This window comes from Mchenga conophoros, linkage group LG5 (assembly GCF_057382185.1).
Source record: "Mchenga conophoros isolate Kocher_MC1m ecotype Shallow Benthic linkage group LG5, M_conophoros_male_GT1.1, whole genome shotgun sequence".
NCBI lineage: Eukaryota > Metazoa > Chordata > Actinopteri > Cichliformes > Cichlidae > Mchenga > Mchenga conophoros.
In genome coordinates this window covers 21,582,748-21,710,665 of record NC_140530.1, presented here as the reverse complement: position 1 = coordinate 21,710,665, position 127,918 = coordinate 21,582,748, and the positions used below count along the sequence as shown (strand labels likewise).

The window sequence follows — 127,918 nt, the reverse complement described above, 5'->3', positions numbered from 1 at the left end:
AAGCACATTGTGGGCTGTCCACAGAAAACTTTTTAGGGTCTCCAAAGGATAAAACTGCTGCTATCCCTGCGTGAACACACCCAACTGGGCCCACATGCAATGAGGGGTGGGTTTGCCCTGTCCACACAGCCCCACGCCTACCCACTGTGGGCCCACATGAGTGTGTTTGTTGTGTAGACGCCTAATCTCAGCCACATTCAAAAGACTTTGTCAAAAGCCCTTCTAGAAGAATCAAGGCTGACATATCAGCATATTAATACCTACATTTGAATGAGATGTTCTACAATCACATATGAGTGTAATATTCATGTGGAAACTACTGTGGTCCCCCACAATGGGCCTTCTAGTCGGGCACGCTGTTAGAAATAATCAAAAGTTTCATATTAAACAGCCATTTTTCACATTTTATTAGATCATCTGAACATCCACACATTTCAGCTTACCCAACTCATTTTCAGAGGCTGATTAAAGTGCCACAATTTTAAAAAACATCGTCGCAACATGAATAAAACTGAGTATAAGATGATAAACCAGATAAACTAAGATATGTCACTTTAAATAATCTAATCAAGCAGCATGATGTTTAAAGAAAGAAGTGTGATCAATTAGTCCACAACAATTTCATATGTTTTGAGTCAGTCCAGTTCATAGCTGTACTAGATCAAAATCACCCTGAACTGAACCTTTAAGTAATTCACATTAAATATTACAGCAAACTCCCTGCTTTATTACCAATCTCTAATCCATACAACATCATCACCTGAGCTATTTCATTCCCCTTTACCATGACATAAAATTTCTTATCGACACTTTTCATGAAAGAATGTCTTCTAATTATTCCAGTGTGAAGCTGAGTGTCTCGGTGTCAACCCGGTGTAGTCATCGGGGCCATGGCTTGCTTCATCATGTCTCTAGCAAGAGCGTAGCGCTTCACGATCTCTCTTACGTGTGCTTCTTCCTCCCGCTGAAGGATTCGCAGGAAGTTGCACAATTCAGGAAAGCTAAATGCATGCCACTGTGAAAGAGAGCAATTCACCATCTAAGCCCCATATATTGACAAGTTTATCTTTCTCAGAACAAAATGGAAACTTACATTTACATCCCCTGTCTCGTTCTCTTTCAGAACCAAGCTTAAGACTGTTTCACTGGGGCCAGCGCACAAGCGCAGGTATAGGGGACGCTCATCATCAGACAGTTTACGCATGTACACTAGAGGAAAGAGAAGCAGAATTTCACGATTCAACAATTGGTTCTATTTTAGTTTGTAAGAACAACGCAATATTAGGAATCCTACCTTGACCTTGTCTCTCTGTGCGTTCAAACAAGGCAAACTTTGCCGGGTTGTCCACAACGGTGAACTTATTGAGCAGTGCTTCGATGACTTCTCGTACCCGTGTTTCAGAGCTTATATGTAGGTGCTTTGCAGCATCTTTGGGGAGGTAGAATGATGTCCGCCGCTTCATCCGTCTTCCCTGATAATCATCTTCCTGCATCAAGCTCAAACTCTGACGGGGAGGAGGGAGGGAAATGGGACGAACTAACTGAAAGTGGACCTTGATGAAACCAGTGTAGGACCCATCTTTATTCTGAAGGGTGGACAGATTTATAGCATATAAATGGGAATTAAAAGGTTTAATACATTATCAACAAATATTATGAATAGAAATATGTTCACACATCTACATAACTATGCTGAGATGTGGTTGTAGTCAGACATTTATGACTAAAAAAACAAGAATTGTGTGCACAAGTTTAAATTTAATTTGGTTTTTCTTTAACCCACACAGGGTCACATATATACATACATACACCCCACAAATATTTGGTTAAATATCCCTTTGCATGTTGTGAAGGTTCTGACATAACTCTAGCTGGGTATTCGACTGCTCTTCTTGGCAGAACTGGTAGAGTTCATTTAAATTGATTAGTTTCCTGGCATGGTGCTTTTAATGGTAGATCACAAATTCTTAGTATGGTTGAGGTTGAGGCTTTGGGAAGGCCATTCCAGAAGCTTAATGTTAGCCTGCTTTTTCTTTGCTCCATTCCAAAACCAGTTTTGATGTTTGTTTGGGATCATTTTCCTGTTGAACTATCTGGTTGTATCCTAGCTGTTGATTTAGGGCGAAGTTGAAGAATTTGGAGATAGTGCTGCTTATTCATCATTTCATCCACTTTGTGCAATGTACCAGTACCACTGACAGCAAAACAGCCCAAGAGCACGATGCTACCACCACCATGCTTGACAGCTGGAATGGTGTTCTTAGGTTTGAAAGCCTCAGCTTTACTCCTCCAAACATACCTCTTGTCATTGTGGCTAAATAGCTCAATCTTTTCTTGGCTGACGATCAAACTTGTCCACGTGAGCAGTTGCAAATTTTAGTTGAGCTTGAAGGTGTTGATTTTGGAACAGGGGCCTCTTTCATGGTTTGAACCCCTTCAAAAGTGGTGACACATCTGAACAAGTTGTCCATTTGTACATCTGTTTAAACCTATGATCTTGGAAGCGCCAGTTGTTTGGAAATGGCTCTAATGACGCCAACTTGTGTAACTCTAGGATTGTCCTTCTTGGATCTTCACTGAGTTCCTTGGACTTTTCCATTGTTCTGATTATTGGTCAATCCAATGAGTGCTTTTAAAACAAATTATTTTTATGCGTTTTGCTTTTTATACCCATTGTAGTCAATCATGATTACTAATGAGAAGTTTTTAGTTGTCGGTGTTTCTATATATTATAGTTTGTATGTATACTTTTAACCCTGTGTGGATCAGAGAAAATCTAAGGAGCTTGGAAAGAAAGCGACTGGCAACAAAGCAAGTCCAGACACTTTTCTTTCCAAGCTCCTTAGACAACGACGACCTGGATGACTGAGAACCTTCACAGACATATAGCAACAAAGTGGTTTCTGTTTACATACAATCATAATGATTGTATGCAAACCTCTGACCACAACTCTATGTATTTATATGAAAATGCACATTTTTTGCTTAACTGAATCTCAATGAAACTGTTTTTTTCAGTTCCTCACATCCACCATGTAGAGATTGTTGCTGATCTGAGCATTGTATTCCTTCACCTTCTGTTGAATCTCACTAACACTTAACTCCTGTTTACCCAACTCGATCTGTTCATCCTGAAAAGAAAATGGAAAGAACAACAAATAAGCCACGATACAGTGAGCAGAAAGCTTGCCTTCACAACTAGGCTTTAAAAAGGGAAGGTGAAATAAAACAAATGCATGAAAAAAAAGTCAGCTCAATACAAGCTCTTTTTATGTAGCCAGAAAAAAACAATAAAGAAATATTTACTTAAAACAGTTGACCAAAAAAAAAATAGCCTGATAAACTATGCCACAGCCTCACCAGTACATTACTGTGAAAGAAAGATGAACACACAGTGAAATGCAGGTTCATCTCCCAGCTGCTGGCTTCCTGAGTAAAGGATGAGTCGCTCTTCTAGCATCACCATTACCATTTGCTCCTCACTGACAGTAAAAACGCAATAATGACATCTGGAGGGGGAAACCTACTCCCAGTGGGATCTGCTTAAATTATCTTAAGTGACAATTTTCCCCTCATGTTATTGCTCATCTATACTTCAGAGGATTTTAGTGGAGAAAAATCTAAACCTCGGCATTATTTTAATGTTTTCTATGTTTATGTTTCTATATTTGTAAATGCACTTATAACAACCACACCAATGGCTTTATTTTTGTTGAATTCAATACTTTGCTGCAGCTTTCCCGGGAGCCTAACACATCCAAACATGTAGGCATTAGAACTTCCAAAGCCTTGTAAATGCACTTTCATCCTTCTACAACAAGGCCCCTAAATTGTTCTGATTGTTTTCCCAGTAAAAGGTGTACTGAAAAAAGGATATTATTATCAGTTATAAAGTTACTATTTACAAAATATAATAAAGGATCTGACTGTGTCTGGTTGGTGCACAATCATAAATGAGACCAGGCAGCCAAAAGAAGTGAACTGAGAAGAAAAATTCCAAAATAATCTAAAATCTATACTCCCAAGTATTCCTGTGGGGAACCAGAGACGAGAGTAGTGGGCAGCTTCCCTCCATTTGACCTACCCACCTACTCCATATGAATGTAGGAAGAGTTAAGTGCACTTTATTTTTGTGCAAAAATAAAAAAAATCCTAGTTGTACAAATAAATAACAAGCAACTGAAATTTTTCTGTAGCTACGAAAATAGAAAAAATACAAATGAAAACTGCTGTCTACACAAATACACTGCTATTATAGTGTTCTTGTTTTCCTTACCACATTTGTGTCTGTCTCGATGCAGTCATCAGATAAAGCTGCAGGCTCTGCTAACAAACTTCCATGTGTCATGCAGTCCAGCTGGATGGACGGTCGGCACCGGTAGTGACAAGTGTAGCTGCAGTCTATGAGAGTGAGACGAAAAGAGAGCGATAAATCACTAAAGGTGATATATGTCAAGACTTGCGGTGTAGCTTCTTCTCATGTTGTTTCTAGTCGTAATTGTTTTCCCTTCCTAAAAACCTGGCTGTGTCGAATTGCTTCATAGCGCGCTGCTGCATGCAGCAGGAAGGCAAAAAAAAAAAAAAAAGACGCTCCCTGGCTCTACATGTAGCACACAGGAAGTCAAAATGTGATGCTTTCCAGAGCTTCCTTCAGATTAGGAAAAAATGTGTGATAAAATTCCTAATGAATGGAAAAACTAACATATGAATCCTACATACTATAAATCATGTGATGCAGAAAGTGAAGAATACATCACATGTCCTCAGTTTGAACCTCATGAATGGCTGGAGGCTTCCTGTGTAGCCATTTTCTCCCTGTGCCTGCATGAGTTTCCTCCTTGTGCTTTGGCTTCCTCCCACAGTCCAAAAACATGGATGATAAGGCCACTGATGATTCCAAATTGGCCATATGTGTGGATATGGGTTGTCTGTTTCTTGTGTTTGCCCTCTGATGTTCTCGCTTTAGTTTCACAATATTTTTAGTTATTTATTTAAAATTTGCTTTATCTCAATTTCAGCACCTTCTTCAAAGGGCAATGATTAAATATTTCCACTAGTTAATGTAATAACCCTAAACTACTCACTGGATGTGGTAGAGCTGGTAGTGTAGCCACTACCAGCTCCACCACCATCATCAAGTTTGCTGACGACACCGTCGTGGTGGGCCTGATCTCTGATAACAACGAGACGGCCTACCTGAAGGAGATTAGGAATCTGGAGAACTGGTGCCAGAGGAACAACCTCCTTCTAAACGTCAGTAAGACAAAGGAGCTGATAGTGGACTTCAGCACTAAGCAGGAGAGGAACTACCAGACCCCTGTCATCAACGAGTGCCCAGTGGAGAGAGTGGACAGCTTCAAATACCTCAGAGTTCACATCACGCAGGACCTGTCATGGTCCTGTCACATCAACACCGTGGTGAAAAAGGCCCGTCAGCGTCTCTACCACCTCAGACGCTTGAGAGACTTCCAACTGCCCTCCAAGGTGCTCAGGAACTTTTACTCCTGCACCATAGAGAGCATCCTGACGGGAAACATCTTAACCTGGTTTGGGAACAGCACCATGCAGGACAGACAAGCTCTACAGAGGGTTGTGCGGTCAGCTGAGCGCACCATCCGCTCCGAGCTCTCTCAATCACACCACCACACAGTACTGACCCACACATATAGTTCTTACACACACACTGGACATTCTGGACATTGTTTTCACTTCATCACTTAAATCACTTTAAGCATATTTGCACTGCACAAGACATAATGTGGATTGCACAACACTGGACATTATATTCTTCATTTCCAGTTAATACTTGTACAGCTGCTGTTATTGTGTGTATATTTATTTATATTTATTAATTTATATTTCTTCATACATTCTTATATAGTTCTATATTGTGTATTTTGTTGTACAGTTATTTTATTTTCAACTTTAATTTATATATTTTATCTTATTCTTTCCCAGTTAAATTTACCCTTCATTCTAATTTGTGTTGTATAGTTATTTCATTTTTAACCTTAATTTATATTTTATTCCTTCCTAGTTAAATTTACCCTTTTTAATTTTTCATATTTATTTCCTTTCTTATTCATAGCCTTTCCTTTTTTGTTTTCTTTAGGTCACGAGCAGTTGTCCAAGCATTTCACTACATATCGTACTGTGTATGACTGTGTACGTGACAAATAAAATTTGAATTTGAATTTGGATACTACATAATTAATCAAAGAATAACGCTGTTTCTATTTCCAATGTTCAAATACTTTCACAAAAGAACAAAGTGAATTTGTGATTCTGTTGCTCGACTCTCTACTTCTAATCTCCCCGGCAGATGGGGCGATGGGAAGTTTACTTGTTCATTAGGAAGATTTGAATCTTTAAAAACAAATATCTAATATATAACTTTTATATACAGTGACTGGCCAGTTTATTATATAAAATTATCAACCACTCGTTCACAAAAATATCTAATCAGCCAATCACGAGAAAGGTGATTTAAGTGACCTTGAAGGTGTGGTTGTGGGTGCCAGATGGGCTGGTTTGAATCTTTCAGGCATCGCTGATCTACTGGGATTTTCAGAATTAGATTTTTTTCTTTTGAGTCAGTGGAGGACAGGAGGTCACTGAACAAACTGCTCTCCATCATGGACAGAACATCTCACCTGCTCCACTCCACACCTCAGAGGCAGCAGAGGCACTTCTACCTCAGACTAAATCAACTCTGATGGCATGAAGAAGGCATCAGGAGACCATTCCCAATGTTCTCTATAAAGGTGTATTATAACTCTTCATTCTGCAGTTGTTTTTCTTTTTCTTAGATTCATAGTGTAAATATTATTTATTAATTGCAATTTGCACTATACTCTCACACAATGTCATTTAAAACACAGTCAAAGTAAGAATAACTTCATTTTTTACTTTTCTTTGTTTTGTTTTGTTTTTATCAGTGCTGTATAAATACATCTCATAGTATAAACCCTTTACTAGACACCTGTGGTGGGTTTTTTTTTACTTTAATTTTGTTGTTTATTTGTGTTTTATTGTAGACTTGATTATTTTTATTCTTTTTCCTACTGCTGTAACACAACAGTTTCCCCTGTGGGATCAATAAAATATCTATCTATCTATCTATCTATCTATCTATCTATCTATCTATCTATCTATCTATCTATCTATCTATCTATCTATCTATCTATCTATCTATCTATCTATCTATCTATCTATCTATCTCAACCTAACCTTTGCACTTTTGGAAAGTGGAGCAATAGAAGCTTTGGATCATGGACAAATCTGCAGCAACTGTGTGATGTTTTCATCTGAGTGTATAGCAAGAAACTTCAAAAGACTACAGTTTTCAGCAAACTTTACTCTACTAGGAATCAGCAGTGCATTTGTCGGAAAATGTTTTGTGCTTTGGATGTGGACGCTTGGAGGGACTGACTGATTTTATAGTCAGGCTGTCAGCTAGAGTTGTGTTTAGGGGATGATGGAGGTCTGTGATGTGAAAGAAGAAGATCTGCATTATCAGGATTTACTTGTTTGTTTTGTTTGTTTCATGGGAACTGTTGACGGTGAGAGAAATAGAGATTATAACCAGGATTATCCTGTAAACAAATCTTTTGTGGAAGTACTTACTGGTGCAGCGTAAACTCTGCTTATAAAGCCCCCAGATGAATTCACCACACAGGTCACACCAGGTGAGATGTGCATGACTGTATGGCTGGAAATCATGACCCACACCAGTCTCTCCTGTGTGATGACCAGAGGCCTCAATGCTGACGTTATCTCCAACCAGACGGACGACACAGTAGTGGCTGGGATGACCCAGGTTTGCAGTCGACGGGGCTACGTGGACAGCTGGAGCGGCCAGCTCGATGGGATCATTTACACTGAGATCCTGCAGCTCTATCAGCTCACATTTAGACATCCTGACCTCGATGCAGAGACGCAGATGCCAATATGTCAGCCAAGCACTTGCTGTCCATGAGCTATTGTGGGTGCATGTTGCCTTTCAAGATGAAAATAGATGCACCTTTGCATGCTTTGCAAATTTATAGCGTGTGAGGCAAAAAAAAAGGCACTGGGTCAAGATTTGATTGAGTCCACTGTGATAATGGCCTCTAAGTCCCCAGGAGCTGCAAGACAGGTAAAACAAAAATGTTAATGGATACGTTTAACATAAACATGCGTTCAGCATGTGCACTGTATGGGTTTTACGAATAAAAAAAATAAACCAAAAGATTAGTCTTTGTTATCTGATGCCAGGATAAGATTATATTAAAATGTGGGACAAGACGACAAGTATGATCCTGTACAATCCTGGGACAACTCGTGTTGTTTGACAGTAGGACTGTGAGGCCAAACTGCATATTTAAGACAAAACATTGACACTAAAAGTGGAAAAATAGCAATTGTTGCATGCAGAAAGCACAGAGCTATGTCAGAAACAACTGGCAACTTCAGTAACAACCACATGGCTCATACTTTTTGTTGATAATTGTCAGTTTACTTTGAAGAACCTGAATACATCATTCAGCTGAGACAGACAGCATGTGCACACTGCTTGCCAGTGTTGATCTCTGAGCTGCAGAAACTGATAATAATAATAATAATGATGATAATAAAGTCAAATACCACTAGGAAGAATAAGTGTACATGCTCACAGGTTCATCTGGATCTCTTTAAATTAGTGTCCTTGTGGAGCTGCTTTGTGCCGTGAATATGAATACCCGGGAGTCTGTCTGCCAAGTGGGTCACCACACGGTGCAATTATTCACACAGGGCAACAAGAGCCCATTGTAACCGTCCATAAGTATCCATGCAATTTATTTATTATGGGGGGTCTTATCGGTTTGTTTACCAGTCGAACTCATGTATGCTTAAGTCTTCACGACATCTTATTGTTTCATTGGTCATCTGATTTGCTTAATGCAGCTCTGCGTGTAACGGAGTTAATCTCGCAGTCTGAGACGGGACGACAAACTCAAGTTGACAGTCACACCCGAGCAAAAATCCGTATTTTTTGAAAGACAAAGTGTTGAAGATGACCTTACCTCGCTTACTTTATCACCCACACTCATTCTACAGGGAATCTGAAGAGCGTTCGCAGCTTCTCGTTGAATTAACAGCGACCCGTCCCTCGTCCGACGCACGCACTTCTGTTTGCGCATGCACATTGTGGGTGTGGGATTACCGTATAATCCCATATGAGTATTAAGCTACACTAAGAGGAATCCCCTCTGTTCTCATCAGACACTCGACTGTTAGATGGAGTTGTAAGTGGGAGCTGTTCTTGATGATACTGATGATAGCTTTGGCAGGATGTTAAAACAAATTAAAAAAAGATCGTAAATTAAATATAAACGGTTACTAAATAAATTTATTATTATTTTTTCATCTCTGTGTTGTTGCTGAATGACGCATTTCATTTGGGAAATTCCTTTGACAACAAAGCCCAGTATTTAATAAACGTTGCTGTATCAGAAAGAGTAGCGATCATTTAAAAAAATAATAATAATTTAACTGTTTAATTCCGAATAACAAAATTAATTCTTAATGATAATCTTTTAGTCCATAATAAAACAGTAGATATGCTTAAACGGATACTTGTTTGAAATGAACAGAATGATTCATTTTTGATTTGGGGACACTTGAACTGGCAAATCAGTCAGAGAGAAAAAAAAAACCTTCCAGGCTCCAATATGGCAGATTCTCCCAGGCCAGAAATGCATGTTAGAATACCATAACATGATTTATTCATGTCCCACACGCTCACTCTCTGTTTCTCACAAGTGGGAGTAAGGCACATCTGAAGCTACAAGAGGGCATGAGATAATTTCTCTACAGTTAGTAACGACTAAAAACCAGCCAAACAGAAAACAGCGTTTTCACAGTTAAAGGTCCACAGCTCTGGAACATCAGAACAGATAAAAAAGGAAGGGAATGTATGGCTTAATGAAGAAATAGAATAGAAGAATAGAATAGCCCTTTATTGTTATTGTACATGTACAACGTAGTCATGGAAATCTGTCACTAGAATGGGTCTTTTGGGCTCTGCAAAAAAAGAGCCACGTCGCTGCAACCCCCTCTGGCCTCGGCTCCGTGGCTGCTGGGTGACCCCTCATCTGGGGCTCTCCTCAGCTCTTCCCAGGAGGGTGGCACGGTTGCCCCTTTAGTGGTCCTCCTTGGGTCTTCGTACTCTGGGCCCTCTGGATGTCTGGGGCCTGGATCTCCTCCATACCTGCTTCATGCCCTGGGGGACGAGGCTATGGCCCCCCACACTCCCTAGCAGATCGTTACATGGAGAAACCTTTTGAATACAAGCGTGCTGATCCACACAGGTATGCACACAGGTACACACACGGGTGTTCACAGACACAAACTACACCTTTCTTGGCTGCTACCTCAAAGCACATTGTGCGCTGTTGATCTTGCGTGCTGCACAATAACATTTAATATTTAGTATCTACTGTTAGCTAGTTTATTGTGATAGTGTTATATTTATTATGTTGGTCTTTTTTGTTTGTTTGTTTTTTTGTTTTTTTCTTCTCTCAACAGGTGATCCAGGTGTTTTTCTTTCTTTCTTTCTTCCCTCCTTTCTCACTATCTATTCTTCCCAGTTTGTCTTTCTCTCCCTCTCTTTCATTCTTTCTTTCTCCCTGTCCTATCCCCCAGTCATCTCTGTCCCGTCTGTAACAACTGAAAATAAAATAAAACAAATATATAATTATAATAAAGGTCAATCAAATGGACTGATGTGGCAAGGCCATGATGATGCACTTGGTAAAGTAAATTCGCTAGGCATCTTTTTTGGCCTTCAGACAACAATTCTATTGGCTAAAGATCCAAACGGGACAGGCAAAAAAAAAAAAAAAGAAGAAAAAGAATGGGTCTTTTGCTTTTTTCCAGTCTCTTTCATTTACTTTTCTCTTCAGTTAACTGAAAACATGCTCTATTGAACTAAGGTCAGGTGACTGACTTGACCATTGAAGAATATTTAATTTCTTTGCACCCAGAAACGTTTGGGTTGCTTTTTCAGTATGCTTTGAGCTATTATCCATTTGTACTGTGAAGTATAGTCTGATCAGTTTTGCAGCATTTGGTTGAATTTGGGCAGAGAGTATAGCCCTGTGAACTTCAAAGTTCATCCTACTAGTTCTATAAGTAGTCGTATCTTCAAGAAACACTGCTGACCTGGGTCCACTGGCAGCCGTACATGCTCATGTCATAATATTGTCTCCATGTCTGATAGATGACGTAGTATGAGCCGTTTCTCTCATCCTCCACACTTTTCTCTTCCCATCAATCCGACACAAGTTAATCTTGGTTTCATCTGTCCAAAGATTTATTTCCAAAACTGTGCAGCCTCTTTTCGATGTTCTCCAACACAGTATAATCTAAACTTCCTGCTTCTGAGTGTAACCATTGTTTTTTGTTGTAAGCCTTGTGTATTTCCATTCATGAAAGTGTGTCTTGATTATAGACTTTGACAATGACATGTCTACAGTGTTCTTGACTTGATTTGATGTTGTGAATTGTCTTTCTTAACCATGGAAATAATTCTGTTATCATACCCTTTAAATTCCTGCCAGGTCTACTTGCTCCTTTAAAGAACCAACAACGTGAGTATCTAAAAGCAAAAGCAACTTTACTGCTCATGCTTACCTTTTAAGAAGCTTCATTTTTAAAGCCTGCAACAGTGAAGACATGCAGTACCCTGTGTGGTGTGCATTGTATAGGACGGAGAGAGGAGACAGATACTCTGACTGACAATGTTGTTGTTTTCTGTGCTCTTTGTGACTCTGCAAGTGTGGAAGCCATGCAGAGTCACAAGCTTATTAGAGCGTAACTGAAGAACAACAACTAATAGGCAGCTGACCAGTAAGTGCTGGGTGTGGAACTGGTGCCATTAGTCTGACATATAACATAAACTGAGGAAATGCTTTAGGTACTTTAGATGACACTTCTTATCCACTGTGCAATAAATAGCATGAGGGATGCATCTAATGGCACCGAAATTTATTTTGCAGAATTTTCTCAATAACCGACAACTACAAAACCACTTTGTTAGAGATAAATACACCTTTTCAAGGACCTTGACCACGTGTTAAAGGGCCTGACAGCAATCGCGTGCAAGTATTCAAGCACTTTTGAGGAGAGGTTGTACTACAATGCTCTGTCCACGTCAGCTAGCAACTGAAGCCGGCGGTTAAGCTGGTCAGAATAAAATGAAAGGAATTGTGGGAATTTCGGTTTCAGAATAAAAGCTTTACCATGTAACAAGATTGCCGTTTTATTTGGATTTGAGTTATTTCTGAGTCTTTGCACAGACTACTACAGGTTAATCAGACAAAGCTCAGATCTTGGGCTGGTGGACTAAAAATATTATGTCTGTATTTTTCAGATCAGACAAGCCAAGGAAACGATTGTTATGAAAACTCTTGTGGAGATGCTCCTATATCAATAGATCATTTACAGAACCCAAGGTTAATGCTCCATCTGGTATGTTATAACCTTATTTACTTACATGATTTAATTCAGGATAAGGATAAATGTGTTTATGTGCAGGACTGTGTAACATACATGTTTGAGAGGCTAATTCAGTCAATATTTAGGGGGAATGCGCTGCGTGTGAATTTTGAGACAGAATGCATGTGTGTGACAGAGAGGGAAGCAGGTGTAACATCTGCAAAGAGCAGAGGCAGTGAAAGTGGATGAGTGTGAATACCTGGGGTCAACCCTCTAAAACAATAATGCATAAGAGAGATAATGAAGTTGAGTATCAGGGATGATCTGTGACAGATGGACAGGCAGCAAGAATGAAAGGGGACCCTTACAAAATGGGTGAGACCAGCTCAGGTTGAGTTAGTGAAGCAAGGCTGCGCTGGTTTGGGCATGTGCTTGATGTGAAGCTGCGAGAAGGAAAAGTCAACAACAGTGGATCATCATCATGTGGAAACACTATAAATGCATCCTCAGGCACACGACCAGGATGCAAAAGAGCTATTTTCCGACTGTTGTCAGGTTGCTGAATAAATTACGACCTGTTAATTTACTTTTATTTTTATTGCTATTTTGATGTCAGACATATGCACTTTTACTAATGCATTTGAGCATATATAAAATGTGGTGTCTCACTGTGTTTCTGCTGATCTGTTCTGAAACAAAAAGTTTTTCACCCACTTTTTACTTTTGCTAATCTCTGATGTGACAATAAATCTGACTCTGACCCATAAAGGGAGCAGCTAAAATAAAAGAAAAAGAAGAAGCAGAAGAAGAAATAATAGTAGTAGAAGAACCGTGTCAAATTTGACACAATCGGACCAGATGTTAATAAGGAAAATCTTTATTGTATTATTTGACAATGTGGGGATTTCAGATTCAGGTAAATCAGCTGACATGTTACAGAGTCTCCGGATGAACGTTTGTGTGGAAGTGCTCCAACGTACTTTGTTTTGAAAACCCTAGCCGGAAGTCTTATCGTCGCCGGCGGAAAACACCAACGCTTGACGTGTGTTGACGTCACGACAAGGGACATGTTAATAAATTACTAATGTAGGCTTTTGTTTGTGCCGGGTTGTTAAATAAAACAGTGGAGCAGCAAAAGAAGACAACGCAAGGACTTTTGGCCCATCGTCACTTCCGCTTCTCATTGATTCAACTAACGGCGAGTTCACGTCGGTCACATTGTGGCGATTGAGTGAATTTTAAAGACATGGTTCACAAGAAAGAGCCTGAATCAGAGCCTCGGCTTTATGGCTTTACCAGAACAGCGTCTGTTGTGTTGACCCACCTCATCTGCTTTGGCTTCGCTGTCTTCATCTCAGTTCTCTCTCGACCCGGTACAAGTGAGTGCCTTAAGTAATCACACATTTCTACAGCAGTGCCCGTCATTGCATCGCATTTAATTTGATTTCCTGTTTTGTTTTAGGTTGGTTTTCTTGGCATCCTTTCTTGATGACCCTAGCTGTAAGTTTAAACAGTTAAAATGTTCTTAGATTCTTTAATTGATCAAATTTGCCAACGACTCAGGTAATGTCCTTTCCCTCCAGTTTTCCTTCTTCATGACAGAAGCTATACTCCTCTTCTCACCTGAGGGCTCTCCTATCAAAAGTTTTTCACACAAAACCAAAGGTGGTGTTCACCGGCTCCTGCAGGGCCTCTGTGCTTCTTGTGCAGTCCTGGGCTTTGCTGCCATCTTTTATAACAAACACCTGAGTGGTAAACCCCACTTCACCTCGTGGCACGGTCTGTTGGGCCTGCTGACAGTGTGTGTGGTCATTGCGCAGTCCTTGGCAGCGATGCCTCTCAGTTATCCTTCTCTAGCCAAAGGCTGGTCCCTCGCCAAACTCAAGCGCTACCACGCGGCGTCTGGACTCATCACCTACCTGCTTGGCAGTGCCAGCATGCTCCTGGGCCTCTGCTCTGTGTGGTTCGCTGGAGCTGTCAGAGAATACATCTGGTACCTGTCAGCACTCTGCCTGGTGCTCAGTGCCTTGGTCATAATGAACCAAGTCTCCAGATCTTACATGGCTAAAAAACTGTTCCAGTCCTGATGAGGATGTAAAAGAACTTAAGATGAGCTAGCCTCACAGATTAAACTTATTTGAGTTGGATGTTTGTTTGTTTTTAAACTGATTTACATGGAGGGCAAAAGGTGCTGGTTTTTGCTGCCATGAGCCTCCCTGATGTTTTGTTTGTTTGTTTGTTTTTGAAGAAGAAAAGGCACTATGTGTGATTTATGAAATCCTTTTTCAATACGCATGGAACAAGAGCTGCAATTGTAGACACTGAGGTCATGTCTTATGTAGTCTTTGTTGGATTTTGGGTTATCAACAAATATCAGCTATTTGCTGATCTTAATGCTATCATCATTTGTAATAGCCAGTAAATGAGAATTAAAGATGAGACAGAGGAAGCAGCCTTTATATTTTGAGTGTCGAGAAGAGTGCAAGCGAGTAAATAAATAACTACACATCAACGTTAAATGTTGAAAGAAAATGAAATATTGGCACATTTATTGGAAATTAGATTTTTATATCAACTATCAGCATTTGTATTGTTCTTTAAAAAAACCTGACACCAGTTGGCCTCTAATTTTGGGGTAGATGCTACCAAAGCTGCTGTCTGGCTTGTTTGTTTAGTTTCTGCTGCTTCATGTTAGCTTTAACTTAACGATCAAAGTTTTTGTGTTAAGTAGAAAATGTTGCAGTTTTAAACCAACAAACATAGATCTCAAGCTTGCAAAGGGTGGAATGTTGGAGCTAGTACTTATTCAATAAGGGATTTTAAAGAATGATATGTGTGTATATACATGTATGAATATATACACACACCATTTATTTACTTGTTTATGCTCTCTTTGGATCAACTGGTGTTTGTGGTGTTCCAAACATGGAAGGTGCAGGGTGCCCTCTGCAAAATCCGCACTCTCAATATAGTTGAAGGGTGTTTCCCCGTCTTTTAAAATTTTAAAGTTTTCATTCATTTATAGATAAGCAAATACCTAATATTTTAATATTATTAAAAGCCCATAATATACTGTATATTGACCTGACATAATGTTGACCTCTTCTCAGGTTACTGATGATCCTGTCATTTGATTGTTTGTACTGTCACATTTGGATACATCATGGCTTTTAAAATAAATGTATTTGTGTATGATTGACACTGCGATAGAAGAGTGTTTTATTGTTAAAATAACATTGATAACACAGTCATATTTTGCTTCGGTTTAGGCTGCATGTATGAAAATCTGACTGGATCAGCCATTAATGGGACAAATCGAGAAAAAAAAAAAGAGGTAAAAAATGTAATTACAAAAACAACATTTTCCATCATAAATAAATACATTTCCGATATTTAGAGTGTAATGAGGGACACGACTGCCAGGTGAACACCAAAGATTTTTTTTTTTTGCAAATGAATGAAATATTCCAAAGAACAAAAGATGTAAAGCATTTCCAACTGATTGAGAAGACGTAACAAAGACACGGGGTCGTTATTTTGTACCTTGTACAGCTCACAAGCGGATATGGTCCTTTTACAAAGTGCTAGCTTTACCTTCAAATTGGAAACAAACCAAATCACAAGTTCCCAAGATGTGTTCAAGAAAAACTGGAGGGGGAGGAAAAAAAAGTATCCAAGCTGACAGAGGAAGCCTGCAGCAAATAAAGAACACTCAACAGGGGGGAGAGAAGATCCCCAGAAAAAAAACGCATACGAATAACGTAACTCAACTGTTGTCTCAGGTTATCCAGTGTCTCTAAAGGCTAATAAGCACTGCATCTAGCCTAGTTTACCAACATAGGAAAGCGACTTTCCTAAAACTAATTAGCTCAAGGTGACATGATAACACAGACACACAAGGCTACGGAGAACAGTGAAGACCCAAACTCCCTAAAGCACTGCATATCTACACTGACTGACACTACTGACAGAAGCTACTTACACTGCACTGCACTGAGGTGAAAAGCTACCACATTATGGCACTGTCAGTTTTGTAAGGCCACCATATCACCTGACCCGGTTCTGCCACAGTCACAGGCGGTTGTACCAAAAGGGTAGTTACATCTAGTTTGATGGTTGGTGGCTACGTTAGCGACATTTTGATGCTCTCAGGCTGCATGAATGCAATGGTTTCTATAGCTCAGGTAACGTTTGTTCTCAGAAAGAAAAACCCTAATACAGTTACTGCAGCTGAGATTACATGTTGTGTAAGCTCACTGAGTAGTCGTGAATTAAATGGTGGGGACACTTCAGTAAGAACTGCAATGGAGGAGAAATGACAGGCTTCTGCGAATAAGCTAGCAACATTAAACCTTGGTTTGAGCTCCTTTTGGCTTCCAGTCAAAATCTACCTTAAATTTGTATTTTGAGTTTTGCGCCGAGGGTCTAAATGTCAGTAGGACGGATTTGTAAAAAATAAGATAAATGCTAAGACTGAAGACCCCTTTGTGTCTATTTAAGGCTAAAAATGAAAGAACACAGTCCAAATCCATGTCCCTGCCCCTGTGTTATCAAAGGCTAGCATGATAGTACATTCACTTTAATTTTAAGGGAAAAAAAAATACAAAGTTAAACAGAAATTTGCTTCCCCAGCATCCTCAGGGTGGGTTTATCATGATGACTGTCACCGTATTAATAAACCATTTCCTTACGACCAAAATCTACACACCGCACAGTATTGACTTCCAATATAAACAATGATAATGACTGTTTATTTACAAAGTATCAACATGTTCAATTATAGTATCACACATATCCTTTAACAGGGGAGCTACAATGTCTATCAAACTGCTAAAGACTAAAATATGCTTGAAAGCCTAAAATTCCTGTTGTTAAAGGTGAGCCTTGAAGAATCATCTCTCAATATATTGGGGATTTTCACAATCCCCTCCACCCATTAGCTACTGTGTGTTACTCATTATTGTGGCATGTAGCGTTCCAGTTTTGTTACACTTTTTAATAAGAAACTGGCCATGAAAAAAAAAAGTTTCAAATCACTTTCATTTGAAGTCAGAGGAAAGAAAACTGCAGGCATAGCCTTGCTTTAAAACGTAGCACAAAGAGGCTGTTTTGCCTCCCTGAAAGATTCGGCTGGTCCCTGTATGACAAAGGTCTGTTCCCACTGCTCTGCTGCTCCAGCTCAACAACTTGGGACAGTCAGCATGAGGATTTTGTAACTCTTGACTCTGGAAAGTCAATAAGGTATGAGCTGTTTGTGTGCGTCCTGATGTGTGACATTTAATGACATCATTAGAAATGGGAATTCAGTTCCACTGTTTGCTCGGTCATAAGTGAAACACTGCCAAATAAAGTCAAAGCAGGTAACTTCGTTCTATTTAAGAGGTTCAGGATTAACATAAATCCTTCCTGAGACGTTTTATTATTTATGCATTTCAATCGAATCAAGTTGCACTTTTTTCTCTTCATTTGCATTCTGAGAGCAAATTCAGAAAATAGCACGCAACTTTGGGGGGTACAACAGAATTTCGTTGATTTAGTTGCATAAAAGATTTAAATATTCCCATTCCTAATGCACTTTAGGTTAAACAGGTGTGTATGTGTGTAACTGCCTTGCCAGCACTTTCTGAGACTCCTGACTTACTGTCCTGTCACCTCAATAACATCATCATCTGAACTGTCACCGCCGTTCTCTGTACTTTGATGTCTGTCTGGTTGGGTCAGAGCTGCCCCCAACAGGCTGGAAGTGGGATTGTTGAAGTGGGACAGGAAGCTGGATGTAGCCGAGCTGGAGTTGGGTGCAGAAAACCCCCCTGACCCTGAGAGAAGAGGCGTGGAGAACAACCTCGGCTCAGAGAGCAATGGCTGACTGAAGGTGAGGGGGAACCTTGGTGAAAGCAGGCCAGCCATGTTGGGGTTCATCAAGTACCGAGGCAGAGAACCAGATGGTAGGGAGGAAGAAGTTGTTGCTGAGGATGTAGATGACATAGGAATGGTCGTAGAGGCAGAGGAGAAAATAGTGGACAGAGAGGAAGAGGAGGGGGTGGGAAGGTGCCCGTTCCCTGTGGCAGGTTGTCTCAGTAGGTCTGTGCCTGCAGAGGGAAATATGGTCTGTAGGTCAGCCAGTGTTTGTCCTGGTGTTTGTAGGAATGATGATCCACCACTACCAGCCATTAGAAGTGGGTGACTCATGTGACCAAGGTTCCCAAGTAGGGATGAGTTCAGACCCACTGGAGGAAAACTGAGCCCACCTGAAAGCGCAGGGAAATGAGCTGCAGCAGAAGTACATTTGTCTCCCATTTGTGCGTTTCCCTGACTTTCAGTACTCTTGCGTTTGGTGCCTCGCATCTCTAAAGATGAACTCAGAAGGTCGTCACCGAGCCTACTGAGATCGCGGGCCTGAAAGTTTTGTGAAGCATTTCCATCTCCCGACGGCACAGATGACATGTCTGACGGCGACGCCAAATCGTTCCCTGCTCCAGCAGCAGCAGCAGCGTCGCCTGTGGATGAGGTGTAATGGCTGAGCTCTCTGAGGATCTCCGTGCCTAAGGGAGAAGAGGGTCGCTGCTCGTCGTTGGGGGAACGTTGGTTTTGATCCACAGGGGAAGAACAGCCATTACTGACTGGTCGGATCCCCGAACCCTGGGTGTCTGTAGAGAAGACAGAAATGCAGACATGTCAGGGGTCTTATACAGGGTTCCCGTCTTTGGGGAATTTAATTTTGAAAGGTCAATCCTGAAAAGAAAATGACAAAGTTATAAGTTGAAAATCTTGTTAAAAAACTTAATGTAGTGCATTGCACAAATGTGATCACTGATTAATGGGACAGTTCACCCTCAAATCAAATTCACCTTTTTTTCTACAGTTCCCCAGTTTGTCCAACTTCTCTTAAATATAATGGAACAAGATGAAATGTGGTCCTCAAAGAATCAAAGACATACATCCAAAAAGAAAGTAGGTCCTACATACTCTCCGTCTTACCTAAATGACTTGGATCAGGGATGTCAAACTTGTTTTACATCGAGGGCCACATACAACCCACTTTGATATTAAGTCGGCAAGACCAAAGAAACTCCCTTTTCCATCAGACTAAGGAAGTTTAACTGCACATTAACTACACTTTGTAAAAAAACAAAAAAAACTAAGCAAAACAAAACTACATTTTCTATTGTAGATAGAAAAGTTCCAGTTTTTCACTGTCATCTAAAATTATTTATTTATTTATTATTCAATTACTTTGGTGTACTATCCTTCTGAGAACCAGCCAACTGAAAGTTAGTCGTTTCCTCGGTTCTCAGGAGGCCATGAATAGCCATGTGGGAGGTCTTTATCCATAGGAAATGCTATATAACAATACTGTTAAAAGTCCAATATTTATGCCCTCCTTTAGATGCTCCAATCACATCAGGTGGGCCAGACTGGAGTCCCTGCCAGGTCAATTCTGGCCTTGTTCCCTGGGCCTTGTGTCTGATGTACCCAACTTGGATGGATAAACAGCATTACAGACCGGAAGAGAAATATCTAAATTTGATTAAGTGTAAGACTGCAGCTATCGATTATTTTAGAAATCAAGTGTTCTACTGATTATTCCACTGATTAATCAGATAAGAAATACTTGTCTTATGAATGAGACAAAACATCTGAATGAAGAGGAAAACCCCTACCTCTTGAAGCAGCAGAACCCCCGGCTACAGGTCGACTGATCTTTCCAGATCGAATGGCAAATATTCGTCCATCGTTTGTTCTGATGTAGGTACCTGCTTTGCAGAAAAGAGTAAGTGAAGAGAGACGTTTAAATGAGTGTTTGTATGCACAGAGTTCTTAACACAGCACTGAACCAACCTTTAGATCCTCTGATAACATGGATGCTCTCTCCTGCGCTGATTCGAGCTTGAACATCTGTTGAGCTGTTGGCTCCTGGGATCACTATATCTGTGAATCCAGACAAATGGCGGATGTAATATCTGATCATTTATTTATTTATTGTGATTTAAACATTAAAAACATCATAATAACCTGTTGTGGTGACAATCCTCTGCACGTAAACACCGGCTTTCTGGAGAAAGTTGACAGGGAGACTGCCGGAAGAGCCAACCATGCCCATGCCGACCTGGCGAGGCATCATGGGTATTGGTGTTGACTGAATTGGCCTGACACTTGCCACGGGCTTGTCATCTGGCCGTGTCATGGGACGCCTGCAAATATGAAGGCTGAACTTATTAGATGAACATGAACACACACACACACACACACACACACACACACACACACACACACACACACACACACACACTCTCTCTCTCTGGTTGTAGTTTGGAAATTCATTAGAAAGAGATGAGAAACGCAGGTAGAATAAAAAAAAAAAAGAGGCAATCAAAGCTACCATTTTTTTCAGACTTTGCCGAACCTGGAGTGATTTTTTAAATTATATTATGCAAGATACTTAGTGTAGTAATGACTTCAAAAGAAAATCAAAAACTAACATTCAATGAATGCAAAACAAAACACTATAGACTTGCACTCACCATCCACGCTGGGTAAATGCTGGTATGTTTGTGAGCGGATAATCACTGGTTGGGTAATAGGGGGCATATGATGGACGGGAATAAGGTACAGAGGCTCGTTTCTCATCCTCGTAGCTCTTCTTAGCAGCTCTCTTCTCTGCTTTGGTCAATTTCGACTCTTTCCGGTCCACCAGCAGAGACTCGTGGTGGAAAGGTAGCTGTTGAAATTAATTGAAACTGAATCAAATATCAGCGATGCCGCATTTCATGAAGAGGCAGCTCTCTCACATGCCACACACGCTCGGCAGTCAATCAGGACTCTCTGAGTACCATGTTTTTTTAAAAATGGCCTCCTTACACAGTATCAGGAGTTATTAGGTCAACTAGTGATCTAAATTGGCCATAAGTGTGAATGTGATCATGAATGGTTGTCTATCCCAACTTGTATTTGCCCAGCGATAAACTGGGTGTACCTTGTCTCTCGTCCTATGACAGCTGGGATAGGGTTTCAGACCCCATATGACACTGAGCTGGTAAAGAAGTTAAGAAAATGAATGGATGGATGGATTTTTCTTTTGCTTACTCATTCACCGCACAGTTAAGACTTTGCTCTTCAGTGGTTCAGCTGTAACTCAGCAGGAGAGCTGGCTGGCAACTAATTCTTGTTGGGAGCTTTTATTGGACTTACAGTCAGCTTATAAGAAAAAGAACCACTGCTTTTACCCCCCCTTTTCTTTTTCTTTTTTTTTTTAATATTCTTACTTAAGCAATAGCAAAATCTGAAAATTTGACAGTTTTCTTTTAATATATCATAGCACAACATTCCACTAACTACACCTCCTACCGTACTTTGAAATAGGAGGTGCTTTCCCCCCCCCCCCCTTTTCTTTTTTTTTTAATATTCTTACTTAACTCATTCACTGCCATTGACGTCTATAGACGTCAATTACGTTTTTCAATGGGAGGGGCCAGAATACAACCTCGGGCAGCTTGTCAGTGAATTTTATTTTTTCATATATTTGTAAATAAATTGTTTTGATACAACATAAACTTTCTCAGTGTTATTTCTGTTTTATAGAAGTGAAAAACTATTTTATATGTTAGAGGTGTCACAAAGCAAGAAATATTAGTGTCAAAGGCACTTTTCTGCTTGAAATGTATTTTTCACAAAAAGCTCGTTTTCTCCCTTTTTTTGGTCAAAACAGGCATTTTTGGTGGAACCCACCTCTCTTCTACAGCTGATTACTAAAGAATGGAAAATGGTAGAAACAAGCTTTTTTTTTGGATGTAAGAAGAGAGTCTGTTCTTCATTTTGGTAGGTTCAGCGTTTATATGATCATAACACACAGTTTTCTGTGGCTCTTCAAAAATGAGTAAAAATGCTCAAAAACCCTGGCAGTGGGGAGTTACCTGATTTGAAAATGGCTGGCAGTGAATGAGTTAAGCAATAGCAAAATCTGAAAATTTGACAGTTTTCTTTTAATATATCATAGCACAACATTCCACTAACTACACCTCCTACTGTACTTTGAAATAGGAGGTGCTTTTGAGTCTGTGGAATATAAGTAACAACTTTATTGCAACAGTACCTTGGAGATGAGACGTGGATAAAGCTGACAAGCTTGAGATATCACTGGCTCATATACTGCCAGGGATTCTAGAAGGATTTTCTCAGCTTCAGGCTCCTCCTCAACGAAGTGCAGCAGCGACTCCACCTCCTTACGAGTAAAGTTAAGCACTGGGTTCAGGTCATCAACCACACGGTCTTTAAAGGCACAGAAACAAAGTTTCAGCATTTGAGAAATACCAGTCGATGTTAGTAACAAAGCAACAAAGCAAAGCAATGGCAAGAAAATTTTTGGTGCAGCACCATACACCTTGTTGCAACCAGTGCCTTGGTAGCAACTGCCAGTAACCCGTTGCTATCACTAGATCACTGCTCAGTCTCTAGGCCTGTGTAACTCTGGCTTTGGGGATCAATTTCACACCAAGTACCAACAAGCACACTCCAACCAGTCAGGGAACACACATTTCAGTATATGGTTGCTACTTGGTCTCTAGGTCTGTGTAACTGGGGCAAGACCAGAGCTTTTATAAGGGCTCAAGTGAAGTACCTGTCCACTGTAACGATTAACAGCTCTTGTTCAGATTAAGAAATCCCTTACCCGACATGCCCTGTTTGGAGACTTGTCTGTCGTAGATCTTTTTCTCCAAGGTAAAGTCACAGACGAGGCGGTAAATGTGGCAGGGCTTTCTCTGACCATATCGGTAAACCCTACACACAGCCTGGGCATCGTGACAGGGGTTCCACGATGCATCAAACACGACGACGCGATTTGCGCCAATCAAATTTACCCCCAAACAGCCCGCTCTGAAATACACAAAAAAAGAATAACAAATAAATGTTAAATAAATAATTAATGAGAAAAGGTGAGAGAGAAAAAAATGAAGCGAATGCAGAGATTTATACCTGGTAGAAAGCAGGAAGACCCGTGTTGAGCTGTTTTCTGGATCATTAAACTGATTAATAAGCCGCTCCCTTTCTGAGGCAGATGTACTTCCATCCAGTCCTGCAGACACACAAAGCAGGGGTATAGCATCTCTTTACAGTGAAACACCTGAACACACTTTAACTTGTGAAGTGAAGAAGAGATACTGAGTTTAGGAACATTTTCATCAAATTCCTATAGAATACATTGTCTTCTCCACAAAAGAATATAATGAGTGGAGGAATCCAATACTATAGAAACTGCAGCCAGGGACACCAAATCAATAAAGGCAATCACAACTTTGAGGTTTCAGTGTTGAAGAGCGCATTTTCTGCAGAGGGCACAGATTGGATGACTCACTGTAGTAATTGAGGTTGCGAACCCAGTTCTGGCTCTGGCCATCAGTGGAGGCAATGCCCTGCGGCATGGGTCTCTTTGATAAGAAGTCTTCAATGACCGTCAAGGTGGACAAGCTTTGGCTAATGGAAATACAGCAAAAACAGATTGTAAGGGCTAAGCAAAGTAAGTGTGCTTACTTTTATGGCTATGACCAGTAATTGGTTTGTTTTCAAGAAAGTTCAGAATGTGGGGTAATTGTTAAAGTAACCTGAAAAGACGCAGAAAACCTAGAAAAATGAGGTTAATTAGGCAAACTGCAGTCAGTGTCTTCTATAAGCTTCTTATTGGTGGATTTGTCTTTAATGCCCTGTGCATAGGGCAGAGGACTTACCTAAAGACCAAAATCTTGTCTCTTCTCCTCACACTCTCATCAATCAAATGGAAGAGCAGAACCATCTTGGCAGAGTTCTCCAGAACTCCTGTCTGATAGTTGGACATTATGTCCTTTGCCTAAAGTATAGAACAAACCTTTAGGCATGCTGCTGGCATATTTTAAACTGTGTGTTTGTTAAACAGTGACACTAAAAATGTCATGCCAAGCTCTATGTTCGTGACATACCCATTCATATGTGATGACTTGATTGGCTCTGTCCTGAGAGGAATTGAGTGGTGGCAGAGTGCTGTTGACTTTACTGTTGCTTGAGTCTGCTACTTTGGATTTGAGGCCAGCACCGGGTGCAGGGCAGCGAGGGTTGCTAGCTGAAGTGATGTCATCGAGGTCCAGGTCCTGCTCGTTGGCCTGATTCTCTTTCTGCAGGGCTTCATAGAGGACGTCTGGGTGATTCCAGATCTAGATGGAGAAGATGATGATGATGATGACGACGACGACACAGGACTTAGCAACTCAGATAAGATGAAGAAGAAGAAAAAAAAAAAAGCTCCCCAATGTAAACAGGGGTTTTAGTAAAAAATAAAAATAAAATAAAAAATCCATAGTCTTACCTTGCAGCAAACACAGAAAGCTTTGAGTGGATTGAGGCCGAGCCAGCCTGTGTTCCCTGCTTCTCGAAAGCGTTTCATAAACTCTGTATAGAGTGCCCTCTGAATGGGGGAGAGCCGTACCAGGATCACATGCTCGTCCTTCGTGGGAAGCTGGTCTCGCAACACATCGTGACCTCGTCTGCAAACAAAAAAAGCACTCCCGTGAACGTGGTGAGGTAAGCAACTTCCATATTAGTATGCTTCGTTTTCACAATGTTCAATTTCTGAGCCTGACTGAAAGCTTACCGCTGGACAAAGCCCTCCAACAGGCTATGCAACACGTGACTACGGTAGCGCATCAAGCGAACATCTTGAGGAGTGCTGTCCACACACTGACCATTTAGGATTGGACGCTCAAACATGTTGCTGAACTCCTGGCGTGTGCCTAAAAAGTCAGGTCTGACAAAGTCCACCATGCACCAGTATTCGATAAGGTTGTTCTGCAAGGGGTAACCTGTCAGAACTACCCTGCGTCTGGACCGGATGTTCTTTAGGGCTTGGGATGTGCTGGCGTGGTAGTTCTTAATGCGATGGCCCTCATCACAGATCACTACGTCTGGGCCGGGCCGTGCTATGGCCTTCTCAATACCTGAAGAAAAAGGATGAAAATTAAACAGATGAAAGTGTAAACTGCATACAAAAGATGGAAGCATGTCACTGGCTCGTTTAGAAGTCTCGGCTTTAGCTTTATCGCTGCTGCCATAAGTTTTTTCTGAGCTTTAAGTGACTTATTTAGATAAGATGAGGGAGTGCTAAGTTATCAGCTAATGTTAACAAGCATGGGTAGAAAGGCACGTTCACTCACTGTATGGGTGCTGTGCACAGTCACAGATACCTGAGAACTTGTGCTAAGTAACATTAAGTAGTACAATATGACTCCTTGTATAGCCGCGGGTACAATTAACAGATCATGGTCATAAGGTCCAATTCAAGGACTCAAACAGTGTTAGAGTGACAAGGAACATCTACATAGATGTTTGTATAGTTTCCAACGGCTCCTTATACTTGTACTTACTTTTCATGAGCTCTTGCTGTCTGTCTTCTTCATCCAGGTCAATGATGATTGGTCCGGCAGGCTTCTTTGATTTCCTCTTCTTGCCCATCACAAAGCTCTTCTTCATGGACAGCAGCCGGTACATTTCATAACCCATGAGCAACACACCTCCATCTCTAGACCACTCCTCCACAACCTTGGCCCTGGCCAGCGTTGTTCTGCAGGTCACATAGTCAACATGATTAAACAGCTCAAATATTTCACAGTGCACACAAATCACTAAGTTACATACTTGTGCTCATCATTGAGAATGTGAACTTTGAATGTGCGGCCAGTGACGAATGTGGGGTTGGTGTCAGGGGGGAGGGCTTCTTGAGGTGGGAGCCAGAGATTAAACTCTGTTAGCCAGTTCTGAAGTGTGTTCACCTTGTATGAAGGAAACAAAAAATGTGGAATGTTACTTTAATCCTAACATAACTGTTATTTCAGGAAACATTAATGTGCAACTTACATAACTACTTTTTTTTTTTTTTTAAACCCCGTATACACTGATTACTCACAGGGACAATAGCAAGCACAGTGTGGGCCTCAGTGTTCCTCAGCAGGATGTCAATAAAGGAAATGACTTGCAATGTTTTGCCCAGCCCCATGCTGTGAGCAAGGATGCAGCCAAAGCCACTGCTGGTATTATAGCGCTCCAGAGACTCAATGAGGTTATCATAGAGAAACCGGATTCCCCCGATCTTAGAGATGAAGAAAAGAAAAGGTTAAGCAATAAAACAAGCTGGACTATGATTTTTTTTTTTTAATGTTACCAAAGATTTATGTTCTGCAAGCATATGAGCTGTATGAGATGGCAGCTATACCTGATGAGGTTTGACAGCCCTGGCCAGCTGTGGGGCCAGGAAAATGTCTTTCTCCTCTGCAGGGTGATTGATATTAACCAGCACTCGACCTTGAACATCAGGCAGGTTCAGATCATCGTTGATGTGTGCTCCACTGCTCTCCTCTGTCCCATGGGCACCATCAGGATCTTCATCAGCCGACTCACTGCTTATCTGCAGGGCGTCTTCGTCCCCAGAACTGAGCTCAATTACATCTGTGAAGTCATTGGTGAAGTAAACATTGGGTTAGTATCATCGAAATTAACTTGGAAATAAGAAATTACAACTGCACAGAACTATCATCAATCTCACCATCTCTAATGGGAAGTCCGGGCAACGTTGGCTCCGCTTTTTCATCTTCTTCACCACTGCTGTCCAGACAGATCACATCCTGCTTGCTCAGGAGACCAGGGACTAAGTGAGACACTTCTCCTAAAATTGAAGCAGTCTCCACTGCTGGAAAGATGGAAAGGGAATGGGAAACTTAGAAACTGAGTATTATGAAAGCTGCCAAACTGAAATACTGTTTACAATTCAGTCTTAGAAAGTCACCTAGTTGAGAGTCAGGGACAGCTGGAGCTGGTGTAGGAAAGTCCTTCCTCTGCTGCTCCAGACGTTTCCGCCTCTCCATCTCTTCCTGCTGAGCAGCCTTGGTTCCAGCCTCTAGCTGATCCTCTTTCAGCAGCTTTCTATAAGCACAGAGAAAACTTTCTGGTTACACACAAGCAAAGATTTATTAGGAAATATACCTAGAAATCATAGAAACATAATTGTACCTGATATTCTTCCTCATGTGTGCAGGCTTAGATGGCTTTGAAGGTTTGGAGCCTTTCAGAGACTTTGAGGATTTGTTCAGTTTAGAGGCTTTCTGTTTCTTTGTTTTGCTGGAAGGCGGCCCACTCTTGCTCGAGTTCTCTGGGCTTGTTGGAGAACGAGAGGCAGGTCTGGAAGGGGCCCTGGAGGATGGGCGGGATGCAGGCTGAGATGGAGGCTCGGAAGAAGGCTCTCCGGAGGTAGCTGAGGTGGAGTCCCTGTCATCCTGACCCGTTTCTGTCCGGCTCTGGGCACTCGCAGGTCGATCTAACAAGGGAGCAGCCAGTAATGAAGTTGAATACTAGTTAATATTTGCTACAGATCTTTGGCTTAAGAGAACAAAACTGCTGAATTTGATGCCTGAAATGAATCTGAATATTAAGAGGTAAAAGCACAAAGTTAATTTGTCACATACCAACACTGTCGTCTTCATCATCTCCATCATTTTCATCCTCATCTTCCTCCATGTCTTCATTGTCTTCCTCTTCCTCATTTTCTAAATACTCCTCTTCACTGTTAAGGCTGGCCTCCAGGTCACTTTCTGAAATTGCCTCTTCAGACATGGCGTCTTACGGGGCTCTCAAAGTATTACCTGCACACCTTCATCAGGAGCCCTGCAATAATGAGGCACATCCAATCTTTACATTACAACAAAGGTGATAAGTTAGCAAAAAAAGAAAAAAGAAATCCCCTGCATTGTTGGAACCAGAACATGTGGAATGTACAGTGACATGAAAAAGTATTTATCCCCTTCCTGATTTTTGCATACATGTTTCAGATAATCCAAAAAATATATATATTAACCAAAGTAAATTCAAAATGCTTTTATTAAAGAAAGAAAGCTATCCAAACCTACCTGCCCTGTGTGAAAAACTATTTTAAAGCAGACCGATATGCTTTGGTATCACCTTAAACAGGCTGTTTATGATCAAAAACCCTCCACTGTGCTGAATTAAAACAATTCTACAAAGAAGAATGGGGCAAAAAAACAAAATCAGAAAGATGGAAAGTACTTTTTCACAGTGCTGTGCACTTTGAGACATATATTTACAAACCAAGAGCAGCTATGTATTTTACAGAGACCTTTACATGTTTTTACAGTAAATATTGTTAAAACAGTGTAAAAAAACTTATTTGCCATTGAGTTGTGGTTCCTCTTTACTTAACCTGGATTTGTTCCTCTCTCCATCTCATAATCTTGCAATGATAGAGCAATAAACACTATTCAAAGGAGAAATAGGCCATAAAAAGGACACATTCAACTGTTTCAAAATCTAAGACAGAAATCTGAATTCTTTTAAATAATCCTGCAATAAGTTTGCCTCATCCCAAAACTTGTGTCCTTTCATTATGCATTATACTTTTATAAATTTCATTATACTGTGACTGTGTGTGGTTAGCTGCACAGCGGTAGAGAGGAAAGCTTTCCAAAGGGTCTCCCTTCTCTAAAAGAGGTTTATACTTAACATCAACTAAAAAAAAACAAAAACAAAAAAACAAAACCCAGAGCATCACAAAAAAGGCATCCCGTTGTTGACACATTCAGTTTGAACTGCAGCCCAGACGTTTCAGGACATAAAAAACAAAGGTTTGATTTTGTTTTGTGCGTCTTTTATCCAAAAGGCATAACTACATTAAACGTTTTTAAAAGACTCAATCGTACAATGATCGTCAACAATTAGAGGACAGCGCGGTACATGTTCAATGATAATGAAGCTGTTATTAAGTTCTGCAAAAAATAAAAAAAGAAACAAAAAAAACAAAAAACGTGTTCACTAGGTGAAGTCAAGGCTGCAGACCTGATGTCTGATACCGGAGAACTTCACAAGTTTAGCGTTTACAGTCTGTCTGGAGGACAGAAATTAGGTTCAGTTCTTATATACTTCGTTTTCAGCTTTCGTATTTCTTGTTTTATTACCTTCCGGGTCCATAGATGAAATTAATACGAGTATTCATTCACACGGGAGAAAAACCCCGAACCCCCTCCCCCTCTTTCCAAAAGGCTTCTAAGCCCGGGATGGCGACAGCTTGCAGCCACCTCTGTAAGATGTTATGCATTTTTCTTTTAAAAGATTAACATCAAGCACCTGTCGTCAGACGGCTTATTGTTGGGCTGCATTACTGCATCCACAAAAAATGTTACTGTTTGTCGGCTATGTCAGCAGACCAATGTGCTAGCTAATTACACAACAACAAACGCATTTTCAGCCCCCGAGGGTCAGCGGTAACCTCCACGGCCCATGAGCGGCAGAGGTGGGACGGGCTGAGACCCATCTGTGACTTGTGCTGGAAGAGCAGCGGCTTTTTTTGCAAAACCGACTGCTCTGTTCGGGCGAGATAGCGATCTAATACTGTGTAGGTGTAACGTCCCAGCAGCTAATGCTAACTCATCTTAGAGCAAAGCTAACACACTCGGCTAACTAAGACGCGTCATTTAAACGTAAACTTGAGCTTACCTTATATAAGCGGACACTGTGCTGTTTAAGACGCCAGTATGTTAGTGCATATAACTATTACTCAATCAAATAAGCACGGTAATTGTGTAAATGCACTGATAAAACGTTGCTAATTTCCAATTTTTTCCAGTGTGACCATAAATACTGTCCCCGTAGAGACTACTCTAACTTGCGTTCCGACTAACTAGCCGGATTTCCCAGGGGTCGTGGTATCCGTTCTTACTTGCAGTTTTGGGTTAGGATATTACGCATTACAGTAAGCTTATTAATGTAACCATAGTTCTGTTTATTGTACTCACATTAAAGATGCCCCCCCAAATTTTGGTCCTCTACTGCTGCTTTTGGACAAACGTCGCGGTTTTATAGTCGCTACTATTATAATCAGGGACCTGGTTGTTTCCCCGAAGGTTTCATGGTTTAAATCATAGCATCAAACTCGCTGATATTTATACAATTCTATGTGTAGTTTTTATGGGTTATGTTATGTTAGACGTTATCGCCATGCCTGGTTGACCGCTCGTCGTTGCTCTCGCTCAGGAAGTTGCCAGTCGGACTGTTTTTCGCGACGAACCGTCATTTCTTGTTCGCGTATTATGTAGGAGGCTTCTTTCTATTGTGTTTACCTAGGGACTCTACACAGCGGATTTGTTAATGGATACGGCTAAGATTTCCACCCTACGTTCTGACATGGACTGGAGAACCTCTTAGATATTAGTCTGCTGCCCATAGATGCAAATATGAATAAAGGGTGGCTAGAGCTCGAGAGCGATCCGGGTGAGCAATTTCGACGGACCGCGTAGCTAGCTAACGTTAGCTCCCACATGAAGCCAGAGGCACAATTTAGCTTTTCAATGAACTAATACGAGTTTAAAACCTTTGCAAGTAGGATGCCAATAGGCTTTGTGTTGTGCAAGATGGTCATGTCAGTAAAGACGGGCGAAACATTGAATATAAAGAGAGAGGATAGCAGTGAAAGTGGCATGTGTTGTCTGTTTTTATTTTTCGTTATTGAACCTTAAATGCTTTATAATTGCAGGACTGTTCACTCTGCTGGTGGAAGATTTCGGTGAGTAGCTGTGCTGGTTTTCAGTGAATACCAGTAGATCTGTGGAGTCCTCCTAAAACAAATCATGCTATTTCCTTGTGTTTCTATTTCGTAGGTGTCAAGGGGGTACAGGTGGAGGAAATCTATGATCTCCAAAGCAAATGTCAGAGGTCTGTGATTTTGGGGGATCATTCGGGGCAAATCTGGGTTTAGCACTCAAACTGTCTAAATGGATTCATGTATTTTATATTTATATTTTTCAGCCCAGTCTATGGCTTTATCTTCCTCTTCAAGTGGATTGAGGAACGTAGATCCAGGAGGAAAGTTAATACACTGGTGGATGAAACGTCAGTCATTGATGAGGAAATTGTAAATGATATGTTTTTTGCTCATCAGGTGAGTGCTTTTCTCGTAGTAGTATTATGACAACATTTAAAGCTGTTAGGCTTGTTTTAAATTCCGTATGAGGTGTCAAGCTATAAAGTTTGCCCACTCTCTAACTAGACTAGTTCTTTCTCACAGGTGAGCAAAATTAATGTATATTGTGTGTGTGTGTGTGTGTGTGTGTGTGTGTGTGTAACTAAAAATTATTTAATTTTTGTCATTTAATTTTTATTCATTTAAGTTACAAAAACCAGGACAAATAGCATACATTTTCTGTAAACTTGTAAAAATGAACTTTTTTTGTGCAGTTGACTAAAAGAATTATTTTTGTTAATGCTAATTAAAGCTGGATATAACTTAGTGCTCGAACAAAGTTTGGGTCATAAATTGCATTATTTGCATTTTTTATATAATAGATAATATGTAGATGTACACCGATCAGGCATAACATTATGACCACTGAGAGATCATGCGAACAATGATTATTTTTCATTATGGCACCTGTTAGTTTGTGGGATTTATTAGGGAGCAGGTGAACATTTTGTCCCCATTGTTGATTTGTTAGAATCAGGAAAATAGGCAAGCACAAGGATTTGAGTGAGTTTTACAGGAACCAAATTGTGATCGCTAGATGACTGGGTCAGGGCATCTCCAAAACAAAGCCTGCATAGCCGCAGAATAGTCAGGGTAGCCATGCTTACTCTTTCCCATCACTGAAAGTGCCAACAATGGACATAAGAGCATCAGAACTAGACCACAGAGCAATGGATGAAGGGAGCTTTGTCCAACCATGTTTTCTTTTACATAATGTGGATGTCTGGATAGGGAGAAGTCAAGCCAGCAGACGCAGTGTAATGTGTTAAGCAATGTTCTGCTGGGAAACCTTTGGTCCTGCCATTCATGTGGATGTTACGTTGACATGTACCACTAACCTTGGTTTGAGGCCATCTCTGTGCCAGATAGCACAGCACACTTTCAGGGGGTCAGGGAGCCAATGCTATACTAGCCAGAGAGTCATAATGTTAGGCCTGCTCGCTGTGTTTAGTATTTAATTTTAAAAAAGTTAACTAAAATATTTTCTGTATATTTTATATCTTTGTTCTTTTGATCAAATGCTGTTAATCAACTAAAGATTTTATCATTTGTTAAAAAATGTAATTTTGTTAAGTACCCTGTAAATAACATGCTTACAAAACCACAGAACAGAAAAACTGAACTTCAAAACTGGATTCAATCACAAGTGACCCAAAACAAAAGAAGCCCTTTAACACATTTAGATTCCAGCCCTTTAAAATCCACATCTACACTTTCATATGTTACTATAAAGTAAAAAAAGAATAAGGTGGTCTAATTTTACATGTGTGCTTGTTGTCACTTTTATATCTAGCTGATACCGAATTCATGCGCCACCCATGCTTTGCTGAGTGTTCTTCTGAACTGCAGTGGAGTTGAGCTTGGCACCACCCTTAGTCGCATGAAAGCTTTTACAAAAGGCTTTAGTCCAGAAGTAAGTTGTCCCTCTCACTCACTGGCCCTTTCTATTCATTCAAAAAAAAATCATATAAGTAGCTTACTGTGGTTACTGTGGGGGATGTATTAATTAAGGTAACCTAAACATGCTTTTTACGTTTCTGTCAACAGTGAACTGCTTCTTCCGTATCGTCATGTGTAACTCTCAATTATGTATATTTCAGAGCAAAGGTTATGCAATAGGAAATGCCCCAGAGCTTGCTAGAGCACATAACAGCCATGCCAGGTTGGTTTCAGTCAGTGATTCCTTCTCAAATCTTCTGTGATTGGTCTGCCACACTGTGGGAGATGTCAAGCTTTGTGCATTCGTCAGTTTCTCAAGCTTTCTTTCCGTGTTTCTATGGAGACCGGAGCCTAGGCACTTGCCAGAAAAACAGAACGGGATCAGTGCAGTGCGGACCATGGAAGCCTTCCACTTTGTTAGCTATGTGCCCATCAAAGACCGCCTCTTTGAGCTTGATGGGCTCAAGGCTTATCCCATTGACCACGGTGAGACTCGGGAGACTTTTTTTCTTTCATTATTCTATTTTTTATTTATTTATTTTAATCCATTAAAGAGTCTGAATTCCGGGATAACCTCATTGGTTGTTTGAGAGTCTATGCTAAATGCAAACACTGACCGAGAGTTCTTGGCGTCTTAAATAAAGCAGTGCCTTTTCTGAAGTAATCATGCAAACAAAACAAATTGACTCTCCTTTAATTTCTCCGTATGGAAGTTTTTTGTTTTTTTTTTAAACTGAACTGAACCATGCTGTTGTTGAGCACTCACTTTATGGAAATTGCTGTTTAAATGAACTATAACCCACCACAATATTTCAGGACCCTGGGGTGAGGAGGAGGAATGGACTGATAAGGCACGGCGTGTTATTATGGAGAGGATTGGACTGGCCACTGCTGGGTGAGTCCTAAATCAGTTAGCTTCAAGTAGCTGTGCTTTAGCTTTACAGTCACCCTTAAGGCTTCATTATTATGCTGCTGCACTGCTTTTTTTTCAGCGAACCATACCATGATATCCGCTTTAACCTGATGGCAGTGGTGCCTGACCGCAGAATGAAGTACGAGTCCAAGCTGGAAATATTAAAACGAAATCGACAGACTGTGCTGGAGGGTCTACAGAAGGTCAGGAATTGAGTTTGATTGCAGGCCAATTACAATCCCCAAAGTCCAATTAACTGAGAGCATATTAGCCTTCAAGTTTTTTTGGTTTTTTTTTTATTGTCCAAGGGAAAATTTTAAAAGAAATGCATGGGGCTAAAATGTTTAATTTTAATTTTACAGCATCGGTGTACAGTAAACTATAGCTGCCTTATACCGTAAGGTACTGTGCAATACTACAGATTGAGACCCAAAAATCTGGTTACCCTCCCGCTGTAATGGGAGGAAGATCTCCAAAAGAAGAGCCCGCATAAAATAAATGTATGGACTTTTTTTGTTTTTGTTTTTTCTTTTGAGAATGCAATTAAAATATGTTGTCGCACCAATCAGATGATCCGGCTCACCCAGCCCGAGCTTGTCCATGACAAGAAGCAGCAAGGCTCTTCCTCTCCAGATGAAAGCAGCGTCACAGTCAAGAAAGAAGCAGATGCAGACCCAGTTACATCCCAAGGAGGTGAACACGCATCTTCAGGTAAAGCGGTCGGCTCTCTTTCTGCTATTTCATTCTAATTTATTCCTTTAAAATGTGTAGTCGGCTCAAACTTTAAACCGAAGCATAAATATACAACAGACGACTCAGGGGTTCAGTCCAAGGACACCACTAGCTCGTCAGGAAACACTAAGGTCATGGGCAAACCACCAGTCCCCACCGGAGGAGGTTCCCAGCAAGTCACTAGTTCCAATCCCATTGTTCAACGTCTGCCCGCCTTTCTGGACAACCACAACTATGCCAAGTCTCCAATGCAGGTAAGAAGTGGGTCAGAGAAGTGTTTAGCTAATTAGCATTTTCGTTTTTTTTAGCACAGAAAAGAGGAAGACCACAGAGAAGGTTCACGTAGAGACCGAGGATGTGTAGAGGGTTGGTGTGACAGAGGAGGATGCTTTGGATAGGGTGAGATGGAGGCAGATGATCTGCTGGTGGGAAATCTAAAGGGAGCAGCTGAAAGGAGAAGAAGACGGAATGAACAGCCATCATCTATGTGGCCATTTTAGATATTTTTATTGTAATGTATGACTGTTTTGGGTTTTTGTTTTTTGTTTTTTTTGTCCGGCCACTGATTTAAGCCTCAGAGACGTTGAGTTTATTCAAATATGTGACAAAAAACAAGCAAACAATGAGATCACAGTGACACACAGTTTACACACTTTGCCGTTATAAGGTAAAGGGTAACTTGGATTTTTTTTTTTTTTTAATGTTTATTGTCCTTTTCCCTTGAAATGTGAATTATGTAGCAGTTTATGTGGATGCTTATAGAAATGGTTCCAATTTAGCTGTTTCATGCAGTAGAGTCAAGAGTTAGGTGGCGAATATTATGGAAACTATATTATGCCAAATTATGTAAAGCTTTCTCTCTTTTCTTGCTTCTCTGCATCCTGCACTCTCTAAAGTGTCGTGTGTCCGGCACACTGGGCCTTATTTAAAAAGCTGCTGCTATTTAAAAACATGCTAGCTCTGCACTTAAACTTTTAACTCACTTTACAGATTTTATTTTAGGGCCTTTACATTTCCTTTAAAAACATTCTTAGAAAAAGAAAAAAAAAAGGGGGAGCGGGGCTAATTTTGTGGCACTTTATTAAACACTCTGGTTGACAGGAGGAGGAAGATCTTGCGGCTGGTGTCGGACGCTCTCGGATGCCAGGCCCTCCTCAACCCCCTTACTCAGATGATGAAGATGACTATGATGAGGAGGAGGAAGAGATGACTGGCTCTGCAGGGACATCCAGCAGGCAAGTATTGGAGATTTGTTTCTGGCGGATGATTTTGTTTTATTTTTCCTGTTGTGATCCGACCTGAAGCTAAAGCTCTTTTAATCTGTGTTTGTAAATGTCACTCTTTCTTTTTAGGTTTAGGCGGAAGGCAAGCCTACGCTCGAGGACGGGACGGGTTGCGACTGGAATGGAGAGCCAGATTGCCCTCAGTGTTTTGGCTGAGAAACTAAAAAAGGAGGCTCAAAGAAAAGATGCCCTGAATACACCTCTGTCTGTCCGCACTGAGGGTCGCACCGGGGGCATTTGCATCACATCTGCTTCACAACCTTCCCCCACACCCAGCAACGAGAGCACTGATACAGCCTCTGAGATTGGCAGCGCCTTTAACTCCCCCTTGCGCTCTCCGGCTCGCTCCCAGGCTGCCACACGCCCATCCAGTCCGGTCGCTTCCCATCTGTCTCGCGTGCTGTTTGGAGAAGATGAGATGCTGAGGCTCGACTCCAGACATAACCGTGCCGTACGGGAGCTCGGCCCCTCTGTCAGTGTGGCCCTGCTACATCTACAGGAGGATGGAACCATCTATACTCTCCCTCCATCTGGTGAGTAGACAGGGTCATTAATGACTTTACATTAGGTAGTTTAAAAGCCTCTGTTCAGGTAATCCTTTCAGTTCAAGTATGTAAATAATTTTAGACATGGAAGTAAACACATGTGTCACCTGTACAGCAGATTCGGCTGCTGATGGCACAAAGAGGCCCAGCACTCCTGAGAAGTTGAAAGACAAAGAGCAGGCAGACGGAAAGGAAGGCGTGAAAGGAGGAGATGAGGGACCGTCTGCAGAGGTGAAGAAGGAAGAAGGGAGCACAGATAGAGCTGAGGTGAAACCAGGCAAGGAAAGGCTCAACACCGTGGAAACTCCTGCAGACAGCAAGCCTCTTGGGGATAAGTATTCACCCAAAGTAAGTCCATAAAATCACCAGGATTTATTCCACTGTGTACACTGTTACTCATGTTTATCAACCCCCGCAACTTATCTTTATGTCACAGTACTTTTCTTTTTGCTTGTGCTGACAATTAATGAGCCGTTGCCAGTCACGTATGTTAGAACACACAAAGTGTCTTATTTTTCTGTCTTTTGCAGGAGCTGCTTGCACTGCTCAAGTGTGTAGAGGCTGACATTGCCAATTATGAGGTGCATCTAAAGGAAGAGGTGGAAAAGAGGAAGAAATACAAAGTAGGTTTTTGTTTTCAGTTCTGTGACAAGTCTCAGACTGCCCCTTTGTTCATATGTTGCTTCAAATAAGCCAAAAAAAGCTTGTGCTTTTTCTTTTCATTTTTTAAGCCACTTAACACTGACCTATGAATCATTCAAGCATAAAAAGGCATCTAACTCAAAGGATGATCCAGTGTTGTGTGTAAACATAGTAAACAACTTTTCTTTACTAGCAGCCTGTCACAAAAACACATCATTAATTCAAATTTCTTTGGGTGAATCTATGAAAAATGCTAAAGAGGAAGGTTAAACAGTTAGTGTCTGTAGTCATCTGTAGCTAAAAGTAGTGTGTAGCATATCTAAAAGTACCTTTTAGCTTTTCATCCACCATGTATTACCATCTGGAAAGCTTCTAATTGACAAGAGCTTCAGTTTTTTTTTTTTGGTTTTTTTTTTTTAAACATGACATTACAAGAAAACTGCCTAAGAGTTCAGGGCGTGTTGAAAAATTTAAGTGGTCATAGCAAATATTGACTTTCAACAGACTGTTTTTACCGTATATACTGTATTTCCATGCATTCTGCACATGCTTCAGTAAAACACTGCACTGCTTTACCATTTTCTTAGCAAAATCTAATACAAATCAGGGGTGGTTGAAGACTTTTTCACAGAAATTTAACATCATTTATTTGACTCATTTTTAAAAACATACAATTATAATCAAATCTCTCTCTCTTTTTACCTCCATGTGTTCAGATCGATGATCAAAGAAGAACCCACAATTATGATGAATTTATCTGCACCTTTATATCAATGCTGGCCCAAGAAGGTAAAGCTGATCGCCATATTCCATCACAGTTTATCTTGCATTCCTTTTCCCTTCCTGTCTAAACCAGCCTTTAGGAACTCTTGAGATTTCATTTATATTCCATAAATTCTCAGTGGTCACTAGTACTGTGTACAAGTTAAATCCTACCACATTTATGAATGTCTTCATATAAAGTGTCAGTCATTTTTCTGTATTTACTAAGAATAAGAATCTTAGGAATGAGAGAACAAAATGAGAAGCACTCAGTTGTGTGCCCATTCAATCAGAAGTACACATTTTTCTACACAAACAAACAAAACACAAGCGCCGTGTTGGTATTTTTGTAACTTTTGCTGGTATTCCTGTGCAGGCATGTTGGCTAGCCTTGTGGAGCAGAACATATCTGTGCGTCGTCGGCAGGGAGTGAGCATTGGCCGCTTGCACAAACAGAGGAAGCCCGATAGAAGGAAACGTTCCCGACCTTATAAAGCCAAACGCCAGTAAACACGAACAATCATAACTTCTGAGAGCAGCAAGCAATCACCATGGGATTGGGGGCGGGGCTTCACTCCTGAAACATTCTCCTGAAGGCAGGTTATTGCTGCGTTTTTGTTAATTTCTTTTATCATATTTGTACATGCTATTTTAGACTTAATGTAACATTTTCCACCTGTGCCATTGCTATATGCAGCCTCTGGGGAAAAAAAAAAAGGGCATGTCCCAAGTGAAGCTGGATGCTTTTTTTTTTTTTTTAAATTCTCTACAGTTTTGTGTGGTCAGTACAATAAATGGTTTTCTTCTGTATTTCTATAAAATTCTATATATCACTAAACTTTTGTAACAACAAGTCAGCATTTCCTCAGTTGTATCCCTCTTTGACGTTTTCACAGTGCCAATGAAGTATTTAAAGTATTGAATGTTTGGACAATAAAGCCTATGTTTTAGTCATTCTCAGCACTTCAGCATATCCAGTGTAGCAACTTCACTATATAACATAAAAAATAGACTTGTAATCATTGTAATATATATGGACAGTTAAGACCTCAATGGCACAGTCACTCACAGACTGATTCATCACGTTTTTCTCTTCACTGGAATGTCTTTTTCAATCGAAGGTCTCTGGATATATATGTACAGTTTGTCCTGCAAATAATAAAAATTTAAAAAAGGAAATTAAGTTATTGTCATTTTAGCAAAGATTAAAGTGTCTCTTTGGAGGCGTATCTGTTTATTGGCTTGCCTATATACTGAGGTGAGTTCTTTGTGCTCACCAATTCATACTACAATAAAGAAAGGTGTTAAAGTGGTAGTAATTATCAGACAAAGGTAAATGCACTGTAGTGGCAGCCGATGCACACTAGGGAGAGCAATCATTCAGGGATGAGCGGGACCTTGCAGATCTGTCTTTGGACCAGTGGTTCTCAAACCTTTTGTGGTGTGACCCACTTCAAAATCTGACAAATGGCTCAGGTCCCACACATTTTTTTTTTCAAACATAAAAAAATGAATGAAAATAATCCAGGTTGAATTACAGTGAAATAAAGGTCAGCACAATGGCATCATTTTTCATGTGGTCACCCACACCCCACCTGCAGTAGCTATATCCCCACCATTATTCTACACTGTGCTTTAAATACAGCTATTCAGAATAGAACTTTTGATTTACTGCAGTCAGACTATGTTGTGGCACAGTGTCTGAGATGTAAATTTCTATTCATATAAATATTTAATGTCAGCCTTGTTGCATCAGTATTTTGTCTTTGCTCAAACAAGCTCAGTGTTCTTCCACAGTTTTTTGTTGCACTTCAAAGCTACATTTTCTATTTTACCCCATATGAAATGAAATACATTTGTTTTTCATGATCGCAGTCAGTGAGCAGTCTTTGATCTATAAAACATGAGCTACACCCATAAGTAAAACTGTCAGTCTTAACATGACAGGTATTTTATGTTAGTTTGTGTTTCATTTTGTTTTTCAACTGCTGTCTGGCTTTACCTTAGGACATGTTTGAGCCTCTTTGTGATAAACACTGGCTTCATGGCAGAGCAGAGAAGCAAGCACACAGTAACCTATGTGGGAGTGGGTTTTAAAGAAAAAAAAAACACCCCTCGGCCACACATTTTGAGTGCAGCAGATGTTTGAGTTAAGTAAATCCATGCTGCGGTGTGTTATGTCACTGATGATTTGCTACAGAGACATAGACTTAGAACTGCAACCAGCTTCTTCACAGTAAACACAAAACATGATAGACATTATATGAATAGATGTCCTTCTGTTGTCATAGTCATGTTTACCGTTAACAGAAAATTATAAATAACAGACGATTCGTATGGAAGTATGCTTTTTGGGGGTTGGTTTTTATAAAATTACACTCACCTCTACTGGATCTGTAGTAAAACTCTCATTTTTTAAGTGTTATTCATGCATTTTTATATCTTAGATGAAGCACAGTTTTACATTTACTAAAATAAATGTAGGACTTTTCATATTTATTCATGTCACTGGGGACTCCAAAAAGTCCTCAGTGACAACAAACAGAAAGCAGCAAGACAGCAGAAGAGCTTATAAATACATAAGAGTTGTTTGACTGGGCTACATTCTCTAATCTGCCTCTTCCTTCTATGCTCCCTCTTGTCTCTTTTTAAATGCAAGGAGGGCCAGTGGATGGAGATGCACTAACATGCAGGAGTGACTGCAGCACTACCATAGTGCAGAACAGGAAAGCTATGATTGCAGTACACTGTGTGACATCATTCTTTGCTGATGGTGCTATTACCCTATTATCTCTTAACACAGAGATGGAGGTGCACTCTGGCCCTGGTTTTTACTCCTTTAGGTGCAACAATGAATTATTTTAATGATCTTTTCATTTTCCTTTTTGTGTCCAACAAACCACAATCCCAAACATCACAAAAGACCAAGATAACAAACAAGTTCACATGTTATAAGCTCCAGGGAACAGTTGGCCTTTTTGCTTAAATAACTTGAAACATTAGCCCGAAATGCTTGGTGATTAATTGTCTGCTGGATGACAATAATTGCTTTAGCTCTAGAGAAATGTAATTAAATTGCAAGTATAACCAAATCACTTGTGGCCGACTATGGACTTCCTGAAGATCTGTGCAACTATTTTTAGAGGTTTAACTGTGTTTCATTTGATTTCAGGTACAAGTGCTTGATTCCATATCATTTTATTCTTTTTGCTGAATAAAAAAGATGGATTACGTTAACAGGATTTTTTTTACTTTATGTCTTGCAAGAAAGCTAATTCGATTGTACATTATTTATATAGTGCCAAATCGCAACAACAGTTGCCTCAAAGTGCTTAATTTTGTAAAGTAAAGACAGTAATGCAGAGAAACCCCAACTATCAGACCTAACTAATAGCAAGCGCCATGTCAATAGTGTGAAAGAAAAACTAACTTTTAACCGGAAGAAACCTCTGACAGAACCAGGCTCAGAGAGGGGCAGCCCACTACCATGATGGGCTGGGGGTGAGGAGAGGAAGACAGGACAAAAGACAGGCTGTGGAAGACATAGATTAATAATGATTAAATGTAGAGTGGTCTATAAACACACAGTGAGTAAAAAAAGATAAGTGAAGAAGAAACGCTCAGTGCATCATGGGAAGCCCCCAGTAGTCTAGCCCTATTGCAGCATAATTAAGGTAGTACTGAAAGTTTTAAAGCTAATATTAAAAGAGAGGGTGTCTGTCTTACAAATCTCCTGTTAAGATTGCAAATATAATATTATTGGATTATTTCTAGCCACACCATTGGCTGGAAACTGCTTTGACACAATGTTTTGAAGTCTTTCAGTATTATTTTATTTTCTCTGACTTTCAGCAGGCTCACAAAAGCGAAACTTCAAAAAGTAGTCAGGCATCTCAAACACACACTTCGCTTTGTTTGGTGTCTCCATCATTTAGGTTACTAAACAAACGGTCCATAAAGGAAACGACGTGCTCTGAATCAGGGATGCCTCACTGCTCTCCAGTCATGCGCCCTGGAGGTCTCGGGCCAGGGGAATTTGCGCCGTGGTGTCTCGAGGCTCGCTTGAGATAAGTGACCACCGTGCACGCGCACGTACGAGCCACACAAGTCACCACCCATTGCGTCAGCGCGCTCCCTCACCCTCTCCGTCAGCGCGCGTGCTCCGTGCGGGATGCTGAATTGTAGGTGATGATGGCGGAAGGGGAGCACCGCTGAGTTTCATCTGAGTTTTCACCACAGCTGTAGAACCATCTACAACATCGTTTCTGTCCATCGAGACCTATCCCGAGGCGATGGGGAACGAGGCCAGCATGGAAGGGGAGGGACAGGCGGGACAGCCCGGCCCCGCCGTCCCTGCAGCAGGGGCTCCGGCTTCCATTTCAGCACCACCGGACTCTGGACAGCTCATCAAGCCCAGCAATGGAGCGCCAGCCGGAGGAAGTGGGGCTGGACCCGGGCCGGGGATTAACAGGTAGCAGCAATAGCTAGGACGCTTCTCCGCCAAAGTGTGGAGAGGAATCAGGGAGGCTACACGGCAACGTGGTGTGTAGCGTACATTAGTAGCCTAACGATGTGCAGCGTAGATTAGGATCAACCGACTGCGTGTAGATAGACTTGAATGGGTGCTAAATTATTTATTTCAATATCACTGTCAACACAATTTACCACCACCCCCCTTTCAGACCAATTTATGCTTTTTATTTGTAATTTTTTTGGCAGCACCGCCCTGTTAATAAGAAAATTAATATGCAACGGTCTCGATGTGCAATCAATAAAACGTAAATATGCTCTCAGACGTCTGAAGTAGGAATTTACGCCCGTTTTCACGGTGTCTGTCCCGAGGCACCAGCAAGTATCATGAATGAAAGAGCGACGTAGTGAGGCAGTGTTAAGTATATATATATATATATATATATATATATATATATATATATATATATATATATATATATATAATTGTAAATGATTCAAAGTGCACTGGATCTCACGTTGAAGGGCTCGATCGCTTCCATTACATGATGATTTCCACCGAGCATGCCTCGACATCAGTGCTAGTAAATAGAGAGTCATGACAAATCACCCTCCACCTTGCAAGGAGACGTCTGTAGGATGACAAAGCTACCCTTAGATATCGCCAGCGTCAGTGGAAGAGCAGTGCCAGAGAGCATAACCCACAGCTGTCCCAGTTAACAGATCTCAGGAACGGGTTGCTCAGTCTCAGTCTCAAATCAATATGCATCCGGTGAAAATTGTTTTTTCCACTTTTCTGTGTACTGCACAGAAGAGAAAAAAAAGAGCGTGATTTCCTCTCCTCAAGAGTGGTGCTCGCATCTCACCACAAGAAACCCAGACACTCAGTTCAGACACGTTATGGCGTTGTGGCAGCTTCTCATGTGACAGCATCACCTTCAGATTAACAGGAACATACACTACATGAACCCCTACTCCCCCTAACACCCTCCCACCACCCCTTGCTGGCTTATACTGACAGCAATGTCGGCTAATAAAATATTAGCCTTTCCCAAAAGCCAGCACAAATCATTAGTGTGATCACATGTAGCAGCCTGCAGGTCTGTGTTTTCTGTGTGGGTGTGTGGGAGGGATTGCCCTTCCAACAAGATCTGATGTTGCCTTAATTATACAGTTCAGCAGTTGTAGACCTGAATATGCACATGCACAGTCACAGTCACAGCTGCGTCTTACATTCGCCACACCTGCTTACAGTCTCTTTCCATAGATTTTAGTCTGATATTCAAAGCTATGTGCTGATTTCTTAGTGCAACAGACGTCTGGTTTTTGATGCCTTTTTTTTTTGCATTGCGCTGCTGCTTAACTTCTTTTTATTCCACAGTGAGTTTTAGTGGGCTTTTTATGTGTGGTCTGCAAAAGGACACCGTACGCTTTTAATAATGTCCAGTCTTCTTCGTGTTTCTGTTCGTCCAAGCATTTACCGTTCATCCCATCTATTCACTTTGGAACAGGTTTAAATCCTCATAGCTCCCTTGTAACCTCATGATTCTTTTATATCTTGATTTCTCTCTGGTATCCACCCTAAGGTATCTCATAAAGTGATGTCTACTGCTGAGAGACTGAGTGTACTAAAAGACCGAGGGAGGCATTATAAGAAATCGGCTGGGAGAGAGACAGAGAGTATATCATATGGCTAATTTAAACAGTCTTTTTAAGATTGTGGCTGCACATTCAGTCTGAATCTTGCCTTAACATATTCCTTTACAAAGACCTTGTGAGTGTTTAAGAAATAATGAGACAACGCCTGGGTTGAGACTGTAGATAGGAGACTTTCATCTGAATGAAAATGAGGTGCACCATTTTATGGGTTTGCCTATTAATATCAGTAAGGGTATAATATGCTTTATATAGCTTATTCAAAAGCAAGTTCCACGTAGGATGTTTTTGGGACCAATTCTGACAGTTTTACACTTTATTTACTGCAGTTAGAGAACTCTATCTGAGCCCCTGTATGAGTCTGTGAAGCTAGGGGAGCCACTCTTCTGCTTCTTCTCTTATCATAACAGCTTTGACTAAGTGCATAGTCATCCTGACTTATTGACCACAACTGAAAGGCAGTCTGACACAAGCTCCAAATAGTTCCTGTTTACAGCGATGAGCTCAGTGTCCTGCTGCTTTGGCATCTCCTTATTATCAGTCTAAAAACTCAACTGGTGGAGAACTGATATTGATATTAAATGCGGGTTTGAGTATTGATACTGGTACTTTACGAACCCAGACACAAGCAGAGTGCATGAAACCAATCACAAGTAATGGATACACTCAAATTCAAAGACTTTGAGCACACTCCAAATGCAAAGCAGTTCATATTGTTTATCACCAGGGAGGGGCATTTATAGAATATCATTGCTACCAATACTGTTTTTGATTCTGATTATAGGTTAGCGCCTTCACCTTTTCTCTTATTGATTCCTGATTTGTTTCTTTGTGGAAATAAGAAGTCCTACACAGTTTTTCAGCATCAGCACAATTGTTACATTATCTCTGTGGCTGAACACATTATAGTAACCGAGTAAAAAAAAAAAAAGACTCAGTATGAGTTTGACATCATTGTTAGTCAATGCATAGCTGTCAGAAAAACAAGCCAGCATTGTTAAACGAATTGATAAGCTGGGAGGCAAAAGATTTAATTATTTGGAACCAGTTCTTCATTGGCACCCTTACTAATGACACTGTTATAAACAGAAAATGGATGTCTACCAGCGCTGCTACTTTATGGCGAAAAATCACAATCAGTTATTTTTGTCTATAATGAGATCGCAATTATTTAACACAATTACTCACAGATGGAAAAGAATAGCGGCATTATCAAACTTTCAAAAAAGAAGAAACTTATTTTATCAATTAAACTGATTTTTTTAAAATACGTTTTACTCGTGAAGCTGGCTAAAACCACATATCCAAGTCAAGTACCATCTTCTTTGTGTTTCCAGGCTGTTCTGCGGATGAAACTGAACTTGGATGCCACGTTGAATATTTTGGCAGCGCAGACACTGTGTCCAGTCTAGTCACAACTACACACTGGATGCGTTTTGCCATCAGAGTAACAATCGCCACAAAACACAATACAGCTGTAGCTCACAGCTTGCGTGCTGTCTTTGAGGTTGCTTTTTGAAGGAACCTCTGCGTGATTTTTTGGGAAAGACCATTTGATGTACTGAACCATGTTTCACATTTATGATGTGAGGCATTGCAGGATAAACTTAAAAGTTTCATCACTGCAACTACTACTTTTACATTTGTCCAGCAAGATTGGGAATATGTTGGCTCTAGAGTAAGCTTTCCCCTCATCTATGACTTGGCTGCTCATCATTTTTTAGGGGCAGCCAAGCTTGTCTGATGTTAAAGTATGAAAAGTGGTGTAAATAATGAAATCAAGAAGTGCTGTGCCCTCTAACAAAGCTACGTAACGTTGTCAGAGATGCTGTAATACACGCTTTATAACATTGATTTGGATCTTGTTGTCACAGCTTTTTTGGCAGGTTTGACCAATTGAAAAAACTAATTGAAAATCATTCATTCTGTGTCTGACATCTTTTCTGGTTGTTAGTGGCAACAACTAATAATCACTTTTTCTTATTTTTATATATTTTTTTGCAGAAATTGCTTAAATGTGTGCCAACCCCTGCTTTGTTCCTCTTTAACCCCGATGATTCACTTACACGCAGAAACACTCTTGTCTAATGTCCAGCAGCCATTGAATGACAGAATTAAATCTGCCCTGCTGGATAATTATGAAGCTGTAAGTGTTTCCTTCTGGGAAATAAACATAACCTTGTTACATTTTCTTTCTTTCCTTTTTCTTTTTGATGTGACGTACCCGGCGCTGATTGAAAAACAAGTGCGATAGTTGTTGATGCTTTTCGACAAACAGATACTTAATGGTGGATTTACATTTTACTGATACACTGAACATGCAATTGGACATTCGCATCAAATAATGCCATTAATCATGTGCACATCTCATTCATCACCCTAACCCTTTCTACTCTGACCTTTAAATACTGCTAAATGGGAGGCACATTCATTCAGAAGCCTCAGCTACAGGTTCATTTCCAACAGAGAGAAAGCCTAAACCAGATACAAACATACACTACATCACAAGTATTTAAACTATCATCCTGTAAAAATAGCCCTGATTTGCCGTGGACATGGGCTCTCTGGGGAATCTTGTTGGGTGCACTTAGTTGCCAGTTGAGGTCTCTGTGGATCAGACTGTTCACACTTGGGACCTGGGAGTTATGAGAGCAGTGTAGTGTGACTAGATGGTCAGTATTTGTCTTTGAGTGGTTTTAATGTTGTGTCTGTAGCATCTCCACTGTATAGACTCTGAAACTTTATCCAGCTAAAATTAAGCACACATCAGTCTGATGACTACCCCTCTACCAACGGACCTAATTGGCACACCAGATGTCAGTGCGAAGACAATTTTTAATCCAAATGATAAAAGTAAATATAAATGAATGCCTGCTGTTTATTGTATAGCTGCAGTGGTTTTTATTGTTCAGTAAACCCTTTCAAAGCAATGTAATGGGTTGGTATATTGTATAGGCCAGTAATTAGATTTTTATTAGGACAATGAGTACTGTTAGTTAAAACATGGACTATATGAAACTTTGCTGGGAGGAAAGATGGAAATGCACAAAAACAGCAAGACTACTACATTTTGGAAAAAAAAGCTTTGATTTGATGTTAAAGGGAGCTGATGTTATTCTGTATTTAAACTGAAAACCGACTTGAACATTAGATGCTGATCAAAAAGGCTCTCAGCCATGACTCTTATGCTGGATATTTAATAGTGGATTAAGTTGAATTACTATGTCTATGGCCATCACTGTGCAAACAGCACTTTCAGTCTTTGTGGATACCCTCCTGTGCTAAAGTATTGACAGGATTAGCATGACTAGTTTTGTCTCACCTGTCTCGCATTACATCGCCAGTCTGTCAATGCCCACTGCATGTGTTTTAGCAAGCACCTAAAGGATGTACTACAGATAAGAAATCACACTCATATCTGTTTAGTCAGTATTAGGGACCTCAAAGTAACTAGCTAGATTAGCTTAGCCTGAAGCTTGGGAAAATATCAAAAACAGCTCTGTCTGAGGGTAATGATAAAAACATGAGCATTTTTTCAGTACAAATTTCTCATGTGACATCATGCACACATTGCTTAATTTGTCAGACATATTGGATGTGATACAACCACCGGTTGCTAGGGCTAAATGTGTGCGCCCCAACTGGTTGGCAGGTGTTTCCTGGAGGTTTCTGGCTGTTGCTGGATGAAATCGTTTGCTTTGGGTGCTAGCACTGCAACAGACTGGCGTGGTGGTGTACCCCGCCTCTTACCCTATGGCAGCTAGGATAGGCTCCAGCCCTCCCACGACCCTGAATTGGATAAACAAAAGAGGATGGATGCATGGATGCTAGCAGACTGTCACAGTTGCGTGTAGTTTTTCATGTTTGTCTAAAAAATACTCACTAACTACTAGCCCAAGGGTGTTATAACTTCAAAAAGTGAGAGGCAAACCTGAGATGGAGAAGGGTCACCTTCAAAGCAAAAATTGTGTCTCAGTGCTGCAGACAAAATGTTTCAGAAGGCGCAACTTTTACTTTGAAGGCAAAGCTTCTCCATTTCTGGTTTGTGTTGTACTTTTTAAAGTTTTACTACAACTTGAAGAGCTTACCAGCATTTGCAGATGAGTGCATCACTCCTATGACAATCAGAAGGAGGTTTTCAGGAACTAGTTGGGGAACAAACATTTGCCCCTAGAAACAGGCGTTTGCTACGGGGTGGACTGTAGACTCGTGTGACTGGAGCTTTATCAATCACTTTCACAGTGATTGCAGTCAACCTAAAAAACCTAAAATCTAATGTTTGCCTCATGACCTGTGTTGGACAGATGGCCTGTGTAACCAGGGGCTTATTCGCTTTATTCTACATAGTCAGCGTGATTGTCACGTGTCTAAAAGTTGTCAGCACCTACATGTTTTTTGCTGTTGTCCGTTGCTGGGAAACCTTCAGCTACATTAGACAGGGATAAGATTTTTCACAGTAAAACAGAGGTATGCTAAATGTTTCTCTCTGCAGTTAACTTATATTACTCTTCTCATATGAAAGTGGTAAAAATTTTCCCATCTAATTCTTGGCAATTCAGGGAATAGTGTTTCCTGTAATACTAAAAAATTCCTCTGAGATTTTCATTGTCTTGCATTTCAATTTTTAATTAATGTGACATTGGGATATTGTCACATGGATGATTAAGGCTGAGTAGACAATCTAATCATCTTTCTGCTTATTCGCGATCTAAAGTTTCACATGGGGCTCCCCAGCACGAAAGACTGGCAACACACAAATGCCTTACTATCCACTTTGTGAAGCAGTCTCTAGTGCTTTCGCCACAAAGCCACAAGTTGTTCTCAGTGGATTACCACTTACTGATGGATGAGAACATTTGAAGAAATCTTTTGAAAAAGTGTCCTCAAGTTTAAACTATGCTTTTGACTCTCATTAAGCCATGGTGCCTGAGGCTTTACATAAACCACAAGAGACTCCACTTAGTGCCTCGGTGTTTTAAATTGCAATTATTTTCTGAAAACACCTTGACATAGACTTAAATGTAGACTGCACAGTGGATCAACGGTAAGACGCATCAGCTACTAAAAAATGTTCATTTATCTGAGGGTTTCATGTCTGAATGCTTACCTTCGTAAAATCAGCAGCAGTGGCGGCAATCACGCCGAGTCACACCTGATAACATTAAGTATCCTTTTCAACATAGCGCGTCTGAATGCATGGAGTCAAATCCATTATTGGATTGGCGCACACAACACTGTACTGTGTTTATTCAGAGTGAGAGAGTTTCATGCATTTGTGCACACAGCACAACAGCAGTACTTCATTAATTAGTTATGTGAGATTATCCCTGACATTGAGACAGGATTGATCAGGATCTCACTGCAAATTACATTATGTACTTCACTTCAGGCAGGTGAACTGTAGTTTATAAGCTACATTTGTATATGTACAAGTTTGTATGGATCTATTCCCATAACCACATACACAATGTGGCTCCTGTAGTGATCAAAACAACTATCGCATTACAGCTGCTAATCAAAGAAAAGTTAAAATAATTCATTATATGTTACTTAGTGTCAGATCTTGCTCATACTACATAATATTGTGTGAAACTGGTAACTGCTCTGTCAATGTTCCCTGAGGATTATTAACATAAAACTGACCCATATGAATCACCGAATGCCTACATTTTAAATATTCATGAAGCCAGCAATGTTACATATCCCATGTCTGAGAAGGAATGAGTGTAGCCTCAGAAGGACTGAAAGTGATGGTCCGCCATAGACTGTCAGCAACTGTGTGAATTTCAAGTTCACAGTCGATAGATGAAAAGTAAAGATTTTCCCGATGGGCTCACTGCAGTAAACACAGAGCTCCTGTAGAGAGTTGAACAAGGTTAGAGTTTTGTGGCAACTCAAGTGTTTGCCAATGAGTCACAATTGCTAACATGCTCTATTTTAATTCCTTTATTCTCCCCATTATCGCCACACTTCCCTCACTGTGGATCCAGGGCTGCTGCTTCGACTGTCTTTGAAGATGACGGCCATGACTAAACAAGGTCTAAGTTGTTATGACAGTGGAAATCCTCCGTTCCTATTTAACTGTTGGCACCAGTGCTTGAAGGCCAGGGTGTGCAAGAAAACCCAAAGTTTACAGTCCTGATACGCCACCTTTGTGCCACCCCAAACAGAATGCTGAGGCGAGAACAGACCAGCTTTAAAGACAAGCACTTTACAGAAAGAGGCACTATAAAATAGGCAGCATTTGATTTACTCCTGGCCTCTGTTTTGAGTGGTCTGCTATCACATCATGAACCACAATACAATCTTTTAATGATATGTGCGCCTAATGCATCTCAGAGCTGAAGGACTCCAAAATGCATCCTTTATGAAGAAGCACTGCTGCTTATTTATATTCAGTAGCTGTTACAGCTATAAAAGCCCACTTAAGAAAAAGTCAAATGCAATGCATTTAAAATATATACTAATTTATTATAAAAGAAAAGGTCAGAAAAACAAAGTTAGGTTCCTTTGTTTTCCTAAGTCTAAACCCGGAAACACCACGTTTCTCTTAATGATGTTCACTATTCTTCTTTCAGTACTTTCAATCACTCCAAAAGGCTGCTGTGGTTATTTTCTTAAAGTTTCTGCATGTTAACAAAAGAAAAAAACCAAAAAGCTCGTAACCCCGTGTAGTTACTTCCAGCAGAGAGTGTAATGAGTTTTTATTTCGGTGTTCTCGTTTATGCAATAGATGGCCTTGCATTCATGAGTAAAAAATAGCATGGACTGGGTGTTTGCAAATGTGTGCTTATAAGAATAAGCGTGTTAACTGGACTCAAAGACTTTATTTGTCACAGACACAGTGGATATGTGTGCTTCAGTGCAGTCTGATATAGTGATCATAAAGCCATTTCCAGCAAGCGAACCTGAAAAGGATTTTTAAAACGTATGACTTTAAAAGTGTAAAATGTACATAAAGTGTGTAAAACTCAGTCTTGACCTTGCAAAGGGTAATTGAGAGAATAGCTGAGAAGCTTCTTGAGTTTTTTCAGAGCTAAAGCCTTTCCTATCCCTAGACGAATAGAAATATTTCCATGCTCAGTTGGCTCTCAGTAAACAATAGTCTCTTTGTTAAACTGGTTATACTCCTAGCTTAGGACACAGATCTAATGTACACCTTGTTTTGTGTTCTCTTTACCTCTCTGTCAGGCCACCTCCATCAGACTCAGGACCTAAAGCAGGCGGCCAGATCGGTCATGGGACAGGTGACAGGTTGGCTTCCCATGACACCCCACAGCATGCTGCGCCTCATGGAGAGCAAGGCCAGGGCCATGTGGCCAGGAAGAGTCTGCAGGTGGACGTCGGTAGTAGCAGAACTGGGAGGTCCCCTTCTGCGTCCCCAGACCGAGGCAGTGTCCCCACCTCCCCTTACTCTGTGCCTCAAATAGCACCCATGCCCAGCAGCAAACTGTGCCCCGTCTGCAAAACCACCGACTTGATGGGCACTGGGGATGACAAGCCGAACATCAACACCTGCACGCAGTGCCGCTCCATGGTGTGCAACCAGTGTGGCTTCAACCCAAACCCTGACCTAACAGAGGTAGGTGGATCTGCTTCACCAAGATGTTTTTATTTTCAAGGATTGTTCTCTTTTATCTTTCACTACAGCAGACCAGTGCCACATAGTAAAGGTGAATTCATCTGATTCCCGGTTACTGTCAGTGAGGGAGTTACAAACGTAGTGAGCATCTGCCATGGTGCATTCGCACGGAAACAAAAACATCTCAAATACTGCTAAAAAGGTTAAAAAATGCAACCGTGTAATCGACTGCACAAACATATTTGGAATGAATTCATGCATACAGCATTGCAGACTGCCTCAGAGCTAAAGAGAATAAAAGGAAGAGGGTTACTCTCTAATGTTGACAAACTGAGCACAAGATTTTCCTTGTAATTTTGATCTGCTTTAAAATAGGACCAAGTCTAAACACCATCAGGTTTTGTTTGTTGTCACATGATTGTATTATTTTCATCATCAGTCAAATATGTGTACTGCACGTCTAAAGTCCTGTCAGTATAAACTTACCTGGGACGTTAGGAGGTACACCTTGCTAGTACCACGTTGGATCCTCTTTTGCCTTCAGGCCTGTCTTAACACTTTATAGCATCGATTCAACAAGATGATGGAAACATCCCTCAGAGATTTTGTTCCACATGATAGCATCACACAGGTGCTGCAGATTTGAGTACAGTGAAATCATTTTCATATTCATGAAAGCAGTTTGAGATGAGTTGAGCTTTGTGGCATGAAGTGTTCAAGGTTCAACATGTTGTGGGTTCAGAGATGATCTACTGCACTTGGTTGTAATGAGTTGTTGTTTGAATTAGTGTTTCCTTCCTTCCATCCTCCTCTGACCTATGGCATCAACCAGCCACCTTTGCTTTTTTGGACCATTTTCTGTAAACCCTAGAGATGGTTGTTTGACAGGAGATCACCAGTTTCCAAAACACTCACATACCAGACCAGCCCATCCATCAGACAACAACAGTTTCAACTTCAGCAGGTCGTCTTGACTACATGCCTAAACATGATTGGTTGCTGCCATGTGATTGACTCTTTATGATGAACAGGTGTACCTAACAAAGTGGCTGGTGAGTGTACAAACTGACTCACTTGTTGCTGTAGTGGAGGTCAGTCATTGGTGTCCTTTGCTCCTACGGGTTATCAGTAATTGAACTCAGTACCTGCTCACTTTCCAACAGCTATTTCACCAGCTGTCGCCATGGTCTCTGGCTGCTGCACTGCCAGTCTTTTCCTCTACACCCTTTGTAACGTCATAGTGGTGTATGCATTTTTTTTTGAAGTGGGTGATTCAGGTGCTACAATTTGGTTTAATTTGTCTTTTGAATGTTATTTCTCATTGACATTTATGAGTAATGCTGTTGATGACAATTGTTATCAAGTTGGCTCTGACTGACTCATGGGTTGAATTGCACCAAATGAATGGGAGTCAAGATGTGAATTAGATGCATGTTGTTTGAGAGCTGTGAACTTCTGCTCCAGCCATGATTTCTCTTGATAGGTGGAGTATTTAATAGTTTGGTTGGCTTATAATCTTTCATCTGCAAAGACCTGGTTGCATGCACTTTTCCAAGGTGCATAGTAATATATTACTCACCCCCTACTAGCCATAATAAATCAGAGGCTCTTACCTCTAGAGCAAACTCTGTTGTTTATTCAGCTAATCTATCTTTACATAACACTTATGTGAAGTATATTGTGCCTGTATATTATACATCCATCCTTTCTGACAAGCACATCCTAATCATGCCCAGAGCCTCTTCTGAAAAATCTGAACAGATTCTTATATCATCCCAAAAAAGGAGCACAACACATTACCCCATCATTCGCAATCGTTCATATGCGTCTAAACACTCATCGCTGTTAACAGGTAGCTAAGAAAGCCTATTGCCTTCATCTGAAAATAAATCACTTGCCTAATTTGAATTAGGCCATGCTTCACTGTAACTGTGAGTCAAGTGTGGCTGTGTCATCTGTCACAAAGTTTCAAATCAACTTCACTGAGTCATGTTGCAAATTGAAGCCAAGAAGCAATGTCAGTTACGCTGGCCTACAGGCTATCAGAGCGACCGTAGGCTGAGTAAATATTAGGATGCAGAATATAATGTTTAGGTTTTTTGAACGATAAATGCGTGCATGTAAATGTACTGCCCAATGGGTGTGTGTAAGCTTGATGACATGTATGCATCGGGTGCATAAGAGAGGAGACTGCAAACGTTGGAAGAAGAAAGCAGTGGGAAATGGAAAGATGAGAAAGAAAAAAGCATGGACCAAAGTGGAAACAGACAGTAAAGAATAGATCATGGCAGGGAGTGAAGGAGAGCATGGCAGTAAAGAGAACAGCGGAGGTGGGTGCTTTTCAGCTCAGGCTTGGTGTGCTTGTCAGATCCTGACAGAGAGAGAGAGAAACAGGGAGGGAAAATGTCCAGCCTCTGGAGACCTGAAGATTTACCCCCTTAACCTACTTAGGATGGATTTGGCTTCAGCCTCACTACAGCATATCTAAAACAGCCTTATCACTCATCAGGGAAACTGATGACAACCAAGGTGATGATAATGCAGAAGATGACGATGACAGGAATTACGATTACAGTGATGGGAACTGGCCCAGAGAAAGGATAGCCATAGCAAGGCTGTGTCAAAATCCACACAGGGATTCTCTTGATTCTTAATAGTAAAATATTTGTATATAAACATATATCCTGTCCTGTATAATAACAAGGTTTTGGGATTTTCTGAGATTATAATCTTGTTTTCATTTGAACATTTGGTGTTTTGTGTGAAAAATTACCTGAAGAATTTTCTCATTCGTTGTAGTTTCAGGATTAGACCTGTGATGACAACACACTATTAGGACCACTTCTTGTGCAAGAGATGTGTGTCTGCAAATAGTTTACAGAGACCCACTGAAGTCCCCCAGATTATCAGGATAATATGAGCAAAAATCTGTCATTGAAGAGGATTTCCCATTAAATCACAGAAAGATGGCAGTGCCGATTAAAGTCCTGATAGCTGTGGATGATTTCATGTTTGGATTTTTGAGCACAGACTCAAATAGCGGGGCTAGCCTGGATTTTCTTTTAAGAAGCCACATTATCTTGTAAAGAGAATCTCTCTTCACTCTTTGAGGGGTGAAGATAATTGTTGCAATGCACGTCAGAGCTGTGTTAAACTACCTCTTGATGGTAATGCAATTTGGATGTAAACAGCGAGCGACAAATGGATCTCACAGACCGCATCTGTTACGTGGCTGTCAGTCAAGCTGAGAAGACAAGTTTTATTTAGACATGATAGCTACGAATTCAGTCATGCCAGCTATCGTGCACGTGAACTAAGACTTACATGTGACGTGACGTAGGTAGCACCGAAATGAGAAAACGAGAAAGCCAGAAAGGCAAGAAATGAGACGGTCTAAAGGCAGCCTTAGAACAACAAAGAACAAGAGCAGTGAGAGCGATACTGAGAATACCACAGACATTCTCCCCTGACAGTGTTCTCCCACCACCATACAGGGGAACATCTGCTTCATAATTGGTCCAATTTCTATTTATAGACCCTACCCTCCTTCTGTCTGCAACGGTGGCCCGGTCCTGAGAAGCCACAGCTGAAAGAAGGAGGGAGAGGAAGAGAGAGAGAGACAGAGCTGGTTGAAAAAGCTGTGCCGTAGCAGGAGGAGACAGAACGGGAGGAGAAAAAAAAGCATCATCATAAATTAACCGTAATAGCCAGAGTGTTCGTACTGACACTATCTATCTCTGCATAAATTCAGCGTAGGGAGAAAAAATACCCCAACAACAACAAAATGGAGAAACAAATCAGAAAACAATGCTAAGATGCTTTTGAAAACGAAATTTTTTCTTCATACAGTTTGGTGATGAAGACACACCCCTGACATGGAGCTGAAACATTCTTCAAACAAGTCATGAAACAATGACTCTTTAAAGTCTTTGTTTCAGAAATGCCTTGGAGGTTCTTCTCTTTCTTTCTTTTTTTATCAACAATCCCACAAGCTGAAAGAGCAGTTTTAACAAATGCTCCCACACAGAAGCACTCTATCTCCTCATTCGAGTTTAAAATATAGCAGGTAGGTGGCCACAGTTTACAGTTGCAGTAGATAGATTTAGCAACCAAACCAAAAGCAGTAATATCGATTTGGACTCTACAATAAAATGTTTCCAATCAAGATCAGACAAAAAGCTTCAGTAATCAGATGAAACAGGCAGACGTTCAGTATAAAAAGAAAGAGAGAAACCCACTGTACATCTGTTAGGCACCAAACAGCAGACTGGCCTCGTAGACACTGTGTACTGAAAACCACAGATTAGATTACCGCGCTATTGTCATTGTTAGTTAGTGAAGGCCCACTTTCTAGCTTCAAACGGAGAATTTTTGCCATCTTGGTTTTGAAACTGGACACAATGAGTGAGGCACAGGGCTGACTAAAAAACTGAGGCTCACTACATACTCTTTGGATAGTCATATGTCTGACAAACGAAAAAAACAAAAACATCCCTCTAAAAGGCATAAATTCAATTACCCTTGAAACTAGAAACTGAGACCACAAACTGATCAGGAAAACATATACTGGGTGCACAGCTGGACGTCTTTTGTACACAAGCTTACAGTTAAACACTACATTTCTCAGTCAGACATGGGACTGTTTAAATCGACTTTAATGCTCTAAAGTTCTAATCCCAAGGCTGAAAATCAATTTTCTCAAGCGACACCAACCGGGGAGAGCAAGCTGTCCATAGTGTCATAAGTAAACATTCTGTAATTTTCAAGCGTGCTCGAAGGCAGCTTTGTGGGTTGTGAGTGTTTCAGGTATGGTATTGATCCCAGTTTGACCTTAAACTTGTGATTACTTCTAAACTTTTAGAAAGTGCGCTGTGTTCTTCAAACTGAGGGCTACTTGAGTTTTTTGCTGAGCTAAAAGGAATAAAAGAAGGAGTCTATCTGCATATGTGTGACTGTTTATATTTCTTAAATAGAGTTCAACCAGTCTGCTTCCTGTTCGGAAGGTGAATTTGTCATATGGTGTAGAGCAGCTTGAATGCAGACTCCTGAACAAACTGATGATGAATCCAGAAACAGGCAAATATGGTCCAAAATCCAAAAGAATAACACAGGTGCCTCACACACCCACACACGTAACAAAAACAAGAGGATTATATATTTAGTCGGAGTAACACAAACACACAGGTGTACTGTCTCTCTCGCACTCACGGCAGGTACACAGTATGATGCTACAAAGAACTGAGGCCAGGTAATCGAGGAAAGTGGACACAGGAGGGTGACGAGACACAGCTGAAACTGATTAAAACAACACAAGGAAGTAAATACAAGGCACAAGAGACAAATGACTACCAAAGTAAAACAGGAAGTGAGTAACAGAAACACAGAATATAAAGCACTTCACAAAAGAGGACTAATAAGATCTCATAGAAAACAACAAGGAATCAAACTGAAAGAACTGCTGGAGAAGAAAGGATGTGTACTGTTGAATATTATTATAGTTTTCATTTTTTGTTGCTAGAAATTGTGGAGATGCAGAGTAAAATTCTTAATTTTTCCCATAGCTGAGGCCTTGCACTATTTGGACAAAAATATTGGGTCACACCCCTTAATCTTTGAATTCAGCTGTTTACTGTGCCATTGCCATGGGTGTGTAAAAGCAAACAACGGGCCATGAAGTCTTTCTTTACAAACATTTGGGAAACAATGGGTCATTCTAGAGAGCTCGATGTATTTGAGCATGATACTGTAATATGATGCCACCGTTGAAACAAATCACTTCATGATGATTTTTTTTTTACCTCCTAGATATTTCATAACCAACTGTGAGTGGTGTTATTGCATAGTGGAAGCGTTCAGGAACCACAGCAACTCAGCCCAAGTGTTTAGAGAACGGGGTTGCTGAGTGTTGAGGCTCATAGTGCGTAAAAGTCACCAACACTCTGCTGACTCAATAACTTCCTCTGGCATTAACATCAGCACAAAAACTGCGCCGGCAGCTTCTGGGCATGGGTGTAAGACGTAGTACTTGAGTCGATATAGTGCATGTTTGTTTGTGGAATGACACAAACACAAGCGATCTGTTTGAAAGTTTTAAGGTCTTTCAGATTTTCATCACATTAGCACTTAGTGTTTAGTGAGATGACATTTGCCATTAGCAGATGTTATTCTATTTGCCCAATAAACAGTCAGCAAGGCTGACACAGGCAATCGGATTGGCTGATATGTTGGTGCATTGCAGAAAAAATAGTTTTCTCTGTATGTTGCTGTATGTTTTCAGGGACATTATTAGTGGGCATTCATGGTTCTCAAAGTATATTTTTAGCTGATTATTCTGCAGCGCCTGCCTAATTTGGCAGTTCTGCTTCACAAGCTCACTTGGGGTGTTTTTTGTTTAATTCTGTGCTTATTTGTGTCCTTTTGATAAAACAGTAATGTTATATGTGTGTCTGTGCTAACTCTGTTCCACTGGCTTATTTAGGGCCTTTGTTTATAATCACAGTACACATACACACACATTTACATGCAAATATAGAGAAAACTGCAAAGCAAAGTTAGCCTACACATTAAATACAATCTAGATTTTGTCAAATATCAATATAAATAATTAGACGCTACCTGAATCAGCAGTGTGTTTGCTGACAAGCCTCATTCCTCGGTCAACAAAAGAATTCATCACTCACTCAAGCTGCAAGCTGCAGTTGGCCTTTCGAAACGGCCACATTTTGAGTGGGTAATGTATTAGTTATATAAATGTAAATACAGTGATATGGTCATATCAGTGAAGGATAAGTCCATTATACCCCAGAGGAGGCAGAGGACGGTTCCTAATCCCCTCAAATTAATTCAGATATTTAGCGTTAGACTTTTCTAATCCCCCTCTAACTCTGGATGATGTGGCACAAGAGATTCAGTGACATTCAGATCTGGCAAAGTGTAACACAATGAGAATGTTTCATGAATCACTATTAAAGTTTCATTTTAGTGAAAGACAGCATTGCTTCTGTCTGACATGGGTGAGCTGTGAAGAATTTAATGTAGGAAATCAAGATGTCATTTGGTTAGATTTAGAGTAGGAGATAAATCATGTATGAAAATACCATTTAGGGGAATCTCTTCAAGATTCACTTAATTTTAGTGAATGTGATCTTTTTTCTCTCGATCCTTCTAAATTATTCTTTCCATGAAGCTGTTGATCTTTGTGTGTCTTGCTCTCTTTTGATGAGAGATTCATTTTCTTCCGTTTGACGATGCTAAATAACATCAGAGCAAAAAAACCCCCCCAAAAACCAAAACATGTTCTGAAATGAATTTATTTCTGAGTCTACCTACTAGTCAACAAATGTTTTTCCAGGTTTTTCAACAAAAACATTGAGTGCATGTCTTTTGGTCACACCCTAAACTACATGATACAATACATACACTTACACAATATTCAAATAACCATTTAGCCAGTATGATATGCAACCGTTCACACTCATATTTGGACCTATAGGCTATTTTTAATTTAATAAAATTTTAGTTATATAGCACCAAATCACAACAACAATTGCTTCAAGACACTTAATCTTGTAAAATAAAGGCACCCTTTGAGCAAGCACTTTGGCGACACTGGAAAGGAAAAACTCAATTTTACCAGGAAGAAACCTCCAGCAGGACTAGGCTCAGGGAGGGGCGGCCATCTCCTCAATTATTTGATGTGAGGAGATGAAGACGAGATTAAGACACACTATGGAAGAGAGCCAGAGATTAATAATAACTAATGATTAAATGCAGAGTAAACTATAAACACATAGTGAGTAAAAAACGTGAGTGAAACAGTAACCCTCAGTGCATCATGGGAAGTATGTGGTGAGAACCCACACAAACATGATGGGGAGAACATGCAGACACACAGAAGGTCCCCTGCGAGATAGTGGATTCAAACCCAGGACCTTCTTGGAGTGTACAATACATTCTTACAAAGACTGAATGCACTGGGCAACTTGGCAACACCAAAACACCTGAAAGGCCACTCTATATATTGACAGCCACTAAACTAAAGTGGATGATTGCAGAATTCTTCCTCTGGTTAAGAAAAACAACAAGTCAAGAACACTCTTGAAGAAGTTGGGGTATTATTGCCAAAGTTTACAGTCAAGAGGCACCCTCATGAGTGCAAATACAGAGGGTTTTACAACAAATGGCCAAATCAGTGGTTACAACCAGCTATTTGATAACAAGACGGCCAAATTAGACTTTAAACATATAAAAGTGTCTGCTTTGTTTGGGGAAAAAATTATTTGCACAGGTTAACTTGTACCAGAATGATGGGAAAAGAAAATGATGCAATGTTATGATGTGGGGATGGCTGCCAGTGGAACCAGGGCACTAGTATTTATTGATGATATAACTGCTGATAGAAGAACTCTGAAGTGTACAGAGCTATACTCTCTGCTCAGATTAAACCAAATGCTGCAAAACTGATTGGACGGCGCTTTACAGTGCAAATGGATAGTGACCCAAAGCATACCGCAAAAGAAACCCAAGCGTTTCTTAAGAAAAAGAAATGGGATATTCAAGTCAGTCACCTGATCTCAATTCAATTAAGGCCTAGCAGAGTGTCTCAAGGGACGAAACAGCATTTGGTTGCTATGTTTGTTTGTCCAGTTACTTTTGAGCGTCTGAAAATGTTAAACCCCTTGAATTAAAACTTTAAGTCTGCACTTCAGTCACATTTGTATTGTCTGATTTTAAATCCACCGTGGCAGTGTGCACAGGCTAAATTACAAAACAATGTGTCATTGTCCAAAAACGTGTGATCCTAACTGCACATGCACGACAAACATACACCATTATATAGAGAACACCGATCAGAAGGTTTGATAATGTAAGTCTTTCCAAACAGTTATATTTGGACATCTCGATGTTGCGCTGATGATTTTAAATAGATAATTTTAACAAAAATAAACAGTATAACATACAGTGTTTCAAGTAATTGTCCTTCCTTTGCAAACCTCTTATCCTATTTACTGTAAATCATTTCATAAGAAAGTGAGACAAAAAGCTCCTTAGTGAACACGTATGTTCAAATAACGAAATAATTATTCTGTGAAACTTATGTCAGGGTTTGGGTGGCTGTTTTTCCACACTGTGCTTTTGGATGTAATCATAGACTGGTTTAAAGTGGACAAACAGTGGGAACTAGGTCAGGAATCCAGCTGAGACACTTCATGCTGCATTTTGCATATACCAAAATATTTTGCAACAAGAACTGCCAGACACTAAATCTGGGACACTGTTTTAATTATTACACCATAACCTACTGCAGTTAAAGTCCATCTTACAGTAGTCTTTTCTGTATGGAAAAATTGCACAGGAATCTTTAGTCAGTTTTCCTAATAGTGCCCTTGTTAGAACTGGACACGCAGAAAGATCACTTTCAGCAGTTTGGTATAATTCTTTGACTCCGTGTTGCAAACAATGACTTCTTTTAGGCCTTCTACTGATTATTTAATCTGTCATCAAACAGGATTGTACTTTGCACTGTTATTGCACATTTGTTGCATGGCCTATCAGACCACAGAAACTTTTCCCTCGCAGCAAATCTTGCTAGTTTTCTGGCTGTGTGTGAAACATCCAGACAGAAACATTTGAAATCGAAATGCTCTTGGCTTTTCAGTAATACTCTCAAGTGACAATAATGACACATGATGTACTGTAGACTCAAACGGTATTGCAGAGTGGAGTCTAGAGCTCTCTGTGGCAAAATCTCAAAGGAACTGACTATTAAAAGTTTCATAAAGGTAGCAACAAATCCTTTGCAAGGGAACGGTATTGCATTGCAGTGCACAAGCGTTCATCATATCATGCCGATTTCCTCTACTGTAGATCACGATTTAATGTTATGCACTCTGCACTACTTTCCCGCATACTTATTAATACCATGACTCCCTGCCATTCCCAACACTGCACCAGTATACCTGGTGAGAGAAGTTGAATAGTATGCATGAAAAGAAATTTAACAGCGATTCCCCAACAATGACTCAGGATTTTCATTAGCTTTGTTTCCCTGCTTGGTAACATTCAGGAGTAAAACAGATGTGTTTTATTGAGACTGTTCTCGTGTAGTTGTTTGTAGAGCTGCTTGTGTTTGAGTTTAGCAGAGGCTGGGAGACAAATTGACAGAGAGAAAGAGAGAAAGGGGGAGCGAGGCATAGGGAGGAATTTCAATGTCTTTGGCCCAATTTGCAAGGAATTGATAAACCACTGCATTCCAAGTGTCCCGATCCCCAAACTGCAGTGCTCAGCTGCTGTACATACCGCATGGTGATACTGCATTGTGATCTCTAAGACAAAGCTGCTTTCTTCATCTGCATCTTTGTCAGCTGAAGTTTGGATGTGTCTCAGCGCGTTCGTTATCCAGCTTTCCCGGGGAATGATGGACGGCATGATGTCTCACACCTGTCAACGAACGCACGAAGAAGAAAAACAGGGAAACTTTGTGCACCTGTGTGATGTATGCAGTGTTACATCTTCTAACGTCTGTATATGTGTCAGACTCCAAGACAGCAGAAGACAGAAGCACGCACTCGTAAATGAGAGGTAGACACTCTCAGCATAGTTCTTTGTTACGCGACTATTTTGGTACAAACATTTACCTGGCAGTGTGGCAGTTAGCTTTCTGAAATTTACCCTCATTTGAAACTAGCTGTGTATGAATTTCTGGCTCTGAAGAGAGTCGTCATAAACACACAGATGATGATGGAGCTGGAAGAAGAAAATTAGATGGAGTGATGGGATGTGAGAGATGCAGATAACAAGGAGAAATGAAGATGAGTGCAGGAGAAAAAGATGGAGGACTGCAAAAGAGAACTGATAGAGAGGCAGGGGAGGAGACACAGTGTGCAGTGTGCTTGTGTGTGTGTGTGTGTGTGTGTGTGTGTGTGTGTGTGTGTGTGTGTGTGTGTGTGTGTGTGTGTGTGTGTGTGTGTGTGTTTTTTTTTTGCTGATACAGATCAGATTTCATAAAGATCCACATGATTGCCTCATAACAACGGGGACGCAGAAAGGAATGAGATGGAGAGGTGAGGCAAGCAGAGACATGAAGAAATTGATAAATAGCTGCTTGCCCTTCGCGCAGCTGCTTTCTTTGTTTTTTCCAGAGTGTTTTTCCCCCTTGGTGAGCTTTATATGATTATCCTAACAGTGTGTCTGAAAAAAAATGTCAATGACAATAATTGTCATAGAAATAGGAGTTTCTACACGAGTCTCTGATTAGATAAAGTGTGCAGTGTTAGATGGCGCTGTGTTGGCTTTTTTCACTGTCCCCAGGAGTCACCTCTGCACCCGGCTTCTCAGTTTCCCTGATTGACAGTGAAAACCACGGCCTGATCGCTCCTTATACCAGGAACTGGCAGTGAGCCAGGCAGTAGGCTAAGGTGCTGCTGAGCTTGTGACTTACTCTGTCTACACGGACTTACTGAGTGACTGACTGATCGAATGACTGACTTAAGAGATAAAGAAATACTGTGAAGCAGGTGAAGAGGTTGCTAAACATTTAAAAGCAGTCAACAGTCAAATTTTGAGCTATTGCAATAGATTCATTAAAGATTTTGTTGCAATAAGAATAAGATAATATATAATTAAAAACTGCATTATCTTGTTATTAAAAAATGACTGTTAAGCAGAGGGAAATGTAGTCTATTACTGCCCCATCTGGTTGAAAATTTCAAGCCCATGCCTCTTACAAGAACAGATAGGTGTGGTCAGAAAGCAGCAGCAGGGATTCGAAGAAGAGTTAAAGTTCTTCCCGATGACTAAAGCAGTGCTGTAAAATCATGTTAGCAATCTCAGAGTCGTGCTTGTCATAATATGTGTGGTAGTTTTCTGATGAGTGTTTCATCTGTGAACTGATGAATAGATTTTTAATTTCCTTCACTTTTAACACAGCCTGAAAGCTTCTCTTTGCATAATCAGAATTTGATCCAGAAAGGCAGATAAAAAACTAGACTGTAGAAGAGTTGGATCAGGATAGGATTTTATGGCATTTATGCCGTATGCACTCACTGCATAGAGCCTGCAGGCAACCAGCCAGCTCAGCCGGAGGAAGTGTCTAACACACATGATCTCCCCGATTGGTTGTTTTTTTTTCTCCACCCAGAGGAAGCAGCTGCCTGTTAGCAAGTGCTACAGCTACAGAAAATGCTGTCTAGCTCAGCACTACTGTACTTCTGCCCAGATCAGGATAGTTACTGTAGGTGCTGTATTGCACCTGTAATCATACCTAATAGGTGAGATCAATGTGTGCTGAATATGACAAACTCAATTCTACATCATCTAAACTAGAATTCTGACCACTGGAGGCAGAAAAAAGTGCAGCGTTGAGAGATGTGAGTCATATCACTACCCATATCTCATTTTTTGCAGCAGTTCAAATAGTGAATAACTATAACTGAATAATGAAGTGCAATGAAATGAGTGCAGTCCGATCAGGCTTCAGCAAAACTCGATGTTATGAGTGGGTTTAAGTTAGAGAGCTTCTTCTTCAACCAGAAATCCCAGCATAATAGTGAGTCACTGCTTTACAATATGAGGGGCAATACTACAGTTAAGGTCCAGTGACTCATAGTTAAACTGTGAAGTGACTAAATTATGTCTTTCTTCCTCCTGTTTATCTAGTAGTATGATACAATTTTGCTTAATCTTGATTTAATACATGTTGTCAGATACCAGACGGCTTTAGAAATGCATTAATAAATACAAGAGATGCATAAAATAGTATGAAATCTTTGCATTTACTGCATTTATCATATGCTGATATCAGCTTATGCAGAGTTTTATTAAAAACTAAACTTGTAGAGTCATTGTTGATAAATATTTTATCAGTATACCCCTTTCTAGTGTATGATATTTGATACACAAGTTTTTGAGACTTCATCATCATCCTCAGTGGGATTTTCTTTCACCTGAAAACGTAAATAAATTGCACAGCACATGTTAAAGCAATAAATTGGGAAAGAAATGCCATTAAAATGAAAACTTATGTGTGCAGATGGATATTTATTTATTTTCTTTACTTGTCAGAAGGTTCAATAAACACTCCATACTCAAAAAAAAAATGTTTTCTGGAAATTATTTCATGTTTCAAGCTTTAGAGGGTTAATGTGACAACTCCGCTTGAATCCACACTGAAGTCTGCTCAGCTGTGATGTGTACTCTGCCACATGTAGTGCTGAGTGTATTGTAAATTATGGAATAATGGAGCAGGAACATCTCCGCTGACAGACTGTTAGTTAAAAGCATTTTCAGACTGCCCTTTTTTTTAGCATTAGACTTTTTTTTAGAAATTCTTAGAGTGCAAATAATTCTCAGGGAAAGTTGAACTAAAATCTTTATGAAATCCAGATTCACAGACTGAAAGGCAATTTTGACCCTAAGCTCTAAGGAAAAAAAAAACCCAGTCCAGCCTTCCCAGCTTGTTCTTTGAGGCCCAGACCTCCAAGCGATAACCCAAACCTACAACCTTTTGCTGCCTTCATTTATAATTCATTAAGGTATTATGCAATGACCACGAATCCAAGACAGTTACAATAGTGTGGCAGCTGTCAGAGCACCAGGATGCCAATTACAGTCTATGGCCATGTGGCATCACTAGCGCCTCTTTCTGGCTTTCACCTTTTTGTGTGTGTGTGTGTGTGTATGAAGCAGTAAGTGAACAAGAAATGAAAACAAGAGGCAAAGAGATCAACAGGAGAAACACAAGGAGATTGGAGGAATGAATTTAATGAGGAGCTCTCCACGTTATGTAATGCAAATATGAAATCATGAGAAAGCAAAAAGGAAAGAGACTCCCAGAAAAGACAGAGGAAGGGAAGATTATAAAATCAGGGGCAGCAGTGATTTACTGAGGATTTTCAGAGTTCATATCTCATTTGTCAGATTTATTTCACACACATTTTGTTTATGGGTAAGTGATGGGTAGCAATAAATGCCTATGCGGAGGCATGGGGATACTCAAATCCTTCCTCAATGAGATATTTTACACCATTCACAATTATTTTGCGGTTGAATCATTTTCCACACACAATATTTCCCATTCAGAGCAGGCTGGAGGCTACCCCAGCACGCACTGGATAAAGGACTGCGCCCAGTCTGTCACATAAATAGATCAACACACTCATTCACATTCACACCCATACAAGCATTCTTCAGTTTTTAGTTCATTTTACTTGGATATCTTTAGAGAGGGAAGAGAAATTGGACTAGTGGCGTTTATGGTTCACTAAATCACTGTGGATGACATGAAAACACAGTTACTCACACCCAGTCCTTGCTTTTATAGTTTCTGGTGGTCATTTTATAAAAAAGCTAATGGTAATATTTGTCACACTGCTAGTGTTTTATACTTCAGTGGGAAATCTACAATGTAACCTACTGCCTCTGTGCAAACCCCTCTGAACCATGCACCTTAACACAGGCGGTTGCTTGATGTGCGTCTCCCTAAAAATGTAAATACACGTCAGGTTGGCACACCTGGATTCATCCTGCTCACTTTCGACTACTTTTTCACAGCAGTTTTTAAATATATCAGTGAGAGAAAAACAACCATCATCTCAGTATAAGGAATAACATCAATATAAGGACACACATAAGTTGGCAAATTCCTGGAGAGAGTGTTGAAACTATCGGAATGGATGTGAGGGACTTTACAAAAAAGTGGAAAAAGTTGAATCAACCACGATAAAGAGTGGGGACACAGGTGGGAAAAAGTCCCAGCATTTTATTGGTTTCTGTCAGCCAGCAATATGTATGAAACACGAGCCACACACACACACATAAAAATCATACCAACGACATCGGCCACTTCTACAAGTTATATCGTAGGCACTCAAAAGATTCCCAGTGAAAGCCTAAATCAGACAAGATGCTACCAGTGATGCTGTTTCTATTGTTGACTTGACATTACGGTCATAAATGAATGCAGTGGATTTTCAGCTTTTCACTTGCTTACATGAAGACTTAGTTGTGTCTGCTTTTGCAGTCAAAAACAGCACATTCATGTGTTTGCCTTTGTGGGGGAAACAGAGTTAAGAAGCTTCCATGCTGAAAGCGAGTGGCAGAGCACTGATTGTTGCAGCAACAGGCAAAATAAAATAGGCTGGTTCCAGTTTTAACTTTTCATAACTTTGGGGTGAGAAATTAAAGTGACTACCAATAGGAGCGAATGATACTGCTGATTGACACATGAGGGGGTGGTAAGTAGATTAGAGAATTACCAAAACAACTGAAAGCCAGAATGCCCACTAGCAGCAACCTGTCAGCCACGGAGTGATGTGTGATGAGTGAATCACTTTTTATGTGGCTTTAAAGTTCGCAGTAGAGAATCTAGTGAGTAAATGGTAATGTTGGTCTGTGAGGTAGCTGCTTATTCTTTCATTCTTTTTTCAGGGGTGTCAGGCTTGCTACTAGGAGAGCATGTTGACATAGTGAAGTAGAGGAGGAATGGAGAAAGAGGCTTGATTATCACCGGGACTTTTCAGGCTGCCTGCAAGACTTTTCCTTGCTATCAGTTTGTGGCACCATGGTAAAATCACTCAGTAGCCAGCAAGATAAAAATGCAACCTTCTTTCAGCAGTTGCAGGAAACTGATTATTCAATGAATTTCTATTTTTGTATCCAGTGTACCCCATTGTGAAAACAAGATACTGTAGCTTATTGCCATTGCCTTGTTTTTCTTTCTTTTTCAGGTCCAAGAGTGGTTATGTCTAAACTGTCAAATGCAGAGAGCACTGGGGATGGATATGACCACACCACGTTCCAAGAGTCAGCAACAGATTCACTCTCCTTCTCATGCAACCAATCCAGAACCTAAACCTAACGCTTCAGCTCAGCCCACACCTCAGACACATACACCTCCTCAGACGCAGCCTCCATTGCAGGCCCATCCAGTGCCTGGCCCTACCAAACAGACTGGTCCAGCTGGCGCAGGTCAGCAGCAAGCAAGGCTGCCTCCAGGGGCAGTCCCTCTCCCTGGGATGGCCAAGGCCCCATCCCAGCCTGATTTATCCCGTAGTTCACCCGCCCACCAACCCCAGCACCCACGCCAGGACCAGACGCGCAGTGCAGGAAGCTCCCCTTCACGACAGCCCCCACCTCCAGAGCAAACCTTCGGGAAGTTGTTTGGCTTTGGTGCGTCTCTTCTCAACCAAGCAAGCACTCTGATATCAGAGACTACTCAACCCCAACAGCAGCCCCCTAAACCAGCCCCCAAACCAGGAGGACCTCCTGGTCCAGGAGCTGGGGCAGGTAAACCCTCAGGACCTCAGTCTGCACAACAAGGGCCTCGGCCCCCTTCTCAGCAGCAGCAACAGCAAAGGGGACAAGAGGCCAAAGCCTCTTGTCCCCTTTGTAAAACAAATCTCAACATAGGCAACACAGCAGAACAACCCAACTACAACACCTGCACACAGTGCCGCTCTCAAGTGTGCAACATGTGTGGATTCAATCCCACTCCACACATAGTCGAGGTAAGATTCTGATTTCCAACACAAAATGGCATGTTTTTGTGAAAAACGCTGAATTGTTGCATACTCGCTACAATGGTTGTTATCAACTTGATGCTGCCAGGTCATCTTGGTGTGTTCTTGGTGTGAACAACTTCATTTCACTGAGGATGACTGCTTGTACGAATCCAGCATGTGGCTCCAGGGATTGTCAAATAGACAGCAATTGCTGCATTTATTCTATCCTTGAGAATCACCGTGACTCTGATTCTCTTGTTCCTTGGTATTTTTTTTTTAAGAATGACCCACTCTTTCTCACTCTCATTCTTTAACACAGAGCTATGAAGGCATTATTACAAATGATAACTAAATGATAAATAGCTAACTTGATAACATTTCTTCATTGATATTTGGAGCCTTCACAGCTTGCACAAACAATATTTTACATAAGCCTGTGAGCTTCTCCTTTTTCTCCTGCCTTTCTCTATTTCACAGTCGGGACCTGCTTCATTCAGCTCCGTCAGGGCCTTTCATGTGGTTAGCAGAGTGAAGTCCAAGCTGTGACTCACCTCATCAGTGACTACCCTGGAGAAGCGCAGAAATAAATGACCTATCTACAGGAAACAGAGGCTTATTAAATTCAATTTAATGGATAATCTTAGTATTGGTTAGTCATATCTCAGGGTCACCTGAGGGTATATTTCTTCTTTAAGTGCCCCCTTGTCCTGTGTCACGCTGGGAGTCTGGTTGGTAAGAACAGGACCTGACAATAGCATTCAGAGCCAGGCAATAACAGAGTTTAATTATGCAAATCAAGTCCAATTGAATGATAGCAGTAATAACAGGCTTGCTGCAGAGCGCTAGCGTTTTATGGGCGAGTCTTGTCTTCACAGGCATCGGGTTGTCACAGGCAGTAGCACAGCCCATTCATAGATTGCTATGGAAACAGAGAGATAATTTGTTTGTCAGCCATCCCTTACATGCTTGGATGCTGAGATGCTCAGAGTCTGCAAAAACTTTCAGACTGCTGTTGCTCTTCTTTTAGGAGGAACTCAGTTAATAGGTGTGTTGTGTTTCTGCTCTGCAGGCTTAAGCCTGCATCTCAATCGAGGATTCTTTCCAAATCTGTGAACAGGTTTTGTTGTCATTCCTCGTGAGCTGGCAGGTGGGTCGCTCCAGAGTGGGTGAGAACCATTTGGACATGGTGTGAGGCTTTGTACTTTGAATCTTGGTTCCTCAGCTTGATTTCCACAGCTTGTTTGGCACAGATATCCTCCTTCTCATCCTCTCTTAATCTCTCCAAACTTTAGTGTTTCTTTGCGCCGGCAATGTTGTAACCATTCTTTCTTCTTTTCAAGGATGTGGTAACAAAGCTGTTGGGGTTAGGGATGCTGTACTGTTGTAATTGTAAAACTTTTGATACGATGCATCAAATACCACTTTTGCACAACACGAAGTTTGAGCCATGTTGATATAGAACGTAGGCCATGGAGGAGAATTGTCAGCATTATGGAGATGTTTAAACTAAGCAGTGGTAACAAAACTAAAGAAGGTTGCCTTCCCTATGTGCATGAGTCCAACAGACTCATTGAAGAAGCTGTCATATGCTAGATTTATTGTCTGTTTGACATGCTGGTTGTTGGATAGATCTGGATATCCTCTTCCCACACAGTTTTTCAATGTCATGACAGTGTTGCTCATTAGCTATAATAATTTTGAGCAAGTTAGCCAATGATGTGATGCACTTTTTATGCATACAGTGACACTATGATTTTATCCATGTGCTGATTTGTGTTTGAGTTTAAAGAAATCAGCTTTATCAGGTTTTGGCTAAACAAGAAATACTAAATGATGAATAGTTTATTGTGTATAGTGTTTGCTGTTATTTATGTTATACTAGTTTTTCATTAGGCACAGGTGTTTGTGCTTAGGACTGCTTGTTATTGCAAATATCTAATCCGCTAATCACATGGCAGCAGCTCAATATACTTAGGCTTGTAGATATTGTCAAGATGACCTGCAGAAGTTAAGAAAAAGCATTAAAATGGGAAAGGAAGCTGATTTAAATGACTTTTAAGGTGGCATTGTGGTTGTTGCCTGACAGGCTGGTCTGAATGTTTCAGAAAGTGTTGAACTGCTGGAATGTTCCTAAACAACAAACTCAAGGGTTTATAGAGATTGACCTGAAACCAGTAACTTAAATAATCACTTGTTACAATAAAGGTATGCAGAAGAGCACACAACACAAACTTTGAAGCAGCAGAAGAAGACCACACTGGCTGTCACTCCTGTCAGCTAAGAACAGGAAATTGTAGTTACAGTTCACACAGCCTCACCAACACTGGACAATAGAAGATTGGAAAAAGGTTGTCTGGTCTTATGTGCCTTGACTTCTGCTTTAACATTTGGCTATAGAGTGAGAAATTTGCATAAACCAGCGGTCCCCAACCCCCGGGCCACGGACCGGTACCGGTCTGTGAGTCAATTGGTACCGGGCCGCGAGAGTTGAGGCTCAGGTGTGGGTTCAGGGTTTTTAGCGGTTTTTAGCATTTATCGTTTTTATCGTTAACTTGGTTTCCCTTGGTCTTTTCTTGTGTGTTATGAATAAATCGTCTTTTTTTTGGTACCAGTACTGGTTTTGTTTTGTTGTATTTATCCGTGACACCTTAAAGGCCGGTCCGTGAAAATATTGTTCGACATAAACCGGTCCGTGGCGCAAAAAAGGTTGGAGACCGCTGGCATAAACAACATGAAAGCATGGCTCCATCTTGCTTTGTACTGTATCCGTGACTCAGGATGAATTTGCAGCAACTGTGATGGCTAAAGTCAACATGGACCAAAGTTTCTAAGCAATGTTTCCATTATCTTGTTGAATCCATGCCACACAGAATTTAGGCAAGTCTGATTGTAAAACATTGTTCAGCCATTGTAACAAAATAGCCTGTTGGTGTATGTTAAAAAAAACATCATTACCAGATTTATATTTCTTTTCTGCTTTTGGTTTTTTTTTTATATTGTTATTTAATTGCATGATATTTTTTAGAGAAGCAGTTTGGTTTTTACTGATACAATTATCTGAAGATGTCTGTTTTTCCTGCTACAGTTGTACAGAGAACTTAGAATAAACAGTTCCTACAGTGTTGACAGCTCAGAAGATAATTACATTAACTGAAAGCGGGACACATGTAGAGAAAACTAGTGTCTAGAAATTGGCAAACAGAGGAAACGCAGAGAGAAAATTTACCTAAATTCACTGGACCTATAAAACTGTTGAATTATTTGTTTCAGCCGCTTGCCTACGTCATGCCAAACCATCTCCGGTAACAGATTGTTACATTTATCGAATGCATATTCTCTCGCAAGGAGAAAAAAAAATTCTAGCCTGTGGAAATCAGAAAACGCTTGAAGCATTCAAGAAGAAAAAAATATTTTCCGTCACATTATTAGTGACACAATGCATAATTCATCCAGAGCGAATTAGGCTGAGCTGCATTATATAAAAAAATAGCGAGGCCCCTTTTTAATCTGGGATGAGACGAAGATTGCCAGTGTCTATGCGAGAACGTGTTGAAGAATGGAGGAGGAGGAGGAGGAGAGGAAGGAAAGAGGTGAAAGATTGAGGAGGAGGAGGAAAGTGAGAATCAGTGATAATTAGCGTGAGGAAGCCAACTGTTTGTTACATTGCGGAATATTTCACATCAATTAGTGTTGAAAGTCATGTGTGGCTCTGAGTAAATAAGATGTCCTTGTTTTGGGAGGTTTCCTCCCCCTTTATTGCTTCTGAAGGAGATTTAAACAAACCCCCGTGTCATTGTCATCTCCCCAGAGTTTGGCTGTAAATAGAACATAGAATATTTTCACTGGAGTGTCTGCTGCTCAATCTGTTTCACAGTACACTGGATTTCAGTCCTTACTCCTGAATAACTCTGTGCTTCTGTCTCTCCTCCTGGTATCACAGTCTGCTAGTGAGGCAGACACGGCAGAATGGATGTCATACTTTAGATCTTTCATGACTCGAAATACAGGTAGAGGTGTGACTGACATAAGAAATTACCTCTGACTTCCCAGCATTCTCACTTTAACATTACTTTAAAAAAACAAAACATGATTTCATTGTGTTTTTACTCCATATGCCTATTTTTCCCCGTCCCCATGGTTGGTTAGATGTTCTCAACCGACCCTGTTTGCTTAAAATTGTCCCCATTGTTTATAATGTGAAAGAGGCCCAGAGTGGATATTTAGTCAAAAAGGAGCAAATTTCTCACAGAACTGCAGAAAAGTGTAGAGAAACAGAAAACATAGCTCATCAATAATTCAGTGAAGGAGAACATTATAAATAGTTCATGCAGTGTGCAGCAGTGAGAGAGCTGTGTTTGATTCCACATGTCACATAGGGTCAGTGTGTGTTGATGCATGTGTGCATGTGTGCATGTGTGCGTATTTGTGTCTGAGAGACAAGAACGCATAAACACAGGTGTCCTGAAACTAGTTATTGTTTCTGGATACGTATTTGGACATTTAGACACAAATATTCAGGCCTCTATGAAAGAGTTGTTCCTTCTTTTATGGGAATGTGGCTTTTCGGCTGCTGGTTAATGCTCTAATTTTCTAGAGTATCGAGGTAGATCAGACAGACTTGTGTTTAATCTAAGCACATCCTGGTCATGTGTCACTAAAGTAAAGTTCAGCTGTGGTCTATTTTGGATCTGGTTTCAGTTCACGGCGGTTAGCGTAATAAAAAGCTGAAATAAAGTCAGAATTTAATAATCAACTTTTTGACATCAACATATGATATTTACCAGTTATAGTATACACTGTTACAGTCTCATTCTTTAATATGCACAGCTGTAGCAAGGCAGTAAAGAGGAAAAGGCAGTCTGTTAAATGAAAAACCTGTATGGTAAATTGGCGCCTTTTATGCACCTTCCACAGAGGATACAATAAACTATGCTGCTCACACATGAAGTGAATTTGCAGAAGCAGTTTTAGCTGTTAAAACAGGGCTGTCAGACATATGAACTGTGGGCCACATCCAGTCCACCGGAGGAGTGGATCTGGCCCACCAGCAGCCCAAGCATTGTAAATTGTAATCATTAGAAATGGTTTTAATGCACATGTAATGACAGTAGATCAGTAGATGTTATAGTAGATGTCTCAAGAATGTAGTGTGGAAGTATTTTATTTTTATTTGTGCACTGTTGTGGTTCACTAAAGATCCAGTTAGGCTGTACATGAGTCATGAGCTGAAATTGGTGAGACACCTGCATTTTACATGTGTTTAATAAAAAAGACTTGATTCGATTTGTGTTGCGAGCTATGCATGAATGAAATTCATATGAGTTATACAAATCATTGGTCTTCTTTTCTGGCTTTTCACCACAGGAGCCCGGTGTCCTTGAGTACACATCCTGCATACAGTGAACATATGTAGAACATGTAGTATTTGCGAATGTGTCACCGGACTGCAGGAACACAGTTGCTGCTTTCACACAGAGCGGCAGTGTAGCTGAACACACCATTCTTATTCTCAAACATGTTGGAAGTGTTTTCTGAAGGTTGGCACCAGCCTGTGTCTCCCTTAGGAGTCTCATCCAAAGCCAGATGGCTGGTGGCATCAGGCATCCAAGCCTGCCATGCTGAGCCTGGCTGCTTCCAAAGTGATGATGGTACGCCATCACAGATTCAGACACCCACCCGGCCTCGATCAGCTGCTCGCTGCCTTTTAATATTCTCATATTCCTTTATACTGCAAGTGCTGCGTGCCTAGAATAACCCAGTGCAGATAGGTTCTGGAGGAAGAATTACAATTTTCAGGTCCACATGAATCTTGCACATGTCATTCACGCCTGCACGTTTCTAGTAGGAGTGAATATGACTTAATCACAGCCACTGAAACACGATAATGGGGATTACAGCTACATGCAGCGAGGTCTGAATTTACAGTTTTAATTTCTCAATTTGTGAGCTGGCTGTTGAAAATTACAACATAAAAATACGGAGCAAACCATATTCATCTGTTCTCCTCAGCTTAAAATGGCCCTTATGCCAAAAGTACATATATATTATGAAACACCTCAATGCTTGCTTGTACCTTATGATACCTTTGAATATTTCATCCCTTTCTCATACGTGACTATATGCAGATTAGGGTAGATTTGCCATATTCATACAGTAAAATTGTCCTGCTGACACGTCATTCTTCATTGTGATGCTCTGGTTGTTTTGTTCTCTTGTCTTATTTTCCACTTCGTGATGGATCTTTGCACGCACACTCCTACTCTTTGCGTTTCAATGATCTCCTTGTTCCTTTTGCATTCCTCTTCCTCGTGTCTACACGAAGGAGTTTGGAACTGCTTGCTGTTGACACATTGATTGAACTGGCAATTGCTTCTGGTTGAATACCTTGCAGTTGACATTGCAACATGGGTACTCAGCACTCTTGATTTAGTCTGTGTTGTATTTATTTAGCCACAACAGAAGGACTAGCATTTTAAAACCTCCGCACATAATAAGAGAGTACTTAAAGGAGCTGATACGGAGGAAAAAAAAGAAACACAGAGATGAGTGTGTTTCTGTGTGCATGTTAAGGGGTTGAGTGGGGATTTGGGGTTGGGGTAGGTCGTAGAGGGAGCTAGTTGGGAATAGTACTAATCCATTTTGAGGGAGTTTGGTGGTCCCTTTGAGTAAAGAGCTTAACCCCAACACACCATTGTAAAGATCCACCCACACAAATAAGTGCCATCTGAGAATTGTAAGCCTTGTTGGGTGATTAAACTGAGACAATGCCATTTCTTACTTTGTTTGATAACCATGTTAGTATTGAAGAGGCTGTAAGAGGGAAATACCCTGTTCTTAATCACATAAACCCTGCGTTTCTAATAAATGGGTGCACTCTTAGCTTGAATTAAGATCAGTACAGTATACACTACAGTATGATAAAATTCAGTGTGTATGACTGTGCTGTGGATGACTTGAAGATGATGTGGTGTACAGCCATGACTGTTTCCTGTTGAGATTATGTGGCACCCAGCACAGATGGCTCGCTGGTTTGAAGGCTTAAATGCCACTCACTCTCATCCCTGGGAACTATGTGTTTGGAACCAGGCTCTGTGCTCAGACAGAGTTGCATACTCTTTCCCTGAACTTCTGTATGCAGCAGATCTATGGAGACAACCAGAGGCAAAGCTCCCAGAGCAGCTTTTAGAATTCAAGTCTTTTTGAGATTTTTGACATTTTATGGCAACATTGTTTTGCCCGATTGTAAAGAAAAGAACAACAAAAAGTAGAAAAAGATAAGAGGAAAATGTCTAGCACGAAGCCGACACTGGGACTGCTTTGGTTTCCGCATTATTCTGCTGCATTTCTGCGCATTGCAAACGTAAATTTGTCTCTAGATGTCTTTGAGATCAACTTTAACCTGTAACTTGCTCTACCTGCACCGGCTGTAGTATCAGTGCTTTTCATGAATAACTACATGAGGTGAGGAGCACATGGACCATACTGAACTTGAATTACCCCTTCAGACCTTCTGGTTCTATCTTCAAATGCCTTTTCTCTCCTATCTTGTAAGAAAATGTGCTTTGAAGCCTACAAGGGGCCTCGGCACTGGCTTAATCACCTCTTCAAAACTCATCATCTTCAAGGCCTGATGGCTATGCTAACTAGCTTTAGCTATGCTCCAGGGATGTCTGGCAGTGTTGGGTCTATCATTGCTGTCAGAGCCACAGAGGCGGGCCAGTGCAGTCCTCCCATCTCTGCTACTGGGCCCTCCCGTCTTAACACATCACTTCACATGCCTCATTGGTGCTCCTGCTCTCTCTTCCCCTCAGCACCTCAGTCATGCGATTGCTCCCTAATGCTAGCATTAGGAAAGAAGGAGGGGTTAGCTGAATGCGCTCTATGCTTAGAGGCTGCAAATACTAAAAGCCTGGCAACACAAATGTGAGATTATAGGACAGGAATGTGTGGTTGTATGTCAGGGGAACACAAAAACCGAGCCAGGAAGAGGGAGAGCTATAATGAAAGGGAGCGGGAGATTGAGAGACAAAATGAAAGAGATAAAGCTCACTGATCGCACAGATATTACATTTAACCCCTTGCTAATCTTCTCAGTGCTGCAGCTGTCGGGCAGCTCTGGAAATGACCAGATCAGTTAGTGATGGTCTGGGCTGCTGCCCTGAACAGCATCCCAACAACAAGTATAGCAAAAGCAGCCTGAGGATCTTTAGGCTCTTCTAAACAAATGGTGTTCTCACTGTCTCCATTAATGAAGACATCGGGACTCTGCTGCCGAGGAAGATGGAAGCTGTGTTTTTTCGATATATATATATTTTTTTGATATAGTATTTTCTGTTTTGATCGTTGGAGAGTTGATCCCTGTTGACAGGATGCCACAGAGATGTGCAAAAGACTTGAGCCACCACTCGTGTCTCTATATTTTACCAGGGGATATGGGAAATAGATGCAGAGAAATGTGCAAACATACATGTAAATGCAGTATAAAAAGGGAAAAACAGAGGGCAATATCAGCAAACTTTCTTGTCATTTCTTTAAGAAGTCATCAGGAACAGTTTTTCTGGTCTCCTGAAATGCATTCAAAGCACTTTGGATGTTGGCTGCCAATCCCACACTGTTTCAATAACATTAAGGTCTGCGCTCTAGGGAGGTTAATTCATGACTGATAGTGTTCCACTGTGTGTTTCTAACCGCTTATGCTTTTGTTGCATTGGCAGCGTGTTTTGGCTCATCCTCATGCTGAAAAGTGAAGCCACTGCCAATCAGATGCTTTCGAGATTTCATGGTGGATCAAAGTTTGACAGATCCCCAAAACCACTGGCTGAAATGCAGGCTCAAACCATCACAGAGCCTCCACCGTGTTTTACAGATGGCTGTAGACACTGTTGTACCTCTCTCTTGAGCTCCTCTGTGCATATTGATGATGATTTAATCCAAAAATTCAAAATTTGGATTGAGATCATCATCATCAGATCTGTTGCCACTGATTTTCAGTCCAGTTGTTTTCTAAGTTGGCACACCTCAGCCTTTTCTCTGTTTCCCTGCATTAACCCTTTAAAATCAAGTATATTATATTTGATGCAAGTTTTGTGAGCTTTTGAGACTCCTACATCATTAACATGATTTTTCTTTTTCCCTCTGAAAAAAACAAAATAAATTGCACTGTACATTTTTACAGAATACATTTTTAAGAAATGCCTGATGTAGCAAATATGATACAAATTTAAACTTGCAAAGTTACTTTTCACCAGAAGGTTCACTAAACACTCAATTTTCATGGTTTGGACTTTAAAGCGTTATGAATGGCTTCTTGACAGCCACCCTTCCCCTGGTACCTGATGAGGCTTCAGGGAAAGCAATGAATTTAATATACTATGTTTCATATGGACACATCAGCCTCTTGAATTGCTTAAATGTATAATCATGAGAAAGAAGTTTGCAACTTTTTCTTACATAAACTTTCTCCCCAGGACATTTTGTCACATGTCAAGTTTAGTATTTTCTTATCTAATCTAACCTGTGTGAGCCCAGGCTATCTACAGCTAAGGTAAAGCACACATTGTGTCTCATTGTGGATCTTTTCATTAATTGAAATGGTCTAATCCTGTCTAAATTATGCCAGATCATATCTATAAAGCATGTAGATACATTTCTAATAGCCACATTTCATACTGCCTTGCAGACTCAGTCGGATGCATATAAGATGGCTCATCAACCTGCATGTGAGCCTACTGTAGAATTAGCAGACATATTTCTGCTGGACGTGTTCCATTAAAGTTGTCATCTTACTATGTTCCAGTGATAGATTACAGCTTGAGTGACTTGTTTTGAAGTCTTATGTGAGGTACATAAATTTTATTTGCTTGACTGCTAGCTGTGGCTTTCTCCGGCAGAAGTAACAAAAACTCATCTAAAATAAAACAGGACTTAGCAGACAGCCTGATTAACTTGTCCTGGGGACAGACATATGTGACAAGATGAGACGCATGACTAGCGTCGGCTGCCAACCACAGTGTAAAATAGGTTTGCTTGACAGCAGCTTGATTAACATTACTGGAAAACAGAAATAGTGTTAGAGGTGTGACTTTTGTTTTTGTTACCATCTTTATTCTTTATTTGCCTTTGAGGTCTTTTGCAAAATGTGCATCTGACTCTTTAATCTTCATGGCATAACCCATCTTCTGTATGATGCTACCGCAGATAGACTATACGCTTATCGACTAGTACATGCATCTCACTTAATCTCATTTTGCCACACTGCAATTCTGTGTCTTTATTATCTTGCTGACATTAAGTCTGTTTGCTGATTAAATCCTGCAAAGGTTCAGAGCAGTGAGTAAGTCAAGAAATATAGCTGCGCAATCACAGAAGAGGGTAGTGAAGGAAGGTGAAAATAAGACACATCAAAGACTTTATTGTACTGACTGCGTTAGACAGTTTGGCCACAGAGAGTAGTGCATTCACTAAACTAAGTTGAGCTGTATGGCATCGCTGTGGGTGCTTTTAAAGCAAGATTGCAGAGGGATAAACACTGCAATTCATCTTGAATATTCTCAGGGCAAATTAACAGAGCTGGGCTAAAAGGCTTAACTGTGAAAGGAAAGAAAAAAAGAAAAAAATGAAACAGTCAGATGCCTTTCTTGCCTTCAGAACAGCCTCAGTCATCCTTTGAATGCTGTCTTACAATTCCTCAAGTGTAAGAAGGAGGATATTAGATTGTTCTTGTCCTCTAGGGATGAAAGAGGTGGACTGAAAGAATCTGTCACGATGATTGAGTTATATTTAGCAGGGGTGGAGGCGACAGATTAGCATTATTACTGTACTGGCTTTTTATAGAAATATGTCCTTCCCCCTACCTTATATTACAATGCGTTCAGTTCATACTGTAAGCATGTGGACATTTTGTTCTTTGGGGTCTGTGCTACAGGAGATTAAATTGAAAACGAAATAATGGGTACGTTCGGCTTTAATTTGAGAATCCTGCACAGCGGCAAGAGTGTGACAGTTAAAACATTTATTAAACACTTGGCTGTTAAATAAAAAAATGATCAGAACCAAGAGTTGGATATGTTTCTTTTCTAAAGATGGATAAGTGGAATAAGACAGGAAGAGCTACCACTTTGTGATTGGAGGCAAGTAGGAGATGTACATGTACATGTCACTTGGTCAGGAACTAAAAGAAGACTTTATAATTATAAGCTTAGAGGATTCACCAGGAAATGCACCAGAAAATGTCTGGCAAAGTATCAAAAACAACAAAAACAACAAAAGACCAAGCTGCAGTTCACAAAAAATGCCAAACTGTGAAAGGAAGTGCTACAGACTAAAAGAAAAACAATAAAATAAAGAACAAATCAAACCTCTGTGCTATGGTGGAAAATGAGAGTGGGGAGGAAAAAGAACAAGTCGTGAACCAGTGAATCCTTCAGTGAGCTGCAGACTAAGTGAGGACTGAAGAAGGCACAAAACATCTGTTAATGTCTTTGTGTCAGTCAGTAGGGCCAGTTATTACTGCAAAAGACTTTCCATGAAGCATTAAATATGAATAAAAACACTAAAAACAGTACCATGTTTGTACATGTTTATATCAACCTGAAGATGAATCTGTCCAACAACATTCTGTACGAGTTTTAAGTGGTGCAGGCTATTTTGGCTGAGCCAGCTGAGTATGAGAGTTCGCAGTGATTCAGGAGAGACACGAGGGAATTTACTCCTTTTTGTAGGTCACCTTATGAAATGAACGCTCCTGTTTATTAAACAAGCCAAAGAAAGCAAGACCTGACAAGTTGAAAATGAGGCACATAAGTTCTTAACAGAAGACTTAACACAAAGTGGACAACTGATTTATCTTAAAAAGGAGCAAATAATAAAGTGTTGTCCTCATGAAGATATAACAAATATTGACTAATCTCAGACAAGCTGGTAAGAAACTAAAGAGTATGAGGGGTGGAGAGCTCTGTAACTCTCTGCACATAAAATCATTTGCAGTCTTTAGAATACCAGATATATATTGAAATGATTGAATTGTATATTTGTATGTTAATCAGTAAATAATTGATGCATAAATGCGTACATACAGTCAAGTCCATAATTGGTTGGACAAACACACCACCACCACCACAAAGACACCCCTTTAATTCGAGGGGTTTTATAGAAGTCTTGAATTAACTATTTAGGAATCACAGCCATTTTTGTATGCAGTCCCCAATTATCTGAGGCTCAAAATTAATTGGACAGACTAAAATAATTTGAAATTATAAGTATTTGTTTTAATACTTGGTGAAAATCATTTGCATTGAATGAAGGCCTGTGTACAAATGCCATGCTTCTTCCCTTTCTAATAAAAGTAGTTAAAAATATTTTGTTTAACCATGTTTTGGTTTGTTGTTGATACTTTCGTTAATTAAATCTATTCTGTATCTTAACTTATTTTTAACTTTTATGGACTTATTTATGTTTCTTATTTATTTATTTAGTGCACAGCAATTTGTGACAACTTTAATAAACATTAATAACCATAAACATACTAAATATTACTTACTTGATGTTGAGAGACCTTTACTTCAGGTGCCATCACTTGTTACTGCTTGTTACTAGTACCTCTCAGTGGGTTGAGGTTAGCTGACTTGTTTTTGACACTGAAGAATATCTCATTGCTTTCTTTTGAGGAACTCTTGGGCTGCTTTTGCAGTGTGCTGTGGGTCATTTTCTGTTTGCACTGTTTAGTCCCGTCCGATAAGTTTGCAGCATCCGGCTGAGTCTGAGCAGAGAGCAGAATTTATCCTGATACGTCTATCAGCAGTCACGTCTTCAATTAGCCAGTCATACATGCCCATGCTATAACATTGCCTCTGAAACTGAAACTGAACTGAAACTGACACCATGCCTTAACATTGCCTCCACCATGTGTTTTCTCTGTGTTTACTGTTTTCTCCCCATCATCCTGGTACAAATTAATCTTGATTTCTTCTGTCCAAAGAACTGTTTTTAGAATCACTGTAACCAGCGGGTTGCACCTTGTTATAAAGCCTCTGTATTTCCATTCATGAAGTTGTATCATGATTATAGACTTTGACAATAACACGAGTGTTTTTAACTTCATTAGATCTAGTGAAGTTATTTTCTTAACCATGAAAACGATTCTGTCATCATACTCTTCGGTTGTCTTCTGTCATCTTTCAGGCCTTTTGCTGTTTTTGAACTGGTCAGTGCATCCCTGATAGGTTTATTTTGTTTGTTCAGCCCAATGATGATCTCCCCCTATTTAAAATTACAGTTTACACTTCACAGTGTAAAGCTATAACGGAATCAACTATGAACAAGGCTCGGCTGGCTGTGAAACTCAGTTAAATTAATTCTGAGCCTCTGATAAGAGGAGACATAATGCAAAACAATGGCTAGAATTGTTGAAGAGTGCAAACAAACAATGCTAAATTTTTATAAACTCCTTGAATTAAAGCTGTACTTTAATTAAATGCAATTTTTCTAAATATAAGAAGCAAAACTATACAAATGACATCTTTGTCTGACACATTATGGACCACCACTTTGCTGGGTTGAGCTACTACTTAACCCAGCAGAGTCTCGCTTAAAATCACTGGGTGGGATCCTTATGGCGTGGTGGTCGTTGGTGGGGGAAGTATTCACTTAACAGTTAAATGTATGATTTATCCCAGTGCAAAAGCCCTGTGGAATATTTTTACAATTATTAGATCGATTATATTGGAATTGTGCTCCAGCTGTGTTGGAAGATTGCTCTAAATCGTTATCAAAACAACTGACAGCTATCTGTCAATAGACTAAACGATAAATCTGATTTATGTTGATTGTTTTTGTATGAATTGTATTAATCTGTACATATTTTATAAGGTCTTTATATGTTTTATATGAAAAAAGTGCGAAGAACCTAGTAACTAGTGCCATTAGATAAATGTAGTGTAGTAGTAAAAAATGTCTTGGAGAAGTGTAACGCCTAAGTACATTCCACTCCTGGCGGTACTATGTAGGCTATAGCTAATGAGACAGGCAGGCAGAGCAGCACAGAGCTTGACAGCATGAGTCTGAGCTTAGGGCAACCGAAATCCTGTAGTCGCAGAAAACTGTCTCCACAAGCACTTACAGATTCGCCACAACAAAAGACGATATAAGATCACATTTAAAAGGACGCCAATTGAGAGGAGCAAAATTCTTGGACTTTTCAAGCCTTTTTTTCTGAATGCTTAAAGTGATGCTTGAAGAAGTATCTCTTAAACTAAACTCGTACACCTAATACGTTTACTAACTGTTCTAATTTGGATGCAAATTCTTTGCTTGGCACTCAACTTGTAATTTTATACCACAGTTTAACAGGAGTGTTGTACATTCAAACACAGCACTCCAGAAGACAAGCTGGTGAGCTCAGAACAATATTCCATGTGATGTGCCTGCAGTTATGGCCTGACCCACAATGCCTAGGTTTTTTCCTAGCACTGCAAGGTTACCTTTTTATGTATTTGTTTTTAATTGAAAAGTATTAAGCTGTTTAGAGGAAAAGAAAATGCACGTTTTTTTTTTTAAAACTACACATCAATGCTTTATTTTTCACAAAATTTCATTGCCCTGAAACATAGAACGAGCCAAAACCTCACAGTGTCTTTCACTGATATTCTTGTTAGTGCTCAATAACAATAATGCTCAATAACTGATTTGCATGAGATGCATAGTTCAATTTAATTCAGTTCAATTCAATTTATATAGAACCCCTTCACAAAAGCAGTCGTCTCATTATAAGGTAGAGACTCTACAATAATATAGCGCAATTATAATACTTTTCACATTTGAAGTTAGGATTTGTGGTTATTATGTAGGGTTTCGCAGAAAGAGCCAGTAGTTTTAAAAGTAGTGTCAAAGCAGTTATGTTTACAGACATGTTACTGAGTCACAAGTTTTCATATAATTCACTCTCAATAATGACTAAGACTGAGTACACTAAGGTTTTGAGTAAGAGGCAGATCTGTCTGTCATCAGCAGTGGAATGGAACAAGACTTTATGCTGCGGAATAATGTGGCCCATAAGGAGTACATAGATCCCCTGTTCAAATGACTGCTGCGAGGCAGACATCACCTAACACAACACAGAATTTTCAAACGTTAATGTAATAATAAAGAAAAGCTTATTCCCACACACAAAATCCTGGCAAAAGGGTAGTGGTAACATTCCCCTGCTGACATTTGTGTCTGAAAACATACATTTTGGACACTTCTGTATTTCGAGCTCCCTGCTGAGGCAAGATTGCCTCACCAATCAAATAGGTCTGCATGTGTGCTGGGCAAGAAAAAGCACCTGTTGTTCCTGCTGACATGAATAGAAAAAGACAGAATATGTAAATAAAAAGCAGGAAACATGACCTGACCCAGTGCTGCGCAGCTCCCAGAGGGACAGCAGAGACACACATTATTGATTGCAGATGACGCACTATTGTCCTGCAGCAACACACTCTGCTGGAGAGGCCATGAGTCCCCCTCTCATAGAAAATTATTTCCCATATAGAGTGCCACTGTTTTGGAAAATATTTATCCTGCACTCTTAGCACCTTGGTAATGTGCTTGTTTGTACACTGGTCATGTTATGCAGTCGTGAAGTTATTAAGCCATTATGGTCTGCTTAAATGCCCAATCTATGCAAAAAATAGATATATTGGCTGTATTTACTTTAATCACATTAAGTATGACTCTGCCAGACTAACCATTTTATGAGTGCTAATTTTTAGTCAGTTATCCTACCAGCGTCCACATTAAAACATTTACTGACAGTAATGGTTGTTGCATGACACTAACGTGAAATCTTGCACATTCATGGTTCACAGGGGACAAATTAGTTGAGTTGACTCATCTGTTTATCCAGTGCTTTTGTGGATAAAAGCATGTCTGCAACTCAAATCATATCCCAATCAGTCTGCTGGGGATGACATGCAGGAAATTGTCTGGAGCAGACAGTAGCCTGTTTTCATATGGGCGCCTGCTCTACCAGGTGAACTGTGCATCATCTTAGCTGGTTTTGATGTCAAAGCGAGGTTGCTAGGTAGTGAATTTAATCTTTCTGGGATTTGTTTAGCTGAGTGGGACATTGCAATAACAGCGGATCTGACAGTCATTTTGGAAAAAAGCTTATAAAGTGTATAAAATAAATAAAGTGTAACTATCTATTTGTAAGTGTAAATTACATTTCATGTCTACAAATAGAAAACTGCTGGCAAGGCTCTTGCAGTACTTCAAGTATGGACAGTCCTGCTACATCATCTGTCTTACATTGAATGTAAGTCTCTTCTTGTATTTTTCTAACTTGAACAGCATTCAGCATTCACACTTTCAGTATAACCTTTGTCTTTATTCTAAATCTAAAATCAGCTCAGTGACTACTTAGACATCAGATGTTTGGCCTTGTAATACTGAAACAACAGCATTCATTCAGAGCAACATAATGTGAAGACCTGCAAAACCCCTTGTCATGACCATTTAACCATTCCTCTGTGCCAGATGGTATATGACTGACAGTGACTGTACTTGAGTCCTGCTTGCTCAGTAGATGATCCTTCATTTCCTCTCTAATCCACAAGCTTCACCACGTGTCCCCATTGAAGGAGTCCCAGGGGATTGACCTATATACCTGCTGACTCTTACTGACATGTCACAGTCGTGCCACTGCCTGGCACACTGCTGGGACATGTGCTCAGTCACGCTTTCCATTGCACACTTAGTATCTTGACCTGTTGTTCATTCAGACTCTTCACATTAGAAATATAATCTAATAGTGCTTTTAAAGATTGCCCCGCTAATCTTTGACTCTCATCAATATTTTGCTTGAAGATAATGTAATTATTGCTATGGGGCTACTTGGAATAAATTATATATAAAGCACAAAAGACTGAATACAAACTTTTTCAATGTAAGTCTCTGTTATTTGAGTGCATATGTAGTATGTCTCAGGGTTTATTATACCTTTGCTGGTACTGATCATATGTGTGTCGACATGTCTGGGCACCAAACTGTGTGTAATGTATTTCCCCAGTCAACGTAGGCTCACCCTGTTCACACCTGCTTGGCAGCTCGCCCCTGTGCACGTGTTAGTTAATAATTCACACTGACCCTCTGCTCCCATGACCTTCACTTGTTACGAATTAATTATGACCTCCTCCGTCGCATGCCTCATTAATCTCTGCGAGACACAGAACGCGAAGGATTATTATGATGGTTGCTGCCTTTGTTGCTACATAGCGACGCTTTGAATTTCAGTACTCTGTAGTTTCTTTGATGGTTGATGTGGCCACTTCTTTTGTTCTGCTTTGTCACAAATAATTTATATTCAGCTAGTGACCAAGGCAGTTTTGATGGGGAAAGATGTCAAAGCTGTTGTTGAATTACTTGGAAATAACTAATATGTAACAGGCAAACTTTGACGTTTTTAAATAAAACTTTGGTGAGGAGGATTACACACGATGCGTGACTGTGTTTCTGAGAATATTTAATACTAGATGTCGTGCTTCCACTTCCTCACTTCCCTTGCACAACTTAGTATCTTTCTTTTACCATTGCCTCCCCCTTTGCGGTTTTTGTTTTGGCTTGGAAACAGCCACTGTAATTCAGATCTGCTAAACAATAAGAAATGTCAGGCTTTATCCTCTGCTTGTATATTAGCCACGGCGTGCTGTTTAAATATTCAAAACCCAGGAGTTGTGTCAAGGAATGGCCACCTGAAATGGGATAGGATAGGGATATGTCTGGGATAGGGCTTTTCGTTTCTTTCTCGTAATGAGCACCTAAAATATTATATCTCAGTGAGGTGTGTGAGTGCATCTAATGACAGTTGACATTTCTTGCTCACAGCTTGTGTTCTAGTTCCTGGCAGAGAGACCATGTGGGGCACAGACTCCCACTGGGAGCTGGCTGACAGTAAGAGGTGTATACAGAAGTTGTGTAAATTGAACACAGTGCTGCCTGTGCATGTGTTTCTCTTCTTTTTGTCCAGCACATTAAAGTAGATTGATGTGCATGTATAAGTGTGTCAGAAGTAAAGTGGGAAAGGGGCGTGCAGATGTCAGCACCAGTTGTGCAGGGACTCAGAGCCAGGATAAAATTAAAAACCCTGGTGTTAAACACGCAGCCTACTCTAAGTGCAATATTTAGCAGGATGCTCAAATGCGAGTTAGTGAGTGTACTGTTCGTTTTTCGTTTTTCAGCTCTGCACGTTCATGTTGTTGTGTGGGTGTGTATGCTCCCACAGGGGCTCCATTTCTCTCCTTGAAATTGTGCACACTCTGGCTCCCTCCATGGGTAGAGATGGTTAAATCTCTCCACACATATCTCACCTCACCAGCAGCTTGGTCTGTAGGTTTGACATTATTTACATGCACACACATAGCTATTTCTGTACAGTTAAACAAAAAGAATAATGAACAGCCGATTTTGAAGCAGTCTTAAATTCATGGATCCCCCCCCCTTTTCTTTAAACTCTCCTCACATCTTTTTGAAAGCTGGTATGGTCAAAAAAAGCGAAGAAAGCTAGAGAATGCACTCATTAGTTCATCTGCAGATTAAACAAAATATGCAAAGTGAAACTAATTGTCAACTTGGTTTTGTAAAAGAGGGTAAAAACAGGAAAAAAGGATGAAATATTATCGACCTGCAGCTGTTATGAATAGAAAGCAGACCCTTTTTAAAATTCTACGGTTTTACAAGTGCCAGTTTAAAGCCACATTAGCAAACAGTTTAAAAGTAAAGAACAAGTGCCACATTACACTCATTACATAACACTCAAGATAAAGCTAAGTCCTCCCTTAGTGTTTCCATAGGAGTTACGAGTGTAAGTATCAGCTGCTAATCAAACGCACTTGATAACTGATCATCAGCAAGTGTGTTTACCTCTATGAAATCAGAAGTTTTGGCAGTTTGCTAGTTTGGATCATTCAGGTGTGTTAATACAATGGCAAGGTCAAAAGACATCAGCAGTGATCTTAGAGAAGCAATTGTTTCTGTCCATCAATCTCAGATAGGTTTTAAGGAAATTTCTAAACAATTTGAAGTCATTCATTCTGCAGTGAGCAAGATTAGTCAGAAAGTGGAAAACATTCAAGACAGCTGCCAATCTTCCCAGGAGTGTCCCAGCAAATTCGCTCTCAAGGTTAAACTGTGTAATGCTCAGGGAAACTACAAAAAACCAAAAATAAAACGGGCCTCAGTTAGCTGGCTAAAATGTGAATGCTAACAGCAGTGCCATTCGAAAAACAATGAAAAAGTATGGCTTTTTGGGAAGGCTTTGCAGCACAGCTTAGGTTTTCAAAACAAACAAATCACAAGACTTCTGGAACTATATGCTTTGGACAGATGGGACCAAAGTGGAGATGCTTAGCCATAACGCTCAGCATGTTTGACAAAGCCAAAAACAGCATATCAGCATAAGCACTTCATATGAACTGTTAAGCACAGTGGTGGAGGGGTGATGATTGGGGTTTATTCTGCAGACACAGACCTGGGCACTTCATTGAGTAGACCATGAACTCCTCTGTATTCTAAAGTGAAATGTGAGGCCATCTGTCAGACCACTAGAGCTTGTCTGGAATTGGTTTATGTAGCAAACCAATGGTTCCAAGCACAGCAGCAAATTTACAACAGAAGATCTGAAAAAGAAGCAAATTAAGGTGTTGCAATTTCAAAGTCCAGACCTCAACCTGATTGCGATGCTGTGGTGGGAACTTATCAGAGCTGGGCATGAACAAATACCTGCAAACCTCAGTGAACTAAAGCCCCACTAATCTGAAGTGTATTCACCGGTACCTAATATTAAGATCTGGTAAGGACTAGAACATTTTTACTTGGGTATTAGAATAGTTTTTACTATGACTGTACAGTGTGCTGTTTCATATATCCAGCATTGTTTTGCACATTTGGTGTCCTAGTTAAGTGCTCATACAATTTTATGAGCTGTTGTCAGATAGAGAGACAAAACTATACTTAAATGCTTGTAAATTCATATTTTTGTGTCAACAGTGCATCAGGTGAAAACTTGAATGTACAATGGTAAAGCTTTTTCACTCCAGAGTGATTTATCACTCCCAAACTTTTGGTATGGCTTTACCTGTCATTATTGTTTTGTGCCCCCGAGCTTTGTTGTTCTGTTCAGAAAAGGCATTGAGGAGTTGGTGGAGACCAAAACAAGACTAAAAGGACAGCAAATGTTTCTGCTTGAGTCACCAGGTGAACAGAAAAATAACTGCCAATGATCTGGATAATGTTGAGTGCGGTTTGCTGCTCAGCTGGTTGCTAACCAGTTTCACCAGTTCTGCATTATAGTATTAGTGTTGTGTTTCTGCTGCCCCCAAGTGGTCTTCAGTGTATCCACATCCGTATAATTGCATTCATTTCAAACGACTTTCTGCAGAGATGCCTTTCCCCCCTTGTTTTGTGTAAAATAAGACAAATTTTTGTGCTTCATAATTGTTTTTTATTACTTCAAGAATCCTTCTATTGCCTGGAGTTGCTGTTTTTGAGTTTTACTGGATCTTTCCAATTGAAAGAAATTGTATGTAATTCAGAAAACCAATTTTTTAAGTAAATGAGCCGCCAATAAAAAAAAAGCACTATTAAAGTACTTTTAGTTGTCATTTACAGGCACTCTGTAAGTCTTGGTCCCTGTTACTGGTTTGCTGTCAGGGTAATATAAGCTAAAATATGAGTGTAATATCAAAAGTTTTTTTTTCATGATTTTTTTTTATTTTGTAACTTTATGCTCCAAAATATCAATACAGACTTGTGCATCTGCAGCCATAGATGCACAAAAATGCTGTACACACATTGTGCGAGTGGGCTTTAATGTCTCAGCAACCTCCAGTGAGAGTGGGATCAACCTAAGAGAATGGGATCAATCTGTCTGACCTTTTCCTTGTGGTAACCTACACTGTTCAATCGCTCATTATTTTGACAGTGAAAGGGCAGCTTTTCCGACTGTGAGCTGTGCACCTTTGTCTCATGACAGAGTCCGATTCACACAGTTACTACTCACCTACCTACACCTCGATTTTCTAGATATATTAAGTAATATATGCTAAAGAGACCTGCAACTGTGGAGTAAGACAGGGACAACACAGTTATTGTTTTTTCAGGAATGATTAAGTGGCCACGAGAGCACAGAAAACTATAGACTTAATATTAAAAGATTGATGTATCCACTGTGACATCACCCATCATTTTTATGAAGTTAATTTTAGCTTTGTGTGCTTTCTATGTTATTTATGGATTTAACTGTTTAAAAGTTTAATGTGGCCTCCTGTTTTTGAGAGGAACAAATTGCTGTAAACACTCTGTTTAGACATAAAAAAAAATTGTCTCTTGATTGTAAACTTCTTAAAAAATAAATCCATAATCGTGCCAAAAGTGGCCAGATTTGGAAACTGTTGTGGAAGGCCACACCAAGAAGCTGAACTCAGTTCTGTTCTATATGACTTTTATCTCTACTGGTAAGAGTAGATGTTACAAATAGGAAATAGAAATGTGAAAATGGAATAGTAAAAACAATATTTTAGCACTTTTTAATCAACATTCCTGTTTTCTTCCATTTTCATCCCCAACATGAACTCCATGAATTCCCTGTTGCAGTCCTTGTCATTGAGTGCTTTACTGCTTTACTCTTTTGTTATCCCATGTACAAAGATGAGTACCTTGGCTGTGTTGCAGACATTACAGCATGTGTCCAGAGCTAAGGAGAAAAAAGGCCAAATTGTCCGCTTTGCTTTTAAACTGAAGCTCCAGAATTGCAGAGGTGTTTTTCATTCATCTCGTTTCACACGATATCATTGCAAAACGTGTAATTGACACGCTTGTCCACAGTGCCCATTTCATGCTTTGCCTCTACAAAATGTGAAAAGGACACGCATGCAGAAGTTGCAGTAAGATGCAGTAACAGCAGAATGAGATATTTTATTTTAAGCCAACATGAAAATAATAATGGGAAAGTGTTTAAACAGACATTATTGACACATTTACATGGAAATACGTATTAGCCGCCTAGCTTTACAATTTCTTAAAGACCCTAGAGTGCACTGCATACATTTTTTGCTCGATACCGACTTTGTGGCTTTAATTAAACATATTACCACCCCCTGCTGCTAATGCAACTTCTGCATGGACCGGTGGACTGGTGTTTCTATTACTTATTTTGCCATGATACTGTTGTCTTGTCATAGATCATCTGGGCAGGGGAACATTCTCAAATGCTTCTTTATTCTTGGGGTATATTTTTAGTGAAATCACAAAGCTGGTCTCACTGCTCCATCCCTCAATGTGTAAAGCTTGTTAAAAAGTCATTGTTGCTTTTGCAGCTTTGCAAGCAAAGGTTCATCTATCCCTGTCTGCTTTGCATCAGTCAAATGTTTGTATTTCTCTGAGTATTTAGTCTTGTAATGGTAATTCAAATTGAAATCCTCAAACATAGCAGTCAAATGGAACAATACAAATGGTCTTACTTGAATACTGAATAGGAAATCATTGTAAAATGCAATAGCACAAATTTAAAGAAAGAATTAATAGATATTCTGCTACAGTTGAGTCCTACATATTAAACTAAGACAACAGTCTACATTGACAGGTTTTTATTTACTTTCGTGCCGTGAATCATCTGCAGAGTGCTGCCGTCTTTTACCAAGATCTGTAAATCTCTGTTCAGGTAACAAGGTGACCCTGTTCTACAGCAACATTTCTGAGTTTGAGAGTTAATAAAAATGTGAAATTTACTTGGTCCCGTAACGCGCTCTAAAGGATTTTGGATCACAGGTTCTAACAGATTAGGGCTGATCTTTCCATAAAGGAATGTGGAGGCTTAAACTTTGTCAAATGCAATTTTTAAGCCTTAATAATTTAAGGCAGAGAAATGCTTTAATTTAATGTTTTTAAAAATCAAGTCAGACACAATGGTACAGAACATATTTATTTATTTATTTTGTGTACCAGGCTGCTATATATGTTTATTTCTCCTGTAAATATGGGTATTTTGACATATCTGTGGGATATAGGGTTAGGGTTTTTGGTGCTGTCCTCAAGTGGCCATTCCAGGAAGTGCAGTTTTTGCGAGTTTGACTTTGACATTATTGATTTTTCAGTCCCAAAATTTGAAATTTTTGGAAAGGATATACAAACAGACAAACTTCAATCAAAGAAAATATTCTTTCAAGTTATGTAGAAATGCATGATCTATAAAACAGAATCTCAAACTGTGTATACATACTAGTATTGCTAGAAGTGAGAGCAGTCTTAAAAAGTGTGTCTAAATTTAAATCATACTTGCACCTGTCCAATCTAACAACGGTTGTGTTCATTACATACTTTACAGTATTTGTAATTATACAAATCTCTGTCAGTGCGCATTCCTTCTGTCGTATAACCACCAGGGTTTCTCACTGACTTTTATTGGTTTACAGAAAAAAATCAAATGAGAATATTTTACACATCTAGATTTTGTCAAGAAATACAATAAACCAAATGGTTCTGACAGCTGCAGAGAGTAATACAAAGACACACGTTCAATCCCAAAATGTATTCAAAACATGTGTTCTGTCAACAAATTGCTAAAAATCACTTGTTGGCACATGTAAGCTTTAGCAGATACAAACAAACATTAAATGCTTATTATGTGTATGTAATTACAAATTAACAACCAGTGTGTAGTCCTGTTGGCTAAATCTGAATCACAGATGAGAGTGAATGTTAAGTACACTGTCCACTGATCAGATAACTTAGCCTTAACCTGCCATTTAACAAGGTTATCAACTCACTAACAGGATAATCCTGCTAACAAACTGAGCCTGCTGTCCTTAGAGAAAACCCCCACACACTTAATCCCCTAAAAAAATGAGAGTTCCAGCAAATGAAAAATGCAAACAACAGAACAGCACAGAGGTATGTCAGTTTCTTTGCAGTTAAAAGTAACAAAAAGCTGTTTTCAGAATTAATTACTTCCAGCTTAAAGAGGACATTTCATTACTTGTGTCTTTTGTAGTTTTTGGCTACAGTTTAATTTGTATTTATCGAGCTGCTGGAGACTACCACAGTGAATTGGCTGTTTTGTTTTCAAGATGCATTAAAAGGCTGTTTCTGAAGCACAGAGGCTCGCTCTTTTATACGGTCCTGATTTTCTCCACATAGTGTGGGTAGAGGTGGGAAGCACAGCCCACAACACTCGCTGCTGTACAAGCTAAAGCATTCTACATGAATAATTTGCTACTCCCTGCTCCGGTTTGGCCTTGCTCCTCTTTCCCTTTCACCCACGCAGTGGTGTTATGCTGATTCGGGAGCAAAGAGGAGAGTTTGGCACTTCCAACATGGCAGGAAGAAAAACGTCTCCATAGAAAAGAAATACTATTCAGCATCTCATTTAAGTGATAATGTTAAAAAGGATGATTAGATGGGGTTTCGAGAAAGTTAGAGGCGTGAGTCAAGAGTTCAGAAGCTGGAATTTTTATTAGCTGGCTTAATTGTGTGATCATATAAGTATACACTCATATAGCGTCTTCACTGTAGCTGTTGTTGCATAGCTTCAGTAGTTGTCTCTTGGTCGCAGCATGTACTAGCTGTCCACAAACACACAGTCACTTGTTGTGAAAGAACCAGCACAGATGGCTAGTTCTGAGAGCACTGCACCTGTTTATATATAGCTTCTCAGTAGAGCACTTGAGAGATAGGAAAACAAAGCAAGTCTGTCTGTTTGGCATTGCAGTAGCTCCATCCACGCTTTGTGGTCTCAGTTGAGACAGCAGATTCCTTTAGGATTCGGGCATATTAACAAAGGTTTTATCTTGTACGGAGGAATAGCACCAGCAAAAATAGCGCATTATAGATAGATTTTTAATGTAACCGTCACGTCTATTTTTGCTGCGTTATATTTGGTTGAGGCCCTTTGTTGGGTTTCGGACTTTATCAAACTGAGTAGGTGAAGTTAAGTAATGTAGTACCTTACAGTCATAACCTGTGGTTTGTGTTTTCACGGTGCACCCAAATGTTTTCCAGGCTCTTACTTTATCCTGCTTAATGTTGAAAAATGATGTCGTTGCCCACACTATTGTTAGTGCTGCATTAACCAAGATGCACTGCATATTTTCACACTATTCATGATTCAAATGGCATCATTTCTGAGGGAAGGAGTTGCATAATTTGTCACTCATGTTGCATAATTGAGTTATTATTGAGGTTCTATGTTTGCTGGGTCATTGCCACTTATTACAGCTCTTTTCCCCCTGACTGATTGGGCGTCATCTTTGAAACGTGGCTGTTTTTGCAAAATTAATTGTGAAACCAACAAAACATCATACAAGTTTAGCAAAAGATGACAATGAAAAAACTTTTTTTTTGCAAAACTCCTTTAAGTTAATTACATTTAAAGAATCGTCAACTACTTTCTGACTTAATAGATTAAATAAGACTTGGAGGTTTTCATTTTTCTGTGTGCAGGCCACAGCAGCTAAGGATGTTTTATACATGTAATAAACATAGACACGCAGATATCCAAATGTGTATTCTAAAGAGAACGCACCACAAATACAAAAAGGGATTTTTTTTAAGGAAGCAAATATAGTGATAGTGCTTCTTCTTCATGCACATCTTTTCCCTCTGTGTGTTTGTCCACCACTTTGCATTTAATCATTAGTTATTATTAATCTCTGGCTCTTTTCCACAGTGTGTTTTTTATCCTGCCTCCCTCCCCTCACCCCCAACCAGTCGTGGCAGATGGCTGCCCCTCCATGAGCATGTTTCTGCTTGAGGTTTCTTGCTTTTAAAGGGGAGTTTTTCCTTCCCGCTGTCACCAACTGCTTGCTCATCGTTGTCTGATTGTTTGAGTTTTCTCTGTATTATTATTGTAGGGTCTATACCTTACAATATCAAGCACCTTCAGGCAACTGTTGTTTTAATTTGGTGCAATGCAAATAAATAAAATCAAACTGAATTGAAGAACAGTAAAAACAAAAGGGGATCTATGTGTATAAAGCCATGAAACTTCATTCACACTGCATGCAGTGTTGTTTTGAGGTAGGCAGTGTGGAAAGAATCTGCTGGAAGGCTATATCTGAGTGTTTTAAAAATATTAGCTGAGTGTAAAGCAGAGAATGTGGATTCAGTTTCTGACACTTGGCAAATACATTGGCTGCAGGTGTTTTGGTTTCAGTAATTATGCTTTGAAAAATCATATGCATTCTTTAAGTATGCAGAAAGGGGAAAAAAGGTAAACCCTGCTATAATTTGATATGTCTGTTATTGCATTTACAAATGTACATGTACAGTGACGTTGCTGTCTCACCACCTTTATACTGTTGCTCTGTCTGCAGGGATGTGCATGTAGGTATACTGAAGAGGTTTCAGTATGTTAGCTTTAGTGGCCTCCCATAAATAATAATTCAGCTTAGATAAATAATAATTATACATTATTATAAGCGGCATATAGTAACAGCATTAAATATAGCAAATATTATATACCTATATCCTGAATAGACATTATCTTCACTAACAGCATCATTATTCTTACAGGACCACCTTCTCCTTCCTCTTTTCCCATCCACCTCCTCATCCTTTTCATCCTGTTGTGTTAAATGTGAGCTGTAGCTTTGTCTACTAACACCTACGCCAACATGTCACTAACCATTATTTGTACATCATTTTGTGTTCAAAGTCAGTTACACTGAGCAGATACAGGGAGTGCAGAATTATTAGGCAAGTTGTATTTTTGAGGAATAATTTTATTATTGAACAACAACCATGTTCTCAATGAACCCAAAAAACTCATTAATATCAAAGCTGAATGTTTTTGGAAGTAGTTTTTAGTTAGTTTTTAGTTTTAGCTATTTTAGGGGGATATCTGTGTGTGCAGGTGACTATTACTGTGCATAATTATTAGGCAACTTAACAAAAAACAAATATATACCCATTTCAATTATTTATTTTTACCAGTGAAACCAATATAACATCTCCACATTCACAAATATACATTTCTGACATTCAAAAACAAAACAAAAACAAATCAGCGACCAATATAGCCACCTTTCTTTGCAAGGACACTCAAAAGCCTGCCATCCATGGATTCTGTCAGTGTTTTGATCTGTTCACCATCAACATTGCGTGCAGCAGCAACCACAGCCTCCCAGACACTGTTCAGAGAGGTGTACTGTTTTCCCTCCTTGTAAATCTCACATTTGATGATGGACCACAGGTTCTCAATGGGGTTCAGATCAGGTGAACAAGGAGGCCATGTCATTAGTTTTTCTTCTTTTATACCCTTTCTTGCCAGCCACGCTGTGGAGTACTTGGACGCGTGTGATGGAGCATTGTCCTGCATGAAAATCATGTTTTTCTTGAACGATGCAGACTTCTTCCTGTACCACTGCTTGAAGAAGGTGTCTTCCAGAAACTGGCAGTAGGACTGGGAGTTGAGCTTGACTCCATCCTCAACCCGAAAAGGCCCCACAAGCTCCTCTTTGATGATACCAGCCCAAACCAGTACTCCACCTCCACCTTGCTGGCGTCTGAGTCGGACTGGAGCTCTCTGCCCTTTACCAATCCAGCCACGGGCCCATCCATCTGGCCCATCAAGACTCCCTCTCATTTCATCAGTCCATAAAACCATAGAAAAATCAGTCTTGAGATATTTCTTGGCCCAGTCTTGACGTTTCAGCTTGTGTGTCTTGTTCAGTGGTGGTCGTCTTTCAGCCTTTCTTACCTTGGCCATGTCTCTGAGTATTGCACACCTTGTGCTTTTGGGCACTCCAGTGATGTTGCAGCTCTGAAATATGGCCAAACTGGTGGCAAGTGGCATCTTGGCAGCTGCACGCTTGACTTTTCTCAGTTCATGGGCAGTTATTTTGCGCCTTGGTTTTTCCACACGCTTCTTGCGACCCTGTTGACTATTTTGAATGAAACGCTTGATTGTTCGATGATCACGCTTCAGAAGCTTTGCAATTTTGAGACTGCTGCATCCCTCTGCAAGATATCTCACTATTTTTGACTTTTCTGAGCCTGTCAAGTCCTTCTTTTGACCCATTTTGCCAAAGGAAAGGACGTTGCCTAATAATTATGCACACCTGATATAGGGTGTTGATGTCATTAGACCACACCCCTTCTCATTACAGAGATGCACATCACCTAATATGCTTAATTGGTAGTAGGCTTTCGAGCCTATACAGCTTGGAGTAAGACAACATGCATGAAGAGGATGATGTGGACAAAATACTCATTTGCCTAATAATTCTGCACTCCCTGTATATGTCTTTATTTATCTATCATACATGCATGAGAAATGTATTATATTAGGAATTTATTATATTAGATCATAATTAAGAAATGAGGAGTTCTCAGAATGATACTCTTACTGCAACTTCATTAGGGACACATTGCTAGTACTAGATTGGACCTGCTTTTGCCTTAAGAACTGCTTTAATTCGTCACATCTCAAATTCAATAAGGTGTTTGAAACATTTCTCTGAGATTTCGGTCCATATTGGCATGATAACATCCATGATATGAATCCCTGGCTCCACCACATCCCAAAGGTGCTTTGCTGAATTGAGATTTAGGGGCTGTGGAGGCCATTGGAGTACAGTGAAGTCATTGCTGAACCCTTGTGGTGTCCTCGGGTCAAAACTGGTCCTTAGGTGAATGGCAAACAAGTATATGGGAATCCCGAGGACACCACACGGGTAAAAACCCACTTTTGACTAGATGGTTTGAGCTTTGTGACATGACACGTTGATGGAAACAGGCATCAGAAGATGGGTACACTAGATGGGATAGATATGGACAGCAACACAATACTTAGGTAGGATGTGGTGTTATATGATGATCAGTTAGTAGGGGCCCAAGGTGTGCCTGGAACATCTTCCCCATACAGTTATACCAACGCAAGCTTGAACCGTTGATTCAAGCTAAATGACGGCTCAATCGAGACTCAGCATTTTTTCAATCTTCTATTTTCCGATGTTGGCGAGCCTGTGTAAACTGTAGCTTCAGTTTCCTGTTCTTAACTGACAGAAGTGACATGCAGTGAGGTCTTGTGGTTATGTAGCCCCTCTGTTTCAAAGTTTGATGTTTTGTGTATATTCATACCTTGATTATAATTAGAGATGGACCGATCCGATATTACGTATCGGTATCAGTCCGATACTGACCTAAATTACTGGATCGGATATCGGAGAAAAATGAAAAATGTAATCCGATCCATTAAATATCACGAAAGCACCTCACAAAACTTGCAACAGCCGTAACTCACCTCAGAACGTTAGCACGTCGAAGCAGTATGCATCACGTGATAGAGCGGCTGTGGAGCTTCGCTAGCAACCCGGCATTTCATCTCCGACAAAGTTATCCCCGAGAGAAGTAAAGCAAGTGTGTAAGTCCATCTCTGAATCTTTGTAAAGCATTCCTGCGTTAAGCTTAACAAGCGATATATGGAGCCACTGCCTCTTCTTGCTGCTACTTCAATCATGAAACTGCTTAACGATCAGCTGATCGGCTTTTCTGTTGCGAGTCCGTCTCTCTTGTTTGCTTTTGGCCCACTTTGCACCAGAAAGAGGAAACCAGTGGATAAACAACAGCAGCACGTTTAAGCTTGATAAGCTGTTGTTAGAATTTATTTAATGTTACTTTCTACACCAGGATCTTTTTCTACGTAGCTGACGCTGGTAACTGTGCAGGGGCGGATCTAGCAAAGTTTAGCCAGGGGGGCCGATAGGGCATTAACAGGGAAAAGGGGGCACAAAGACATACTTTTCTTTCTTATTCTCATTTAAAATGTCGAGCTTTTAATAAATAATTATCTGACACCCAAAGTTTTAATTTGATGCAAAATGAATAGAAGTCAATTACTGTATATAGTAACTATTAAGTCTAATATATATATATATATATACCCTAGTAAGCTATAGTACTTTTTACTTTGGGAAGGTACCATCTGTGCAGTCTGCAATTTTGTTGAAGAAATATGTTGAATCTATTTAATATTTTAATATATTGAAAAATAATTGATTTCTGTGCATTTTTTTTCACACTGCATCAAATTAAGGTTGATTACGTCGATTAAGCATCATGAGGTGGAGCGTGAGGGGTGGTTCCCTATTTTTTATTTATTTATTTTTGTTGTTGCTGGGAGTTGGAACCCTATTAGTTAGGTTGCTTAATATTTACGCTAAGTACTCTTTAAAATACCAGAATAGGGAGGATGGTGTAGGTTTAAGTTTATTAGATTGATCAGTATTGCTGAACTATGAAATTTTTTTTTTTGCATACAGGTATAACAGAATAGCTTTAGTGTAGTTGTTGTTTTAAACTTGAGTATGAACTTGTACAAAATGCAGCAAGATATTTAAAAAGACAGTTTTGTTGATTAAAAAACACTATATCGGATTCATATCGGTATCGGCAGATATCCAAATTTATGATATCGGTATCGGTATCGGACATAAAAAAGTGGTATCGTGCCATCTCTAATTATAATTAGTGGTTATTTGACTTACCCTTGCCTTCCTTCCAGCTTGAAGCAGTGTGGCTATTATCCTCTGACCGCTGACGGGCATTTTCACCCAGAGAACTGTCTCTCATTAGATATGTTCGCTTTTCATTCTGTGTAAAGATGGTTGTGAGAGAAAATCACAGTAGTTGTACATTCAAAGTAACTGAAATCACCTTTCTTCCATATTCTGATGTTGCTGCCCTGCGATTGGCTGAATTAATCTTCACATTAATGAGCAGTTGAACTGGTATACCTACATTTTCTATAGTTTGTTTTTAATCCTACTTTTCAATTAGGGTGTCCATGACCATGCGGCCACCATTCATTGTGGCCACTGAATCTAATAGAGGACAGACAAGGACCACTAAGAAGAACAATCAGTCTCTCCCTTACACAGGGCCGGGTCAATGTCTCTAAAGGTTTTGTATAAAATGATAAAGAAGACAGACTGTTGTACTCACAGACCTTATCACTAGAGACATATCTATCAAATGCTGGCCTCTTGGGTCTCTAGATTAAGATCCCTATTGTGCTGATCAGATGTTTCTTGCTGATTAAATGCTTGTCAGTCTCTGTCAGTGTCTCTTTGTCTTACGTGGAACGTGGGCTTTTCTCATTTATTTGTATAACTCAGGAGGATCTCTTCTTAATGTAACTTTCCTTAATTGAATTTGACTGAAAGACAGCATCCCAGTGACTTCAATGACTCCCTTTTCCATTTGATCATTGCAGTGTGATGAAAACGTAAGGGTGCGTTAAAAATAAATGTTTTATTTGCAACCTTCTCTGCCATCTTGACTGTTTGCACTGCGGTAAAGATGTCCTCTGATACAGTCACTGCACACCTACCACCATTATTTTATTTATTAGCTGTTACCGGGCATGTTGTTAAATTCCATCTTCTGTATTTATGCTTTTGAAGTATTACACCAATAAAAGAAATGATTTATTTGGGCAGATGGTAATCAGCAATGGAGGTGTTTATGAGGTTATTTGTTTTGTTGTACAAGTCGGTGACACAAGAATGCTCATTCTTCAGGCCCGAGGCACAGATGATTGTCATTAACAGGAGGCTGTGTTACAAACATAGTTCCTTCCCCTCTATTTTCAGCTTTCATTACCTGTAATCGAACCATTTCTTTCCATTGAGCAGTTTGATCGATGTGTTGTGTTGACCTGAAACTGAATCTGTTTATGTTAATATCCTGTCTGTGATGGCTTTTGTACTAGATTTTTAACAGTGTCACACTCCTCTCTCCAAACATAGGGCTTAGCGAGGATGACTGTGAAGGGTGAATGCTGCTCTTGCAGATGCTATGGGCTCCATAAAAGATCTGATGATTGTTGCACCCGTCCAGTCTAATAACAGTTGTGTTCATTTGTATTTGTGCTGCACTCTTTCTTCTGTGTACTCGGTTTGAGAGTGCTAAATGCTGTCAAATTATTAAGTCTTCTTGAGGAGATGAAAGGCCTTGTTTGGACAGGCTTTCAAATATTCAGTTGTTCAGACTTGCTATAGCATGTCCTTAGCACACCGTGACCATTTATGAAGAAACATGACTTGGATTTAATATATCTAACTAACAGACAGATCTTTATGCTTGTACCCATCAATCACTGGGAATAAGAATCCAGTAGTGTGTTTTGGAAAATATTACTATGAGCACCTAATCATGCCTGAGGTTTGCTGGTGGCAGAAAATTCAAATTGTTTCTTTTACTAGCATTAGTGTATAATTTGTTTTGCTGATGTACATACTATGAAATCATGTTCTCCTATCTGATTTCTTTACTTCATGGCTAAATCCTGCTTTCTTCTTTTTGTTTTTCAGAAGAAAGAATGGTTATGCTTGAACTGCCAGACACAGCGGGCCCTGTCAGGAAGCTTGGGAGATATTCCAGCTCCTGTTCCACAGCCAATGGCATCCCCCCGGTCACCTGTTCCAGCCAATCAACAACCACCTCAACAGAAAGGGCCCAATCAACTATCAGGGCCCAGGACCACAGGTCCTCAACAACAACAGAAACCAGCGGGTCCCCAAGTAAGTGGCCCTCTCTCTAATGTGAAACAGGCTGGGCCTACCTCTGAAACCAAAGGTTCTGCCCAACTTAAGAGTTCAACCCAGCCACCTTCCCAAGTTAAGGGTCCAACACAACCCACGGCTCAGAGTAAGGGACCTGGTCAGGTTAAGGGTCCTACTCAGTCACACGCTCAAAGTAAGGTCCCTGCTCAGCCAGCTAACCAGACAAAGGGCCCGAGCCAGGCCAAAGGGCTGACTCAGACAAAGGTATCTGCTCAGCCCTCTGCTCAGACTAAGGGCCCTTCTGGTCCCAAGACTTCATCTACCCCTGGTAAAGCTGCACCCAGCAATGCCAAGGCTTCTTCCACCCCTTCAAAAACCATACCTACTCAGTCTAAACCCACAGGTAACAACCAGGCCCGCAAACATCTGCAAAGCCAGGAGAAGACTAAAGTTGCATCTAAATCTCTAAAAGAAGACGTCAAAGCCTCGCCAAAGAAGGCATTGTCAGAGACTGTCACTTCTCCAAAAGACACGAAGATACCTGAAGATGCGCAGAAGTCAAGACACCATGAAGTGAGCTACCTGCAACTTCTTCGCCTTCACCTGTTCCACTTGAGTCACCATTTTTTTTATTTATTTTGCTCCATTAAGAGTTGTTCTTTTTTTTACATTTTTTAATTATTGTGTTTATCAAGCTCTTTATGATTTTATGTTCGTATTATAATTTTCATAACTTCATCTGTTCCACCACTCTGTCATCATTATCTCTTTAATCCTGAGCAAAGTTTAAGGTGTAAATAATTACATCTTTACCTAAAGGTGCTATATCATAACATCTTTTGCATAAAATAGAGTAGTGCTGTCACGAAAAGGTAGTTGTCAGCATCAGTTTTATTTAGGAATTATTATGATATCAAGACCAGTGACATCATTAAGAAGGCACGGAGGAGGGTGACGTCAACTTTAAGGTCACCTCGTGTGGAGAAAATAAATGTGAGAAACTACATTTGAGAGAGGCAAAGAACAGATAGAGATACAGAAATTCCTTCACTTGGTAGTGAGATGATTTCCTTTTAATGGACTTTTTTCATCATCATGATGTCCTTAACATCACCATCTATGTCATTTTCATCCTCATCCTTATGATCGTCATCATTGGTCTCAGGAGCCATTTCTTACATTCAGATCATGCCTTCGTTCTGCAGCCATGTTTTGTCCACTTTTATTTTATTTGCAGGTTTTCTTGAACTTTTTTTGTGTTTGTTTAATGTGACACGTGATGATATTTTAAGCATTCTAAGCATGTTCGTTATTCTTCAGCGGTTGGAAGAATGCAATGGAGAATGCATCAAAGATGGCAATGAAGCATGTAATCAAATGACATTTGTCCGTAATTGTTTGTATGTTCAACTGTCTGTTATAGTCATGCTGTGTCAGTGTATTTATCCATCTGTGTGTACATAATGCTGAAAGGCAAACTCAACCCAAATCAAGACGAGACAGTCAACAGCCATAATAAACTATGAAATAATTCATTACTAATGACACTAATTATTTTGTTTTCTTTTTTCTTTTCTATAAGACAGAAACATTTTGCAGTTAAGTTGGTCTTTTTTTCCAAGTACAAGTACAAATGCATAAATATTTCTAAATGGCAACTTTTGCAAATTTGCCTAATTTCTAAAACCAAAAAGAAATAAAGTGTAAATATTTGGGTTGATTTTAACCTAAAATGTTAATATATCTGGTTGTTTGATTGAAGAAACAGTTCACACATAAAAAAGACAAATTTATGTTTCCTCTGGCCTATAGTGCTGACTTTCCATCTAAACTTAGTGCGAGCTGCCCACTTTTTTTCACCATATAGTTTGGTGAATATCAAGGAGCTAACTGCCACTTACCAAGTGGTGCTCAAAACTCAACCCTAATAAAGTCTGTTTCTCAACATCATGACCTGGTTACTCTAAATAAATAGTGAATCCAGCACTAATCACTTTCAAGAAGTTTTTTTCTTTCTACCCCACTGCATCCACCACCTGCATCACATTTACCTGTGCTGTGAGGCTTGTAGTTGTGACAGTGTGGCAGCATGTATAGTTTCTTTTTATTTGCATGTGTAGTTCAATAAAAAGAATGTAGTTCCTAGAATGAACTACTCCCACCAAGGTCGGTGGTCTTTTTTTAGTTGTGCAGTCATACATTCTAGAAAGAGACATAGCTCCTGGATTTTCAAATTAACCTTTTTTGCCTGCCACCCAAAAAAAACATGTATCAAGACAACTTTTTTTGGTGCTTTGTGCGCCACGAAGTAAGAATTGTTATTTTGGGGTGAACTGTCTCTTTACGGATATGTTATTTCCAAGTTAATTATTCTCTAATATATTACTATTAGAGACTATTTCATCTTTATTAGGTGTAGTGAATTAATTTTACTCCTAAGCATTTCAAAAATGCTCATAGAAATGTCACTGATGAGCTGGATGAAATAGTTGGATACAAGATGTGCACTGAAGCTTGTAATATACTTTTTCATTAATTAATTACAGGAAAAAAGTATGTCTTTTTTGCTTCTGACCTCTTCTCTTCTTCCTCTCTTTTCTTAGGATTCCAACAAATCAAGTTCTCAGAGTTTAAGTGACACTGGATACTCTTCAGATGGCATCTCCAGTTCTCATGGGGAAATTACTGGTCAGATTCGGGAAGAAGGAATCAAGCTCAGTGAAAGAGGTGCCTCCATCCCCTCAGAAATCACCAAGCTGGAGAGCTCCATGAAACCTCTGTTGGAGTCAAAGAGTACTTCAGATCAGAAGCACAGGCCACATTCACTGTCGGTAGGACAGGACATCAGTCCCGATGACGATGCAGCAAGAGATGAATCAGAAGATGACCTCAGTTGTAAGCTTCGGCATGATTACGTGGAGGACAGCAGTGAAAGTGGTCTCTCACCATTGCCAGTAAGACAGAAGAAGTCACATAAAGATTTAACAGATGAAGAATACATGAGGAGGCAAATTATGGAGATGAGTGCTGATGAAGAAGATTTAGAAGATTATGGAAATCAGAAAGTAAAAAAGTCACATAAAACAAGTGGAGACTTAAACAAAGAGAGGCGACGACTCTCTCATCATTCTAATAGTTTTGAGGATGACGCCAAGGTTTCAGAAGGGGCTTATAAGGCAAATGAAGAAGAAGACGTTGTGATCGCTGGAGGCCTTCGCCGCTTTAAAACCATTGAGCTAAATAACACCAACAGCTACAATCGAGACATGGAGCTCAGTACTGAGCATGACCTAAGAGAACCAGAGCTAGAGATGGAAAGTCTGACTGGGTCTCCAGAGGAGCGGTCTAAAGGAGAGTATTCATCAACTCTGCCTGCCACCACCCCCAGCTACACCTCTGGAACATCCCCCACATCTGTGTCATCCATGGAGGATGACAGTGACAGCAGCCCTAGCCGTAGGGCACGACTAGAGGAGGCTAAGCAGCAGAGAAAGGCTCGCCATCGTTCCCATGGGCCCCTGCTGCCAACCATTGAGGACTCATCTGAGGAGGATGAGCTTAGAGAGGAGGAAGAACTACTTAGAGAACAGGAGCAAATGAGAGATTTAGAGCAACAGAGGATCAGAAGTACTGCCCGAAAAACAAAAAGGGATAAAGAAGAGCTACGAGCCCAAAGACGCAGAGAAAGGTCCAAAACTCCTCCAAGTAATCTCTCTCCTATCGAGGATGCATCACCAACAGAGGAGCTGAGGCAGGCTGCTGAGATGGAGGAACTTCACAGATCGTCATGTTCGGAGTACTCACCTTCTATGGACTCTGAGGCAGAAGGCTTTGAGATAATTGGTGGAAAGCTTTACAAATCAGGAAATGAGTATAACCTTCCAACCTTTACTTCTCTCTACTCTCCAACAGAAAAGACAGCAGTTTTACCATCTGATAAAACACTGAAAAGTGCAGAGGAAGTGTACGAGGAGATGATGAAGAAAGCACAGCTCATGCAGAGGCAGGGGCAAGCTGTTAATCAGCGGAAAAGTACCTCTCAGTCTGATGATAAGCATCATCTTGAAGCTGGAACTGCACTCACCCCTGGCTCAAGCCCAACACAGGTTACTGCACCTATGTCCTTCTCTACAACAGGCAGTGATCCAAGAATTCCAGGTATTCATGCAGCACAGCATCTATCAAAAGAAACACAAAACAGGATGATGACACAGAGTGCCAAAATTGAAGGTGTTGTTGGAGTTGCCACAACAAAAGCTGTGAGTCATACTGTGACAAATCGCCAAACAGGTGGCCCGGTACCTGCTGGCACCAAGGTAGGCTCCCAGAGGCCAACACAGGCACCATCTGACCCTGGAACATCCTCCCTGACCTCCAGAGTCTTTTCCCTTTTCAAAGGGCCTAGCCCCCCAGTCTCTCCCACTGCTTCTCCAGTACAAAGTCCAACTCATGCCCCATCTGTGCGATCCACTAGTAGTGGCGGCAGGCAACTGCCATCTGTGCCTGGTGGTCCTACATCAGCTGCAGCATCCCATGGGGCTCAGGCACCTCAAAGAGCAGTTTCGCCACGTCTCATACGACAGCAGTCCTCCCAAGATTCACCGGTGATGGTGATAACTCTCGGTTCAGAAACAACTAGTCCTGCCAAGCCACTTACTGTAAATTCTTCCACTTCGCCTTTGTCATCACCAACACAAGCAAGTTGTAAAACACTTTACAGCTCGCATCCCTCTTCGACAAGTTCGCCAACATCACCTCAAAAACACCCATCTCAACAGTCCCTGAAACATTCTTCTCAGATGGCTCAGAATGTTGAAAAAGTTAATGTTGGTATAAGTGCTGGATCTGTGGAGATATCGCTAGGTAAAATTTCAAATATTCAAGGCACTTCAAAGGTTGTAGGTCAGGGTGAAACACTTCTTGGAACTAATATTGTGGATTTGAGGGCCCCAATGAGGCCAGCTCCAATTATAATGACAGACCAGGGAATGGACCTAACATCCCTTGCCTCTGACACGAGACGATACTCTTTAGGAGCAGAGCAGCCGGCTGGTAGACACACAGCAGTGCAACCTCTTATCATGAACCTAAATGCACAAGAGCAACCACACGTATCTGTATCAACGCCAACCACAGTGAGTGTCACAGTCGCAGGTTCAACATTCATATCCCAACCAAAGCAGCCTGTCGTGTATGGAGATCCATTACAAAACCGTGTGGATCTTGGGCAAGGTGTTGGATCAGCTGTCTGTTTAACCCAAAGTAAGCCACCAATCACAGACCCATCTATTCCCAAAATTGATGCCTGTCTGGAGAATCTGGGTATACAACAGCAACAACTGCAGTTACAGCAGCAGAAGCTGCTTCAGCAGCAACAGCTTCTGGAACAACAGCTCCAGCAGCACCAGCAGCAATCCTCTTTTGCTCGTTATAATTTGGCTAATCAAGTCCAGCCACTGCTGATAAAAAAAGACCTTGTAGTGAACCAGACAAGCAGTGCCCAGCCTGGAGTGACTGCTAGTGCCATACCTAGAGTCTCCCCACTGGCTCCACCATCAGTTTCTGGGGCTCCTGCTTCTAATATTCCCCACGAATTGTATGGTGGAGTTGCCTTAGAACTAAAAAATAAGCCAACAGTAATGAACCTGTCCACAGGTAAGCCCCATGTGATGATGGTGCACCTTGATGAGAGTAATCCATCACAAAGTGGCACAGTGACTCAACTGATAAAGCGAGAGGAACCTCCTCCCCCTCCTCAGGTCTTGGATCTTACTGGACAGATCAAACCAGAAAACCAGGTGGCTTGTTGTGATGTTGTTTACAAATTGCCCTTTGGTGGTTCCTGTTCAGGGTCACTCACTCAGAAGTCTACCACAGTATCCTCAGATAAAAACACGACCACTGAAAGCTCTCAAGCAGCCCATCCTCCCCAGTCACCTCACTACAGCATTAGCCAACAACAACAACACCAGCCTCAAGTTACACAAGGAATGACAGACGAACATAAAGCATACCAAACACCCATAGTCCCCTCAGGAAGAATACAGCCATCCATGTCGGATACTAATCTGCCTTCCATGACTGATGCTAGCCACTACCAGAATAATCTCCAGGGTGGTATGGCAGTAGATCTTAGCAGTATAAATCAGGTTTATGAAGGTGGATACCTTGGCATGGGAGCACAGTATGGTTCCTACACAGACTTGCGTCACCAAGGAGATCTCGGAGGCCCTTCGTTACCCCTTCGCCGATATGGCTCCATGTCAAATATCAGTTCAGACTATGCCTACAGTTCACGTGACCTAACAGTATCACAGGACTCCAATTTGGCTCAGTATAGTGCGACCACTGCCAGGGAGATCAGTCGCATGTGTGCAGCTCTTAACACAGTGGATCAGTATGGGAACCGGTATGGAACTAATGCAGAATTACCATATGGGGCAGGAAGGGGTGGACCTTTAGCAAAGTTAAATCTCCAGCAAAGCTTAGCATCAATAAGAGCAAATTTACTCTATGGACCAGATGGAAGACCAACAGCAAATGGCCAAACCCTAACAAATCTAATAAATGCTAGACAAGCTAGTATACGCGCCTTGTACCCTGCTGCTTTGAGGGGAGGTGATGGAATGATATATTCTACCATAAATGCTCCCATTGCCTCTACCTTGCCAATTACTACACAGCCTGCCTCTGTCCTGCGCCCCATGCCGAGAGGAATTTACAGATCGTACCCTACAGGTGTAACTGCTGTACCATTGGCTAGTCTTACAAGGTTGCCTCAGTTGACTCCCAGGATGCCTCTGTCCACGCAGGGAGCATATTCATACCCTCCTCCAAACCAATATCAAACGTCTGCCACACCATCAGGAGGTATGCCCGTGGTAAGCAGCTCCCACCAAGAAACTCCAATGTACCTTGGAAAGCCTTTAACAACAGTTGCTCCACAAACAGTTACAACAATTGCACCATCACAAACTGCAGTACAAAGTGTTGTTGCCACTGGGATGTACACAACAGCTGATCATCAAATAGACCACTCTAAGCTCTCATCGCAGAGTATTACAGCTCTCTCTCAAGCTCAAAGCCAGCCTCCAACTGTCCAGCCAGTGCAGGCACAGCAGTTGCCTGCTCAAACTGAGCCTTTATCCCTCACTCAAACCCAAACTCAAGCACAACCTGTCAGTCAGCCTCAACAGTTAGTTTTGCCGCAAAGTCACTCGCAAGCACCACCACATGGTTCTGCACAAGCACCAAGCTCCAAACTTTCTCCACCCACAGATGCTCAGAAAGGTAAGGAAGATGAGAGACTGAGTCAGCAACAAGAGCACATGCTGCAGTTAGAACGAGAACGGGTTGAACTAGAGAAATTACGACAGTTACGTCTGCAAGAGGAGCTTGAAAGAGATCGTATGGAGCTTCAGCGTCACAGAGAAAAAGAACAGCTCCTGGTTCAGCGTGAGATCCAAGAGTTGCAGACGATCAAACAGCAAGTCCTACAGCAGCAGCAAGCTGAGCGCGAAACGCAGCTCATTATGCAAAGGGAACAACTAGCTCAACAGAGAATGCAGCTTGAGCAAATCCAGTCATTACAGCAGCAGCTCCAGCAGCAGTTGGAGGAGCAGAAAAGGCAAAAGACAGCAGCAGTGGAGGCAGCAGCGGCAGCTGTGGCGGCTGAAGCTGCTGCTGCATCTGCTGCAGCTGCAGCAGCAGCAACATCTGCCCAAGGTGCTATACAAGGTGTTGTTGTTGGAGGAGGTCCCCCTCAAGGGTTTATTATTTGTGACCAAAGTGGTAGAGTTATTCAGCAAGATGGACAGAGTGTTCAGTTTTGGCAAGATGGACAGCTGGTCCAAGCCGTGGTGGCAGCTCGACCTATTCATAGTTCAGCCTCTGAAATGTCTTTAAAAAGCAGTGACAAACAGGTTGACTCTAAGATTATGAAAAAGCAGAATTCCATGCCTCGGCTGAGGGATGGCTCAGAGGAGGACTCTGTGAAAAGGATTACAGACAGCTGTGTGCAAACAGATGACGAAGATGGAGAGGAAAGATTCATGAACAGGCGCAGGAGAACTCGGCGAATTGCAGACTGCAGTGTACAGACTGATGAGGAGGACCAGGCAGAATGGGACCAGCAGCCCGTAAGGCGCAGGCGATCACGTGCATCCAAGCACTCTGAATCTAGCGGTGAGGCTAAATCTGAAGGATCATCCAAAGTGGTTTCTGCAAGCATAGCTATTCAGACCACAAATGATTCATCATGCCAAACAGAACCTGACCAACTAGGCAGGGTTTCGCCTGCAATCCACATTACAGTGGCAGAAACCTCAAAGGTTGACCTGTTACATTACATTGCGGCTCCTGAAAGAACGCACAAAGGAGAGAGTCTGGCCTGCCAGACAGAACCAGAGTCTCATTCCCAGGGAGTGGTCGCCCCTCAGCTAAGTGTGCCCACAACTATCAGCCCCTACTCAACAAGTCTGCATATAGTAGGAGCAAACACATCTGACCCAATCTCCCCTAGACTCCAAGGAGTTGTTAAGTTTGAGAGGAGGAAACCAGACCCCTTGGAAATCGGCTATCAGCAGCAACAGAATGAGTCTCATTCTCGCCAGCCCCCCAAATCTCCCCAAGTGCTATACTCCCCTGTATCTCCGCTGTCTCCTCATCGCATGCTAGAGACAACATTTGCCTCACAGGAGAAGCTTAACAAGGCCCACGTAACGCCCCAGCAAAAGGCCTTCACCGCCGAGTCACCCCAACGCCACCAGACTCTACCAAGACCCATAAAAAGTGTGCAGCGTTCGATGTCGGATCCAAAGCCTCTCAGTCCTACATCAGAGGACCCTGTCAAGACCAGGTTCTCCCCATATCACCAACAAGCTGTGTCCAACAGTCAGGTACAAAATCATAACCTTTTGTTTAAACAGAGTTTATCATGCATGTAACATATCAGTGTTTATACACAACAAAGAACTAGTAGAATTCTAAAAATTTAAATGCCTGTTTGAAGAGTATAATCACAAGACAAATCTGACTTTAGAAACTAGTTAAACTAATGTGTGGTTATTAGTGTTACACATTCAAGACTAATTTATTCTATAGTTACTAGAGCCTATTAGCACAGATACAATCAAATAAAAGGAGCACCTTTTGGGGGCTATTTGAAGTCACATAGTGCTTTTCTACACTATAAAACTAAAACTTCATTACGTGAATTAAAAAATACACACACACACACACACACACACACACACACACACACACACACACACACACACACACACACACACACACACAGTTTACGCCAACATATGCTGTCAAAGCTGCTTCAGTGCACCTTGGAGTTCATTTTCCAAGGTTGAGATTTTATGGTAAGGATGAACACAATTCTTCCAGAATATTTTCCCTTCATTTGGTGTTTAAAAAAGGGAGGTGGAGAGCGATGTACAACAAACTGGTCGAAAATCAACTCAATTTAGATTTGAAGACTTTTAAAGCCATAGAATATCATCCACATCATTTTCATACTGGTCAAACCTGTCCCATCAGGACAGAAATGCTCCATCAAAGGATAAAGGTGATTATAACAGTTCTTATATTAATTTGCATAACAGAGCCAGTATATCCCCTGACTGCAAGGTCAAAGGTTCAGGCTTTTCCTTTAATATGTATCCAGGATGTCTCGGATGCTTTGTGTGGACATGAACATGGATAATCACACAGGATCTGGCATTGACAGAGTACCAGAATGATCTCATAAGAGCAGATGGCAAAATCAGAAAAGCTTTTCTGCTACGTCTCCTCCCCTATCTTCTCCATTTATACATTTTTAGTCCGTTTGTCTCTCTCTCTATTTGCCACGTTTTCTATTTTTGGTAAACCCTAAAGTTTTGCCACAGGGAGACACAATGTGAAGTAATCCCACCGCTGCCTTGCTCGCTCCCTAATTGTTAGCAGCTGGTCAAAATAAATTAATATCGCTCTGCACTTAGACCAAGTCTTTTTCATATACATACCTCTAATCTTTAGTGTTAACATTTAAAACTCGATTCTCTTGTGGATACTAAAAAAAACCCTCCATCATGGATCAACGAAGCACAAATGTTTTGTAAGTAAAAGACTAGCATAGATATCTTTTTAAACTGTGTTTTATTTGTTATGTTTCACTGTTCTTACTTGCATGAGGCGCATAAATATTTATGTCTTGTAAAAGAAGTCCAGCCACAGCAACTATCAAAGCAGTAAAGGGAAAATTAGCATTTTTCTGAAACTACATTTGGAGTGAAATCAGAAGACATTTGCTTCATTTTATTCTTCATTTTATTCTCCTTGAAAAGTATGTCTAACCATCATCTGCTTATCTTTACATATACTAAACTGCTAAAACACAGAATTTGTTCAACATTATATTTCATCAAAAATTTTGTCATTGACCTTTATGGGCCTTAAATTTAGAAAAATTGCTGTTATTTTAAGATAATAGCTTTGTAGACTAATGCTTAGTTCATTACAGTAACAGTGGTTTTAATATTACTGTTTTAATAAACAACATGGTTACATTTGAACATTTTTATGTAGTGTGATATAGCTTGGTGCTCTGTGTTGACTTTTAGTTCTAAACATTTTATTAAAATTATTAACCTGGCATAACATGAAAAATTTCAATTACAATTTCTGGCTTCAGTGGAACGTTTTAATAAAATTAAACCATATTAATTAAAATACTGATGAATTTCAGGCTCTCATAGTACATAGCTCAATTAACGTCAGGGAGTCTGACAAAACACAGGGCTTAATAGTTCTTTGCTTCGGTGTAGAGATGAAATTGTGTGCAGCTTCTCTATGAGTACTAAGTGTACAGTAATGAGTTTAATTTACATAAACACATTCTGTTTATAGCTCCGTGTTTGCTGATGTGTATCTGCCCCTCCTAGCAGATGGCCTCCCTGCAGCAGCAGCAGAACTCTCTGATGAGGAAAATAAAGAGGACTCTCCCCAGCCCCCCTCCAGAGGAGACTCCACTTCCCATTGTTACTCCAGCACAAATGTACAGCTCTCCTGGCATGCACCAGAGGGTCCTTCCAAGACCCGCCCAGGGTGTCACCAAGGCTGGCCTTCTGAGCGAACTAAAAGCTGTGGAACAAGAGTCGTCGAAGCTTCGTAAGCAGCAGGCTGAACTGGAGGAAGAAGAAAAAGAGATTGATGCCAAGCTACGCTATTTGGAGCTAGGCATTACACAACGAAAGGAGACTATGGTGAAAGAGAGAGAGAGGAGAGAATTGGCCTACCTGCGATGTATGGGTGATGCCCGAGACTACATGTCAGACAGCGAGCTCAATAACCTTAGGATGGCAGCTGCAACTGGAACCTTTGACGCTAATGGTTTGCTGACAAGGCCCAGCACTGCCCCACTGAGTCAGTTTACGAATGATCTCACTGCAACTTCCCAGTATCCCTCAACTTCATCTTATATGTCTTATCCATACCCTCAAACATCTACACAGCAACCAGGCTCCACTTACCAACAGATAGGTTTCCAGCCTCCTCAGTACCCTTCATCCTCTGCACCCCAGCCTGGAACATTCCAGCCACATCCCCCACCAGGCCCTGGATATCAGAACCAGGGAACTTATTCCTCACGCATGTATGGCCAGTCCTCTTATCAGACAGACATTGGCATGCAACAGCATGGTCACCAGGGCTTCCATTCACCTGCTCAACCTATGCCAGGACAGAGCCTTCCTTATCCCACTCACAGTTCCTACCAGCCTGGCCTCTCCTATCAGCCCCAGGCTGAGATTCTCACAGTCCATCAAAGACCAAGGCAAACATCTTTGGCTGACCTTGAACAAAAGCTTCCCACCAATTATGAGGTCATCAGCAACCCTGCAGTATCTGTGGCTACATCAGCTCCAGATAGCAGCTATGGTTCAGCTTATGGCAATGCATATGGACAATACCGCCCACCTGAGCCAGGCCTGACTCATTCTGTGGAGAGCCCCACATCTGCTTATGCTACAGATGGTCTCTACACTTCTAACTTAGAGCAGAGTATTCCTAGGAACTATGTCATGATCGATGACATCAGCGAGCTGACAAAAGACAGTGGGCAACCCACAGATGCTCTGGGTCATCCAGTCGGAGGGCGGTATCGTAGTGAGAATGGCCCCGCTCGAGGAAGTGCATATGGCAGGCCAGATGATGAGCCCGTGGACGCTTATGGCAAACCTATAAGTTCCACAGGTTACCAGACCACAGTGGACAGTCGCACTGGCACCACAGTGAGTGGAGGCTCTTCCTATTACTATGATGATTATAAACACTCATCACGCAGCAGCTCTAGCAGCCACAAATTAACTTCCAAGAATCTTGCCCCTGCCGTAGTCTCCTCTAAACGTAGTAAACACAGGAAGCAGGGAATGGAGCAGAAAATTTCAAAATTCTCCCCTATTGAAGAAGCACGGGATGTGGAGTCTGACCTTGCCTCTTACACAATGACAACATCAACGGGGGGTTCCTGTACAGTGGTGTCCAGATCCAAGAAGCTTCAGGATGATGCCACCTACGGGATGAAGAAAAGTGCATACGACCAGCAGAAATATTATGGCACCAGTCGTGAAGGTCTTGAGGAAGAGGACCGCATGTATAGCTCTGGTAGGTCCAGGTCTACAGGATATGGTATGGACAAGATTTCTTCCAGAGATGCCACAGGGCACCGGAGTAAATCGTATGAAAGAGATGCTATGGAGCGATCTCAAAGAAGCAGCCGCAGTGGAAGGCCTCCTATGCGCCAGAATTCAGAAGAGGAGAGCCCGCTCAGTCCGGTTGGAAAGCCTGTCGGCATGGGAAGAAGCTCTGGCATATCAGAAGCCCATGACGTGCGAAACCAGTACGGCTCCAGCCATTCACTTCCAGATGTACAGGACCATCATAAGAAGGACCTGCCCAGGAGTCATGTCTATAAACCAGATGACCCTTATCTTGTAGATGACATGCATTGTGCTGTTTCTGACAGTGAAGGTAACTGGTGCTGAATTATTTGTGCTGTAGTTTGTTCCTCTGTGCTGAAAAGACTGCATGCCAAGTTTGGAGAACATCACCATTTTTATTTTGATTTATTTATTTTTTTTCCTTTGACAAACAATGCCAAAAATGTTTTATATTCATGTTTTGCATGCATAGTTTTTATGTATGAGGTGGGCCGTGAATGCTGCTTCTTTTTTTCCTTTTGTTTTTTTTAAACATCTGCATGGCTCTGGAATATGGAGCATGGCTTTACAGATATTTTGCATGTCATCAGTCTGCATGCTACTCCACCCGCCAAAGCAATACCACTGACATTGACTGATCATGTCTGTATTGATTTTTGAAAAGCCTATCATTTGGGTCAAGAGGAGACTGACTGGTTTGAGAAACCACGGGAGGCTCGTTCTGATCGCTCAAGACATCATGGAGGCGGGAGTCACTCGTCCACAGGCAGACGTAGTAAACATACTTACCATGATTACGACGAGCCTCCAGAGGAATACGGTCCACAGGATGAGTACAACCAACGCCACTCATCCTCCACACCACGGGACCACCGTCACCACAGCAGCACCCCTGGCAGACACAGCTCTTCCCGCCACTCCACAGAAGACTCCAGGTCCTCTCGGTCTTCCAGGACACACCCCAAAGACCCATCTGGCCGTTCTGATGGCCGGAGTTCCTCATCTTTACAAAGAAGGAGCGGTGCAGACTCACGTTCTGCCCAGGGAAGCCCTCGGAACTCAGGAGACTTCTCTCGTGACTCCGGTCATCACCATGGCACTGCAGGAAGGAGTCAGAGGGGACAAGGAGATCGCTCAACGTCCCGGAGACAGGATCCCACTGCAACAGGGCCTAAACCACAGCAACAGCAGACCTCTCAGGGCCATTCTGGACAGCAGCGGTCAGGTGGGCAGGACCAGTCGGGGAGGCATCCAGGCTCTGAGCCACTTGATGGTACCCAACATGCTCAGCAGCAGCACCATCAGCAGAATGCACAGCAGCAGCAGCAACAACAGCAACAACAGCAGCAGCAGCAGCAGCAACCGCTGCAGCAAGGCCAGATACAAAGCAGTCAGCCTATACCAACAAGTGCAGGGGCTGGACCAGCACAGCAGCAGCCAAAAGCTGGCCAAGCTCCAGCACAGGGACGACAGCCTGGAGTAGGGTCGGCAGCAGGGCAACCACCTGCAGCGGTAAGTAGAGCTACACCTGGCCTTGCTTTCCCCATATACAACAACATACATGTTTTTATGGCGACATATTTTAAGTAGTTGTGTTTTCTAAATAATCCACAGAAGCCTTTTATGATGATATAATAATTATAAGCAGTGAATTGCACTGGTGTGTCCTATTCAGCTTTCAAAAACGGTTCCAAATGCCACTATGGATAAAGCTGTTGTTTGATGCTGTTGCTGAAATGCAAGTGTGAGAACAACGTGACTCACTCAGAAATCCACTCAGTAGTTTCAGTTTCCCCGTACTCAGTATTTGTCTTGATTTTTGTTCAGGCAAAAATGGATACCACGCCTGCAGCAGCTGCCACAGGAATGAAACCTACAGCAGGAATCCCAATAGCACCTCAGCCTACCAAAATAGCCACGCCACCTCTAACAGGCATTGGTACGTCATAGTATCACTGTCAAGATGCCATAACCACCGCCACAGGCAAAAATATGGCACACAGTACATGATGATTTAGATTTTTTGTTGTTGTTGTTTGTAGGCTCCAAGGCTGCCCCCGTTGGGATCGGTAGCAAACCGGGAGGTATAGGCAGCGCTACAGCAGGCCAGGCACCTGCTGAAGGGGAGAATGTTCTCACCAAAATACTGCAAGGAGGAGCTGCAGAGCAAGCAGGAAAACTGGGAGATGGTACTCTCATTAATACTTTGATTTATTGAAATAGAGTTTTCCTTTAGGTTTAGTTTTGCTATGATATGGTAAAACAGAGAAATTTATTACAGCTAAAACTAAGCTCTTGGATTTTCTTGTTTTTTCATATTTGCCTTCTTCTCTTTTGTCATTCTTGCAGCTTTGTCCGGCCTTGGGAAGAAGTTCACTTCATTCTGGTGAACTGTAGAGAGGAGGGTAATGAAACTGTAGTTCTTAATAAGAGACTTGTTGAAATTATAAAAATGTATACATTTTTGTTGTTTTTCAAGCTGTTATGTTAGAAGCACGGATTGCGTTAGAGAAATGATGACGGGCTGACATCTGTCAACAGAAATGATGGAACACTTCCAAATTTTGAATAGTTACTGCTTAGAAAAGGGAAATATGTGTGGTTATTATTTAACATGTTCATTTTCTTTCTACTGTGCTGCTTTTTTCCAGGGTTTGCAGAGTGGAAATAAGTTGGATTGGTAGCTTTGTACTGGAAAAACCTATGAAACTGCTTTAATACATTTCACTTTTTAGAGGACAGGGAGGAATGCTGAATGCATCAGTGAGTATCTCTACTTTTAGGACAAGTTTGAAAGAGATTTAAAGGGTTTAACGCTCCAATGTATTTATTAATTGTCTGCTTGAAAAAAGGCTGAATAAGAAAATACTTACACATACACTGGCCTCATTGTCTGAATTTTGTTATGTTTAATGTGAGCGTCAACATTTTAACAGTGTACATTTGAAAGGGAATCGTAACAGGTCGACTTTGATTTTTATTTTTTTATTTTTTTGGGACAAAGCACCACTAAGCAGTCGAAAACCACGTCATAATAGTAACTTATTGAAAGATTTGATAATTTTGTATGTAGTAAATGCAGCAGATGTTATGCTATTGATCATTGGTGGTATTTTTTATGCATTTAGGTTTGTGTTTTGGTTTTCTTGGGGTACACCAACACTCCAAGCTGTGAAAACATAAAATGCTGTCTCACTTTGATTAATGGATTAAGTGTTCTATCAGGGTATATTTACATAGATTAGCATAGTCCATGTCTGCATAATGAGAAGACTCAAGTGAAGTGATGACTCATTAAATGTCTTGATTGTATATTTGAACTGATTCGCGGTACCTCTCCTTTACCCCGAATTGCTAAACAGAGGTGGAATCAAAGGATGCCTTGTCAGCACTCAATTCCCCAGACATGGGCGCATGACTGAAGTGGATTAAATAAGGGCGATCGCTTCGTCAGCACAGTGTTACAAGTCCTGAGCAGAGGGCTGAAAGTAAGTGGAGGCTTATACAGAACTATGGTCCCAGAATGATGATTGCGAAGACATCTGAGGCCTCATTAGACCAACGGCAAGTCACTTTCACATGCTGCACATCTGTGTTCTTGTGTGTGAATGTATGCCTGTGTTGCTGGTTTAATTAACTTTTCTTTGCATGTGCATTTTTTTTTTTACAGTTTTGTTACTGTCCACTTGAAGTTTGTGTAGCAGAGATGATAGGCAGAAACCAAGAGCAAGTGAGGTCTGCACTAGAATAGTTTACCTCCTAACTAAACACACCTCCGATAATCTGGGCCAAGCACACTGGGCTATAATTAGCCAGCGAAAGCTAACTGTGGCGTGGCTTTAGTTGCACACACGCAAAGACACACAGAGACAAGAGCACATGTAGGGACACAGATTCATGACTCATTGTAATTCATTACATGGTAGAATGAACAAATTCTGCTCAATGGAGCAGAATTGCAAAAGTGCAAATAAAGCAGATTTCAAAGCTCGCTTTTTTTTCTCTTTTGCCTGTGTTAAAACTCACGCAGGGACAAAGTTGAAGTTTATTTGAGTGAAGATCTATCATTTAGCTTTGATTCTGTCTGCTGTCGAGTTTGGATTGATGTCAGCAACCGTGTTGGTCATCTCTGTTGGTTGCCACTCTGAGGAGTCAGAGGGGAAATGTAGAGATAAACCAGACCCAGTGGCTCAGTGAATTACTGCCAGGACCAGCAGGGCTGTGATAGGCTGGAGTGTCATGTGAAGGAGGATGTGGTGGGCAGGCTGCGTCGTGACATGAACAGAAGAAAGAAAGCTTTAATCTCTGTCACTATGTGATTGCTTTTTACAAAAATATGGGTTTTTTTAACGTCATTTTTGGTATTTTTCTTTTAACTGTATTGTTTTAATTTAACTAGCATCTGTTGTGCATTAAGGTTTCATTTATTTCTGCCAACATTAACATTTCCATTGTCTCTATTTCAGGTGGATAATGGGGATGAGGCAAACTGGAAAGAGCAAGTCATGCCTACCATCCTTTTTTAAAAAAAGAAAAAGTCCTCCTGGGATCTGTGTGACAGTAAAAGCCCCACTAACTGAGGCAGGTGGATATCATAGGGGAAAGTCAGCATGCTCATCCTTGCGTGTCCCTCCTTTGAAGCAGCTCAATGAAGAAAGCCTCACAGCGCCCTCTACAGGGGTTTTAATGTGACACCACTCATGTCTTTCAAGGATACTTGATTCTACTTTGATGCCTTCAGAGTATTTTCATGCAAAACATGGTGGAAAATCAATAAAAAGAAGTCAGATTTCATAGGTTTTACCTTGTACCAAAGAGACCAATCTTAGCCCTAAAAGGCACCACATACCTGGAGCAGAACCTGCATATCACGACAATGACGACCAACCTAATGACGCCACTAAAACTCTTCAAGGCTTGGTTTCTCTGATCTCTACAGTACATTCCAGTATAGGGAAAATGACCCTGTCTTTGAATGTGTTTTTATTTGTCTTTTATTTTGTTGTTGTTTCAGTGTCTACAGAATGCATTGTGTAAACGTGGACATGAGAATGCACGCACAAATGAAAAACTGCAAAAAAGAGAAAAAAAAGCCCATATCAATACTTTTTCACCACCTCGAAGATGCCGCTAGTCATTAGCTGTAGGTTTTTAGGGAAGGGAAATTACTACCGGTGTGCCCACATGTGTGAGATTCACACGGATGAGAGGACCAAATGAAAGAATGGCCACGGCTCTTTATTAGCCATCACAAAGCCATCGTTGTAGTCAGCCCCAGAGCATTCTGGGACTTTATCCTTTTCATTGATTTGGCTCATCTTTTAGTTTCTTTTCACTTTTTTTTTGCCTGATATATTCACTGAATGGAAGAGCCTTATTCGGTACGTTTTTACTTGTATACCTCATATGTTTGAAAACGTTCATATTGTCACGCATTTGTTTTTACACTGTATACTACTGTATGTACATAAGACAAAACAAGAGATATAATTATGTAAATTTGTTGTTTTGTGTATTTAATGAATCACTTTTCTGTGACTTTTTTTGTTATGTGGTTTACTTTGGTAAAACTTTTTATTTATATTATCTATTTTTCACTTTGTATTTATTTGAATCTCTGTTTTCTCGCATCAAACTAATTTGCTTATTCATTTTTAAAAGCAATAGCATGCAGAAAATGCTATATAGCACATAAATGTAGTTTATAGTAGTGAAGGGTATTATCAGACACTTCTGTCAATAACTAGCCGTAATACAATTTGTCAGAGGGTTTACAATCACAGTACCGTGTACAAACATGCATGGTATATGCAGACGCATAAGAGCATGCAGACAGGTACGAACACACTCTCACTTTCTCTTTCTGTCTTTCTCTCACTTTCTCTTTCTCTCTCTCTACCAATTTCCTGCAAACACACGCACACACATACTGCACACGTTACACACTTTGCATCCCTGTTACACTTCAGAGCCAAGGCTAATTGAGTTCTCTCCAAATAGACCTGTTAACCTCCTGCTGATTGATGAGGTTACCAATAAACCAACGAGATGATCTCACTAACAAGCTGGGGCCACTGCCTCTATTTGTACAAAGACACACACGTACACACATGCGGACACACACACAAACACACACCTACACTCACAGACAGATACAGGAGAGGACGAAAGCAATTATCAATTCAAATGTTCTATGCAATGACTCATTTTGAACCTGGAAGTGATTCAGCCTAAAACAGTTTATTATCATCACTGTACTCACAAGAAAACAAGAGAATTATGAACTACGAAAGCAGAAAAAAAAAGTACTGAAAACGTTTTTACTTAGCAACTTGTCTGTATGAATTTGAATATTGAACTAGAGTTCTTGTTTGTTTTTTTGTTTTTGTTTTCTGTGGCATGTTTTGACCCCTCACTCCCCGCATGGGGGACTTGTTGCCAAAGGGTAAACTGTGTTAGACTGTCGGTTTTATGAATGTCCACCATCATGTTGCTTTGAAGCATGGGTTTGCTTGGCTTTGTCTGGCTGTTCGTAAGCCCTCATTCAGTTTTTGTGCGTTTTGGCTGACCTGGGCTCCTCAGTGTTTGGCTTGCAGTGACTGTCTGTGCTGCTATAAAACCTGTGATACAGATGGTCAGCACTCCTCATTAATATGTGTCAATGTACATATTGGGTGTCAGTATAACCTGTAAGGATGAATGGAATGCTTCTATCAGATATTTCATTGTTGATTAACCCACTCAGCAGCCAAGCCATTGGAAAGGTGCATGATTAGAAACTATATTCTTGGAAGTTGTACCTGAATTTAAAAAAGGAAAAAAGGAAAAAAAAAGGTAAGGCATGATTTCACCGAGGTTTGCCTAACAAACCTTGACGTTCATAGGCCAACGTAGAGAATAACAATGAGTAAAATGTTCAGCCAGTCATTCACAAATCAGGGCATGTCATTTTGAAAGCACAAGCCTGACTGGCAGCACTCGATGCTTGATGAAACACAGGAATATCGAGGTTGCGTGACAGTGCCTCTCTCTGAACAACGTTAATACTTGCATAAAAACACGGTGAGGAGCGACGGCGAGGCGCATGATACTAAACAGAACATTATTAACAGAAGGGCAGACGGGCACATTCTCACATTCTTACTGTAAATATAAAGTCATTCTTCTGTACAGCTTTTGAGTTTCGAGTACGGCTGTCATGTGCATCCCCATGCCGTATTTGCTGCCAACTTTTGTGTATAAAAAGAATATTTATTATCACAATAATGAGGATGATGACGATAAAACTAATGATGACGATGATCATTATTACTGCATAAGCATAGTGTATGTGGCTGACTTGTATTGACTGTTTACAACAGTGGAACAAACCTTGTATTCAGAAACATATCCAGTCTCTGTGGAGTTTCTATACATATTGTATTTGTTAAACGAGGAGAAAAAAAAAACCTCCGTGGCAATTGCAGAGCAGAATGCCTTTGTCAGACTATCAGGAGGTCTTTAGTTTGGTGGGTGTGATCCGCGAGGTGACGAAGGGAAGCAACGGGAAAAAAAGGAAACTAAAAATTTGGAAAAATGTCATTCACTGTTGTAAGTGCAATGGGCAAAATGTCAGTCGTGTATCCATTGTGAAACCTTGTGTTTTATTCAGTGTATTCCTGTAAGCAGAGTAAAAATTTTGGTGCATCATGTCAAGTAATGTGATTAATGAAAATATTGACCCTGCAATTTCCAAATGGAGAAAAGAATAAAAAGAAAAGGAGTATATTGTGATTTCTGTCTGGGGTCTCTGTGTGAGTATGTGCATGTGAGACACCGATATAGACTCATAGTTGTAGGCAAGTTGTGCGGTAGGTTTGCTGCCAGCCAGGAGAGGAAAAGATCAAGAATAAGACCCTCGAAGGCAATGATACTGTTCAGATGAGACTAGGCTTTACATGCTGAGGCAGGGATGACTTATCCCGGTGTGGGTGGTAGAGGGGAAGGATCAGCGTGAAGTGGAGCGTTTGCCAATGCATAGGGAGAGATGGAGGTGTGAGTGTGTGAGTATTCATGACTGAGTCTGCACATGTGTGCATGTCAGAACAAACCGATTACAGTTCCTATCGTCGCTAACGTGTGCCTTGTGTCACGTGTCATCTGCGTGGTTTGAAGGATGCAACATGATGAAGATCCTGATTTTTATTCATGATATTCTCATTGAGATTGAAGAATGTACCTTTTAATAACAAATATTCTTGGAAATACTGCTGGATTTAAAATTTGTTAAGAAAACTATGAAAAGGATGGTCTGTGTTTCATATGCACATTGTGCCAGATATTTACCTGAAACCTGAGAAACCAGGTTGATCTGTGTGTCCTGGCTTTTTGTCATCCATGTAATAATAATTCACTGTTTATTTCAATTCTGCGTACACGTATAATGTGTCCTCACCTGCAACACTGTTTGACTTACTGGTCCTCCAAATAGGCTTTGAAGTTGCAGTGCATTCAAGTTGCTGAATTGTGCTTGAATTGATGGCGGTGCAGTACAATAGTGTACTACTCTACAATGTGCTGAATTGCCCATCACCTTACTATAAAACACCACCCACTGAACAGCTCGCCATACCACACAGTAAGAAATCAACACCCACATTTCCTAATCTTGACTGCCCTCAACTGGTGTGATAGAGAATTGGAGTCAATGTCATTTTATTTTTAATGTAAGATGCACATAGTAAAAATAAATAAAATGTGCACTTGTGGATAAGCTCTTTATGATGTTGTTAAAATATTCATTTTAAGTGCAGGGCTGTAGAAGGAGCAAGGAGGAACAGGAGAATGAACTCCAATGGACTGTTCGTGTGTACGTTACTTACCAAACTGTAAGAAAGTTACAGCCTTGAGACGACTGCTGTAGTGATTTGGCGCTATATAAATAAAATTGAATTGAATTGAAAGTTCCACATAAGCACTGAAAAAAAATCGTGATACCCTTTAGTGAGACCTGTGCTCACAGCCCAGCATCACGCAGCTCGACTGGCATACGCCAGAGTACACCAGAACTGACAGGTCTGCCATTGGCGCCTTGTTCAGATGAGAGCAGGTTCACACTGAGCATGTGTGACAGGCGTTACAGAGTGTGGACATGACGTGGCAAATGTTATGCTGCCTGCAACATCATGTGTGAAGAGAACGGGACACCAGTGGTGCACCTGCCAGCTCTAATGCTCTTGGATGAATACCAATTGAGCTTTACCTTGCCTGGCTGTGAGCACAGGTCCCAGTAAAGGACAGCGAGCCCTCATGGCACCTTCTCTTTCTGACAGTTTGGCCAGAAGGAGAAAATTGATTCACATCAGCTTCTGCTGCCCGGCTGAACAGATTGATATCCCTGAAGTCTAACCGACTTTGTTGATAATCAAGTGTTAACTTTATTTTTTTGAGCAGTATACTTTATAACTTAGAGTTTGGAGAGGCAGATAGAAATAATGTATTCGTGCATTCGAAGTGTTTAATCATCACACTTCAGGGGTTATTTCTGAATAGAAAAGCAAGAGAATAGCTTAAAAATAATAATATAACCAACTGGAACCCTCTAAATGCAAAACAGGATGAAACCTTAAACTCATCCTTCAGTGCTACGCCCTTGATGCTAATCCTGACTCAGAGGTAGTCAATTATAACTGTGCTGGACTGCATAGTCAAAGACTACACTGGGATGTGAAAGGATTAAACTGAATTTGCACCCGACTTTACAGGCAAAAAGGTCAATGATTTGTTTAATGAGGTCAGTTTCTGTGCTGACCTGCAAATGCAACAATGAAAGATCTTTTGATTACAAAACACACACACCATCACATTTCCTCCAAAGTTTAAGATATGGGCAGCATGTTAAAGAAGAGACATGTTTTCTGGGATACAAAAGATATTCTTCTTTTATAAATGTGAAGTCCAGCTAGAAACAAAACGGAAGTCTCAGCAGTGAGGGATCTATTGGTCCTGTTAATTAGCATTACCGAGGACCTTACCGAAGTCTTTGATACTTCGAAGGAAGCATAGAGTGGACTTCACAGAAGATATACTCTTTGATACAGATGATGGAGCCATAGGGCCACAAAGGTTAAAACGAGACTAAAAGAATCACTGTTAGCTGATATCACCCATCAGTGAGAGCGCCGCAAAGCTTTAACTCCTAAATCTTTTTCCTAACAAAGATTTATTGCCAAGTCCAGCAGCCAGCTCTACATCACGGGTGTCCAGCCTTTTTGTAACTTTAAGGAGTTCTAATGGGACACATTTAACATCATAACATCATAAATGACACTGCTGCGCTCTATAGTAACTTATGGACATATTTCTTCTCTCACAGAGGTGGTCTTTGAGGCTTTTTGAGCCAGCTCTATCCAGTCTCTCAGTGCAGAACAGATGAACGACTGTATACATCAGGCTGATTAATTGCCTGTTATTGCTGAACCCAGTTATACTGTAGGTCACTTAACCTGGATGTCCTCATATTAAGGGCATATGTGATAAATGATTAAACTATAATTGGTACGCTCACATTCATTCATTTCCTGAAAGCCATGACGACAGACTTTGGCTCCAAGGATTAAGCAGTTATTAACATCAGCCATGACCTGAGAGAAGCAGTTTATGACTCATCCTCAAGTGATGGAGGTAGAAGCAGAGGGTGACCAGAAGTGAGGGCCACTCATTCTACAATTTAGTCACCGTTACGATCACTCAGTGGGCTCAAAGATTACAGGAATTGAGGCTTTAAATTTAAACTGATTCACCGTGCTACTCATTTCTGAGAAATCTCCTGCGAGTGCAACAACCCCTCTCTGTGCGCCTTTATGGACTGATGACTTTGTTTCGCCATTGATTGGCTAAGTTTTATTAATTTTAACTTAAGAACGGAAATTGATGACTAAAAAGTAAACTCAAATTATTATTGTCACGGTGCTGGATGCCTTGATGTAAGACAATATGACTCTATCAAGAAAAACTAAATATGAGAAAAACATATTGCTTGAATAGCATATGTCAAAAAAAAGAATTCCAACGATTCGATTTTGAAATTTTTTAAGAAATTGTTAAGACTCGGTTTTATTATGGTGACATTTTGTACAATTATTTATATGCCTATCAGTGCAAATACTGATTTTAAAAACTTTTCAAAAAGGACATTTCTGATATTTTTTTATGTCATAGTGCTACTCTGACTGACAGCCGTGTTTCACCGACCCATCAGCGTTCAGCGAAACTCCAGGTTTCTCCAGCAAAGTAAGGATAAAGAAGAGGGAACAAATTCCCACCAATATTCCCTGAAATCCATCATATTTGAATGCATTGTTTTGTCTGAGCATCAGCACAAAGTTTCATTAAAGGGTTGTTTTTAGTTTTCATTTAGGATTGTTTATTTTAAAAAACGTAAGCAGTTAAGAGAACTCACAATATCAACAGCAATGTTTTGAACAACTAATCAGTTGATTGTTCATTTCAGCTCTCGGGGTCTGGGGTTTTTTGTAGCGTGAGATAAACCAATTTTAATAAAACCAAGATTTAAGTTTTGATTCAGTTGTCTCACTGTTTCCATTGTTTGGATACAGAGTTATCAGAACAAGCCACATAAAACCCCACTGCCTCTAAAAACATAATGCTAGATAAAATAAACAACCCCCCCCCCCCCCCCCCCCGCACAAAGCTTACACATCAATATATCATATGCATTAATGAATGTTTTGTTTCCTCACATTTTTATTACTGCTTCCTATTTTATTTTTAGCTCTCTTTTCATTTAAGAAACTTCCCTTCTTGCCCATGAGGGTTTCCTGTCTGTGTGACTACCTACTCTTCCCTTATTTGTTTCACCTTCATTTCATTACCCTTGCAGCATGTGCGTTTCCTGTGTGTGTGTCTCATACAGGCGGTTTTCTTTTTCAGTGGTTCACTATTGGCATTTTGTTTTATTTTATTCCTTTCTCATGTTTTTAAAATAAGATTTCTCTTTGTTACAGATTTACAATCCGTAACACATTTCAGAATAATTTTTAATACAGTTGTTGTTATTATTTGACAACTTAGTGGTTTCTTGTGAACTTTCCACATTGTGATGGAGTGATGGAGCTTTTGGGGTTAGATTTGTGGCACTTGGCATTAGTGTTTTTGATGCAGTGCTGGTTATATTTTGGGTAGTGTGAGATTAAGATATGTAGGAGTGTGTACCAGTACCTGTGCATGCAAATTCTTTGGGATCGTGGCCTTAAACTCACCTAATTGAATTCAAAAGTTAAGAAGAGAGATTGCCTCTGATTGTCATGGGTCTGTGGATGTTACAAACTGCGTTCAGTGTTGTGAGGATGGCCTGAATGCAGGCTCTCGGGCAGGCAGAGGTGATGATAAAGCAAATGATTTAATAGAGTGTTAACAAGAAAAAATAAGGGAAACACTGGAAATGATGAACTACAAGAAAACACACACAGGGAATGGGAACTGCCAGGAGAGCAGACACTCTAACAAAGACTAATAGGACACATGGCACTGCATACACACAGACAGGGAGAAGGGCAATCAGCGAAGTGGAAACAGATGGAGAGAACGAGGCAACACCTGAACTAAATCACAGAAGATGGGAGAAGGGAAGAAAAACTAAAAGCAAAGCACAAGGAACAATGGACTATCAAAATAAAGCCGGAAGTGAGTCAACTTGGAAAACAGACAAAGGAATAAACTTAATACAGGAGACTTGACAAGAGAGGATGGCACACTGAAGGAGGAATTAAACTCTAAAGGACCGAGAACAGCACTAAATACACGAAAGTGGGGAAATACATGAAACAGCCTAAATTCTAAGTAAGCCAACAATCACATCAGATATTTACAAAAACAAAACTTGAAAGTCTAAAACACTTAAATACTGAGCAAACTGACCGTGGCACTGATGTCACACATGAGGCAAGTAAACCTTATGGCTAGCACTCACAACAAAAAAGAGGTCCTGCTGGTTATGAGATATGATAATGGAAACATCAGAGGAAGATAGAAGAAGAGATTATTCAGTCAACATGCCCAAAGGGTGTTTTACTGCTTCCTCTTTCCCCCTCATTATTGTTTCTGGATACTGGCGTGTGCGCATGAAATAAAGAGCTTCAGAAACAGAGAGACCATGTGAGCTGGCGTGTTTGTGTGTTCAGGACACAGAAATGCTGATGCTTCTCCTTTGGGCCCTGTCAAGCACACTTAGCGTCAGTGTTTACAATGTAAAATTGGAGAAAGTCCCTGTAATTCCAGGAGGCCTGAAGGCTGGTGAGAACAGGAGGAAGACAGGAGCCAGGGGGAAATTGTTCGGAATTGGAAAAGCCCTCGGGGCTGTGTGTTCAAACACATGTGAAGGACGCACTCACCTCATGGTAAAATCACAGTGCATGATGTCATGGGTTTAGATTGATTTCCGCTGCAGCGTAGGTTCCTCTGTCAGAGCAGCTCAACAGATTCGTGGTTACCCTCAGGCAAATTTGATTTATAATGCTGGCAGGCTGAATACTGTTTTATAAAAGAGCACACAATGTGTCAGTGCTTTTCTGGCTCTGTGATTCTTCCAGTGGTTTGATTTAAAAACAAAGATTATCTGTCCTAGTTCAGGGCTGCTTTCATATTTTAAAGAGGATGTTTTTTGGGTGTGGGGGCATTCCTATTGTGTTTGTGGAGAGTTAGAGAAGATTAATATCACTCTCTTGTCTGTATGGTAAAATGTTACTGCATGAAGTTTTGTTGTTGCTGTAAGATTACCAGTGCATCAGATGAAACAGTTTCTGCCTCTGACTGAATACAGAGGCAGAAACTGCCTAAAGCTTAAAGCTTTCACTACATTAAACAAGACCAATTTCAAGTTAATTAATGAGGCCTTGAGTTGCTGATCAATGCAGTAGATTTTTATGTCTTATACATACAGCAACGGTAGCGGTTTCCTGTTGTTTCTGAGCTTCATGCAAGGCTAAGCTAATTGCTAAGCTAATTGCTAAGCTTTACCATGTTTTCAAGGATGGTCTGCATGTTTTCTGGTTTGTTTCCTTTCATCGGACTGATTTACAACTTTTTATTATGGATTTTCTGATTAAGGCCCGTAGCTTATGTAAACCAAACCTGGACTGGCTTTAATCACTCTAACAGACATTAATATGTAATAAAATGCACTTGATCCACTTTCATGCAAGCAGATTGTTTCTTCTGCTTGATGAGAAAGAATGAACTAGATCAGATGTGCAAGAGTGGTCCTGATTCTGTGACCTATCATTCTACAGATAGGTCACAGAAACATACGGGCTTTGCTGTAAAGAGCTGAGGCTGTCACACAGACTAAGCCCTAATGATAGAAACAGGTGATTAAAAAAAACAAATTTGAGTCCTGCTATACATAAGTAACCTTAAAATACTTTAGTAAATGTACTGAGTTACTTTCTACTACTTGTTGAATAAAAAAAGTATTCAGGTATATTTTGTCAATGATCCAAACTGATTTGTACTTAAACAAAGGTCAGTGCAATATAATCATATATAATCAGTTCAATACAATCACATAATAATTTGATTGTAATTTGTCCTTGTATCTAATATTAAATACACAATTTTACTACTTAAAGCAGCAGACTAAGTGCAGGAGCTGATAAC

At 40.6% G+C, this 127,918-nt stretch overlaps 5 protein-coding genes across 15 annotated transcripts; 3 read left to right on the top strand and 2 right to left on the bottom strand.

The window, feature by feature from the left end:
* Positions 1 to 390: 390 nt before the first annotated feature.
* On the bottom strand, positions 391 to 9,172 carry rassf1 (Ras association domain family member 1). Its single transcript, XM_085274195.1, has 7 exons — positions 9,045 to 9,172; positions 7,627 to 8,126; positions 4,277 to 4,401; positions 3,027 to 3,131; positions 1,295 to 1,586; positions 1,094 to 1,209; positions 391 to 1,015 (listed from the first exon to the last, which is right to left on the bottom strand). Exons 2-7 carry the CDS (start codon positions 7,916 to 7,918, stop codon positions 866 to 868), a joined length of 1,080 nt encoding a protein of 359 aa, XP_085130321.1. The 5' UTR covers positions 7,919 to 8,126; positions 9,045 to 9,172; the 3' UTR covers positions 391 to 865.
* Positions 9,173 to 13,488: 4,316 nt separating this feature from the next.
* Positions 13,489 to 15,653, top strand: cyb561d2 (cytochrome b561 family, member D2). The gene is made up of 3 exons (XM_085274194.1): positions 13,489 to 13,838; positions 13,922 to 13,959; positions 14,043 to 15,653. Exons 1-3 carry the CDS (start codon positions 13,706 to 13,708, stop codon positions 14,544 to 14,546), a joined length of 675 nt encoding a protein of 224 aa, XP_085130320.1. The 5' UTR covers positions 13,489 to 13,705; the 3' UTR covers positions 14,547 to 15,653.
* A 1-nt stretch (position 15,654) lies between these two features.
* Positions 15,655 to 30,486, bottom strand: rad54l2 (RAD54 like 2). 5 transcript variants are annotated; one of them, XM_085274185.1, is made up of 22 exons: positions 30,276 to 30,486; positions 27,936 to 28,134; positions 27,484 to 27,787; positions 27,260 to 27,396; positions 27,020 to 27,163; positions 26,690 to 26,922; positions 26,384 to 26,566; positions 26,116 to 26,249; positions 25,845 to 26,041; positions 25,076 to 25,418; positions 24,791 to 24,968; positions 24,408 to 24,638; positions 24,180 to 24,298; positions 23,810 to 23,928; positions 23,431 to 23,530; positions 23,126 to 23,331; positions 22,550 to 22,725; positions 20,982 to 21,178; positions 20,473 to 20,651; positions 20,299 to 20,388; positions 20,121 to 20,216; positions 15,655 to 19,106 (listed from the first exon to the last, which is right to left on the bottom strand). In XM_085274185.1, exons 2-22 carry the CDS (start codon positions 28,081 to 28,083, stop codon positions 18,097 to 18,099), a joined length of 4,524 nt encoding a protein of 1,507 aa, XP_085130311.1. In that variant the 5' UTR covers positions 28,084 to 28,134; positions 30,276 to 30,486; the 3' UTR covers positions 15,655 to 18,096. The 5 variants fall into 5 exon arrangements, with proteins under 5 accessions (XP_085130311.1, XP_085130310.1, XP_085130312.1 ...); XM_085274184.1 differs by lacking the exon at positions 30,276 to 30,486 and adding an exon at positions 29,977 to 30,131; XM_085274186.1 differs by lacking the exon at positions 30,276 to 30,486 and adding an exon at positions 29,977 to 30,131 and having other exon boundaries at positions 20,121 to 20,213.
* On the top strand, positions 29,545 to 38,994 carry bap1 (BRCA1 associated deubiquitinase 1). 4 transcript variants are annotated; one of them, XM_085274193.1, is made up of 17 exons: positions 29,545 to 29,562; positions 31,013 to 31,042; positions 31,137 to 31,191; positions 31,285 to 31,417; positions 32,793 to 32,912; positions 33,100 to 33,161; positions 33,282 to 33,424; positions 33,755 to 33,833; positions 33,931 to 34,054; positions 34,421 to 34,562; positions 34,662 to 34,837; positions 35,685 to 35,818; positions 35,936 to 36,399; positions 36,527 to 36,759; positions 36,942 to 37,034; positions 37,770 to 37,842; positions 38,192 to 38,994. In XM_085274193.1, exons 4-17 carry the CDS (start codon positions 31,400 to 31,402, stop codon positions 38,323 to 38,325), a joined length of 1,995 nt encoding a protein of 664 aa, XP_085130319.1. In that variant the 5' UTR covers positions 29,545 to 29,562; positions 31,013 to 31,042; positions 31,137 to 31,191; positions 31,285 to 31,399; the 3' UTR covers positions 38,326 to 38,994. The 4 variants fall into 4 exon arrangements, with proteins under 4 accessions (XP_085130319.1, XP_085130318.1, XP_085130317.1 ...); XM_085274192.1 differs by lacking the exon at positions 29,545 to 29,562 and adding an exon at positions 30,154 to 30,232; XM_085274191.1 differs by lacking the exon at positions 29,545 to 29,562 and adding an exon at positions 30,532 to 30,750 and having other exon boundaries at positions 36,530 to 36,759.
* Positions 38,995 to 41,994: 3,000 nt separating this feature from the next.
* bsnb (bassoon (presynaptic cytomatrix protein) b) lies at positions 41,995 to 121,036 on the top strand. Of its 4 annotated transcripts, none has more exons than XM_085274183.1 (13): positions 41,995 to 42,286; positions 51,133 to 51,523; positions 67,249 to 68,028; positions 100,362 to 100,571; positions 103,157 to 109,450; positions 111,488 to 113,573; positions 113,928 to 114,775; positions 115,091 to 115,202; positions 115,306 to 115,452; positions 115,613 to 115,668; positions 115,915 to 116,026; positions 116,626 to 116,827; positions 117,730 to 121,036. In XM_085274183.1, the coding sequence occupies exons 1-10, from the start codon at positions 42,108 to 42,110 to the stop codon at positions 115,651 to 115,653; spliced, it is 11,088 nt and encodes a 3,695-aa protein (XP_085130309.1). In that variant the 5' UTR covers positions 41,995 to 42,107; the 3' UTR covers positions 115,654 to 115,668; positions 115,915 to 116,026; positions 116,626 to 116,827; positions 117,730 to 121,036. The 4 variants fall into 4 exon arrangements, with proteins under 4 accessions (XP_085130309.1, XP_085130308.1, XP_085130307.1 ...); XM_085274182.1 differs by having other exon boundaries at positions 100,362 to 101,126; positions 111,491 to 113,573; XM_085274181.1 differs by having other exon boundaries at positions 100,362 to 101,126; positions 116,626 to 116,751.
* Positions 121,037 to 127,918: the final 6,882 nt, after the last annotated feature.

Bases quoted from the DNA above. Each gene is read 5' to 3' on its own strand.
- rassf1 (XM_085274195.1), bottom strand. From the start codon at position 7,918: ATGTCTAAATGTGAGCTGATAGAGCTGCAGGATCTCAGTGTAAATGAT. The intron at 4,402-7,626 runs GTAAGTACTTCC...TCACTCTCATAG, and splicing joins GCAGAGTTTACGCTGCACCA to ACTGCAGCTACACTTGTCAC. The intron at 1,016-1,093 runs GTAAGTTTCCAT...TCTCTTTCACAG, and splicing joins ACGAGACAGGGGATGTAAAT to TGGCATGCATTTAGCTTTCC.
- cyb561d2 (XM_085274194.1), top strand. From the start codon at position 13,706: ATGGTTCACAAGAAAGAGCCTGAATCAGAGCCTCGGCTTTATGGCTTT. The intron at 13,839-13,921 runs GTGAGTGCCTTA...GTTTTGTTTTAG, and splicing joins TCTCTCTCGACCCGGTACAA to GTTGGTTTTCTTGGCATCCT. The intron at 13,960-14,042 runs GTAAGTTTAAAC...CTTTCCCTCCAG, and splicing joins CTTTCTTGATGACCCTAGCT to TTTTCCTTCTTCATGACAGA.
- rad54l2 (XM_085274185.1), bottom strand. From the start codon at position 28,083: ATGTCTGAAGAGGCAATTTCAGAAAGTGACCTGGAGGCCAGCCTTAAC. The intron at 26,567-26,689 runs GTATAGCTGCCA...TTCATCTCTAAG, and splicing joins GGGCTGTCAAACCTCATCAG to ATCGGGGGAATCCGGTTTCT. The intron at 24,639-24,790 runs GTAAGACTATGG...TTCTCCATCTAG, and splicing joins CTTTCTGTGTTTGCTGCAAG to ATCTGGAATCACCCAGACGT.
- bap1 (XM_085274190.1), top strand. From the start codon at position 30,714: ATGAATAAAGGGTGGCTAGAGCTCGAGAGCGATCCGG. The intron at 32,913-33,099 runs GTAAGTTGTCCC...TGTATATTTCAG, and splicing joins CAAAAGGCTTTAGTCCAGAA to AGCAAAGGTTATGCAATAGG. The intron at 37,843-38,191 runs GTAAAGCTGATC...ATTCCTGTGCAG, and splicing joins ATCAATGCTGGCCCAAGAAG to GCATGTTGGCTAGCCTTGTG.
- bsnb (XM_085274181.1), top strand. From the start codon at position 42,108: ATGGGGAACGAGGCCAGCATGGAAGGGGAGGGACAGGCGGGACAGCCC. The intron at 51,524-67,248 runs GTAGGTGGATCT...TTTCTTTTTCAG, and splicing joins CAAACCCTGACCTAACAGAG to GTCCAAGAGTGGTTATGTCT. The intron at 109,451-111,487 runs GTACAAAATCAT...TGCCCCTCCTAG, and splicing joins AAGCTGTGTCCAACAGTCAG to CAGATGGCCTCCCTGCAGCA.